General features: G+C 43.6%; 4 protein-coding genes across 4 annotated transcripts; 1 reads left to right on the forward strand and 3 right to left on the reverse strand.

Annotated features, from left to right (window-relative positions):
• Positions 1–1396: 1396 nt before the first annotated feature.
• dhrs1 (dehydrogenase/reductase (SDR family) member 1) lies at positions 1397–8143 on the reverse strand. The gene is made up of 9 exons (XM_024391203.2): positions 7989–8143; positions 7376–7522; positions 7017–7160; positions 6742–6821; positions 6406–6538; positions 6033–6176; positions 4899–4968; positions 2697–2777; positions 1397–2115 (listed from the first exon to the last, which is right to left on the reverse strand). The coding sequence occupies exons 2-9, from the start codon at positions 7517–7519 to the stop codon at positions 1979–1981; spliced, it is 933 nt and encodes a 310-aa protein (XP_024246971.1). The 5' UTR covers positions 7520–7522; positions 7989–8143; the 3' UTR covers positions 1397–1978.
• Positions 8144–33875: 25732 nt separating this feature from the next.
• On the forward strand, positions 33876–67112 carry acin1a (apoptotic chromatin condensation inducer 1a). Its single transcript, XM_042308175.1, is given in 19 exon segments — positions 33876–34042; positions 35336–35401; positions 35549–35660; positions 35842–35903; positions 36237–36662; positions 36665–38505; positions 38538–39870; positions 43627–43776; positions 43903–43985; positions 61016–61073; positions 63418–63463; positions 63607–63749; positions 63944–64084; positions 64318–64504; positions 64649–64902; positions 65154–65261; positions 65398–65692; positions 65774–65874; positions 66038–67112. Coding segments are annotated over 19 exon segments (5853 nt in total). The 5' UTR covers positions 33876–33904; the 3' UTR covers positions 66347–67112.
• Positions 67113–76722: 9610 nt separating this feature from the next.
• LOC112226707 (matrix metalloproteinase-14) lies at positions 76723–99726 on the reverse strand. The gene is made up of 10 exons (XM_024391205.2): positions 99153–99726; positions 87452–87600; positions 87146–87268; positions 85114–85421; positions 84538–84699; positions 84196–84362; positions 82241–82379; positions 81536–81686; positions 78622–78737; positions 76723–78431 (listed from the first exon to the last, which is right to left on the reverse strand). The coding sequence occupies exons 1-10, from the start codon at positions 99249–99251 to the stop codon at positions 78052–78054; spliced, it is 1794 nt and encodes a 597-aa protein (XP_024246973.1). The 5' UTR covers positions 99252–99726; the 3' UTR covers positions 76723–78051.
• Positions 99727–103302: 3576 nt separating this feature from the next.
• On the reverse strand, positions 103303–120878 carry LOC112226708 (sal-like protein 3). The gene is made up of 4 exons (XM_024391206.2): positions 120477–120878; positions 114554–114701; positions 104976–108718; positions 103303–104587 (listed from the first exon to the last, which is right to left on the reverse strand). Exons 2-4 carry the CDS (start codon positions 114627–114629, stop codon positions 104240–104242), a joined length of 4167 nt encoding a protein of 1388 aa, XP_024246974.1. The 5' UTR covers positions 114630–114701; positions 120477–120878; the 3' UTR covers positions 103303–104239.
• Positions 120879–144179: the final 23301 nt, after the last annotated feature.

A 144179-nucleotide genomic window follows, 5' to 3' on the forward strand; every position in this document is an offset into this window, starting at 1 on the left:
ACATAAACTGAAAGGCCGCTCAGAAATGTAAAAAATAGATGGCTATGAAATCATGCTTTGGAACCGTCATAAATAGCCAGACTACAGTTTGCAACTGTACATGGGGACAAAGATCATACTTTTTGGAGAAATGTCCTCTGGTCTGATGAACCAAAAATAGAACTGTTTGGCCATAATGACCATCATTATGTTTGGAGGAAAAAGGGGGAGGCTTGCAAGCCAAAGAACACCATCCCAACCGTGAAGCAGGGGGGTGGCAGCATCGTGGTGGGGGTGCTTTGCTGCAGGAGGGACTGGTGCACTTCACAAAATAGATGGCTACATGAGGGAGGAAAATTATGTGGATATATTGAAGCAACATCTCATGACATCAGTCAGGAGGTTAAAGGTTGGTTGTAAATGGGTTAATTGACAATTTGTGGGCAGAACTGAAAAAGTGTGTGTGAGCATCTATGCAATTTAAAGGCAATGCTACCAAATACTAATTGAGTGTATGTAAACTTCTGACCCACTCCTCTACTATTATTGACATTTCACATTCTTAAAATAAAGTGACAGTGAATTTTTACTATGTATGCTATGTATTGGCCATTGAGAGGCTTTGAAGCCACCGGTTGTCCACACCATGAAGGCTGTGCGGTGGCTTCAAATCAGTCATCCAGGGCTTATACACATCATTGGACACGACCCAAGCAGCATCCTAGATATTATGGCCGAACTGTGAACTCACGCGAGAACAGAGAGGAAACGCCCACTAAATTACACAGACAGGACCCTGACAAGTTTTTTCATGTTAAACGGCCTGAGTAAACTCTTATTTATCCACCATATTTGACGTGTACAAATTTATCTGATGGGCCCAGCTACAATGTAACCTATCACGTTCAAGTAAAATCAACGATTTTAATTGGCTGATGCGCATTTTGAGATGGAGAAGAAGAAAACAATTGGGTGGGGCCTACTTTTACCCCTTTTTCGTAATATCCAATTGGTAGTTAGTCTTGTCCTATGGCTGCAACTCCCCTACGGACTTGGGAGAGGCGAAAGACAAGAGCCTTGCGTCCTCCAAAGCACAACCCTGCCAAGCCGCACTCGTTCTTGACACACCGCTCGCTTAACCCGGAAGCCAGCCGCACCAATGTGTCAGAGGAAACACCGTCCAGCTGGTAACCGAGTCAGCTTGCAAAGACAGAAAATAAATCCCGGCAAAACCCTCCCCTAACCCGGATGACGCTGGGTCAATTGTACGCCAGCTCATGGCTCATGCCTTAGACCGCTACGCCACTTGTGAGGCCGGATAAACTGTTTCTAATGTTCGCAAGTATGGCCCCAGTTTGGTAGATGAGTGAAAAGTAAAGTGCCTGCTTCACAGACATAACAAATAGTATCAAGTTGGTATAGGAATGTATATAATTTTATTTACTTATCAGTATTACAAAATGCATTTGCTTAGTGTTTTTAAATGCAGCAAAACATCACTGCTGGAATTTCTCTTCATATGATGAAATATTCAGTATAGTGTTATAGTCATACCTTCATTTAAAAAAAAAAAAATTCAGCATACCTTCATTTTGATCACCTCAAAAATAGCATTTTGTCAAAGAAAGTTATCAGTCCCTTTGTTTAAACTGTTAATTAAGGAGAGGACATCATAATAATGGCTGGAACAGAGAGAATGGAATGGCATCAATCACATGGAAACCATGTGTTTGATGCTTTGGATACCATTCCACTCATAGGTTTTGACATGTACTGTAAGGGGCATTTCCCAATGTATGTCAGAGGCAATAGGCAAGTTTAATCACATACAAGCTTACAAGCTTAACTCTTGTAATATTCATAATACTGGTGCAGATCCTTCTTATGCATATGAACACAGAATTATAAATGATTTAGTATTCTATGTATAGGAATACCATATAAATGTAGATTACTGACACTGCAGTAATCTAAGTGTCACAGAGGAGTTTGGGGTGGCTCAGAAACGTCCGTTGGTGAGGGTAAGAACAAACCGAGGAACCCGGAAGAATGAGGGTACAATCGAGGAGAGCCAGGAAAGATATGGGACCTGGGTCAGGAGGAATTTAAGGGAGGTGTAGTCAGTCACACTGCGGCCTGAAAAAAAAGAGGAAGTAATACGTAAAAGATTAAGACAGTGCGTTGTGAAGGCCTATGTACAGTTCTGCATGCAAATAGATATCTTTTGGGGGGGATATACACACACTACAATAGCTAGGTTTCCATCCAATTGGTGACAGATTTTCATGTGAATATTGTAAAATATGCACATTTCCCCACTAGAGGTGTTTCCAACAAACTGACTTGTTGCAGATAAAAGGCTGTGCATGACGACAGAGTGCACATAAGTTCAAATGCACTGAATAAAAGACAAGTTAAATGGGTTTCCATTGCATTTTCAACTCTAACGATGGTTTTGCCACAAAAACTGTTGCAATAAATAGCAAACTTGCCCAATCTGGTTTTGGCACATGCTCTCTAGACCAGAGTTGGCTGATTAAGTGGACAGGGGGTTATATGATGGTATATGGCTTAAGAGCAATATGATTGTATATGATAATCGTCAGCCAAGCACCGATCATGTCACCAGCATTCAAATAATAGCCTACCCTCGATATTTAGCCTATTGGAAATGTGCATGATCAGCGTTCACTTAACTAAAATTAGTGATATTTTACCGTCAACATCTTGTATTCCGTATCGCCTAGACAGGTCACAGGTCAGCAACACTTTTCCTGACAGCGACATCAGGTTTTTATCTTCAAATCATAAAGAGAATGCAAAACACAAATTAAGCTTTGGAATGACAAATCTGCAAATCAAAACAGTAAAGGTGAAAGCCCAGATCTAAAACAATGTAATCTTCAAATGATAGTCAGTCTGTTTTGTTAAAGGGGCCATGCTGTCAAAAAAAGTGATTTTCCTGTGTTTATGTGTTTACATATACAGTTGAAGTCGGAAGTTTACATACACCACAGCCAAATACATTTAAACTCAGTTTTTCACAATTTCTGACATTTAATCCTAGTAACAATTCCCTGTCTTAGGTCAGTTAGGATCACCACTTTATTTTAAGAATGTGAAATGTCAGAATTATAGTAGAGAGAACTATTTATTTTAGCTTTTATTTCTTTCATCACATTCCCAGTGGGTCAGAAGTTTACATACACTCAATTAGTATTTGGTAGCATTGCCTTCAAATTGTTTAACTTTGGTCAAACGTTTTGGGTAGCCTTCCACAAGCTTCCCACAATAAGTTCGGTGAATTTTGGCCCATTCCTCCTGACAGAGCTAGTGTAACTTAGTCAGGTTTGTAGACCTCCTTGCTCACACACACTTTTTCAGTTCTGCCCACAGATTTTCTATGGGATTGAGGTCAGGGCTTTGTCATGGCCACTCCAATACCTTGACTTTGTTGTCCTTAACCCATTTCGCCACAACTTTGGAAGTATGCTTGGGGTGATTGTATATTTGGAAGACCCATTTGTGACCAAGCGTTAACTTCCTGACTGATGTCTTGAGATGTTGCTTCAATATATCCACATAATTTTCCCATCTCATGATGCCATCTATTTTGTGAAATGCACCAGTCCCTCCTGCAGCAAAGCACCACCACAACGCACCACCACCACAGCACCGGCCTTTCAGGTTATGTCAATATAGGACTCGTTTTTACTGTGGCTATAGATACTTTTGTACCGGTTTCCTCCAGCATCTTCACAAGGTCCTTTGCTGTTGTTCTGGAATTGATTTGCACTTTTCGCACCAAAGTACGTTAATCTCTAGGAGACAGAACGCATCTCCTTCCAGAGCGGTATGACGGTTGCGTGGTCCCATGGTGTTTATACTTACGTACTTACGTACGTTGTTTGTACAGATTAACTTGGTACTTTCAGGCGTTTGGAAATTGCTCTCAAGGATGAACCAGACTTGTGGAGGTCTACAATTTTTTTGGCTGATTTCTTTTGATTTTCCAATGATGTCAAGCAAAGAGGCACTGAGTTGGAAGGTAGGCCTTGAAATACATCCACAGGTACACCTCCAATTGACTCAAATTATGTTAATTAGCCTATCAGAAGCCATGACATCATTTTCTGGAATTTTCAAAGCTGTTTAAAGGTACAGTCATCTTAGTGTATGTAAACTTCTGACCCACTGGAATTGTGATACAGGGAATTATAAGTGAAATAATCTGTCTGTAAACAATTGTTGGAAAAATGACTTGTGTCATGCAAAGTAGATGTCCTAACCGACTTGCCAAAACTATAGTTCGTTAACAAGACATTTGTGGAGCGGTTGAAAAACAAGTTTTAATTTAACCTAAGTGTATGTAAACTTCCGACTTCAACTGTATATGTATGTATCCACACTATGAGTTTGCAATAATACTGTAAAATTGTGAAAATTATGGTTTCGTGTAGCTCAGTTGGTTGTGGGTTCAATGCCCATGTGGGACCAGTATGAAAATGTATGCACTCACTACTGTAAGTCGCTGTGGATAAGCACGACTGCTAAAATGTTTACACTTTTAGTGTAAGAGCTGTATGAAAAGACCGCCTGAAATTTCAGCTTGTTTGGCTGAGTGGGGTTATTGGACGTCACGGTATAAGTTAATAGACCAATAACAAAGAGAGTTTGCCATCCTCCCTGGCAATAAAATCAATTTTTCAGGTTACACAACCCTCCCATTAGGCTCATCCAATTAGACCCCTCTCTCAGGCCACTCCCAGACAGTCATAGCTAAATTCTTGCTTGAGAAATTGTATTTTGCTTAGAAGCTACTTTTGTTTCCCCCCCCATTTTAATATAAAATGTGGCTTTATTATCAACTGTAGAAATGTAATGCTGCATGGTCATGTACATGCTGTAGCATAATGTACCTTTCGCCAGCTCAACAATGCACTTCCCACTCAGCTCTGTGCTTTCTCCATTGGCAAAGAAGGCTCTGAACTGAGAGAAACAGGGAGTTATGTCATTTGTACAAACTCAATACAGTAAGAGAGAATAAGAACTAGTAGAGCCTATGAAAATATATAATTTAGCAAATAATCTGGTGCACAAGCCGCACAGCCTTATTTTCAGGTTACTGAACTTGGAGAAAACTGCATCAGTCTCTCAAACCACCCATACAGAATGGCAATATTCTAATCAAGGTAAAATGAACAGATGCAGGTAGATTTAAGTATTGGCAGGTAAGAATATCTATTTCACCAGCCATGTTGGCGGTTGGTCAATGTGCCAGGCTCTACAGTGCGAGCATGACATTTGCAAATAAAAATAGTCAAAAGTCAAATATGAGCACATGTACATGTTGCGAGAAAAATGCTGCAGTACCTGTATTTCTGCTGTTTTCTTTCATATCTGCTAGTTACACAAAAGAAATACGAATCCTATATCCCCCCCACACAGCAACACCGACTGGATGGAGAGCTGTGCATTCTTGAGTGAAGTACTGATAGATTCATTTTTGTAGGCGCTGTGCACAGGCATAAAAGTTGGTCTAATTTACTCGAAAGTCTACAAAGTGAGACTTTGTCCTCGTGTTTCTTAGTGTACAGTTCTTTCCATCCCTCTCCTCGCCCTTACCTGGGCTCGAACCAGGGACCCTCTGCACATATCAACAACTGCCTCTCACAAAGCATCGTTACCCATCGCTCCACAAAAGCAGAGCAAGGGAAACAACTACTTCAAGGTCTCAGAGCAAGTGACGTCACTGATTTAAACGCTATTAGAGCGCACCCCGCTAACTAGCTAGCCATTTCACACCAGTTACACTGGCTATTGATATAGTTTTGTTCAAAAGCTCAGGTTGTTTTTCAAAGTTAGTTTGAGTCTGCTGCTTTAGCTGATAGTGGAGATGCCCTAGTCAGATCCCATCTCACACACACACACAGTGGCCCCGTTACCATGGTAACCTCCCGCCCTTAAAGGGTAGATTTTAAAAATCTACTTGCCACAGTGGCTGGTGGACCATAAAGTACATTTTAGGCCCTGTCTAATGGTTTATCATCTACCTTAGGATCAACGTCCGGTGTAGCTTCCTTCTCAATGACGAGTTGAGACACCAACTCTGTCCGAACTGCTCCCGGCCACAGGCTGACAGAGGCCACTCCCCTGCTTCTCAGCTCAACTGCTGTGTCTGCAGCTAGCCTGTCACACTGGAGAGGATATGGGTTAGAGTATCAGAGCTGAGATCAAATAAAGCACAAAATGCACTTGTTTAAAGTTGAACAAACAGCAACACATGAACTTGAACTTAAAGAGGGAGTGATGTGTTCAAGATCTGCGTTACTTTGGATGACCACAGTTATTTACACTAAACATATGACATGTCATTGAGGTGAATAGATAATTAACCATTAGGAGCACAGAGATGGCAGAACTCACCGCAGCCTTACCAACCCCATATGACACGTTGAAGAGATACCTCAACCCTCCCATAGAAGAGATGACCACAATCAAGCCCCTGCCCTGTGCCACCATCATCCGTGAAGCATACACTGAGCAGAAATAGTGTCCCCTGACGGATAATGAAGGCAAAGTGTCAAAACGTACAGATAACCAAAGCACTGTTGTCTACTTATCTGCTACTGACTTGTGAGTATAAGGTGGAGTTGACTGTCAGGAGCTGAAAGCTGTCTGCCCATCAGAACATACGAGACTGAAACAATGCAATTAGGGTGCAGTTCAAAGCAAGACCTTACTAAACAAATGAGAGAGTACCTAAGGCCACTGTTGTTCATGGAATCCCATACGGTTGGATCGGTTTCCCAGAACTTCTTCCCCATGTTAGTGAAAATAGCCTGAAATAACATTACAAATTATCATCATCGTCATTAGTCATAAAGACTTTTTACACTTTTTTTTGATAAGTGATTGAAATTCCCTCTCCATACGCTGATGTCACGTCAAACAACCGGTGTCGTTTTTTCAAACCCTGTCAATAACTTATTGCCATGTAGTCTATTGACAGTTTTCCCTGCAACGATGTCACTGACCTGTACACCAGCATAGGCGTTGTTCACTAGGATGTCCAGTCTGCCATTCTGCTCACGTTGGATTTGATCAAATAGATATTTGAGGTCTTCATCACTTGAAGAATCACATACAACTGGCACACAGTTCCCACCCCTCTCCGTCACCTGCCATTGAGATTGGAGAAGGAAAGTGGTTAATTAGTCTTCGACCAAACAACATAGTGGTCACTATGTCTTCTAATTGTCTCACTGAACCCCCCCAACAACAGTATTCAGAGGAAATATCTTTCAGCCTTGTTTGTCACCTTCCTCCCGTGACCTCCATTAAGCTTTCATGTTTACTAGGGACATTTAGTACACATGAAAGTATGAATGTTCACCTGAGCAGCAGTTTCCTTCAGGGTCTTCTCCTGGCGGCCAGTGATGTAGACGGTAGCTCCCGCCTCTGACAGCTGCAGGGCAATGCCTCTTCCAATGCCACGAGAGGCACCTGTCACCAAACACACCCAGCCTGAGAGGGCCATTAGCTGATGAGGGGGAAAAATGGGAAGGGAATTAAAATGGATGGTGAATTTAAGTTGTGATGTTTGAAACTTTTGCAAACATCATACATTAATCTTGACTGGGCCTACACTGTAGGAAAATACGGTTAAAAAAATATGGGGATATAGCGCCACCTTTTGACAAGTACAGTGGGTAACGACGTCATTCTGGACCTCAGTATGATAACGTATTATGGAACTCAGTATGATACCGTGTTTGGTTACACTTAATGTTACATTATGACAAGAGCATCATTTGGTAAACCAGCGATTGAGCGAGAAAGACCAAAACACGCTTAACATATCGCCTTAATTAACTAAGGTTTGGTCGTTTAACGTTACCAAACAAGAAAAATAACACTCTTTACTGCCCTTTATATAACAAACAAAAAAAACGTAGCAGCAGTTTTCAATCACGTCCTAAAATAATCCTGTACTATTGTTGTTTTACCTCTTATCAGTTTCAAACCGTTGGCGTAAACAGTTGCTTGAGATTCCTCTTGTATCGCCAATCGATAATATGGTGGAGTGTTTGAGTATGTACATGGCCAAGTATACGCACTGATATGGAAATCAGCCCATGTAACCTTGCCTCAACTACCGTAATGTTCATAATATGAGCACCTAGATTCAATTGTACTGTACAATAAAAGTGCGTCCAACCCAACCTTAAGAGAAGAGAAATGGTAGACCTAAGTTACACAAAAACATAAATATAATCATAAACGGCAAAGATCGTCCTTATGTTTTGGAGAAATTTGATCTTTGTGGGGAACTCAAATTACCTGTGAAACTACATCAATACTTCTATCTTAGGCTAACTTTGTGTTATATGTCCACACCACACACCCAGGTGTAGTGGGGAAATGTCATAAACATAAATATTGGCACCCTGTTCTGAGAACAAATTATACCTGTCCTCATGGTCTGCCTTTTGGAATGTAAAATGCATTTTTTTATGTTGGTTGTCTCATCTGTACTTTGCACAACAGTGGTAGGCCTGATCAGCCCCGCTTCACATCAACAGGGCTGTAGTGGAGCGGGTCAAGAGATTCAAGTTCCTTGATGTCCACATCACCAACAAACTATCATGGTCCAAACACACTAAGACAGTCGTTAAGAGGGCACGACAACCCCTTTTCCCCCTCAGGAAACTCAAAAGATTTGGCATGGGTCCCCCGATCCTCAAAAAGTTCTACAGCTGCACCATCGAGAGCATCCTGACCGGTTGAATCACCGCCTGGTATGGCAATTGCTCGGCATCCGACTGTAAGGCGCTACAGATGATAGTGCGTACGGTCCAGTACATCACTGGGTCTTCCCGCCATCCAGGACCTAGGCGGACTAGGCAGTGTCAGATGAAGGCCCAAAAAATTGTCAAAGACTCCAGGCACCAAAGTCATTGACTGTTCTCTCTGCTACCGCACGGTAAGCGGGCCCGGAGCACCAAGTCTAGGTCGAAAAGACCTTAACAGCTTCTACCCCCAAGCCATAAGACTGCTGAACAATTAATCAAATGTCCACCCAGACTATTTATATTGTTTTTAACTCTTGCTACTCACGGTTTATTATCAATGCGTGGTCACTTTACCCCTACCTACATGTACAAATTACCTCGACTAACCTGTACCCCCGCACATTGACTCTGTACCGGTACACCCTGTATATAGCCTCGTTATTGTTATTTAATTTTTTAATTTTTACTTTAGTTTATTTAGTAAATATTTTCTTTACTCTTTCTTGAACTGCATTGTTGGTTAAGGGCTTGTAAGTAAGCATTTCACGGTAAGGTCTGCACCTGTTGTATTCAGCCCATGTGACAAATAAAATTTGATTTGATTTGATTTCTCGCCCCTCTCATTGCATACCTAGTGGGAAAAACCTAGTTGAAAAGACATCAGTATGATGTCCAATTGTGGTCGCTAACTGGTTGAAAAATTATATTTTTGTGACAACCATATGACCAGTCGGCAAAACCTGGTTAAAAGACGTATTTTTCTGACATCTTATTCTAGTCTTATTTTAGTCGCCTTTTTACTGACCAGAATATTATGTCTTTTTCTGACCGCCATACAACCAGTTGGTCATAATTGTGACCTCTATCTGACCAGCTGGTCATAATTCTGACCACTATATTATGTGTTATATTATGTAGCCTACTGGTCATAGTTAAGACCTCATCATAACCTGGTAATGACCACCTGACTACAGCTTATTACCTACACTCTTAGAAAAAAGGATTACAAAAGGGTTCTTCAGCTGTCGTATAGAAGAACCTTTTTTGGTTCCACAAAGAACCCTTTTGGTTTCCATGTAGAACCCTCTGTGGAAAGGGTCCTACATAGAACACAAAAGGGTTCTACCTGAAACCAAAAGGGTTCTACCTGGATCCAAACAGGGTTCTTCAAAGGGTTCGCCTATGGGGACAGCCGAATAACCCTTTTAGGTCCTAGATAGCACCTTTTTTTCTAAGAGTGTACTGTAAAAGTTTTGCTGAGGATAAAGTTGGATATTGAAAACTTTTTTCATTACATTTCTATTTGTTTCCATAGTTACCAACTAAAGTTAATCTGCATCATATTCTTACATTTAAAATAGATCAAGCAATGGCAAAAACAAATCTACATCAAACATTGTAGCACATCCGCATACATTAATTGTTTCATAATTCACCCACGGAAATTACATGCATAGAAATACTGGGAGTGTATAAAGGCCCATTGTTGTATTTGATTAATGATTAATAAGAGTGGTGTGATGGCATAGCTCCTCATCAAGGACCTCTGAGCAAAGAAGGCGATCTGGAGCATTGTGGCCCTCTCGAAGAATCATGTGATGATTCAGATCTGATGTGAAGAAAATCAGCGCATTACAACTTTATCAATTTGAGATTTAATAAGCAAACTACAAAAGGACATTCTTGAAGAAACTTTGTGGACTCAGCTGGCTAAAAGTATTTCCATGGAACTAGTTGAATAATTTTGTTGCAGTTATATAGCTTCGGGATGTCTTTAACAAATAGCAACTTGCTCATATACATACTTTGCGTCCTTCTCCAACACATTTCTGGTCTTTCCAGAGGGCCCGCAAAAATCAACCTCCTGAGTTTTCTGGCTTTTCATTACACTAACTGTAGGCATAAAAGACAACAAACAAAAAACCTAACGATTGGCATAATGTGGGCATGCAGGACACAACATAACAGTAACACTCAGTAAAATATCTTTAACAGTCAGAATCTACTAAAAGTGGTAGCAAAGGCATGTCTGCTCCTCTGCCCCTTCATATCGAAGTGGGACATGAATTCATTGGTCATCAATCTGAAACATTTTAAGAAAGAGGAAATCTAAATTAGAGAGTGGTTGGATAATGAAAAAATTAACTCCTCTCTATATGGTAAAGTGTTGCTTAATCGTCCCTAATACATGTTGTAATATTCAAACAACTTTTTTTATAAACACACCACTCCATCAAATCAATTCATACATCAGCTGATATCTCAAAGTGCTGTACAGAAACCCAGCCTAAAACCCCAAACAGCAAGCAACGCAGGTGTTGAAGCACGTTGGCTAGAAAAAACTCCCTAGAAAGGCCAAAACCTAGGAAGAAACCTAGAGAGGAACCAGGCTATGAGGGGTAGCCAGTCCTCTTCTGGCTGTGGAAATTATAACAGAACATGGTGGTCTGATGTTCAAATTTTCATAAATGACCAGCATGGTCAAATAATAGGTCTGGGACAGGTAGCACATCCGGTGAACAGGTCAGGATTCCATAGCCGAAACTGAAACTGGAGCAGCAGCACGGCCAGGTGGACTGGGGACAGCAAGGAGTCATCATGCCAGGTAGTCCTGAGGCATGGTCCTAGGGCTCAGGTCCTCCGAGAGAGAGAAAGAAAGAGAGAAAGAGAGAATTAGAGAGAGCATACTTAAATTCACACAGGACACCGGATAAGACAGGAGAAGTACTCCAGATAAAACAAACTGACCCTAGCCACCCGACACATAAACTACTGCAGCATAAATGTAACGTTCGTCATAGGTGGAAGAAGAGGAGGACCAATGCTCAGCGTGGTAAAAGTCCATATTCTTTAATAAAGTAATTGAACACTGAAACAATAAATAAAATGACAAATGAACAGTCCTGAATGGTGCTGGAAAAAACACTGAACAGAAAATAATCCCCCACAACACAAACGTGAAACCAGGCTACCTAAGTATGGTTCTCAATCAGGGACAACGATTGACAGCTGCCTCTGATTGAGAACCATACCAGGCCAAACACAGAAATCCCAAATCATAGAAAAAAGAACATAGACAACCCACCCAACTCACGCCCTGACCATACTAAAACAAAGTCATAACAAAAGAACTAAGGTCAGAACGTGACAATAAATACTGGAGGCTGAGACGGGAGGTGTGTGACACTGTGCCCCATCCGATGATACCCCCGGACAGGGCCAAACAGGAAGGATATAACCCCACCCACTTTGCCAAAGCACAGCCCCCACACCCCTAGAGGGATATCTTCAACTACCAACTTTATTTATTTATTTAAATTTGACCCCTTTTTCTCCCCAATTTCGTGGTATCCAATTGTTAGTAGCTACTATATTGTCTCATCGCTACAACCCCCGTACGGGCTCGAGAGAGACGAAGATTGAAAGTCATGCGTCCTCCGATACACAACCCAACCAAGCCGCACTGCTTCTTAACACAGCGCGCATCCAACCCGGAGGCCAGCCGCACCAATGTGTCAGGGGAAACACCGTGCACCTGGCAACCTTGGTTAGCGTGCACTGCGCCCAGCCCACCACAGGAGTCGCTGGTGCACGATGAGACAAGGATATCCCTACCGGCCAAACCCTCCCTAACCCGGACGACGCTAGGCCAATTGTGTGTCGCCCCACGTAACCTCCCGGTCGCGGCCGGTTACGACAGAGCCTGAGCGCGAACCCAGGGTCTCTGGTGGCACAGCTGCCGCTGCAGTACAGCACCATTAGCCACTGCGACACCCGGGAGGCCCCCACTTAAGAATCTAATCTATTCAACCAACAATTTACCATCCTGAGACATGGGCGAGTATAGCCCACAAACATCTCCGCCACGGCACAACCCAAGGGGGAGGCGCCAACCCAGACAGGAAGATCACATCAGTGACTCAACCCACTCAAGTGACGCACCCCTCCTAGGGACGGCATGAAAGAGCACCAGTAAGCCAGTGACTCAGCCCCATTAATAGAGTTAGAGGCAGAGAATCCCAGTGGAAAGAGGGGAACCGGCCAGGCAGAGACAGCAAGGGCGGTTCATTGCTCCAGAGCCTTTCACCTTCACACTCCTGGGCCAGACTACACTCAATCATATGACCCACAGAAGAGATGAGTCTTCAGTAAAGACTTAAAGGTTGAGACCGAGTTTGCATCTCTCACATGGGTAGGCAGACCATTCCATAAAAATGGAGCTCTATAGGAGAAAGCCCTGCCTCCAGCTGTTTGCTTAGAAATTCTAGGGACAATTAGGAGGCCTGCGTCTTGTGACTGTAGCGTACGTGTAGGTATGTACGGCAGGACCAAATCAGAGAGATAGGTAGGAGCAAGCCCATGTAATGCTTTGTAGGTTAGCAGTAAAACCTTGATATCAGCCCTTGCCTTGACAGGAAGCCAGTGTAGGGAGGCTAGCACTGGAGTAATATGATAATTTTTTTTGGTTCTAGTCAGGATTCTAGCAGCCGTATTTAACACTAACTGAAGTTTATTTAGTGCTTTATCCGGGTAGCCGGAAAGTAGAGCATTGCAGTAGTCTAACCTAGAAGTAACAAAAGCATGGATTAATTTTTCTGCATCATTTTTGGACAGAAAGTGTCCGATTTTTGCAATGTTACGTAGATGGAAAAAAGCTGTCCTTGAAGCAGTCTTGATATGTTCATCAAAAGAGAGATTAGGGTCCAGAGTAATGCCGAGGTCCTTCACAGTTTTATTTGAGCCGACTGTATAACCATTAAGATTAATTGTCAGATTCAACAGAAGATCACTTTGTTTCTTGGGACCTAGAACAAGCATCTCTGTTTTGTCCGAGTTTAAAAGTAGAAAGTTTGCAGCCATCCACTTCCTTATGTCTGAAACACAGGCTTCTAGCGAGGGCAATTTTGGGGCTTCAACATGTTTCATTGAAATGTACAGCTGTGTGTCATCCGCATAGCAGTGAAAGTTGACATTATGTATTCGAATGACATCCCCAAGAGGTAAAATATATAGTGAAAACAATGGTGATCCTAAAACGGAACCTTGAAGAACACCGAAATTTACAGTTGATTTGTCAGAGGACAAACCATTCACAGAGACAAACTGATATCTTTCCGACAGATAAAGATATTTTCTGGGTCAAGGTTTGGCTTTTTCAAGAGAGGCTTTACTACTGCCACTTTTAGTGAGTTTGGTACACATCTGGTGGATAGAGAGCAGTTTATTATGTTCAACATAGGAGGGCCAAGCACAGGAAGCAGCTCTTTCCGTAGTTTAGTTGGAATAGGTTCCAGTATGCAGCTTGAAGGTTTAGAGGCCATGATTATTTTCATCATTGTGTCAAGGGATATAGTACTAAAACACTTGATTGTCTCTCTTGATCTTAGGTCCTGGCAGAGTTGTGCAGACTCAGGACAACTGAGCTTTGAAGGAATACGCAGATTTAAAGAGGAGTCCGTAATTTGCTTTCTAATAATCATGATCTTTTCCTCAAAGTTCATGAATTTATCACTGCTGAAGTGAAAGCCATCCTCACTTGGGGAATGCTGCGTTTTAGTTAGCTTTGCGACAGTATCAAAAATACATTTAGGGTTGTTCTTATCTTCCTCAATTAAGTTGGAAAAATAGGATGATCGAGCAGCAGTAAGGGCTTTTCGATACTGCACGGTACTGTCTTTCCAAGCTAGTCGGAAGACTTCCAGTTTGGTGTGGCGCCATTTCTGTTCCAATTTTCTGGAAGCTTGCTTCAGAGCTCGGGTATTTTCTGTATACCAGGGAGCTAATTTCTTATGAGTAATGTTTTTAGTTTTTAGGGGTGCAACTGCATCTAGGGTATTGCGCAATGTTAAATTGAGTTCCTCAGTTAGGTGGTTAACTGATTTTTGTCCTCTGGCGTCCTTGGGTAGGCAGAGGGAGTCTGGAAGGGCGTCAAGGAATCTTTGTGTTGTCTGTGAATTTATAGCACGACTTTTGATGCTCCTTGGTTGGGGTCTGAGCAGATTATTTGTTGCAATTGCAAACTAAATAAAATGGTGGTCCGATAGTCCAGGATTATGAGGAAAAACATTAAGATCCACAACATTTATTCCATGGGACAAAACTAGGTCCAGAGTATGACTGTGACAATGAGTAGGTCCAGAGACATGTAAGACAAAACCCACTGAGTCGATGATGGCTCCGAAAGCCTTTTGGAGTGGATCTGTGGACTTTTCCATGTGAATATTAAAGTCACCAAAAATTTGAATATTATCTGCTATGACTACAAGCTCCGATAGGAATTCAGGGAACTTAATGAGGAACGCTGTATATGGCCCAGGAGGCCTGTAAACAGTAGCTAAAAGTGATTGAGTAGGCTGCATAGATTTCATGACTAGAAGCTCAAAAGACGAAAACGTCATTTTTTTTTTTGTAAATTGAAATTTGCTATCGTAAATATTAGCAACACCTCCGCCTTTGCGGGATGCACGGGGGATATGGTCACTAGTGTAACCAGGAGGTGAGGCCTCATTTAACACAGTAAATTGATCAGGCTTAAGCCATGTTTCAGTCAGGCCAATCACATCAAGATTATGATCAGTGATTAGTTCATTGACTATAATTGCCTTTGAAGTAAGGGATCTAACATTAAGTAGCCCTATTTTAAGATGTGAGGTATCACGATCTCTTTCAATAATGACAGGAATGGAGGAGGTCTTTATCCTAGTGAGATTGCTAAGGCGAACACTGCCATGTTTAGTTTTGCCCAACCCAGGTCGAGGCACAGACACGGTCTCAATGGGGATAGCTGAGCTGACTACACTGACTGTGTTAGTGGCAGACTCCACTAAGCTGGCAGGCTGGCTAACAGCCTGCTGCCTGGCCTACACCCTATTTCATTGTGGAGCTAGAGGAGTTAGAGCCCTGTCACCAATGACTAGGGTTTTCAATTTGTCAGAGCTAATGGTGGGAAGCTTCGGCGTCTCAGACCCCATAACGGGAGGAGGCCATAATCCTGAAGACATTGTCCCGGACAGAGTTTTTCCCAGGGAATGTCCCTAGCCCTCACCCTCCGATCCAACAGGTCCTAGACATGCTCAATGGGATTGAGACCCGGGCTCTTCGCTGGCGATGGCAGAAAACTGACATTCCTGTCTTGCAGGAAATCACCCACAGAATGAGCAGTATGGCTGGTGGCATTGTCATGCTGGAGGGTCATGTCAGGATGAGCTTGCAGGAAGGGTACCACATGAGGGAGGAGGATATCTTCCCTGTAACGCACAGCGTTGAGATTGCCTGCAATGACAACAAGCTCAGTCCGATGATGCTGTGACACACCACCCCAGACCATGACGGACCCTCCACCTCCAAGTCGATCCGGGCCTCGGTGTAATGCTCATTCCTTCGACGATAAACGCAACTCTGACCATCACCCCTGGTGAGACAATCTACGACTCATCAGTGAAGAGCAGTTTTTGCCAGTCCTGTCTGGTCCAGCGTTGGTGGGTTTGTGTCCACTGGCGACATTGTTGCCGGGGATGTCTGGTGAGGACCTGCCTTACAACAGCCCTACAATCCCTCAGTCCAGCCTCTCTCCCCCTATTGCAGACAGTCTGAGCACTGATGGAGAGACTGTGCGTTCCTGGTGTAACTCGGGCAGTTGTTGTTGCCATCCTGTACCTGTCCAGCAGGTGTGATGTTCGGCTGTACAGATCCTGTGCAGCAGTTGTTACAGCTGTCCGTCCTGTCTCCCGTAGCACCGTCTCACAGTACGGACATGGCCATTTATTGCCCTGGCCATATCCGCAGTCCTCATGCCTTCTAGCTGCATGCCTAAGGCACGTTCACGCAGATGAGCAGGGACCCTGGGCATCTTTCTTTTGGTGTTTTTCAGAGTCAGTAGAAAGGCCTCTTTAGTGTGCTAAGTTTTCATAACTGTGACCTTAATTGCCTACCGTCTGTAAGCCGTTAGTGTATTAACGACCGTTCCACAGGTGCATGTTCATTAATTGTTTATGGTTCATTGAACAAGCATGGGAAACAGTGTTTAAACCCTTTACAATGACAATCTGTGAAGTTATTTGGATTTTCACGAATTATCTTTCAAAGACTCTTAGGGGGGAAATGAGTTAATCGGCTGTCCACAGAGAACCCTTTTTGGTTCCAGGTAGAACTATCTGTGGAAAAGGTTCTACATGGAACCCAAAAGGGTTCTTCAAAGGGTTCTCCTACGGGGAAAGCCGATGAACCCTTTTAGGTTCTAGATACCACCTTTTTTTCTAAGAGTGTAAGATCAAACAATCATGGGCAGCTGAATAGCATGTCTCTTGGGAAATCCAGTCTCAGTGAGACCTGATGCAGAGAAAAAAAATCATGATCACCAGCATAGCTAGTACAACCCTACTGTAGTTTGTACAGAGCTGGTTAGAAGGAATCTATACACATTGAAAATCAGAGTATCAAACATCAACATTTTGCACACAACTTGCTGTCATTGAGTATGGATTTAAGGAGGGGTGGTTCTGTTCTCTCCTTTCCCAGGGAGTGGGTGGCCAAGCACTGCTGTAGAGGCCATACATCAGATCATTGACATATTTCAAGAACTGTAAAGACAGAGACAAATCATGATTAACCATTACCTAAGATCTTCACTAAGTTAGGCTTAGCCTAGCAAGTACATTGACTATGCTGTCCCTCAGCAATTTGGCAGACAGACAGACGGAAAGAGATAGAGAGATAGACAGCAAAGAATAGGCTATTTAAAAAATTTTAGATAGCCGGCTGGATAACTTCCTTCCCTTTGTTTCCTCCTCCAACCTGTCATCCAAGCTAGAAGAGTCCTGCAAAAACAGAGAATCAAGAATTGACAAAGACAGTTGAGAGGTGTAACGTTAGAATGTGTGTTGAGGGGAAGCAGGGACTGGCAAATTATGGTATTCTCAAATACAAAACACACAAAAATACAAGGATCGCTGATAAAATCAAGAAAATCACATCCAAATTGGGTACAAGTTCCAATAATTAGTCTAGCTTACTGTCTTACCCACACAAACAGTCAATCAATGTTTTGTGTATTCGTGTATCATAGGCTTTCGACTCTGGAAATCATCGTATTGTTATTGGCAGACTCAATAGCCTTGGTTTTTCTAATGGCTGCCTCGCCTGGTTCACCAACTACTTTGCAGTTCAGTGTGTCAAATCGGAGGGCATGTTGTCCGGACCTCTGGCAGTCTCTATGGGGGTACCACAGCGTTCAATTCTCGGGCTGACTCTTTTCTCTGTATATATCAATGATGCCGCTCTTGCTGCGGGTGATTCCCTGATCCACCTCTACGCAGACGACACCATTGTGTATACTTCTGGCCCTTCCTTGGACACTGTGCTAACTAACCTCCAAATGAGCTTCAATGCCATACAACACTCCTTCCGTGGCCTCCAACTGCTCCTAAACGCTAGTAAAACCAAATGCATGCTTTTTAACCGTTCACTACTCTCAAACTTACTTTCAAGGCAAAGACCCCACAAGATGTAACATCTTGTTGGCATGGGTGAGGAAGGGTACCACATGTCCATCTGGATATATTACACCCCTTCTCTCTCAGAAATGATCTGAACATATATGTTAATAAACATACAGCATTTTGAAACACTTTATTGATTACAATATAGAGATTAATAACAGAGGGGAATCTGAGAATGCAGGGATTCCAGCAGGGTGTGAGTTGAAGTAGTCAAATCTGGAGCTGACAAGGCTCTGACTTAGTATCTTGGCGACATTGCCAGGTGTTGTGGAGGAAGAAGCAGAAAGTTCAGGTTAGGGCTGGAATGTAAATGACATGTGATCATCTTGGATTATCTAACATCTGAGAATGGGCAGGCATTCCCTGAAGAACATCTCCTTCTTGCTGATTATGTGCTGTCATCCAGGTGGAAATGTCACCTACATATCTGATGTAGGAAAAGAGATAAGAGATACGTTGAGTGTCCTGTGAATATGTTTATGTATATGTACTGTACATGTGTGTGTGTATATATCTTGGTATATATTTTCTTTATTTTAATTTCAATTATTAAAAGGGACCTGTTTGTCACATTCTGACCTTAGTTCCTTTGTTTTGTCTTTGTTTTAGTATGGCCAGGGCGTGAGTTAGGGTGGGCAGTCTATGTTTGTTTTTCTATGTTGTATTTTGCGTTTGGCCTTGTATGGTTCTCAATCAGAGGCAGGTGTCGTTAGTTGTCTCTGTTGAGAATCATATTATTATTTATTATTTATTTATTTTGTTTAGTGTTCAGTTTTGATTATATTAAAAATCATGAACACATACCACGCTGCACCTTGGTCCTCATCTTCTTTCACCGACAATGGCCGTTACACCTGTTGGGGAGGGGATTCTTCATGGAGGCACATTCAGTCGTAGTTTTGCTTATTATATTATTATACATTTATTTTTTTCTTATTTTTTTTCTATTGTTATAACAGTTTACTGTGTTTATGGTTATGCACTCATGTATTTGAACTTTCTTTTTCGCCCAGAGTACAATTTTTTATTATTATTGTTATTATTAACACTGTACCTACATTCTTAAAAACTATAACAGAAAAAGTGTAAAAAAAAATAATGTAGGAAAAGCCATAAGACGGAAAAGCACGATGGGATGGGGGATTGTGGGATGTAGAGAACAGGTAGAAGCAAGCTTAGAAGAACAGGTAGAAGAACAGCTCTGAAGCAAGCTTTCAGAAAATTGGAACGGAAATGGCGCCACACCAAACTGGAAGTCTTCCGACTAGCTTGGAAAGACAGTACCGTGCAGTACCGAAGAACCATTACTGCTGCTCGATCATCCTATTTTTCTAACTTAATTGAGGAAAATAAGAACAATCCGAAATTCCTTTTTGATACTGTCGCAAAGCTAACTAAAAAGCAGCATTCCCCAAGAGAGGATGACTTTCACTTTAGCAGTGATAAATTCATGAACTTCTTTGAGGAAAAGATTATGATTATTAGAAAGCAAATTACGGACTCCTCTTTAAATCTGCGTATTCCTTCAAAGCTCAGTTGTCCTGAGTCTGCACAACTCTGCCAGGACCTAGGATCAAGAGAGACGCTCCAGTGTTTTAGTACTATATCTTTTGACACAATGATGAAAATAATCATGGTCTCTAAACCTTCAAGCTGCATACTGGACCCTATTCCAACTAAACTACTGAACGAGCTGCTTCCTGTGCTTGGCCCTCCTATGTTGAACAAAATAAACGTCTCTCTATCCACCAGATGTGTACCAAACTCACTAAAAGTGGCAGTAATAAAGCCTCTCTTGAAAAAGCCAAACCTTGACCCAGAAAATATTAAAAACTATCGGCCTATATCGAATCTTCCATTCCTCTCAAAAATTTTAGAAAAGGCTGTTGCGCAGCAACTCACTGCCTTCCTGAAGACAAACAATGTATACGAAATGCTTCAGTCTGGTTTTAGACCCCATCATAGCACTGAGACGGCACATGTGAAGGTGGTAAATGACATTTTAATGGCATCGGACCGAGGCTCTGCATCTGTCCTCATGCTCCTAGACCTTAGTGCTGCTTTTGATACCATCGATCACCACATTCTTTTGGAGAGATTGGAAACCCAAATTGGTCTACACGGACAAGTTATGGCCTGGTTTAGATCTTATCTGTCGGAAAGATATCAGTTTGTCTCTGTGAATGGTTTGTCCTCTGACAAATCAACTGTAAATTTCGGTGTTCCTCAAGGTTCCGTTTTAGGACCACTATTGTTTTCACTATATATTTTACCTCTTGGGGATGTTATTCAAAAACATAATGTTAACATTCACTGCTATGCGGATGACACACAGCTCTACATTTCAATGAAACATGGTGAAGCCCCAAAATTGCCCTTGCTAGAAGCATGTGTTTCAGACATAAGGAAGTGGATGGCTGCAAACGTTCTACTTTTAAACTCGGACAAAACAGAGATGCTTGTTCTAGGTCCCAAGAAACAAAGAGATCTTCTGTTGAATCTGACAATTAATCTTAATGGTTGTACAGTTGTCTCAAATAAAACTGTGAAGGATCTTGGCGTTACTCTGGACCCTGATCTCTCTTTTGAAGAACATATCAAGACCATTTCAAGGACAGCTTTTTTCCATCTACGTAACATTGCAAAAATCAGAAACTTTCTGCCCAAAAATGATGCAGAAAAATTAATCCATGCTTTTGTCACTTCTAGGTTAGACTACTGCAATGCTCTACTTTCCGGCTACCCGGATAAAGCACTAAATAAACTTCAGTTAGTGCTAAATACGGCTGCTAGAATCCTGACTAGAACCAAAAAATGTGTTCATATTATTCCAGTGCTAGCCTCTCTACACTGGCTTCCTGTCAAAGCAAGGGCTGATTTCAAGGTTTTACTGCTAACCTACAAAGCATTACATGGGCTTGCTCCTACCTATCTCTCTGATTTGGTCCTGCCGTACATACCTACACGTACGCTATGGTCACAAGACGCAGGCCTCCCAATTGTCCCTAGAATTTCTAAGCAAACAGCTGGAGGCAGGGCTTTCTCCTATAGAGCTCCATTTTTATGGAACGGTCTGCCTACCCATGTCAGAGACGCAAACTCGGTCTCAACCTTTAAGTCTTTACTGAAGACTCATCTCTTCAGTGGGTCATATGATTGAGTGTAGTCTGGCCCAGGAGTGTGAAGGTGAACAGAAAGGCTCTGGAGCAACGAACCGCCCTTGCTGTCTGCCTGGCCGGTTCCCCTCTTTCCACTGGGATTCTCTGCCTCTAACCCTATTACAGGGGCTGAGTCACTGGCTTACTGGGGCTCTCTCATGCCGTCCCTGGGAGGGGTGCGTCACCTGAGTGGGTTGATTCACTGATGTGGTCATCCTGTCTGGGTTGGCGCCCCCCCCTTGGGTTGTGCCGTGGCGGAGATCTTTGTGGGCTATACTCAGCCTTGTCTCAGGATGGTAAGTTGGTGGTTGAAGATATCCCTCTAGTGGTGTGGGGGCTGTGCTTTGGCAAAGTGGGTGGGGTTATATCCTTCCTGTTTGGCCCTGTCCGGGGTGTCCTCGGATGGGGCCACAGTGTCTCCTGACCCCTCCTGTCTCAGCCTCCAGTATTTATGCTGCAGTAGTTTATGTGTCGGGGGCTAGGGTCAGTTTGTTATATCTGGAGTACTTCTCCTGTCCTATTCGGTGTCCTGTGTGAATCTAAGTGTGCGTTCTCTAATTCTCTCCTTCTCTCTTTCTTTCTCTCTCTCGGAGGACCTGAGCCCTAGGACCATGCCCCAGGACTACCTGACATGATGACTCCTTGCTGTCCCCAGTCCACCTGGCCGTGCTGCTGCTCCAGTTTCAACTGTTCTGCCTTATTATTATTCGACCATGCTGGTCATTTATGAACATTTGAACATCTTGGCCATGTTCTGTTATAATCTCCACCCGGCACAGCCAGAAGAGGACTGGCCACCCCACATAGCCTGGTTCCTCTCTAGGTTTCTTCCTAGGTTTTGGCCTTTCTAGGGAGTTTTTCCTAGCCACCGTGCTTCTACACCTGCATTGCTTGCTGTTTGGGGTTTTAGGCTGGGTTTCTGTACAGCACTTTGAGATATCAGCTGATGTACGAAGGGCTATATAAATTAATTTAATTTAATTTAGAGAACAGCAGAGGGCTCTGAAAATTATTGTGAAATAACCACTTCCTTTTGTGACTAATACTGAGTCTAACACTTCCTGTGGCACACATTAGAGGGCATGATAGGTCACCAAAATTATTTTGAAGTGTGCCAGGCCTTGCAGTCCCAAGATAGATGGGGGGGGGGGGATTTCAGGAGGCAAGAAAATGGCCTTGCCGAAAGCCTCCCTCCCGTCTAATTTCCTTAATTTTGTATCTAGAGTCAAATACTTTCTATAGAACAAACTTCACATCAGGATAGGCAACCAAAATGAATAATTAATGTATGTGTGTTATTTAAACATAGAGGAGGGAGTAAAATGTAGGCAAGCAATAAACATTTCAGAACAACTACTAATCGAATAAGACATGGGAGAGATGATGAATTTTGGCAAAGAGATTTATTTATAGACTAATACACTTGAAACAAATAGCCAAACCGAAAACTGCAGACATTACTAGTGCCTTCCCCGCGATCAAACCAAAATCAAAAATCAAATGAAACGCAGCCTAACGTGATCAGAAATGTCAACTAGTAAGCAAGTCGTAGCAATGAAGAATTGAGTGCGTGAAGGGCGGCTGAAGATGGCGGTGAGTGCAGACAAGATTTTAGCTTGCTCCGAGTAACCTTTTATCCCTCTCAAACTTACTTAAATGCAACAGACCTTGGCTTACAGTAAACACAACAGAGAACAGCTGTCACGCCCTGACCTTAGAGAGACGTTTTATTTCTCTATTTGGTTCGGTCAGGGTGTGATGTGGGGTGGGCATTCTATGTTTTGTTTTTCTATGATTTTGTATTTCTATGTTTTGGCCGGGTATGGTTCTCAATCAGGGACAGCCATCTATCGTTGTCTCTGATTGGGAACCTTCCTTAGGTAGCCCTTTTCCCTCTTTTCAGTGTGGGAGGTTAACTTTGTTTGTGGCACATAGCCCTTAAGCTTCACATTTGTTTTGTATTGTTTATTGTTTTGGTCGGCGTCATCCTAAATAAAAGGAATATGTACGCTCACGACGCTGCACTTTGGTCCTCTTCATTCGATGGCCATGACTGAACCTCCCACCACCAAGGGACCAAGCAGCATGGGAAAGAGAACTCCTGGACATGGGAGGAGATCCTGAACGGTAAGGGACCCGGGAGGCATGCTGGGGAGTATCGCCGTCCAAAGAAGGAGATGACGGCAGTGAAGGAGGAGCGGTGGCGATATGAGGAGCCACGTCAGCGAAGCAGGCACGAGAGGCAGCCCCCCCCCCAAAAAAATTGGGGGGGAGGCACACGGGGTGTTTGACTGAGTCAGGTTGGAGACCTGAGCCAACTCCCCGTGCTTACCGTGGCGAGCTTCGTTCTGGTCAGGCACCGTGTTATGCGGTGGAGCGCACGGTGTCTCCAGTGCTCGTTCACAGCCCGGTGCGCTACATCCCAGCTCCCCGCATCTGCCGGGCTAGGGTGAGCATCCAGCCAGGACAGATGGTGCCGGCTCAGAGCGCCTGGTCTCCAGTGCGCCTCTTCAGCCCAGGATATCCTGTGCCGGCTCTGCGCACTGTGTTTCCGGTACGTCTGCACAGCCCAGTGCGTCCTGTGCCAGCGCCTCGCATTTGCAGGGCGAAGATAACCACCCATTTGCAGGCTCTAAGCTCAAGACCTCCAGTGCGCGTCCACGGCGCAGTGTATCCGGTGCCTCGGCCAAGGACAAAGCCTCCTGTGTGTCTCCCCAGCCTGGTGAGTCCTGTGCCTGCGCCCAGAACTAAGCCTCCTGTATGTCTCCCCAGCCTGGTGAGTCCTGTGCCTGCTCCCAGAGCCAGGCCTCCTGTGTGTCTCTCCACTCCAGCGATGATCCATGGCAAGAAGCCTCCAGTGATGATCCATGGCACGACGCCTCCAGTGATGATCCATGGCAAGAATCCTCCAGTGATGACCCATGGCACGAAGCCTCCAGTGATGATCCATGGCAAGAAGCCTCCAGTGATGATCCATGGCACGAAGCCTCCAGTGATGATCCATGGCACGAAGCCTCCAGTGATGATCCATGGCAAGAAGCCTCCAGTGGTGATCCATGGCACGAAGCCTCCAGTGAGGAGTCATGGCACGAAGCCTCCAGCGACGGTCTCCAGTCCGGAGCCTCCAGCGACGTCCTTCAGTCCGGAGACTCCAGCAATGGTGCCCAGTCCGGGGTCCGCAGCGTGGGTGCCCAGTCCGGGGCCCGCAGCGAGGGTCCCCACACCAGAGGCGCCACCAAAGCGGGGTGAGCCAGAGGTGGAGCGGGGTCTACGTCCCGCACCAGAGCTGCCACCGCGGATAGATTCCCACCCAGACCCTCCCCTATAGGTTCAGGTTTTGCGGCCGGAGCAAAAGATGCAAAGAGGACTATAATTATTAGAAAAATCAGTGGGGCAATGTCTTTTTTTTTGTCCACGGGACTAATCATTCAGCTGGGGTTGCAATTTTAGCACACAATTTCAAAGGGAAATTTGGTTTACTCAAATGGACACCAATGGACATTGGCTAGTAGCGGTCGTCAACCACATGGACAGATTATTTGTGTTGTGTAATGTATATGGATACTGTTCTAGTCCTCCAAATAACGTACTTCTAGAGGAAATTGAAGAGATTCTTAAAAGTCTTCTGAGAAAATATTCATCCAGTCAGATTATAGTTGGTGGTGATTTTAATATGGTTTATTCTAATGAGACTGAACAAGTTAGTTAATTTCTGCCAAAGCTTGGATTGAATTGACATATGGAGAGTTAAAACCCCTGGAGAGGGCCTCCCAGGTCGTGCAGTGGTCTAAGGCACTGCATCCCAGTGACACAGTGACAGAGACTCTGGGTTCGAGCCTGGGCTCTGTCGCAGCTGGCCGCGACCGGGAGGTCCATGGGGCGACGCACAATTGGCCTAGCGTCGTACGGGTTAGGGATATCCTTGTCTCATCGTGCACATTGGTGCGGCTGGCTTCCGGGTTGGATGCGCGCTGTGTTAAGAAGCAGTGCGGCTTGGTTGGGTTGTGTTTTGGAGGACACGTGGCTCTCGACCTTCGTCTCTCCCGAGCCTGTACGGGAGTTGTAGCGATGAGACAAGATAGTAACTACTAACAATTAGATACTACGAAATTGGGGACAAAAAGGGGGTAAAATTTGCAAAAAGGTTAAAGTCTTGCTTGGATGATCTGATTGATGAATGTCAATCAGGGTTTAAGAAAGGGCGCCATATATCTAATAATCTGAGGCTGGTGTTAGACTTGGTTGAGTATTGTGATCTATTGGATGACTTCCCTGTTATCCTATTTTGGGATTTTCAGAAAGCATTTGATACAGCAATTCACAATTTATCTTTGATTGTCTTAAGCATTTGAAGTTTGGTCTTTTTTGTTGTTGATGCTATTAGAACTCTGTATAATGGGGGCAATAGCTGTATCAAACTCTGTCATGGAACATCCTCAAGGTTTAACATTTACAAAGGAATACGACAAGGTTGTCCAATTTCACCTTTTTTATTTTTGTTAGTATCTCAAATTTTATGCTCATTAGTTCATAAAAGTCCATTTGAAGGCATTACATTCCAGGCCAGAGAGATCAAGATATTCCAACTGGCGGATGACACCTCACTTTTTTTGAAAAATGTGTCACAAGCTAGATTAGCATTGGATATCTTGAAGCATTTCTCCAAAATCTCAGGTTTGGCCTTAAATCTTTCCAAATGTGAGATGGTTTTTTTGAAAGGAGCTGTCAATCCAGCAGATTGTAACATCTCTGAAAAATATACTGTAACCTACCTCGGTGTAAAGATCACCAAAAAGCTTAAGGCTGTGAATGATCTTAATTTGAACCCTGTAACTGAATCTGTCAAAAAAAATTATCCTCATGGTTTTCACCTCATAAGTGTTTTATATGGAGCAATAAATGGTTCTCAAAAAACATTGTCCGTGTCAGCCAATTAGTTAATATTAGTGGGAATCTATTTACGCGAAGAGAATTTATGGAAAGATACAACTTTGAGGTTTCAAGCAAGGAATATGACACTGTTATTAAAGCTATACCTAGTGGGATAAAAAACCTTTACTTCAGAATAATGCAGAATAATGCATGTTTTGGAATATCTCCGATTGTAAGGAGATCTCCTTTAAGATTATCCATAGATTCTATCCGTGTAATAGCTTGATTTCTAAATATATACCTGATGTTACCAGTGAATGCAGTTTTTGTGAACTAGAAACGGAATCTATTGAACACTTATTCTGTCATTGTTTATATAGTGAAGTGTTCTGGACTGATGTAAAACCATATCTTGGCCTCAAATTGCATACAACCATTGAAATTTCTAAGTTTTACATATTATTTTACTACATTGATTTCACAATTGAACATGAGTATGTCATAAATCTCTTTATTTTATTAGGAAAACATTTCGTACACAAATCAAAATTTATGAAGAAAAAGCCCCTTTTCTTAATTTTTTTATCTGATTTGGAAAACTATTTAGAGTCATTAAAATGTATACAAAACAAAATGTAAAAATGTATTCGCTACATGTCTGTATTTGAATTGATATAATGTGGATTCGTTTTTTTTTCTTCTAATTTCTTTGTGGAATCCCTCTGGCTGTTATGTTTATGTTTGCATGTTACTGTTAATAACTGGGTAGTGAAACTGGGTAGTGAAACAAAAAATATTCAATTGCTTTAGCTGGAACTGATATGCCTACTTCCTAATTTAGCTACTGATATTAAAATCAAATTACTGTATGCATTATGATAATTGCTTAAAAGCTTTAAAGAAAAATGTAATAGTCATATTTTCAGGGTCAAATTCAGGTGCAATTATTTTAGACACACTATTGCAATAAAAATAGGGTTGTGTAAATCCTGGTTGATTATAGTAGGATATTGAAATAAAATACATAGGCCTACATGTTATTTGTTAAATTCTGAAAACAAATGTAATTAGTCATATTAGAACATCAAAACAGCATTCATTGGAAAAGAAGAAAATGTGCAGCACAAAAAACAGTACAATTTGCTAACACAAAAGATGACCATTAGAAGACAACACACAGCAGGCAGTCCAGATCATTTAACAACCATTATTTCATTGTAATGCAGTTTTACTGCATTTTAACGGCAGTGAATCTTTGTAAGGGTATCCTATATTATTGTGCATGTTTATCTTACATGCTGGTACCTAGAACAAATGTTATGGAAGTGAATGTGCACTTTTCAATTGGATGGACTGCAAACTACAAAAAACACTGCCATTGCCTGTAGTACCAGCAAAAGTTTTTATAACATCAGAGATTCTCTAAATTAGGGGCCATCTCTGATAGCCATAGGACTGCAGAGACTGTTACACATTTTTGCTTTTAATGACCGAGTAAATTCGATGACTTAGAGGTGAAATATATCACATTTCTGAGTTTTTAAAAAATGGGTATTTCATCACCTGCCGAATAAACACCTCAAATGGCCTGTAAGGAATTTTATAATATCTGTACATTATAGGAAGACGCTTGGGCGTGGAAAAGACATACTATGCATGAACTGTTACTTAGGAACACCTGTAATTACAAAAGTACAATGTTTGATGTTTTACTTTAGCTTGAGATTAAGGATCAGTGGTAGACACATTACAATTGCATTAAGAGGTCAATTGTCCTTCTGCACAGTCATATGCCTGTGTGTTGAACTATACTGTTTGTAACAGATAAAGGGAACTAAGCCAGTTTCTGTTGATGCTATGTTCCAGTCTTATGCTAGCACATGATAGCAATAAGAGAAAGAAGGAATGGGAAACTAACTGTCAATAGCACAATAAGCTGAACTCTGCCTAAGCAGAGACAATTTTGTATTAGCAACTGATAATTATGAGCTTATACGGTATTAAAGTTAAGGGACATCACCCTGGGCGGGGTGAACCATAGTAGGGGATAAAAAGGGAAAACACAATCTTTAGAACTGAGTGTCTTGCTTGCAAATTGCTGTAAGTATGTACTCTGGGTTGCAATCCTTTTTAAACAAACTAACCTCTGATCAAAGAAGTTTCCTGTGGTATCTTTTACGTGCATAGGGCAGAATTCCCTTACAGGACTCACTCCTGAAATAGTTAATCGGACCTGATAAGCTGAAGTGGAGTCGGCCTGACTCCCATTTGCCGGAGCCCAGACTATTATGATTCTGCTGGATTTGGGAAGAGCTCGCACCGAATTATGCTCTCCCACCCCACCCAAGTCGGAGTCCGCCCCGAGTCCCCTGGGTCTCACTATGCACATGTTAATATAGTTTGGTTTCTAATAATCAAGTAGCATTTAGATAACTGGTCAGTAGTTTAATCAGATTTCAACCATTTCATGACGTCAAACAGACGTCATTATGAAGACTTCTTAATCTGGTTTTGATCTGGATATACAGTGGGGCAAAAAAGGTATTTAGTCAGCCACCAATTGTGCAAGTTCTCCCACTTAAAAAGATGAGAGAGGCCTGTAATTTTCATCATAGGTACACTTCAACTATGACAGACAAAATAAGAAAAAAAATCCAGAAAATCACATTGTAGGATTCTTAATGAATTTATTTGCAAATTATGATGGAAAATAAGTATTTGGTCAATAACAAAAGTTTATCTCAATACTTTGTTATATACCCTTTGTTGGCAATGACAGAGGTCAAACGTTTTCTGTAAGTCTTCACAAGGTTTTCACACACTGTTGCTGGTATATTGGCCCATTCCTCCATGCAGATCTCCTCTAGAGCAGTGATGTTTTGGGGCTGTTGCTGGGTAACACAGAAGATTTTCTATGGGGTTAAGATCTGGAGACTGGCTAGGCCACTCCAGGACCTTGAAATGCTTCTTACGAAGCCACTCCTTCATTGCCCGGGTGGTGTGTTTGGGATCATTGTCATGCTGAAAGACCCAGCCACATTTCATCTTCAATGCCCTTGCTGACGGAAAGAGGTTTTCACTCAAAATCTCACGATACATGGCCCCATTCATTCTTTCCTTTACACGGATCAGTCGTCCTGGTCCCTTTGCAGAAAAACAGCCCCAAAGCATGATGTTTCCACCCCCATGCTTCACAGTAGGAAGAGTTGCATTCTTTGGATGCAACTCAGCATTCTTTGTCCTCCAAACACGACGAGTTGAATTTTTACCAAAAAGTTATATTTTGGTTTCATCTGACCATATGACATTCTCCCAATCTTCTTCTGGATCCTCCAAATGCTCTCTAGCAAACTTCAGACGGGCCTGGAAATGTACTGACTTAAGCAGGGGGACATGTCTGGCACTGCAGGATTTGAGTCCCTGGCGGCGTAGTGTGGTACTGATGGTAGGCTTTGTTACTTTGGTCCCAGCTCTCTGCAGGTCATTCACTAGGTTTCTGGTGTCCTTTGACAGCTCTTTGGTCTTGGCCATAATGGAGTTTGGATTGTGACTGTTTGAGCTTGTGGACAGGTGTCTTTTATACTGATAACAAGTTCAAACAGGTGCCATTAATACAGGTAACGAGTGGAGGACAGAGGAGCCTCTTAAAGAAGGAGGCCTCTTACAGGTCTGTGAGAGCCAGAAATCTTGCTTGTTTGTAGGTGACCAAATACTTATTTTCCACCATAATTTGCAAATAAATTCATTAAAAATCCTACAATGTGATTTTCTGGATTTTCTTCCTCATTCTTTCTCATTTTGTCTGTCATAGTTGAAGTGTACCTATGATGAAAATTACAGGCCTCTCTCATCTTTTTAAGTGGGAGAACTTGCACAATTGGTGGCTGACTAAATACTTTTTTGCCCCACTGTATATGACGTCCCCACCAGATTTTAACCAGTAAAATACGTCTGTATCACGTCGTATGCCCACTGGGTGCCTTTGTCCAATGACTCTTATGGGTAATGTAATGGTTAGTGCTATCCGGGATCTGGGACATTATTACCCTAAACCCATACCCTAACCATTTTACATTTCAATGTCTATAAAGCCCCACAGTGGAGGTGTCATAATACCCATAAAACATAGTGGTTGTTTTCCACCATTCATTTTTTCAATAGGGATTTTTAGAAACATTTCAAAGGGCTGTGTTTTGTGTAGGCTTATCCAAGCGTGAAGTTTTGATAACCACGTAAATCTCTCTGGATGACTTGTGTATTGCATACACAATACACAGCCCTTATCCATATTTACTTTTAGATTTGAAAATGCTAATTAGCATCAAAGTAGAATTTGTTGCAAGGCAACAAATCCCTGCAAGCTCATGCACGTCATCTCGAGCTGACACCTTTGCTAACAGGTATTGTGTCAATTTAAAACTTGCAGAAGACAGTTCACAGAATTGTCAATTTAAAGAAATGTAGCCAATTTATTAATTACTACTACTATTACTATTACTAAATTTAGCTAACATCAGATAGTTAATCCAGAGATTCTTATCTTTGCCTCGATTTGGCAGTCTTGTTCAGATAAATCACGGCATTTGTAGTTCTTTATGATAGCCACATTATCAGCTAATTAGCATTTCATTTTTGGGGGGTAAATACAGGCAAATATATTGATAAAAGTCAGAGAGATTTACACGATTTTCAAAACATCATGCCAGGGTAAGCATACACAATACACAGCCCTTATTTGAAGTGTTTCTAAAATCCCTTATGGGAAAAATGAATGGTGTGAAAATGATTCTCAATCACACTCCACACTGCCCTTTCTCACCTAGACAAAAGAAACACCTATGTGAGAATGCTGTTCATTGACTACAGCTCAGCGCTCAACACCATATTGCCCACGAATCTCATCACTAAGCTAAGGACTCTGGGACTAAACACCTCCCTCTTCAACTGGATCCTGGACTTCCTGACGACCACCCCCAGGTGGTAAGAGTAGGCAACAACACGTCTGCCACGCTGATCCTTAACACTGGGGCCTCTCAGGGGTGTGCACTTAGTTCCATCCTGTATTCCCTGTTCACCTATGACTACGTGACCTAACACGACTCCTACACCATCATTAAGTTTGCTGACGACACAACAGTGGTATGGGTCCCTAGATCCTCAAAAGGTTCTACAGCTGCACCATTGAGAGCATCCTGACCGGTTGCATCACCACCTGGTATGGCAACTGCTCGGCATCTGACCGCAAGGCGCTACAGAGGGTAGTGCGAATGGTCCAGTACATCACTGGGCCAAGCTTTCTGCCATCCAGGACATATACAATAGGCGGTGTCAGAGGAAAACCCATAAAAATGTCAGAGACTCCAGACTCCCAAGTTATAGACTGTTTTCTCTGCTACAGCACGGCAAGCGGTACCGAATCGCCAAGTCTGGGACCAAAAGGCTCCTCAACAGCATCTACCCCCAAGCCATAAGACTGCTGAACAATTCATAAAATCGCCGCCGGACAATTGACATTAACCTTCCCCTTTTGTACACTGCTGCTACTCGCTGTTTATTATCCATGCAGTCCCCTGAGCGGCCCCAGTGTTAAGGATCAGCTCGCAGACGTGTTGTTGCCACCTGGGGGAGGCCCGTCAGGAATTCCACGATCCAGTTGCAGAGGGAGGTGTTTAGTCCCAGAGTCCTTAGGTTAGTGATCAGATTCGTAGGTGACCAGAGTTAGCTTAATGTCCTACATCCACAAGAGTTACTGGAAAACCCACAGCCAGCGAGGAATGTAAATCGCAGTACTCTGGCCAGCTTTCTTTGTGAAGGGCATTGCCACAGACAATGTGGAGAAAAGTTTCACATTTATAAATAGAACATTCAGGTAATGAATTTAAATCAGTTAGTATTTGGTATTTTATTAGGATCTCCATTAGCTGTTGCGAAAGCAGCAGCTACTCTTCCTGGGGTCCACACATGGTGTTGAACTTCACCCCCATCTTCGTGTACAAATTAACTTGACTAACATGTACCCCCGCACACTGACTCTGTACTGGTGACCCTTGTATATAGCCTCGTTATTGTTATTCTTATTGTGTTTCTTTTTATTATTACTTTTTATTTTAGTCTACTTGGTAAATGTTTTCTTAACTCTTCTTGAACTGCACTGTTGGTTAAGGGCTTGTAAGTAAGCATTTTACGGTAAAGTCTACACTTGTTGTATTCGGTGCATGTGACAAATAAAATTTGTTTTTATTTTGACTACATTCCTAAAAAAAATTAGGTACTTTTTACGTTAAAACATTTTACCTGACACCCAAAAGTACTAGTTACATTTTGAATGCTTACAGGACAGGAAAATGGCCTTATTCACACACTTATCAAGAGCACATCCCTGGTCATCCCTACTACCTCTGATGTGGCAGACTCACTAAACACATGAGTCATTTGTAAATTAAGTCTGAGTGTTGGAGCATGCCCCTGGCTATATGTAAATAAAAAAATAAAAAAAATAAAATGATGCTTTCTGATTTGCTTTATATAAGGAATTTGAAATGATTTATACTTTACTTTTGATACTTAAGTATATTTAAAACCAAATACTTTTAGACTTTTATTCAAGTAGTATTTTAGGGCGGTGCACAATTGGCCCGGCACGTCCAAGTTAGGAGAGGGTTTGGCTGGGGCAGGCCATCATTGTAAATAAGAATTTTTCTTAACTGACTTGCCTAGTTTAAAAAAAGAAATGGGTGACTTTCACTTTTACTTGAGTTATTTTCTATGAAGGTATCTTTACTTTTACTCAAGTATGACAATTGGGTACTTTTTCCACCACTGACCTTTTATATTTAGCAAATATTTGTCTTACTTTTTAACTCTAGATTGTTGGAAATGGGCTCGTAAGTAAGCATTTCACTGTAAAGTCTACACCTGTTGTATCGGCGCATATGACCAATAAAATGTGATTTGTATGTAGGCAGACAATTGTCTACTTGTATTCCAAATTTTAGCAATATCGGGTTACATGAGATTGGCCCACCCCCACCTACAGCCAGGCATTATTGTGCACTGTCTGAGTTTAGGGTGTGTGTCACAATACGTATCAATTTAACCACTTTTGCCGTAAAACATTTTTACACAACCATCCATTTCATTCATGGGACTTTAGAGATGTGGAAAAACATGGTTGTGTTATAGCCTAATAAGGAACAGGGCTGGCAAAAGGGCTCTGGCCAGGACACCCCTAGGAAAGCACCCCCAGTCGAGCAAGACGTGACCGCTAAAGATTTGTCAAAGAACAATGACAGTTGTTGTTACAGCTGATGCTGCACCAAGACATTTTGCACTCTGACATGATTCAACAGAGATTATTTTGACACGTGAAAGAGTGCCTCCTGTTGGTACAAATAAAATGATAATCTAGGAAATGACATTTTCCAAATAATGTTTAGGTATCTTATTAATGCAAATTCATTGTGAATAGCGTGTATGCACTCCACCATCGAATGTATGAATAAAATCAAACAATATGTAATAATAAAATTCAATTTACACTTTGACTACTCAGACGTTGGTTGAAGGAAGGCGTTGCTGAAGCGAATTAGTGAGGAAAGGGAAAATGGCGGACCTCGAAGACGTTACACTGGACGGGAGGCCGCTACAATCTCTACGGGTGGCGGATTTGAAAGCTGCTTTGGAGGAGCGGGGGCTTCCTAAAAGCGGACAGAAAAATGCTCTCATTAAGAGGCTCAAAGGGGTGAGTTTTGTTAAGAATTTGAGGTCGTTTGTAACCTGCAGTCGCTAAACCTCGGTGTTGCTAGAGACTGGCCGATGCTTGCCTTGCAGGCCGGAGTGCTTGCCTAGTTTTAAAAAATTAAATAAAAATAATTACTGTGTGCTGTTTACTTTCTGATAATGTTTTGTCGTCGTTGGAAGCTTTGCTATGTTCTACCATTTGAAATGGCTTGTTTGTTGAATAAGTTGTTAACCAAAGTTTAAATGGACGTTTGTTGTTTATGCGAGACACGGCTGGTAGCTAACGTTAGCTGCTAGCTACTGGTAGTTTTGTCGTCTGCGGCTGCACGGTCCGCGCTTTGTTGGTGTGCACGAGTTGGGGGGAGGTTATACAACGTGGACGCGCCTGTAAAGTAGCTTGCTATCTACTGTACTTGAAGCTAGCAAGCTTTGGGAGGCGTAGTAAACAAAATAATGAATGAAGGAATTAATGGATTAATAAAAGTAATCTAAACGTTTTGGGGGCCCGGATCTTCGGGGAATTATTCCTTCTTTGTATAATTAGAAGATGTAATGTTAGCAATCCAAGTGAATTGCAAGCAGCTTGAAATGCAAACAGCTAACGTTAGCTAGCAACCATTGATTAAACTACACTTGAAAGCGACAATCTCGCTAACTAGCTACCTCTCAGTTGAAAATACAATTATTTGTATTTAGTCGATATCGGACAGTATTTTTTTTATTTATTTCACCTTTATTTAACCAGGTAGGCAAGTTGAGAACAAGTTCTCATTTACAATTGCGACCTGGCCAAGTTAAAGCACATACAACAACACAGAGTTACACGTGGAGTAAAACAAACATACAGTTAATAATACAGTATAAACAAGTCTATATACGATGTGAGCAAATGAGGTGAGATAAGGGAGGTAAAGGCAAAAAAAAAAGGGCCATGGTGGCAAAGTAAATACAATATAGCAAGTAAAACACTGGAATGGTAGATTTGCAGAGGAAGAATGTGCAAAGTAGAAATTCAAATAATGGGGTGCAAAGGAGCAAAATAAATAAAATAAAATAAATACAGTAGGGAAAGAGGTAACGAGAGGTATATGCTTCTGCTACTACGAATATTTGCTATTGAATTTGTTTTGTTAAAGCCCTCTTGGTGTGAATGTTTTCTAATGAGCCCATCATGTAACTAGCTTAACATGATTATCAGATGCAACATACAACAATTAATAATTTATTGTGTGAAAGTCTGTTTACTGTTTTGTGTGTTGTGTGTGTGTGTGATCATGTATTATGTTTGTGACAGGCTCTCATGCTGGAGAACCTCCAGAGAACCTCACACCATCACATAGGACTGCAGCCAAACTCCCAGGTGAGAGTTACTGTATGAAGAAGTTGCATGAACCATAACAATTCAATCAGCTCCTTGTGTAGATATTTGTCAGTTTCTCTAATTACTTCTTCAATATGATGGATATGGGCAAGGATGTTAGTCTTATGGTCTGTCTGATTATTTCAGATTGGTGAAGAGATGAGCCAGAATAGCTTCATTAAGCAGTATCTGGCAAAACAGCAGGAGCTCTTGAGGCAGCGTCTTGAGAAAGAGGCCCGGGAAGCAGTCGAAGATGATGGTAAGTTGGCAGTTTACTTCCTCACGTTTACGTATTGGCTTGGGGTTTAAGCCTGAGTAGTTTACATGTCAGTTCTATGCCTGTACTGAGCGCGGTTCCTTTATAAATCAAATCGGGTCAGCTACTCATCTCCTGCTCAGGGTACTTTGTCTCATTACATTTCACTACTATGTTTTTCCAGATACCGACCAAGAGGACCACACACAGGGCAATAACAGCTCTGCCTGTGCTGCCCCAGACCAGGTTAGTTGCAGACTAATCGCTGTATTCTTTCTGTTTTTAAGAATCTGCAGGGGCGTAATAATTTTTCCCTTTGCATTCCATTTTGTAACTAAAACAAGAGTGTCTAATGGGCAAATTCAGCTAGGTCCCTCCCTGTTTTCATTCCTTTTGTAAACAGAATCTGTGTAATGAATATACACCCCTGTTGTGCAACTTGCATGTTTGACACATCTTTCATGATTAACACAATCTTGCATGCAGTTTAATGTATGCCTGAACAACTGCATGTATGGGAGGAACTCTGGTATAGTCCTGCAACAAACTCAATCACATCTCGCTTTCCGTCCTCATCAGGATGACGTACCTGTTTTGGTTGACCAGCACAAGCCACTTGGCCCCTCCGAGGGAGAGGGACTAGCAGGCCCCGCAAGCGAGGGAGAGGGACACAGGGCCAAAGACGGCCATGTGCCTGGTCCACTTGCCTCTACCTCTCCTACCTCTGCCCCTGCTGCCGTTGCTTCTCTGTCTGTGTGTGTAGCTGATGGTGAGCAGCGACCGGAGAGAGTCCAAACCTCTAGCCAAGTCCCAGCAGATAGCGATGATGACAGCGACGGAGGTGACGAGGATGGCGAGGATGAGGACTGGGATAGCGGTGCCAGGAGGAGGAATCTAGGAGAGCCACCAAGAGGCCAGCTAGCAAGAGAGAGGTCTGAAGGATCCCGCCAACCCCCACAGCACATCCCCCCCCTGTTGTCTCCGCAGCTTCGACAGCCTACCCCTCCCCCCCGTCCCCTCCCCCAGAGTTATCATTCCCACTGCCTGATACCCCTAAACAAAGCCCCCCTAGTCCAGGTGAGCTCCCGGCTAGGCAGCGTACTTCCAGTACCTCCAGCTCTGGCTCCTCTAGCAGTGGCAGTCGTAGTAGCAGTCCAGAACCACAAAGCAACGCAGAGCGCAAGCCTGGCCCACTGACCCTGCTGGCACGCAAGATGGCATCAGAAGGCGCCTTCTCTGGAGTTGGGTGGCATGGACGTGGGGAGGCAGAAAGGCAGGACAACAATGCTGCAACTGCAACAATATTTCCTGGTAGAGGTCCTCAAGAGGGCACAGTGTCTGCCATCACCCACACAGCCAATGCTGCAGCCAGTTTGCCCTTCCCCAGTCTGGTTCCAGTTACCAACCAGGGTGTCCTTGGAGGCCATCTATCCCACAGTCAAGTTCCTGTGAGTGTCCTTAGGCCCACTATAATGGAAGAGAGAGATTCTGCATGGCAACAAGAAAACAAGGAAAGGGAGCTGCAGGCAGAGAGCGAAAGAGAAAAGGCCCTTGAGCAAGAGAGACTTAGAGCCGTGGAGCTGGAAAGACAGAGAATATTTGAGCAAGAGAGGGAAAGAGCTTTGGAGCGAGAGAGGGAGGAGAGGGAGAAAGCCTTGGACGCTGAAAGGAAGGAGAGGGAAAGGGCTTTGGAGCGAGAGAGGGAGAAAGCCTTGGAGGCAGAAAGGAAGGAGAGGGCAAGAGCTTTAGAGCGAGAGAGGGCACAAGCTCTTGAACAAGAGCGGGAGGAAAGAGAGAAAGCTTTGGAAGAAGAGAGAGAGAAGTCTGTGGCAAGAGAGAGGGCCCTTGAGCTTGAGAAGGCTGTGGAGTTAGAAAGGCAGAGAGCCATGGAACGAGAGCAAGCTTTGCAGCAAGAGAGAGAGGAGATGGAAAGAGCTAAAGCTTTTGAGCGGGAGGAGAGGGAAAGGGCTCTTGAGCGGGAGCAAGTTCTTGAACAAGAAAGGGTGGAGACAGCGAGAGCGTTGGAGCAAGAAAGGGTGGAGATGGAGAAAGCCTTGGAGCGAGAGAGACAGGAAAGAGAGAGAGCCTTGGAGCGAGAACAGTTGGAGAGGGAGAAAGCATTGGAGATGGAGCGTATAGAGAGGGAAAATGCTTTGGAGCAAGAGCGAGTTGAGAAGGAGAAAGCTCTGGAGCTAGAGAGGCAGGAAGCGCTGGAGCTAGAGAGGCAGGAAGCGCTGGAGCTAGAGAGGCAGAAAGCGCTGGAGCTCGAGAGGCAGAAAGCGCTGGAGCTCGAGAGGCAGAAAGCGCTGGAGCTCGAGAGGCAGAAAGCGCTGGAGCTCGAGAGGCAGAAAGCGCTGGAGCTCGAGAGGCAGGAAGCGCTGGAGCTCGAGAGGCAGGAAGCGCTGGAGCTCGAGAGGCAGGAAGCGCTGGAGCTCGAGAGGCAGGAAGCGCTGGAGCTCGAGAGGCAGGAAGCGCTGGAGCTCGAGAGGCAGGAAGCGCTGGAGCTCGAGAGGCAGGAAGCGCTGGAGCTCGAGAGGCAGGAAGCGCTGGAGCTCGAGAGGCAGACAGCGCTGGAGCTCGAGAGGCAGACAGCGCTGGAGCTCGAGAGGCAGAAAGCGCTGGAGCTCGAGAGGCAGAAAGCGCTGGAGCTCGAGAGGCAGAAAGCGCTGGAGCTCGAGAGGCAGACAGCGCTGGAGCTCGAGAGGCAGAAAGCGCTGGAGCTCGAGAGGCAGAAAGCGCTGGAGCTCGAGAGGCAGAAAGCGCTGGAGCTCGAGAGGCAGAAAGCGCTGGAGCTCGAGAGGCAGAAAGCGCTGGAGCTCGAGAGGCAGAAAGCGCTGGAGCTCGAGAGGCGCTGGAGCTCGAGCAGCTGGAGCTCGAGAGGCAGAAAGCGCTGGAGCTCGAGAGGCAGAAAGCTGCTGAGAGGCAGAAAGCGCTGGAGCTCGAGAGGCAGAAAGCGCTGGAGCTCGAGAGGCAGAAAGCGCTGGAGCTCGAGAGGCAGAAAGCGCTGGAGCTCGAGAGGCAGAAAGCGCTGGAGCTCGAGAGGCAGAAAGCGCTGGAGCAAGAGCGAGTTGAGAAGGAGAAAGCTTTGGAGCTAGAGAGGCAGAAAGCTTTAGAGCGGGAACTGGAGGAGAGGGAGAAAGATAGGGAGGAGAAGGCAAGGGCTTTGCACCAAGAAAGAATTGAAAGGGAGAAAGAAAGAGTGGAGAGGGGAAAAGCTTTGGAACGTGAGAGAGAGGAGAAGGAGAGGGCTTTAGAACAGAAGGCCCTGCAGAGAGAAAAAGAAGAGAGGGAGAGTGTTTTCGAACAAGATAAGGAAAGGGCTATGGTGGCTGAGAGGGAGAGTCATCTTCCCCCATGGAAACGTGGTCGTGAGATTGGTCTTACCCCCCTGCCCACTCCTCCCCTTTCCACAGGAGCAGGTAGAATGGCGGCAACAGAGGAGGGTGGGGAGCCCCACATGCCATCCCTACCCCAAACAGCATCGAGAGACAACCAGCCAGTTGAATCTGGTACGCCCCTGTCACCAACTATAGCAACGCCTCTGTCACCCCAGTCCTCCTTCAAGAAGTTCCGTTTCTTGAGAGACCCCCCAGTTCTGTCCCCATCTTGCTCTGCATCCCTGGTCATCAAGAGGCCCCGTACATTCTCTGACAGCCCCCATACTCAGGCCTCCGCTCTCCAGTCCCCAAGAAAACCTGGGGAACAAGAGCAGGAAAGTACTCTGCAGGGGTCCAAGCTTTCTTCTGGACAGGCAGCATCACAGATGCCTGCAAGACAGGGGTTCCTTGTTTCTGGACCAACTGCAGCAGACACGTCAGACACGACAGGGCCAGAGACCCCAGTGATTGCCACACTAGGCAAGAGTCCTGAAGAAGAAAAGGCTGAGGAGCTTGTATCAGAGGAGCATGTCTTAGCAGATAAGGAGACAAACAAACAGGAAGTGGGAGAGATAGCCAGAGGTGCTAAACGGGTGGATGCAGGAAACGTCCCCTCGGGTCCAGCTGAATCTGTGATACCTCCCTCACCTCCACTGGAAGAGGGCAATGTAGACCGGGGAAGGGAGAGAAGTCAAAAGAAACAAGAGAAGCGGGGAAGACGAGCTTCCTCATCTAGTGACTCCTCAGATTCTGACTCTGGGTCATCCTCCTCACGCTCGTCTGGTTCATCTTCGTCTTCGCAGGGCAAAACTCGCACCACTCCCAGTGGTAGAAAGGTGAGTGGTCTATAGGTGTTCTTTCACTCAGTCAGTGGAATAACAATGATCAAACCCAAACAGCAATATGGGAATGTAATGTTCATTAACCATGTAGTACTTGGATTTTCTTTTTAGGTTTCTCTTTTGGTTGTTTTTGTTTTTTATTCTGTCAGGGCCTAGGTTTGACAGGACCACCCAAGCAGTGGCAATCAATGGTACATTGGAGATCTGAAGACGTTATTTCATTAATGTTTCAAGGGAACCTTGTCCAAATGTTCAAGATGTTTACCAGAACGGTTTCTGATTTATGAATTACATGTTTTTCTGAAGTTGTGAAAGATGGAGGAAAAGTGATATTTCAGTGTGAAAATACAGTACGGGTCAAAAGTTTGGGCACACCTACTCAAGAGTTTTCCCTTATTTTTCCTATTTTCCACGTTGTGAAATAATACTGAAGACATCAAAACTATGAAATAACACATATGAAATCATGTAGAAATTGGGACAAATTTCCACAGGTCTAAAGTCCATTGCTTGTGTTATTTGGCCCAAGTAAGTCTCTTCTTCTTATTGGTGTCCTTTAGTAGTGGTTGCTTTGCAGCAATTCGACCATGAAGGCCCGATTCACACAGTCTCCTCTGAACAGTTGATGTGTCTTTTTACTTTGCATTTATTTTGGCTGCAATTTCTGAGGTGCAGTTAATTGTTGATTTCTGAGGCTGTTAACTCTAATGAACTTATCCTCTGCAGCAGAGGTAACTCTGGGTCTCCCTTTCCTGTGGCGGTCCTTATGAGAGCCAGTTTCATCATAGCACCCGATGGTTTTTGCGACTGCACTTGAAGAAACTTTCAAAGTTCTTGAAATGTTCCACATTGACTGATCTTATTTTTGATTTATTTCACCTTTATTTAACCAGGTAGGCTAGTTGAGAACAAGTTCTCATTTACAACTGCGACCTGGCCAAGATAAAGCATAGCAGTGTGAACAGACAGCAACATAGAGTTACACATGCAGTAAACAATAACAAGTAATGATGGACTGTTGTTTCTCTTTGCATATTTTAACTGTTCTTGCCATAATATGGACTTGGTATTTTACCAAATAGGGCTATCTTCTGTATACCCCCCTACCTGGTCACAGCACAACTGATTGGCTCAAACACATTAAAGAAGAAAGAAATTCCACAAATTAACTTTTACCAAGGCTCACCTGTTAATTGAAATGCATTCCACCTCATGAAGCTGGTTGAGAGAATGCCAAGATTGTGCAAAGCTGTCATCGAGGCATTTCAGTATGCAAAGAAAAATAAACGACATTGTTTCTCTTAAGATTAGTAACACTACACAGCAAATATATTAAAGGAACAAAACAAATACATTTATTGGCATCAAATTAATAAAAAAATTGAAAGGTTGTAGTTATTAGGATAATATAAAGGATAGCAGGTGGCTACTTTGAAAAATCTCAAATATTTAACACTTTTTTTTGGTTACTATATGATGTCTTCAGTATTATTCTACAATGTAGAAAATAGTTAAAATCAAGAAAAACCCTTGAATGAGTAGGTGGGTCCAAACTTTTGACTGGTACTGTATGTTGTCATAAAGTACATGGTATAGCTTGGTATAGATTCCTCTTGCTGGAATCTCTTTAGGTCTACTTCTATATCACACAATGGTGGTGATAAAACTACGTGATTATTAAGTCTGTTGTCATGTACTGTCATTTTTACTTAATAGCCTAGTAGACAAGCAGAGACCACTTAAGGAGACAATGATGCCAAAACACAAACTCACAATGTTTATTGTAACCATATTAGAGGTCGACCGATTATGATTTTTCAACGCCGATACCGATTATTGGAGGACCAAAAAAAGCCGATAGCGATTCATCAGACGGTTTTTAAAAATACTAAAAAATAAAAAATAAATCTGCCGGTTTTTAAAAATACAAAAAAATAAAAAATAAATGAAAATTGTAATAATGACAATGACAACAATACTGAATTAACACTTATTTTAACTTAATATAATAGATCAATACAAACCAATATAGCTTCAAATATAAATAATGAAACATGTTCAATTTGGTTTAAATAATTCAAAAACTATGTGTTGGAGAAGTAAATGTGCAATATGTGCCATGTAAAAAAGGTAACGTTTGAGTTCCTTGCTCAGAACATGAGAACATATGAAAGTTGGTGGTTCCTTTTAACATGAGACTTCAATATTCCAAGGTAAGAGGTTTTAGGTTGTAGTTAATATCGTATTTATAGGACTATTTCTCTCTATACCATTTGTATTTCATATACCTTTGACTAGTGGACGTTCTTATAGGCACTATAGTATTGCCAGTGTAACAGTATAGCTTCCGTCCCTCTCCTCGCACCTACCTGGGCTCGAACCAGGAACACACACATCAACAACAGCCACACTCGAAGCAGCGTTATCCATCGCTCCACAAAAGCCGCGGGGGGAATAACTACTCCAAGTCTCGGAGCGAGTGACGTTTGAAACGCTATTAGCACACACCCCGCTAACTAGCTAGCCATTTCACATCGGTTACACCAGCCATTAGGCTGATAGGCTTGAAGTCATAAACACCGCTGTGCTTGCGAAGAGCTGCTGGCAAAATGCACTAAAGTGCTGTTCGAATGAATGCTTATGAGCCTACTGCTGCCTACCATTGCTCAGTCAGACTGCTCTATCAAATCATAGACTTAATTATAACATGATAACACACAGAAATACGAGCCTTTGGTCATTAATATGGTCGAATCCGGAAACTATCATTTCGAAAACAAAACGTTTATTATTTCAGTGAAATACGGAACTGTTCGGTATTTTATCTAACGGGTGGCATCCCTAAGTCTAAATATTGCTGTTACATTGAAGGTTGTGCAATGTTATGTCATAATTACGTAAAATTCTGGCAAATTCCGTAAAATTCTGGCAAAAATACTGCCCAAGTATTTTATATTTATTTATATGTTGCATATACCCGGACTCTGCATGCAATGAACGCAAGAGAAGTGACACACTTTCACCTGGTTAATATTGCCTGCTAACCTGGATTTCTTTTAGCTAAATATGCAGGTTTAAAAATATATACTTCTGTGTATTGATTTTAAGAAAGGCATTGGTGTTTATGGTTAGGTACAGTCGTCCAACGATTGTGCTTTTTTTCCCACAAATGCGCTTTTGTTAAATCATCCCCCAGCGTTGCATCGATTATATGCAACGCAGGACACGCTAGATAAACTCGTAATATCATCAACCATGTGTAGTTATAACTAGTGATTATGATTGTTTTTTATAAGATAAGTTTAATGCTAGCTAGCAACTTACCTTGGCTTCTACTGCATTCGCGTAACAGGCAGTCTCCTTGTGGAGTGCAACGAGAGGCAGGTGGTTATAGCGTTGGACGAGTTAACTGTAAGGTTGCAAGATTGGTTCCCCGAGCTGACAAGGTGAAAATCTGTCGTTCTGCCCCTGAACAAGGCAGTTAACCCACCGTTCCTAGGCAGTCATTGAAAATAAGAATGTGTTCTTAACTGACTTGCCTAGTTAAATAAAGGTATAAAAAAAAATCTGCAAAATCGGCGCTCAAAAATACCAATTTCCGATTGTTATGAAAACTTGAAACCGGCCCTTAATTAATCGGCCATTCAGATTAATCGGTTGACCTCTAAACCATATGTTGGTTAAATAAGGGATGTATGCTTAGAACTGTGACTTGACCTGCTCAAATGTATGATATTCTCTATCCTTTAGCCTGAGAAACCTCAGACAAAAACCATATCCCAGGATAAGGAGACAGTTAGTCAACTTGAGGAGTCAAAGGAGTCCACGAAAGCACCCCAGCGCAAAAATCGAGTACCTGGGGAGAAGGACATGACCATTGATGGAGCCAGACATGGCAAGGTCAGCTGAGATTTAAACTGTAGTCTCTTTATTCTTTACAAATCTCTACATCTCTTTATTCTTTCCCCTTGTTTTTACAAAATTGTTCTTCCCCTCTCTAACACTACCCCCTTTGATGACCATCAGAAATCGTTTGTTGGAATACCTGCTGGACAAGACAATGAGCAGAAGGACAGCGAGGGAGAGGAGGAAATGACAGACACTACAAGGTCTGTTTACAAAATTGCTGCAAAAGACACACACATATACTGAACAAAAGTATAAACGTGACAATTTCAACGATTTTACTGAGTTACAGTTCTTATAGACATCAGTCAATTGAAGTAAATTTATTAGTCCCTAATCTATGGATTTCACACGATTGGGCAGTGTTGCAGCCATTGGTGAGGTGCAGCCAATCCACCCACTGGTGAGCCAGGCCCAGACAATCAGAATGAGTTTTTCCCTACAAAAGGGCTTTATTACAGACTGAAATAATCCTCAGTTTCATCAGCTGTCCGGGTGGCTGGTATCAGACGATCGCGCAGGTGAAGAAGTCTGATGTGGAGGTCCTGGGCTGGCATGGTTACACGTGGTCTGCAGTTGTGAGGCCGGTTGGACGTACTGCCAATTTCTCTTATGGTAGAGAAATTAACATTACATTCTCTGACAACAGCTCTGGTGGACATTCCTGCAGTCAGCATGCCAGTTGCACGCTCCCTCAAAACTTGAGACATCTGTGGCATTGTGTTGTGTGACAAAGCTACACATTTTAGTGGCCTTTTATTGTCCCCAGCACCAGGTGCACCTGTGTAAGGATCATGCTGTTTAATCAGCTTCTTGATATGCTACACCTGTCAGGTGGATGGATTATCAGCATACCACCCTGAATACCACTGCTGGCTTGCTTCTGATGCTAAGCAGGGTTGGTCCTGGTCAGTTCCTGGATGGGAGACCAGATGCTGCTGGAAGTGGTGTTGGAGGGCCAGTAGGAGGCACTCTTTCCTCTGGTCTAAAAAAAAAGATCTCCCAATGCCCCGGGGCAGTGATTGGGGACACTGCCCTGTGTAGGGTGCCGTCTTTCGGATGGGATGGTAAACGGGTGTCCTGACTCTCTGAGGTCACTAAAGATCCCATGGCACTTATCGTAAGAGTAGGGGTGTTAACCCCGGTGTCCTGGCTAAATACCCAATCTGGCCCTCAAACCATCATGGTCACCTAATAATCCCCAGTTTACAATTGGCTCATTAATCCCCCTCCTCTCCCCTGTAACTATTCCCCAGGTCGTTGCTGCAAATGAGAACGTGTTCTCAGTCAACTTAACTGGTAAAATAACGGATAAATTAAAACTAGAAATCTTGGCAAAGGATAAATGCTCACTAACAGGGAGATTAACAAATGTGTGCACAACATTTTAGAGAAATAATATTTTTGTGCTTTTGGAAAATGTCTGAACTTTTATTTCAGCTCATGAAACATGGGACTAACACTTTCCATGTTGCATTTATATTTTTATATGTATATAAACTCAGCAAAAAAGACATTTGGAAAAATCCAAATACCTTCACAGATCTTCATTGTAAAGGGTTTAAACACTGTTTCCCATGCTTGTTCAATGAACCATAAACAATTAATGAACATGCACCTGTGGAACGGTCGTTAATAAGACACTAACGGCTTACAGACGGTAGGCAATTAAGATCACAATTATGAAAACTTAGGACACTAAAGAGGCTTTTCTATTGACTCTGAAATACACCAAAAGAAAGATGCCCAGGGTCCCTGCTCATCTGCGTGAACGTGCCTTAGGCATGCTGCAAGGAGGCATGAGGACTGCAGATGTGGCCAGGGCAATAAATTACAATGTCTGTACTGTGAGACGCCTAAAACAGAGCTATGGGAGACAGGACGGACAGCTGATAGCTCTCGCAGTGGCAGACCACGTGTAACAACACCTGCATAGGATCGGTACAGCCGAACATCACACCTGCTGGACAGGTACAGGATGGCAACAACAACAGGAACGCACAGTCTTTCCATCAGTGCTCAGACTGTCTGCAATAGGCTGAGAGAGGCTGGACTGAGGGATTGTAGGCCTGTTGTAAGGCAGGTCCTCACCAGACATCCCCGGCAACAATGTCGCCAATGCACACAAACCCACCGTCGCTGGACCAGACTGGACTGGCAAAAAGTGCTCTTCACTGACGAGTCGTAGTTTGTCTCACCAGGGCTGATGGTCGGCGTTGCATTTATCGTTGAAGGAATGAGCATTACACCGAGGCCTGGATCGATTTGGAGGTGGAGGGTCCGTCATGGTCTGGGGTGGTGTGTCACAGCATCATCGGACTGAGCTTGTTGTCATTGCAGGCAATCTCAACGCTGTGCATTACAGGGAAGACCTCCTCCTCCCTCATGTGGTACCCTTCCTGCAGGCTCATCCTGACATGACCCTCCAGCATGACAATGCCACCACGCACAAAACGAGCAGTATGGCTGATTTCCTGCCAGACAGGAATGTCAGTGTTCTGCCATGACCGGCGAAGAGCCTGGATCTCAATCCCTTTGAGCACGTCTGGGACCTGTTGGATCGGAGGGCTAGGGCCATTCCCCCCCCCCCCAGAAATGTCTGGGAACTTGCAGGTGCCTTGGTGGAGGAGTGCGGTAACATCTCACAGCAAGAACTGGCAAATCTGGTGCAGTCCATGAGGAGATGCACTGCAGTACTTAGTATCTGGTGTGGCCACCAGCTGTATTGACTGTTACTTTCGATTTTGATTATTCCATTTGTTAGTCACATGTCTGTGGAACGTGTCCAGTTTATGTCTGTTGTTGAATCTTATGTACATACAAATATTTACACATGTTAAGTTTGCTGAAAATCAACTCAGTTGACAGTGAGAGGACATTTATTTTTTTGTTGAGTTTATATAATATATATATATATATATACACACACACACACACACACACACACACACACACACAGTACCTTCGGACAATATTCAGACAGACTTTTTTCACATTTTGTTAGATACAGCCTTATTCTAACATTGATTAAATCGGGGGGTTTTCTCCGCTTGTCAATCTACACACACTACCCCATAATGACAAAGCAAAAAGGTTTTCACTTTTGCTAACATCACATTTACATAAGTATTCAGACCCTTTACTCAATAATTTGTTTGTAATTTAAGTACTTTTGGCAGTGATTTATATCCTTGTCTTGGGTATGACGCTACAAGCTTGGTACACCTGTATTTGGGGAGTTTTTCCCATTCTTCTCTGCAGATCCTCTCAAGCTCTGACAGATTGGATGAGTGTTGCTGCACAGCTATTTATAGGTCTCTCCAGAGATGTTCAAGTCTGGGCTCTGGCTGGGCCACTCAAGGACAATCACAGGGATGCAAACTAGTTACCTTTCTGCGAAATTTCGTGTTTTGAAACCAAAATAGGTCGCCTACGTGATTCGTGTAAATCTGATGAGGGAAGTTTGGGGGGAGGCTTTGGATCACTGCTGACTGTAAGCGAACGAGTGATGCGCGTTTATCCAAGGCTCAGCCAATCATTCACATAACAACAGAAGGTAACATGCAACTGAAGAGACAACCAATTTGCTAGTTACAGCATCAGCACGCACTCTAGGAAAGACAGAGGAGAGTGGAAAGGCAGTTTGCCAGTTATAGCAGCGTGTCCCCTGAACGATAACAAAGAGGTAGGTGAGAAGCCTTACCACCGAGACGGGGGTGATATGGTGATGAAGCGTACTTCATGAGCTGTAACTTGAAAAACAACTGGCATTTGGAAAGCTTGACGTGAGGGAGAAAGTGTGGTGGAACCAAGTATTGTTGGCATTGTTAAGTATCTTGCTAGCTGGATCGAGTTCTCCGTTAGCTAGCTAGCCAGAGAAATGTTGAGCAACATTAGCCAACTTAACTGATAAAATAATTGAGTTTATGGTGTGAAAATGAGCTGGCAAATAAAGTCAGACAGCTAACATTACAATATCAAATGAGCTAACGTTAGTAACCTAACCAACTCGCTATAGTATTAACTGCTATACGACTCCATGCCGTTCCGCAAGTTATGACCCTGGCAATTTGTGAAATGTTAACTAACTACTATCTCTGAACTAATGTTTTCCCTCTACAGTATGTGGTTAATTTTCAGAATGAGAGAATTAGGTGAAAATGAGGTATTGCTTGTTAAAGTGGATTCAGGGATCAAGTGGAGCTGGAGATGGGCCTGGCTTAAGCTGGATGCTACTATAGAGGGGAAAGGATCACCACGTACTTACCCTCTTTCTCAATACAGTGGATTTAACAAACCCATCAACTTTGGGACACACTTGTGACTTGAATGATGTAAATCATGTTACACATAATAATAAAACACATAATAATAAAACGAGCACGAAATTCAATTGAGAATTTCCCCTGTCGTTTTACAAGGTAGAAACTTCAGTAACACTTAAACATTTAATTTGGGAGGTATTTCATGTTACATGTGTCAAGCATTGAAATCAGAAACATACAAATACAGGTGGCTAATTAAGCACGCCTCCATTCTTTTCGGTGACATTGTGCAAACTCAAAAATTAGACTGTGCGTTATGCAAGGGTTTGAAATTGTGACCACTTGCATTTGCGACCCTTTGACCTGACAGTGTGACACCTATTTTTTTTAACGATTTATTCAAACAATGGGTATGCAAACCAAGTATTCAAAAAGTTGGTTTCAAGTCATGGTTTAATCTTTGTAATTCAGTAATCATGGACTGTTTGAATTAGCATTTCTAAAGGCTTTTCCCAAAAACTTCCCAATTAAATGTTGACTGCAAAGTAGGCCAACCTGGCAGAATGATATCATACTGATTTGTATCAATTGCGGGGCGTTTGTTTTGCGAACTCTGCTATCACATGTAGCCTACATTGTACAGTACAAAAACACTGCTAGCCAATCACAATGCTGTTAGCCAACACACTTGCTAGGCGCAATTGAATTATAGGGCAACTACACCCTCCAATAATTTTTGGGGATTGTTCCCAGATGTCCAAAGTAGTCTCCTGGTATGGTTTAAGCATTGTTGTGGACTATTTTAATATTTGTAGATTTTCTATAAAAATCGGGGACAGGGAAAAACTAAACCAAGAAAACAGTATTTATTAAAATATAAAACTATGTATAGCCTATTTTCTCTTGGCTGTGTGCTTAGGATCATTGTCCTGTTGGGAGGTGAACTTTCGCCAGAGTGCTCTGGATGAGGTTTTCATCAAGGATCTCTATGTACTTTGTTCTGTTTATCTATGCCTCGATCCTGTCTTGTCTCCCAGTCCCACAGCATGATGCTGCCACCACCATGCTTTACTGTAGGGATGGTGCCAGGTTTCCTCCAGACGTGACTCTTGGCATTCAGACCAAAGAGTTCAATCTTGGTTTCATCAGACCAGAGAATCTTGTTTCTCGTTGTCTGAGTCTTTAGGTGCCATTTGGCAAACTCTAAGCGGACTGTCATGTGCCTTTTTACTGAGGAGTGGCTTCCGTCTGGCCACTCTACAATAAATACCTGATTGGTGGAGTGCTGCAGAGATGGTTGTCCTTCTGGAAGGTTCTCCCATCTCCAAATCAAATTTATTTATATAGCCCTTCGTACATCAGCTGATATCTCAAAGTGCTGTACAGAAACCCAGCCTAAAACCCCAAACAGCAAGCAATGCAGGTGTAGAAGCACGGTGGCTTGGAAAAACTCCCTAGAAAGGCCAAAACCCTGGAAGAAACGTAGAGAGGAACCAGGCTATGTGGGGTGGCCAGTCTTCTTCTGGCTGTGCTGGGTGGAGATGACAACAGAACATGGCCAAGATGTTCAAATGTTCATAAATGACCAGCATGGTCAAATAATAATAATCACAAGCAGAACAGTTGAAACTGGAGCAGCAGCACGGCCAGGTGGACTGGGGACAGCAAGGAGTCATCATGTCAGGTAGTCCTGAGGCATGGTCCTAGGGCTCAGGTCCTCTGAGAGCGAGAAATAAAGAGAGAATTAGAGAGAGCATACTTAAATTCACACAGGACACCGGATAGGACAGGAGAAGTACTCCAGATATAACAAACTGACCCTAGCCCCCCGACACAAACTACTGCAGCATAAATACTGGAGGCTGAGACAGGAGGGGTCCACAGAGGAACTCTAGAGCGCTTTAAGAAAGATGGAGGCCACTGTGTTCTTGGGGACCTTCAATGCTGTAGAAATGTTTTGGTACCCTTCAGCAGATCTGTGTCTTGACACAATCCAGTCTCGGAGCTCTACGGACAATTCCTTCGACCTCATGGCTTGGTTTTTGCTCTGACATGCATTGTTAACTTTGGGACCTTATATAGACAGGTGTGTGCCTTTCCAGATCATGTCCAATCCATTTACTTTACCACAGGTGGACTCCAATCAAGTTGTAGAAACATCTCAAGGATTATCAATATGTTAGGTTTTACCATGTTATTTAGAACCTGACAGACAAATATAAAAGCTCAAACCAAGTTTATTCACCCAAAGGATCGGACTGCTGAACAGAGAAAGACATGTTTCCCCCAGCGTGTGTGTGTGTGTGTGTGTACACACACACACTACCGTTCACAAGTTTGGGGTCACTTAGAAATGTCCCTTTTTTTAAAGGAAAAGCAAAACATTTTGTCCATTAAAATAGCATCAAATTGATCAGAAATAGAGTGTAGACATTGTAGCTGGGAACGGCAGATTTTTCTTTTTAAATGTATGGAATATCTAGAGGCCCATTATCAGCAACCATCACTCCTGTGTTCCAATGGCACATTGTGTTAACTAATCCAAGTTTATCATTTTAAAAGGCTAAATGAACATTAGAAGACCCTTTTGCAATTATGTTAGCACAGCTGAAAACTGTTGTTCTGATTTAAAGAAGCAATTAAAATGGCCTTCTTTAGACTAGTTGAGTATCAGCATTGGTGGGTTCGATTACAGGCTCAAAATGTTCAGAAACTATGACTTTCTTCTGAAACTCCTCAGTCTATTCTTATGTAAGTCTGAATACCAACTTCTGAGAAGTGCGTATGAAATGTTTAATTTCCTAAATCTGAATTGGGTCCTTCTAGTATATTATAGTGGTGCATGGGTCAGGTGTTTGTTCACCCGCCCGCAGTTGCTAGTAATCCATCCGCAACCACCCGATTATTTGTGATAGAGAAATTCTGAGGCCTGCACACACGCTAACATAGGAAATGCGCTGTACGCTACAGTCAGAGACAGCGTATACATTTATTTTTTTACACGGGGTGCAGGATTTGTTTTGCCTGATTTGAGATGTTTCTGGTTATTTCTGACATTTTGGTAGGCTTTGTTTATCAACTTGTCTATAATTAGATGCAGAGTATTTAGATTTAGAGTAAAAAATAAACCCGTGCTCACCAGAATGTCATAAATTGATTGAAGCATTCTATCTAATTGATATTGGTAAAGTTTTCTGTCATCTCTGCTTCTTTCACAGACCAAAGACATTTAGGGACCGCAGAGAAAATGCAGTAATTCTAAAGAAACTGGAAAGATTTTCTTTGCAAAATGTCCAAATTACAGAAAGCTGTGAAATTGACATGTTTCTGATATATGGTTGAAATACTATGAGCTTTTATGATGCTGATAATGATATGCCGCCTGTAGAGGTGCTAACTCAGCATTACCATTCTCTCAAGATGCTGTTCCCGATTTAAAAAAGAAAAAAGAATTGCCTACATTTGGTGTATTATTTTACTGAACGAAAAGGGTAATTCTGCATAAGTTTTCTTTAAACCTTTATTTAACTAGGCAAGTCAGTTAAGAACAAATTCTTATTTTCAATGACGGCCTAGGAACAGTGGGTTAACTGCCTGTTCAGGGGCAGAACGGCAGAACCTTGTCAGCTCGGGGATTTGAACTTGCAACCTTCCGGTTACTAGTCCAACACTCTAACCACTAGGCTACCCTGCCGCCCCAAGTTACTATTAATGCTATGTGACCGGTTATAGACCTACAGTCAGTGTCCAGATTTCAGTTTCCATTTAACCAGTATGAACATTAGGCTACAGTTTTCTTTGTGCCATAGGCCTATTTGAAGTCCCTGTCTTTTTTAACTGTTGAATTTGTATAGTGTCTCACAATCCTCACACACAACAAAGCCGACACTGCTATAAGACTCTTTTTACCACTTCACCAAATCTTTCCCAAAAGTTGCTTTTCTGGCCCTCCCTTTATCTTTATTTTCAACTCTCCATTTCACAGCTTTACTGTTATTGAATTAAACTCCTGACGTTGTCATTTTTGCCCTTGTGGATCGACGTAAAAGTTTTCTGCTCTTTCCCAAAAGCATTTGACGATTGGCGTGTAGGCTATTTGGCTTGTGTAGTGTCATAGGCCCAACATCTTAGGCTTACACACTAATGCCAGTGCGTAAGCCCTAAGTTATGGATTTCTTTAAGGTATTGAATTCTCTTTATTCAACCTGCCTGCCACCCACCCGCCCTTCATCCACACAGTATTGTATTACCCTAAACACGGCCGCCGGGTTATGAGTCAACCCGCACATCACTAGTGTATTAAAATAGTAAAAAGTTTGGAATTTGGTCCCATATTCCTTGGATTCAATGACTAGGTCAAGTTTGTTTTGATTGTGTTTCAGATTATATTGTTCCCAATAGGAACTGAATAGTGAGTGATGTATTGTCATTTTAGTCACTTTTATTGTACGTAACAATATAACATGTTTCTGAATACTACCATGATTATAGATAATCATGAATAGGAAGGCGTACAGAGGCACAAATTATAACCCCCAAAAATGCTATACTCCCCTGTTATTGGTAATGATGAGAGATTATCATTTTTTATTTATTTTACTGAGAACACATTCCCATTTGCAGCAACGACCTGGGGAATAGTTACAGGGGAGAGGAGGGGGATGAATGAGCCAATTGTAAACAGGGGATTATTTAGGTGACCGTGATGGTTTGAGGGCCAGATTGGGATTTTAGCCAGGACACCAGGGTTAACACCCCTACTCTTACGATAAGTGCCATGGGATCTTTAATGACCTCAGAGAGTCAGGACACCCGTTTATCGTCCCATCCAAAAGACGGCACCCTACACAGGGCAGTGTCCCCAATCACTGCCCTGGGGAATTGGGATCATTTTTTAGACCAGAGGAAAGAGTGCCTCCTACTGGCCCTCCAACACCACTTCCAGCAGCATCTGGTCTCCCATTCAGGAACTGACCAGGACCAACCCTGCTTAGCTTCAGAAGCAAGCCAGCAGTGGTACGCAGGGTGGTATGCTGCTGGCGTTTCATGTTTTGTTGTAGTCGGTAACCTTCCCAATCATCATCATTCATTGGTTTTCTTAATCATGGAATTATCAGGATGAATTTAGAAGTATTCAGAAACGTTTCATCTACTCAAATCATTCACCATTCAGTTCCTATTGGAAAAACATAACCAAAACAAACTGCAAATGCATCCGATGAGTTTGTGGTGTCACAAGCTTGAGGTAGTCATTGTGTGCTAGGAATATGGAACCAAATACTACATCTTTCACTATTTTAATACACTATAAATTAATTTCTTAATATTTCTTCAATTGGGGGGACTATATTTTTTTTTTTGCAGTTGTAGGAAAATATCCTAAAATAAAAGTTGACATTCTGTACTGTCGCCACATGTAAAACATTTGATCTCAAATCCAAAATGCTGGATATGGAGCCAAATTATTATTTTACTGTCCAAATTCATGTGGAGGGGAGTGCATTTGTGAATCTCAAACCAGCCCTTAGCCCCTACCAACTTGCTCAGAGGCCCTCAGTTGTCACATGTTGCTGATGAAACTGAGGGTGACTTTAAGAGTGGCAAGGGGATCAAGTAAACCCATCAACTTTGGGACACACTTGTGACTTGAATGATGTAAATCATGTTACACATAATAATAAAACACATAATAATAAAACGAGCACGAAATTCAATTGATAATTTCCCCTGTTGTTTTAGAAGGTAGAAACTTCAGTAACACTTAAACATTTAATTTGGGAGGTATTTCATGTTACATGTGTCAAGCATTGAAATCAGAAACATACAAATACAGGTGGCTAATTAAGCACGCCTCCATTCTTTTCGGTGACATTGTGCAAACTCAAAAATTAGACTGTGCGTTATGCAAGGGTTTGAAATTGTGACCACTTGCATTTGCGACCCTTTGACCTGACAGTGTGACACCTATTTTTAATTAGTCGCTATGGTGCCAGTGGAAAAAATGTAGCTGGTCACGTTCGTTTTGGTTAACAATTGGCTTTTTTAATTACGATTTATTCAAACAATGGGTTTGCAAACCAAGTATTCAAAAAGTTGGTTTCGAAGTCATGGTTTAATCTTTAATTCAGTAATCATGGACTGTTTGAATTAGCAATTCTAAAGGCTTTTCCAAAAAAACTTCCCAATTAAATGTTGACTGCAAAGTAGGCCAACCTGGCAGAATGATATCATACTGATTTGTATCAATTGCGGGGCGTTTGTTTTGCGAACTCTGCTATCACATGTAGCCTACATTGTACAGTACAAAAACACTGCTAGCCAATCACAATGCTGTTAGCCAACACACTTGCTAGGCGCAATTGAATTATAGGGCAACTACACCCTCCAATAATTTTTGGGGATTGTTCCCAGATGTCCAAAGTAGTCTCCTGGTATGGTTTAAGCATTGTTGTGGACTATTTTAATATTTGTAGATTTTCTATAAAAATCGGGGACAGGGAAAAACTAAACCAAGAAAACAGTATTTATTAAAATATAAAACTATGTATAGCCTTACAACTGTAGATTGACTGTTCAGATGTGCCAACAATAACACCCTTTTGAGAATCAACGCAACGTTAAACATTTTAATAGTTGTATTGTTGCTTAAGACGCAAATGATAAAACGGCCATAAAATAACAACAACCCGTTAAACCATGCACTGGGTTGTCCTCAAGAATGCCAGGTTAATACTATTCCTGTCAGGCGTTTCATGCGACTGCCTGGAAGCCAATTTGCCTGGAAGCCTCATCCAGAGGAGATGAGGGTCCTTTTTCCCCCCTGTGTCTCATTTTTCATTCAATTCAATATGGCTGTGCTGCGTGTATGTTTTGGTTGTAACCGATAACAATGCACTGCTTTGGCCAGCAGCAGAATGTATCGCAAAACTTGTATCATTTAATCTCACCGAGATATTTGTCTACCGGGTTCGTTAAAAATGCTGTCCGAGCGGATTAAAAGCTGGTGAGCGTGAGGTAGGAAGAGAAAAGACTGGTCGTCGTGGCGCTGAATTTTTTTATATCAACAGACCGTTTGCGGTGTTGCATTGTAGCGACGTTTCACGTCCATGTCTTTTTAACACGCATTGCAATTTTGTAGCGATAAATGTTGCGCTCTTACATTTTAATGTCGGTGTGAAGTATTGATGTGTGTATAATGTGGACGGGAGGGGTGGGGGGCATTCGGTCACCGCTCTCATTGTTCTGTGCCGCTCCTTGACAGAATGAATCAACCAAGTGAAAGGGGATTGCACTTGACTAGTATATTCCCGAAATGCCCTGCTTTTCTTTTCCATTCATACAACAAAAAAGTGAACGCAGAATCTGCATGAATTGGAAATAGATAATGCACGAATGGCAATCACAAGCATACAGGTGTTGACTATTTTGAAAGCCTACCTCTCATTTCATATCAAATTCATTTTTTTAACATGATAATAATCATGATTACATTCTAATAGAATACGTTTTGGGATTTGATTTAGCACAAAACATAAAATAGACCTATCTTTGAGTTTTGTTGTCATGGAAATTAATGCTCAAAAAGCAAATGTACAAATAAGGGATTTGTGCCTTTCTCATGTATAAATTGCTGCTAATGTTGCACCTCTATTCTCTTCTCTGCTACACCAATCTGTATGGATCACCCTGTTAGGCATGACCTTAAGTATGCGCAGGACACTATCATATTGCTTATATATCCTATTCCCATAGGGCCCGATTCAGACTTAGGAAATCTGTTCCTTTTTTTACATGTTTTAATAAATGCCCACACCTTTAGAAATCCACTTTTTCGAGCTGCAAGACAATGGCCTGAGCTTACCCATGATGTTGCACAAAGGTTTTAAGTCAATAAATCATAGTTTTAGTCAAAGTATATTTGGGCTTGAAGTGACACCCAAACTGCCTACTTTGTGTGAATGTGGTGTCTTTTCCTATGATATGACATGAAAAAATGTCAGCCTACATTTAGTTTCAGAGCTGGGTTTTATTTTAATGTTACCGCCCACCAGCATGGCATTCTTTAGCAGAAACTGTTGCAAATGTATTTTTGTGACTGCGATGAGCCAAACAGCCTTGTATCCACTTGGCTGCCTGAGCCATGGAGTAAATTAAGTGTTACACCAATCAAAGCAGTGGAGCTTTAGCGGTCAAAGCCATTAATTCATCTTGGGATGCCGGGGAGAGCATTTTTTTCTTAATGCTGTCATATTACGCAATTAGAATATTTATAAGAATGGTCAGATATACACTACATGGCTAAATGTATGTGGACACCCCATCAAATTCGTAGGTTCGGTTATTTCAGCCACACACGTTGCTGATAGGTGTATAAGATCGAGCACGCAGCCATGTAATCTCCATAGACAAACATTGACTATAGAATGGCCCGTACTGAAGAACTCAGTGACTGAATATTTTTCCAAGGGCACTGTATAGGGGATGTTGTTCCCACTGTGACTATTAAAACCTACCCAAACCAAAAACCGTGGATAGGTGGCAGCGTTCGCACAAAACGGAAAGCACGAACCAACGCATTTAACCGCAGCAAAGTGACTGGGAATATGGTTGAATACAAACAGTGCATTTATGCCCTCCGTAAGTGAATCAAACAGGCAAAACGTCACTACAGAGACAAAGTTGAGTTGCAATTCAACGGCTTAGACATGAGACTTGTGTGGCAGGGACTTCAGACAATCACAAATTACAAAGCATAACCAGCTACGTCGCTGATGTTTTGCTCCCAGACAAGCTTAACACCACCCGCTTTAACGATAACACAGTGCCACTGTTGTGGGCAGCTCCCGGGGACTGTGGGCTGTCGTTCTCCTTGGCTGACCTGAGTAAGACATTTAAGCAAGGCTTCCAGCCCAGACGGCCTCCCTAGCCGCGTCCTCAGAGTATGCGCAGACCAATGGGCTGGAGTGTTTACGGACCTATTCAATCTCTCCCTATCCCAGCCTGCTGTCCCCACTTACTTCAAGATGTCCACCATTGTTCCTGTACCCAAGAAAGCAAAGGTAACCGAACTAAATGACTCGCTCCGTAGCACTCTTCTGTCATGTGCTTTGAGAGGCTAATTTAAGGATCATGTCACCTCCAACTTACCTAACACCCTAGACCCACTTCAATGTGCATATAGATCCACAGACGATGCAATCACCATCGCACTGCACACTGCCCTATCCCATCTGGATGAGGAATGCCTGTGGAAGAATGCTGTTCATTGCCAATAGCTCAGCCTTCAACACCATAGTACCCTCCAAGCTCATCTTTAAGCTTGGGGCCCTGGGTCTTAACCCTGTACTGCTGGATCCAGGACCTCCTGATGGGCTGCTGATCCTCAACACACACACCTCCAACTCAATCATGACGTTTGCAGACGACATAATAGTAAGCCTGATTACCAACAATGACGAGACAGCCTACAGGGAGGAGGAGGTGAGGGCCCTGGCGGAGTGGTGCCAAGAAAATAACCTCTTCCTCGACATCAACAATATGAAGGAGATGATTGTGGACGTCAGGAGACGGCTAAGGGAGCACGTCCACATCGATGGGGCCGCAGTGGAGAACGTGAAAAGTTCCTTGGCGTACACAACACTGACAATCTGAAATTGTCCACCCACACAGACAGTGTGGTGAGGAGGCTGAAGAAATTCAGCTTGGCCCATAAGACCCTCACAAACCTTTGCAGATGCACCATTGAGAGCATCCTGTCGGACTGTATTACAGCCTGCAACTGCAACGCCCGCAACCGCAGCGCTCCCCAGAGGGTGGTGAGGTCTGCCCAATGCATTACCGGGTACACACTGCTTGCCCTCCAGGACACTTACAACACCCGATGTCACAGGAAGACCAAAAAGATCATCAAGTACATCAACCACCCGTGCCATGGCCTGTTCACTTGGCTACCATTCAGAAGGCGAGGTCAGTACAGGTGCATCAATGCTGGGACCGAGAAACTGAAAAACAGCTTCTTTCTCAAGGCCATCAGACTGTTAAATAGCCATCACTAGCCAGCCTCTACCCAGTACCCTGCCCTGAATGTAGTTACTATCACTAGCTGGCTACCACCCGGCGCCCCTGCAACTTAGAGGCTGCTGCCCTATGTACATAGACATGGAATCACTGGTCACTTTATTCATGTTTTCATTCTGTTTTACTCATTTCATTGTATATGCTGTGTTCTAGTCAATGCCATCCTATTCAACTGTTACTGTGTATACAGTAGCAGTCTTCAAAAGAGTTTTCTTTTCTACATTGTAGAATAATAGTGAAGACATCAAACCTGAAAAATAACATGTATATGGAATCATCAAAAAAGTGTTAAGCAAAGTATATTTGAGATTCTTCAAAGTAGCCACCATTTGCCTTGACAGCTTTGCACACTTGGCATTCTCAACCAGCTTCATGAGTAATGCTTTTCCAACAGTTTTGAAGGAGTTCCCACACATGCTGAGCACTTGTTGGCTGCTTTTCCTTCACTCTGCGGTCCAACTCATCCCAAACCATCTCAATTGGGTTGAGGTTGTGTGATTGTGGAGGCCAGGTCATCTGTTGCAGCACTCCATCACTATCCTTCATGGTCAAATAGCCCTTACACAGCCTGGAGGTGTGTTGGGTCGTTGTCCTTTTGAAACACAAATTATAGTCCCACTAAGTACAAACCAGATGGGATGGTGTATCGCTGCAGAATGCTGTGGTAGCCATGCTGGTTAAATGTGCCTTGAATTCTAAATAAATCACTGACAATGTCACCAGCAAAGCACCAACACACCACCACCTCCATGCTTCATGGTGGGAACCACACATGTGGAGATCATCCATTCACCTACTCTGCTTCTCACAAAGGCACAGCGGTTGGAACCAAAAATCGCAAATTTGGACTCAGACCAAAGTACAGATTTTCACCAGTCTGATGTCCATTGCTCATATTTCTTGGCCCAAGCAAGTCTCTTCTTCTTATTGGTGTCCTTTAGTAGTGGTTTCTTTGCAGCAATTTGACCATGAAGGCCTGATTCACAGTCTCCTCTGTATAGTTGTTGAGATGTCTTGCTTGAACTCTGAAGCATTTGTTTGGGCTGCAATCTGAGGTGCTGTTAACTCTAATGATCTTATCCTCTGCAGCAGAGGTAACTCTGGGTCTTCCTTTCCTGTGGTGGGCCTCATGAGAGCTAGTTTCATCATAGCGCTTGATGGTTTTTGCGACTGCACTTTAAGAAACTTTGAAAGTTCCTCATTTCCAGTATTGACTGACCTACATCTCTCAATGTAATGATGGACTGTCGTTTCTCTTTGAGCTGTTTTAATTGAGCTGTTCTTGCCATAACATGGACTTGGTCTTTTACCAAATAGGGCTATCTCCTGTATACCACCCCTACCTTGTGACAACACAACTGATTCGCTCGAAAGCATTAACTTCTCTAGGGTAGGGGCCAGCATTTGGAATTTTGAATGAAAAGCGTGCCCAAATTAAACTGCCTTCTACTCAGGCCCAGAAGATGCATATAATTGGTAGATTTGGATAGAAAACATTCAAGTTTCCAAAACTGTTAAAATAGTGTCTGTGAGTATAACAGAACTGATTTGGCAAGCGAAAACCTGAGAAAAATCCATTCAGGAAGCAGGATATTTTTTGTGTAGTTTTCTTTTCAATGTCATTAGAGTATCCATTGACTTAGGACTCAAATTGCAGTTCCTATGCCTTCCACTAGCTGTCAACAGTCTTTAGAAATTGTTTCAGGCTTGTATTCTGAAAAATGAGGGAGTAAGAGCAGTCTGAATGAATATTGATTATATTGACAATATTATAGTCCGGTTGAAATATTATCGATTATTTAGGCTAAAAACAAGCTGAGGATTGATTATGAACATCGTTTGATATGTTTCTACGAACTTTACGGATACTATTTGGATTTTTTGTCTGCCTGTGACTGCATTTGAGCCTGTGGATTACTGAAGAAAACATGCAAACAAAACAGAGGTTTTTGGATATGAAGAGACTTTATCAAACAAAATGAACATTTATTGAATAAATGAATGTCTTCTGAGTGCAACCATATGAAAATCATCAAAGGTAAGTGATTAATTGTATCTCTATTTCTGACTTGTGTAACTCTTCTACTTGGCTGGTTACTGTTTGTAATGATTTGTCTGCTGGGCTATGTTCTCAAATAATTATAAGATATGCTTTCGCCGTGAAGCATTTACTGTATTTGAATTTGGAGCTCTGCAATCTCACTGGATGTTGCCAGGTGGGACGCTAGTGTCTCACATACCCTAGAGAGGTTAAGAAGGAAAGAAATTCCACAAATGAAATTTTAACAAGGCACACCTGTTAATTGAAATGCATTCCAGGTGACTATCATGACGCTGGTTGAGAGAATGTCAAGAGTGTGCAAAGCTGTCAAGTCAAAGGGTGGCTGTTTGAAGAATCTCAAATATAAAATATTTGATGATTTTGGTTACTACATGATTCTGTATGTGATATTTCATAGTATTGATGTCTTCACTATTATTCTATAATGTAGAAAATAGTACAAATAAAGAAACCCTTGAATGAGTAGGTGTGACCAAACTTTTGACTGGTACTGTAAGTCGAGGTCAGGATACTGCTTATCTGTAGACACCTCCATTTCTTTGATCTCCACCCCAAACTTGTATCTTGTTGGTACCGGCTTTTCCTCATGCTTAAGTTCAAGGTCTACATGCTAGAGAGAAGTGCATAAACGGGGAATAAAGTTAAATTTACAGTCTCGTGTAACTCAAGTCTGAAATCCCTCCATGTTGCATATTTTTGGACCCCATTGTTCTGAAAACCTTTTTGCAACTAACCGGAACCACACTTTACCCCCTCTTTGTCCTCCTGTCTCTTCATCCTTCTATCTCTCCATCACTCCTCTTCTTCATTTCTTTCATTCTCTCCATAGGGAGGTGAAGGAGGCTGCCATGGCTGAGCCTGAGCGGGCTCCTGAGAGCAGTGAGGAGGTAAGGCCACGGAGGAACACTGGGACATCCTCACTGTACCATGGCTCTCTAAAGAGGGGTGTGCTCCGGGCTTGGACTGTCACTGGCCAACCTGTGAGGCGACCTCCCTCCAGTTGTCAGCCATCAAACCTAAACACTTTAGTTAGGAATTAGAAATGGGGTGTTTTTGGTCATAGTTTTTAGGTTGTGATATTGGGCACATCCGTGCTCCATCTTCTCCCCGTTAATGATGTCTCTCGTTTCAATTTTGCTTTAAACCCCATATCATTGTAGACAATGAAGTGCTTTTAGGTCCTGAAAATGCTTAGTGATAAGAAATAAGAAGCACATTTCAAACATTTCTAAATGAAAAGTAACAATCTGTTATTTGTAATATTTACTTACTGGTTTGGTTAACCTGACCCTTTTTTAAGAGGTTTGATGAGCTAGTAAAAAAACAAACCATTTTAGCTGTGTTTTTGACCCTTTGCTGATGCTGTCTCAGACAGAAGCAGCAGGGGAGATGCTTACTGTGGCTGATGTTTAAAACCCCATTGATTGCTTTGTTATAAAGGTGCTCATGCCTCTTCCATTGCCCCTAATGGTACCTGCATACTACTTCTGCCACTACTACTGCTGCACCTGTTCCAATGTCCCCAAGAGCCCTGGGTATCCCACACATAGGCCCCTGATTCTGCACTGCAGTGGGACAACTGTGGCAACAAAGGCCATGTTGCCACGGAGATGGCACTTGATTGGACTAATGGGCTGAGGGTTTAGGATGACTGATCTCGTCTCTAACACCAGCGACTGGCTCATACACCACCTGTATGGCCACATACAACCTCACTTCACAATGGGTCTGAGGGGAGGTGAGGCCGACACTCAGTAAGACTGTTTCAAATCCTTCGATGACATGCCTGTGGATGGCTTCCAACGGGGTTGCTGCAGTACATTTTTCTTCTCACCACCTACAGATGAATGTGCTGCTCAATGGACTTGCGTGGACCGTTTTAACTGGTCAATCTTTTTTTCTGGACTAAACGGTTTCTCTGAGAAAGGACATTTTGGGTGTTCTCCGCCTATTCAGAATGAGATCCAAATGAACCTGATGAGTCGTGAGGACAGCTTGGGTCTTCTCTTCGTGGCTGTTTTTCAAAGTCATGATCTCGGACATTTGATACCTTTCTCAATGGTCTTCAGCATTTCTTTGGACTCACTACCAAACATCTGATTGTTGGCTGGAAAAGGTACTTGCCAATTGGGTCCCTTTTTTTCTGCTACTACCTAGCACCCAACAGACTGTCTGCTGAACTATGCCCCTGCTAGTTTTTGGAGTTACTCTTGTTCAACATTGACTATCCCATCTCCCATTAAACCTCAGCCAGGCAGTATCCCAACAGAAAAGCATGACAAAGATCTGAAAGACTGATGCTTAAGCGCTAAGGACTTGACCCCAATACATTTCCAAAAGCCACTCAAGTCCCACCCCCACTGATCTACAGAGCCCATCCTGCCAACCAGCTGTCAGATTTCCACCCAAACTTCACAACCACCTTTGATTGGACCCTTGTTGCCTAGATACAGTACATGCAGTCGAGATTGGGCCATATCCAACCCAGTAAGGATCAGGTGTCAGTGGTACCAGGGAATAAGTAGTACTTTTCTCAATGTTATTTTCTACAAAGAAATACACAATATTTAGAAAATGTATAGTTTCAGTCGACTCCCTCCTTTTAGCCTAAAATGGGGGAATTGACTCTGATATAGATGTCAAATGATTTAGTTTACATATTTATGGCTACTGATGCTTTTGAATGAATATTGTTGTAAACCACCCAGTATTATAGTCTTGCTTTATGGCCCAGTAATCCTGGCAGCCACGTAGTTATGAAAGTGAAATTAAATGTGAGCTATTTAATTCTAAGGAATTTAAACTGCAGTATTGTCATCAGGCTACTATCTGTCCTTCTGTATGTGTGATAGAGACTGTGGCTCCATCCCTGAACATCTTTCTACACCAAACATAAACTGACATTTGGGCCCCAGTCATTAATATTACTACATATCTTAAAGCCATGCACACTGTTTTGAGACCAAGCAAAGATGTTACCCGCTGTCTGCTCACTGCAGTGTGCTATTGAGATTCAATATTACTGGTGCTATTCATTGTTTGACTAATATGTTGGGATGGAAAGTGACCTAGACTGGAGTAGCAGTCTCTCTCATCTAGTTTTTCTTCCCTTGTTCACCCACACTTTCTCTCTTGTCCTGTCTTCCCTCTAATCTGTTTATGCACCTCTCCATCTCTGCCTCTCACCTTTCCCCTGTACTTCTGGGTGTGTTTTATTTATTTTTGTTTCAGAGTCTGACGCCAAAGGCATTCACAGCCCGTAGGATCTCCCTGAGCAGTGAGTATACTTTGTTTTCTTCGGCTCAGTAGGTAGACGTCGTTTTTAGTTGAGTTGGCCTGTGCGTGTGGGTGAGAGACAATTATAGATGAGGTGCTTACGTTCGCGTTTGGCCAGTTGTGCAATCATCCTTTGTCTTCCAGGCAGCAAGGCCTCTCCAGGTGTCGTCAGTGCAGAGGGCGAGGCAGAGTCTGGGGCCGGCCCCGGGAGGAAGAGGAGGTGGGGTTCCAGCACTGCGGTCACAGCCAAGAAACCATCCATCAGCATCACCACAGACTCTCTGAAGGTACAGTATCATTGTCACTACACTGCAAAACATACTGTTGTACATATTACAAACCATCTATCCAAACACAGCATGATAATGAATTCTATCCAAACACAGCATGATAATGAATACTAACCTAACTTTTTACTATCTGTTGAGTCTTGAAGCTTCTCGCCTTCTCCCATCTGTAATATATTGATTGCGCTGCCCAGTCTCTGATCCCAGACATCAGGCTGAGTCCAGGACAGGAGGCGGTGGTGGATCTGCACCCAGAGGAAGCTCACCTCTCTGGGGGAGAGGAGGACAGGGAGCAGGGCGAGCAAGACTTCAAGATCAGACGCACGGTCACACAGGTCAGGGTTCTACTTCACCTGTTTTGTGGACTGTACTTTTATCTTGATTCAAGAAGTAATAATGTATTACTGGAAATTGGTTTTGCGGCAGTCATTTATAAAGGTGCGTTAAAGTAAGATTTACTATAACGGCTAACATTCGTAATTGACCCAAACGTATTACATTGTGAATGTCTTAAAACATCTGTGTGCCGCCTCCTCTACCCCACCCACTTCCAATGTACTGTATGTAGGTGGTTCTGTCCGAGACCCAGGAGAATGGACCGAAGGAGTCCAAGAGGAGTGAGAACATGGAGGACAGAGAGGATGGAGTGGAGGTTAAAAGCGACAGAGAGGAGAAGATGGACGACTCATTCCAGAGAGACTCCATGGAGACACAATCCCCCTCTCCCCCCATCCATGACATGGAGATGAACACAGGTGATAGATGGATCCAAATTTAAAGATCAACTTAATTATCTTGTCAGATTTCTCAAAACCTCTGATAACCCTGGGCTAGATTCTAGCCTTTTGATATGTTGTGAGTTATCAGGTTGATGCATCTCTCTGGTCTCATCTGTTCAGTGACCCCAAGTGACACCCTGATCCGTCGCTCCATCAGCCAGCAGAAGTCTGGCGTGTCCATCACCATAGACGACCCTGTCCGCACGGCCAAGCAGCCCTCTCCTCCACGAGGCAAAGTGTCCAACATCGTCCACCTGTCCAACCTGGTTCGGCCGTTCACCCTGGGTCAGTTGAAGGAGCTGCTCAGCAGGACTGGCACCGTGCTGGAGGACGGCTTCTGGATTGACAAGATCAAATCTCACTGCTACGTCACCGTACGTCTCTGTCTGCTTGCCGTTGTCCTGAATACAGGTCTGCGTCTCAACTGACATCCTATTCCCCGTATAGTGCACTACTTTTAACCAGCCATAGGAGGCTATGGTCAAAGCTGGTGCACTTGACTATAGAGTGTCATTTTAGATGCAGCTCAGATCTCCTCCTACAGTTTTCTATTTTCTGTGTCTTATCTAAGGCAAGCCTCAATGTTCCTAATGGATGTCTGTTCTTGCTCTCCCTCTTCTTTCAGTACTCTAGTGCAGAGGAGGCAGTGGCCACTCGTGCAGCACTACATGGGGTGAAATGGCCTCAGAGCAACCCCAAGTTCCTCTGTGTGGACTTCAGTCAGCAAGAGGAGGTGAGACTAACTTGTCCCTTGTAGTTCTGCCCTATGTGATGATGCATATCATTCCCCAGTTCTCTAATATTTGAGTGCTTATGATGTTCCTTATGGTAACCTTCCCCCTCGTGTGTGTGTGTGTGTGTGTTTGTAGCTTGACTTCCACAGAGGCTTGCCACCCCCTGGGGGGGCTGGAGAGGACGAGCGGGGGGCTTCATCGGTGCCTGGCCGAGGTCGGGGGGCGGCCCTGCCCCCTCTCTTGCCCGAGCGTGACCAGTGGGCAGAGCGAGAGCGTGAGATGGAGCGCAGGGAGAGGACCCGGGCGGAGAGGGAGTGGGACAGGGACAAGGTCCGGGACTTTGGTCCCGGAAAACCTGGAGAGGATGCGGGCCCCAGACGATCGCGCTCCAGAGAGAGGAAGCGCAAGGAGAGGAAGACGGACAAGAAAGGTGAAGAGTGGTGATGGTGCTTTAGAGCTGTGCCCTGTCGGGTCAACTGTACGTTTACACTTTTTTGTGTTGTGTCTCCAGAGAAAGCTGCAGAGGAAGCCCCTGCCAAACTGCTGGATGACCTGTTCAATAAAACCAAAGCAGCCCCTTGTATATACTGGCTCCCCCTCACAGAAGAGCAGGTCAGATATATATATATACACAAAACTCAACTATCTGAGCAAGATTTCTTATTGATGATATGGGGTCCACATATCCTTCCTTACGTTTTGTTGAAAGTGTTGATTTTAAATGGTTCACAATCCACTCTTAACATCCTCCCTTGTTCTGTCTCTTTGTGGCCAGTTTACACAGAGGGAAGTAGCTCGACAAGAGAGGAGGAAGGAGCGAGAGAAGAGGAGGAAGGAGCAGCAAGAGGAGGAGGAGAAGAAAAGGGAGGAAGAGCGCAAAGAAAGGATAAAAGCATCTGGCGAAAGAGGCGAGGGGGACAGGGACAGAGAGCGAGACAGGGAAAGGGGCAAAGACAGGGACCGAGACAGAGAGGGTGACAAACACAGAGAAAGCAGCCACCGCAGACCAGGGGGCAACAGTGCAGGGGTGGGCAGACGCTCTCACAGCCGCAGTGATCCTCCACCTCGTGACAGACGACGCTAGAGGGAATTGGTGTGGCTGAAACTGTCTTAAAATAACCCCCCATTCCCCATCACTACATGTACTTTGTTAGAACTAAGACCCTACAGAGGACCAACACACACACACACTGACACACATATATATATATACACACACACACACGCACACACACACACACACACTGGGACCATGGTTTGAGCAGTGTTTCCCCCAGACTGCAGTCTGTCTTGCTTCAGTCTGAAAGTTTAGATTTTATATGTGTTAATTTTGCCTAAGTATATTCTTATTAGTTTTTTTAATATTCTTGGCAGATTGGCAACCAACTCTTTTCCCCTTATTTCCCCCCGTGCATATCTGAAGAGTAAGTGCTCTATGTAGAGTTCTATGCATACACACACAGCGGTTTTTCTCCTTCCCATGGGTTGTGTATTCCACAACTGGTTTCTGTGGGGTGCTTTGTCATGGCTGCGTGCTGTCCCAGTCAGTCTGCCGTCCTCCACCTTGATTCCTGTGGAGGACTGACGGTGTTGCGCAAAGTTCTGTCTTTGTTTAGTTTGAAAGATGAGAGACTATATTCTCTGCAAGAGATTAGAATCTTCTATACGCTTCTTTCTGTCCATCCTTTGCCCCCCCCCCCCGTCAACGCAGGCTGGAAAAGGGGTGCGTATTAATACACACAAGCGGATTTAATATTGTTTTTAATCATTATTAAAGAATACTTTATTGTTTTTTGGTTTACCCCTGTAAGTGGTGAATGTACAAATAAATAAAAAATAAGTTTGAAAAACCTTTTGCACTTGTTTTCTGCAAGAGTACTTATATCAGTAGAACTTTCTTTTAGATTATCATTGTAAAATGGAATCCTTTTTTTTCTGTTACAACCATTACATGTTCCAAGTAACATAGTAATTATTAATATGCAGCAGAAAGAAAATATTCAGTAATATTGGAGATCCACAAGGTGTCACTGATGCACAATAGGGCTTAATCATTTTACAAAGTGAATCAAATTGGTCACATGGTTAGCAGATGTTAATGCGAGTGTAGCGAAATGCTTGTGCTTCTAGTTCCAACAGTGCAGTTGGAAGTCGGAAGTTTACATACACTTAGGTTGGAGTCATTAAAACTTGTTTTTCAACCACTCCACAAATGTCTTGTTAACAAACTAGTTTGGCAAGTCGGTTAGGACATCTACTTGGTGCATGACACAAGTAATTTTTCCAACAGTTGTTAACAGACAAATTATTTCATTTTATAATATACTATCACAATTCCAATGGGTCAGAAGTTCACATACACTAAGTTGACTGTGCCTTTAAATAGCTTGGAAAATTCCAGAAAATCTAAAGAAATCAGCCAAGACCTCAGAAAAAAAATTGTAGACCCGCATAAGTTTGGTTCATCCTTGGGAGCAATTTCCAAACACCTGAAGGTACCACGTTCATCTGTACAAACAATAGTATGCAAGTTTAAACACCATGGGACCACGCAGCTGTCATACTGCTCAGGAAGGAGATGCGTTCTGTCTCCTAGACTTCGGTGCGAAAAGTGCAAATCAATCCCAGAACAACAGCGAAGGAACTTGAGAAGATGCTGGAGGAAATAGGTACAAAAGTATCTATATCCACAGTAAAACGAGTCCTATTTCGCCAACCTGAAAGGCTGCTCAGCAAGAAAGAAGCCACTGCTCCAAAACCACCATAAAAAAGCCAGACTACAGTTTGCAACTGCACATGGGGACAAAGATCGTACTCTTTGGAGAAATGTCCTCTGGTTTGATGAAACAAAAATAAAACTGTTTGGTCATAATGACCATCGTTATGTTTGGAGGAAAAAGGGGGAAGCTTGCAAGCCAAAGAACACCATCCCAACCATAAAGCACGGGGATGGCAGCATCATGTTGTGGGGGTGCTTTGCTGCAGGAGGGACTGGTGCACTTCACAAATTAGATGGCGTCATGAGAAAGGAAAATTATGTGAATATATTGAAGCAACATCTCAAAACATCAGTGAGGAAGTTAAAGCTTGGTGGCAAATGGGTCTTCCAAATGGACAATGACCCCAAACATACTTCCAAAGTTGTGGCGAAATGGCTTAAGGAAAACAAAGTCGAGGTATTGGAGTGGCCTTCACAAAGCCCTGACCTCAATTCCATAGAAAATTTGTGGGCAGAACTGAGGTCTACAAACCTGACTCAGTTACACCAGCTCTTGTCAGGAGGAATGGGTCAAAATTCACCCAACTTATTGTGGAAGGCTACCCGAAACGTTTGACCCAAGTTAAGCAATTTAAAGGCAATGCTACCAAATATTAATTGAGTATGTACATTTCTGACCCACTGGGAATGTGATGAAAGAAATACAAGCTGAACTAAATAATTCTCTCTACTAATATTCTGACATTTCACATTCTTAAAATAAAGTGGTGATCCTTACTAACCGAAGACGAAACTTTTACTAGGATTAAATGTCAGGAATTGTGATAAACTGAGTTTAAATGTATTTGGTTAAGGTGTACAGTCGTGGCAAAACGTTTTGAGAATGACACATTAATTTCCACAAAGTTTGCTGCTTCAGTGTCTTTAGATATTTTTGTCAGATGTTACTATGGAATACTGATGTATAATTACAAGCATTTCATAAGTGTCAAAGGCTTTTATTGACAATTACATGAAGTTGATGCAAAGAGTCAATATTTGCAGTGTTGACCCTTCTTTTTCAAGACCTCTGCAATCTGCCCTGGCATGCTGTCAATTAACTTCTGGGCCACATCCTGACTGATGGCAGCTCATTCTTGCATAATCAATGCTTGGAGTTTGTCAGAATTTTTGGGGTTTTGTTTTTCCACCCGTTTCTTGAGGATTGACCACAAGTTCTCAATGGGATTAAGGTCTGGGGAGTTTCCTGGCCATGGACCCAAAATATTGATGTTTTGTTCCTTATGGCAAGGTGCTCCATCATGCTGGAAAAGGCATTGTTCATCACCAAACTGTTCCTGTTGGTTGGGAGAAGTTGCTCTCGAAGGATGTGTTGGTACCATTCTTTATTCATGGCTGTGTTCTTAGGCAAAATTGTGAGTGAGCCCACTCCCTTGGCTGAGAAGCAACCCCACACATGAATGGTCTCAGGATGCTTTACTGTTGGCATGACACAGGACTGATGGTAGTGCTCACCTTGTCTTCTCCGGACAAGCTTTTTTCCGGATGCCCCAAACAATCGGAAAGGGGATTGATCAGAGAAAATGACTTTACCCCAATCCTCAGCAATCCAAATCCTGTACCTTTTGCAGAACATCAGTCTGTCCCTGATGTTTTTCCTGGAGAGAAGTGGCTTCTTTGCTGCCCTTCTTGACACCAGGCCATCCTCCAAAAGTCTTCGCCCCACTGTGCGTGCAGATGCACTCACACCTGCATGCTGCCATTCCTGAGCAAGCTCTGTACTGGTGGTGCCTCGATCCTGCAGCTGAATCAACTTTAGGAGATGGTCCTGGCGCTTGCTGGACTTTTTTGGGTGCCCTGAACCCTTCTTCACAACAATTGAACCGCTCTCCTGGAAGTTCTTGATGATCTGATAATGGTTGATTTAGGTGCAATCTTACTGGCAGCAATATCCTTGCCTGTGAAGCCCTTTTTGTGCAAAGCAATGATGACGGCACATGCTTCCTTGCAGGTAACCATGGTTGATAGAGGAAGAACAATGATTCCAAGCACCACCCTCCTTTTGAAGCTTCCAGTCTGTTATTCAAACACAAACAGAGTGATCTCCAGCCTTGTCCTCATCAACACTCACACCTGTGTTAATGAGAGAATCACTCACATGATGTCCACTGGTCCTTTTGTGGCAGGGCTGAAATGCAGTGAAATGTTTTTGGGGGATTCAGTTCATTAGCTTGGCAAAGAGGGACTTTGCAATGAATTGCAATTCATCTGATCACTTAATCACTTAATCACTGATCACTGATCACTTAATAACATTCTGGAGTATGTGCAAATTTCCATCATACAAACTGAGGCAGCAGACTTTGTAAAAATGTATATTTGTGTTTTTCTCACAACTTTTGGCTAAGACTGTATGTAAACTCCCAACTTCAACTGTATCTTACTAGTAATCTAACAATTCCCCAACAACTACCTTATTGTGTATCAGATAGTTGTTGGGGAATTGTTAGATTACTTGTAAAGGGATGGAATAAGAATATGTACATATAAATAAATGGATGAGCGATGGCTGAGCGGCATAGACAAGATGCAATAGATGTATAAAATACATTATATGCATATGAGTAATGTAAGATATGTTAACATTATTAAAGTGACTAGTGATCCGTTTTTTAAAGAAGCCAGTGATTTCAAGTCTGTATGTAGGCAGCAGCCTCTCTGTTAGTGATGGCTGTTTAACAGTCTGATGACCTTGAGATAGAAGCTGTTTTTCAGTCTCTCGGTCCCAACTTTGATGCACCTGTACTAACCTCGCCTTCTGGATGGTAGTGGGGTGAACAGGCAGTGGCTCAGGTGGTTGTTGTCCTTGATGATCTTTTTGGCCTTCCTGCGACATCGGGTGCTGTAGGTGTCCTGGAGGGCATGTAGTCTGGGCAGTGTGATGGCGATCGCATCGTCTGTGGACCTGTTGGGGCGGTATGCAAGTAAGGTGGAGGTGATTTGTTCCTTGACTATTCTCTCAAATCACTTAATGACAGAAGTGAGTGCTACGGCCGTTAGTCATTTAGTTCAGTTATCTTTGCCTTCTTTGTTACAAGAACTACGGTGGCCATCTTGAAGCATGTGGGGACAGCAGACTGGGATTGGGAGCGATTGAATAGGTTTGTATAGGGCACTGGAGTGAAGTAGATGAAGATAGGCTGATGAAGGTGAGTAATGAATAGGGAATAGTAATGGAAAGGTTTTCTGGCGTAAATGTGACTTTTACGTTATTACTGAACGCAAAAAGCTCTAGATGAGAAATGTCATTGTGAGTCAATTGAGAGGCTACTATGGAAACGTATGTCAATCTCTCCCTCAGTGAATGTTTAAAAAAAATAACCTCTTACTCACACCCAATTCTCTCTTATCTCCCTCTCTCTATCCCACCCTTCCTCTTTTTCTTTAGTGCATCGTGAAGTGCCAATCCTCGGGCCTTCTTTCAGGCCTTGACGTTCTTCCTACTGAGCTCAGCAGAGCTCCTCTATAATTACAGCTCTCTGGTCGCTGAGCGGAAAATTTTTGTGCCCTGATGCAACTCTGTGCCGGGCGGCTCAAGTGAACTGGGCCGACCCTCCTGTCTCCGGCACCCCGGCCTAGCCGGCACACTCTATGGAGAAACCCACTTTAGGAATTAGAGAATTGTGTATGACACATCTTTAAAATAAGTAGTTAACTGAAGGAACAGTGTTTACCTCGATTAACAACCCTGCCTTGTGTTTGTTTATGTGTGAAGACTGAAGGGTTTTTGTAATTACCAATATTAGCAGATGAGTGTATTTGGAAGTAGCAGTAGAGAAAGAGTTGACATTGTGTGTGTCTGTGTAATGCATTGTGGGTGTTGACAATTTGTAGTTGTTTTGACTAGAACGAATACAGATTTTGTACGATTTGACTTCGCAACAGGTTAGGAGAATTAACATAGCCGGTTAGGATAATTAGGTTAAGGTTAGCTAAAATGCAAAATAAAAATAAACTTAGGACTTTAATTTGACAAAAGCTGTATCCCTTCTATCCATGACATGTGCCTGGAGCCTGTTGTATGAGACAGTAGTTACAGTGAGCCCGGGAGAGTTTGGCAAAGTAAACATCTTTGTGGAGAGAGGGAGTGAAGAGGACAAGGAAATAGTTCCGCTGGCCAAGTAGGCTAAGTGCTACAGGATAGAGCGCCGGCCGGCCTCGAGGACGAAATGGATACTTGGCTATTTTCGCCCTGTGGGTTGCCAGTAGGCTGCCTCGGTTTAGTTCCCTGAGCACAGCAACTTTCTGGTGTGGGAAGAAGGAGCTCAAATGCATGGCTCTCTGGTTGTAGCTAGGTCTAGCAGAACCTCTGCCCACCTCTGTCTGGGGTATACTCCGGTTAGTACAGGCCCCTCCAGTCCTCGCTAGAGACTGAGCTGAGCCAGGTCAGTCCATGCTGATGACTGGGCAGTAAAAACACAGTTTAGGCCCTGTAAGCAGCCTACCCGGCTCAATGAAACCACATGGCCCTTTTTGTTCAGACCAGCTCTCACAGGAACATAAAACTGACAGGAGCCCCTGGCTCCTCTGATGTGGCTGCTCAGAACTTTCTCTCAACTGCTCTCTTTCGCTTTCTTTGTGTCCTTTTACTGACGAAATTGACCTGCCGGACAATACAGAGATAAGGAGCAGACAACTTGAAAGACAGTGATATCTGGGTAATCGGTTGTCTTTGCCATATACACACAAGAGATCTAATGCACAAAAACTGCATTTTCACTGTGTGTATGCACTCACTGTATACCTATTACCCTCTCTGCCTCCTGCTCTTTGTCTCTCCCCCACAACTTAGTGATGAGAACCAGATGTAGGCCATTGCATTAAAGTGGAGGTGGAGGAGACAGAAAAACTGACTGAGCACAAGGTTGTAAGGCAGTTCATGAACTAACGAGAGCGAGAGAGAGAGGTGGAAGGGTGGTAGAAACAGCATGAGGGGAAAAGGGGTCTCTCTGCCCTCTCATGTGGTCTAGACTAACATTGTGTGTATATTTAGCTGCCAGGTTCAAAGTGCCAGTCGTCCAGACCAGGCCCAGATTGAAGCAGGGGGGTTTCCTAACGGATGTGACTTGGTCAGAACGAAGGTGGCTGGGGTTTGGGGGAGGTGGGAAGGAGAGAGAGTCTGATTCAGCAGCTCCTGATGGGAAGTCTCTTCCTGCTCAGTTTGGGGGGAAAAGCACGATGAGGTTTTATAAGAGTAGAACCTGTAGAATAACCTGTATTATTTTCACACGATACTTTTGGCTATAAAAGAGCTCAACACACACTAGTCAAAGTGCAGACAGACTTACATAGCATAGCACATTAATGCAGCAGTTTCGCCCATACCACGATAGCTGTGTGCGGATTCAGCACTGGTGGGAGAGAGACACACTGTAACACAGAGGAAAACAGAGAAACTATTAGAAATAAAACAGTTGGGAAGGAGATGTGAAGATCTTGAGTTGGCGGGGGAAAAAGGAAGATTAGCACATTGCAAGAACGCACACACACACACACACACACACACACACACACACACATAAAATGTAGGCCTCTTAGCGAGCGAAAGAGTACATTTTTTTCCAGTTATCTTTCCAGTGAAACTAATAGAATACTTAATAGAAGACTTGCAAGGGAAATGAAGCGAGACAAAAGGAGTGAATATTATAGACATCTCATCTGTCTTTCCCCTCCTCTTTCCACCCTTTTTCTTTTCCTTTGAGTCCAAGCTACACACCACCATACAACACTGTATGCGCACAGAGAAAGTGCCATGCAAACAAGTGTAGGTGTCTCTGTTTCTGTGTGTGCAAGCGTATTTGTGTCAGTGTGTGTGTGTGTGTGTGTGTGTGTGTGTGTGTGTGTGTTGTGTGGTGTTGAAGTGTAGATAAAGTTTTTTTTGGTGTATCAGAGCTTGTGCAGGATGTGACTTGGCTATTTGAAATTGAAGCCATATGTAGCCTATATACTTACTCACTACCAAGGGATTTTACCCTGTGTAAGTACTGGAATACATTGAATAAGTCAAATAGTTGGGGGTACTGGAGGAGAGGTTTGGGATACACTGTACAAGTACACTGCCCTACCAAGCAAAAAGGCAGTAACTGCTCATTTGGTCAAAAATGAGTTAATGTCATTTTTGCAACATTAAATACATTCTTATTCATCTGGACAAGTATCCTGCCCCTGTTGTATTGTGTTTTGAAGACAATGGGGGATCATGTTAGCAGTAAATGCATTAAGTTAAGGTAAATAAAACCAAGGTAAATAAAATATTTTTTTTTCTCAGTTCCACGCTATGAGCAGTTACTGCCTTTTTGCTTTGGTAGGGCAGTACATTCAATTCTATTAGTTATATCTCAGGACAGTTTACAGTAATGCAGGGGTACTCAAGTACTATTTGAGAAGGTTTGGTCACACACATATCCTAGGTGGCAAAGGTCAGAATGGACATTGTCATTTATTAGCGTAGTAACAAAGCCCCACATCACAACCCAAACTGCCCACTGGGAACACACTGGTTGAATCAATTCAATTACATTGAACCAACGTGGAATAGACGTTGAATTGACATCTGTGCCCAGTGGGTGTTCAAACTGTTCACACCCCGTTGGTTGGCGGAGAGACAATGTTGCAGTTTTAAAGCTAATCTCCTGCAATTCTACACATTTTGCCATGTCTACGTGCGTTCATATCGTACCATGGATCGAAGCCAGACTGACGGTCCATATTGACACGGGTCTGGATCCGGACCGCGGTCCACCTGTAGAGTATTGCTGCAGGTAATGGGTTCATGAGGGCCTAGAGTTTTCCTGACCAATTGGCTTGACCAAAACAACCTCAGTTCCTAGCTATAGTCTACAACTTGAGCCTGAGTTTTTCCTGGTCAAGTCTTGTGGTCAGCAAAAAAACTCTGTGTCCTATTCATGTTTTGTCTGGCCAGACTGTGATGTCACACTGTGAGCAGACAGAGTGTGACTTCCTCGTCATCCAAGGTCCATTAATTAGCAGGTCAGTTGCACGGCAACTTAAAACAGCCACAGGAAGTCTCTCCTGGAGAGATGGAAGGACTGGGAAAATAGAGAGGAAGCAAAATAAAGGGACTGCAAGAAATGTAGGCTCCATTAGAGAAGGAAGAGTATGTTTTCATCTGTTTAGGTGAAGAGAGAGATGAGAGATGGATGATGAACGAGGGGCTGGGAGAGGAGGATGGCATTGAGCGAAGTGGTCTTTGCTAAGACTTGTGAATAAAGTGAGTAATTTAGCAGAAAGGAAAGAAACTGTCTCCAGTTACACAGAGAACGAGAGAGAGAGGAAGAGGAAGAAGAGAGAGGGAGAGAGAGGGAGTTGTGGGGAGGAATATGCTGAGGTTGTTTTTCATTCTGCAGAATTAGCTGGGAGAAGAGAATGTGCACACAAACACACGCGCACAACTGCCTGCATACACATGTCTGACAAGTTAACAAGGCATGAAGGACAAAACACATACTGTGTTTTCAGTGTTTTATATCCTCCATGTCTTGCTAACTTGTCAGACTTGTGTGTGTGTGTGTGCGTGTGTGTGTGTGTGTGTGTGTGTGTGTGTGTGTGTGTGTGTGTGTGTGTGTGTGTGTGTGTTGTGTGCATGTATGTATGTATGCGTGCACATTCTCTTCTCTCAGCTAATTCTGCAGTTAGTATAGCAAGACACAGGCATAAACTGAACACACACAATGGAAATACCCCCTCCAATCCCCCATCCTGTTGTCCTGCTGAGTGTCTGGCAGTTCAGATGCAGTCGGAATTCCAGATGTCGTAACTTAACCCTCCCTCCCCCCTCCCAACCGGAGTGAGCCTCGTGACTCTCTCCCCAGTCCAAAACTCAACTCCACAACATACTGTAGCAGATGGAAAGGCTGGTCAGCCTAAATCGTTTTAACACAATAGGAAAATACAGTACATCATCAATGTAATTGCGCCATTCTTTAATCATAAGAATATCTTATGATAACTAGTCATCTCCTCTGTCTTTCTGCCCTCTCCCATGCACCTCAGCTGTTTGTCAAAGGCCCATTAGCTGAGAGGAAACGCCTTAGCCTGTTGATTTGAACCTGCTTCATTGGCTCATATAACACACATATAGCACACACACACACACACACACACACACACACACACACACACACACACACACACACACACACACACACACACACACACACACACACACACACACACACACACACACACACACACACACACACACACACACACACACACACACACACACACACACACACACACACACAATAGCCAACATGTTTTTTTCTGCTGTGAATGCCAAAGGGTTTACACAATCCTCTTCATTCCTGGTTTCACTTAATCCTTGGACACAGCCTTTATTTTCCAACCCAGTTTCAGGCCTGCCAGTTTCCAAGCACCAATGGAGCTTTTGGGGAGCAAGAACCCTGGAGGTAAAGGAAGAGTGAGTATGGGACCAGTTGCGGTCTGATAATAAGGTGGATAAGGAAGTGCTATGTGGACAGTTTGTTAAGAGGTAATTGGTGAATGCAATACCAAGGTGATATTGAGCTTCGGTTAGGATTTTACTTGCATTTGTTTTTACAATGTCGTTTGTTAATGTGCCTCTGAGTGTGTGAGTGTGCGTGCACGTGACTGACCACTTAGCTCTGAAAACCAAAATAAATAACAGATATAGCTAGAACTTTTCAAAACATTTTATTTGAAAGAAAAGTGTAAAAGTGAAAAAGACAGGCACAATCTCATTCAAATAGTTCCGATAGTTATCATTATTATCATAAAAATTAATATAATTATTATTGTTTTTACTACTAGTAAACCCTCTCATCCCTGAAAAATAAAAAAAAACAGCACCATGAATTGAGAACTGTAAACAAGTGCATTGACACAAAGGAGTCATTTCCATATCTTCAATTTATTGCATTGAGACGGAAAAACAATCAAGTTTCAAAAATAATATCCCCATCCCATTCACTTTCCCCCAAAATGAATATAAAATTAAGGCCACTTTCAAAATGTAGTTCCCTGTCCAGCAGGACATTTAATGACAATGTACACAAACACATTCTATACATGGAGAACGACAATAACAATAGTAATAGACATAATAATAATGACAACATCCTGGATAATAATAATCATAATCATAATAATCATTAAAACACTGCATGACATAAAGGAATATTAATGACACAGACAAATTGCTCAGCTTTCAAATTAGTGTTATATATCCTTCAAAGGGACACTGTAGGTGTATAATTTGGCATTTCTTATGTTCAATACTGGCTCTCTGAAATATCGAGATATCAAATTGTGGTAAGGATGGACTGGGGGCACGCATTGACTGCAGCATCTTTTGTGTTTCATTGAGTGTTTAGTGAATAGACTTATCTGATATATACCCCCACTCTTTAGACAGTTCATAGTTCATGTGATAGAACTGAGATATAGGAGACAACGCTTAATGGGTAAAAGGCTTTGACAGAATCTAGCGTCATGTACTATCACGGAGCAGAACATCCACATGACATGAAATGATGCTGATTGCATTCTTTAACACAGTCAACACTAAATATGGGCAGATGGAGGCACTGGACATAGTCATGTTCAAAGCTGAAATTCGCAAGGACACAAACACTGACGACACCCACTAAAAAAAAAAGGACATTTAAAAAGGCTAAACAAACAGCGAAGAGCTGGAGTCAACAACCATAGAGAGAACGAGAGAGAAAGGAGGGAAGAGAAGAGGGGACAGAAATGGAAGAATAGAGTGGGAGTGGAAGAGAAAAAGGAATCTCCTCCATGTTTAAGTTGGTAGTGGTAGGAATATTTTAGCTATAGCTAACAAGTATATCTTGGCTCTGGCTAACCCTCATTCAAGGTCCACAGACTTCTCTTTTTTATCTCCACTAGTATTACTCTCTATTTGCTCTCTTCTCTCCCCTACAGCCCCTCTCAACTCATCAACCTCCTCTCTCTCCTCCCTTTCTCTCCTCTCCCTCTCCTCCCCTCTACACCTTGTCCAGTAGTGAGCGTTGGCAGTACAGGAGACGGCGTGGGGTGCCATACCTGCGGAAGAACAGCAGTGCCCCCAGAGTGAGGATCACACACACCAACAGCATGAGGGGAACCACCACTGCCGCCGCACCCGCCCCTCCGCCAGATCCTCCTTCCTCCTCCACCTCGATGATGATTACTTCTGTCTCATCTCTATCCTCCTCTCTGTCTTCCCGGTCATGTCCTCCACCCCCCCTTCCTCCGTCGGTCTTGGGGTCCTCCTCTGGACAGCCCATCCAGTCTTTAAGAGCAGACTTGGGGAATCCAGGCTCAACACGAAGCTTCTGGTTGTTGAACTTCCAATACTTATTGGCTTTGTAGAAGTAGGTGTGTCCTGAGAGCCAAAAACAGTGGGGAGATAAAGATGTAAAATAAGAAATACAAAGTTGGGATAACTTTATCCATTGAGAAAACACACACACAAAAAAAACATTTGTTTTCTTTAGATTAGAACATTAAAAAAGACTCACACTGCACGCTTGCATGCACCCATGCACAGACACAAAAACACACGGGACGGTTACCTTGGTCTCTGCTCATGAAGCCAGCTTTAATATTGTCTGGGACGCCTTGCCACACATTGATTGGTTTGGGGTATTCAGGGTCCACAGAGCGCGAGTCCTCATTGTAACGATAGTACCTAACATGGGGAGAGACAGACATGTTTCAGTTTAACATGAGTACATCTGCATATCTCCAAACCTCTGGTCTGTGCTGACACACACCAACAGGTCTATTGTTCCTCCAAAGATGTGGCTGCTCAGCTGATGTGGTCTGAGTTATGAGATGTAAGCTTGGTGGGCCAGTGAAAGACAAAGCCTCCCGGAGACAGAATTATGTTCTGGTTTCTTTTAGCTAAGCCTCTTAATTAACTGAGTTCAGCAGGATAACCAATGTGCAATGAATAGTATAATTGTAGCATTTCTGTGTTTCTCATCGCTGGTTTTGACTTCTTTAACTCAAATGTCAGCGACCTCTTACGAGCAAAAGTGGCAGTACTTATTTGGGGAATTAGCAAGCATCTTTTGGCCGAATAGCAATTCATGACAGAGAAATACGATGTCCCCTTTCAGTCAGTCAACTTCAGTACAACATACTATGGGGAGTCGCATGCTCGCGACTTCGGTTGACGGATCCACAATCACACCCGACAATGAAATCCATGCCTCGCTGGAAGCCCCACCTTGGTCAGGTGATAAGCGTGAGGCTCGGATTCATCCCCCCAATTATTTCGCTCTTCCCCTCAGTGTGAACAGGAGCAATTCACGCTACTAAAACAAACAATGGGAAAATGAGACTATCTGACGTTGCACCAACTAAACTGTCCCATAGCGGTAGAGCGTGGTCACCCCGCGGACGTTGGGTGGAGAAGTTCATACTTGTTCTCACAAGTTTCCTAATCAAAAACAAATAGTTCTTCTTCAATTTGCTATCGCAATGAGTGAGATGGAGAAGGAAGCCACCGAGACGACGATGGCTAAGCCGGGTCCGGGGTTGAGATCATGCCCCCCCAGGCATACGGTTATAGTATTTCTCTAAAAGATACTAGGATTACCGATGGCGACTTTCCTTCCTCAAATGCTGGTACCTCGGCTGGGACCAAGTGCAGGAAGCCGAGAGAGCCTTGGGGCTGTGGTCAGAACAGGTGGAACTAGCATCCAACAGGGAGATAGTGACATGGCTGCTTACATATGTGGCCCATGTTCAGATGATGACTTGGTGTCTCTGGACGGCTCCAGGGATTCCGCGGGTAACAAAGAGAACTTAGTTCTGGGACAGCCAACTCCTCACGCTACGGGAGTAGCGGTGGAAAACTTGGTATCCAGCGCATCGTTCATAGAACTGTGCCGCAGGGCGCCTATTCGTTTGGAGGTGAAGTGGGCGTGTTCACCCCCGCAGCAGAAGTCATGAAGGTTCGGTGGGAAGCAGCACCTACCCCTTTTTCTGGATTTCATCGAAGAATTGACAACAACCTAGTCCAACCCGCATTCAGCTAAGCTGATGCTGCATGGGTGTGCCCCCTTCATGGATCGGGAAGGGCTGGAGGGGACAGGGCTGGTGCACACGCCTCAGGTGGATGGCAAGCTAGCTGGCTAACCTACTAACTAGGGCGTGGCTAATGCAAATCCTACGCTCCCTAACAAGCACTGTAGCTTTTCGGCTGCTCAGCTGGAGAAGGTGTATAGGACAGAGCGGGTGGCTGCCCGTTCACTGTTGTCTATTACTATGCTGCAGGTCTACCAGGCCGAGATGCTGGAGGAGGCGGGGCATGGCTTTGGCCCCAGGTGAGCCCCACGCAGAGCTCCTGGATGATATCCGTGTCACGGTCTACTTCATTCTGCACGTGTCCCGGAGCACCGTTCTAGCGCCCGGGAAGAGAATGGGAGCTACTGTGGAGGCACAGTGTCATCTTTGGCTGACGTTCTCGCAGGTGCCGGAGAGGGACAGACAGATGTACCTCAATGAGCTGATTTCTCCTACAGGGTTGTTCGGTTCGGACCTAGAGGATATGCAGGCCCGGTTCGAGGCCAAAAAGAAGCAGGAAGAGGCGTTGCACGTTTTTCTCCCTTGGAAGTTCATTCGGGATGCCGGAGGGGAACCTTCCGGAAAGCTGGCAGGCGGAGCTCCTTCAGCTAAGCAGGCTGTGCCGGGGGCCGAGCCCAGCACCAGGTCAGACCGTTCTGGTTCCCAGGCGCAATGCCAGTCTGCCTGACACAAGCGTCACCCCACTTCCAGAGGCGAGGTAAGAGATGGTCCTGCTGGAAGGTGACAGCCCCCATGCACCTAGCTTGGGGATGGCACGAGATCGGGTCCTCACTTACCAGCCTCCCCAAAAACCTGTGGTCACAACAGTACTACTAAGTGGCACTGCCAATTTGGGTACGTCACGGATGGACAAAGCCTCGAACCCAGAGTGGACCGGGCTTCAGGCAAATGTTTGCACCTAAACACATTTTTTCAACCCCATTGTTTTTGGGTTTCAAGGGTGTTGTGTATTCCACATGTGAGTTCAATAAAACAGGTCCCTCCACATTCAGACACAAGGTTGTCAAGAGTGGTGGAGATAGAATTTTTTTTTTTTAATTCTCCAAGTCCATGAGGCCTCAGATGACGCTTTATGGGAGACTCACTGCCTCCTCTGACTAATGGCGCTCATGCGCAGTGTCGCCCTGGGTAATGCGAACAATGATGTCGGGGTACAGGCTATATCTCATTGTACGCCCCCCACATGATTGTAGATTCTTCAACCAGATTTGCAAGAGTGCGACTACCCATAGTATGTTATATCTCGTTTCCCTCCTTCAGGGAACAATAGTTAATGTCATAATGTTACGTTTTCAACATTCTTTGGTTTAGTGTATACATTTCCACTCCACTCAGTCATGTCATGTTGATGTATTCAAACACACAGAGACATTCAGATGTAAAGAGACTTACTTGTTTCCCCTGAAGAAGTATGTCTTGCCGGTGGGGGTGTAGAAGAGGGCGGCATCTATTTTGTCTTTGGGTAGACCACTGCCCATCTCCTTTAGAGACTTGGGATAACCATCCTCCAGAATAGATTCCTTGAAAACCCAGTGCCTGTCTCCTACACAGAGAGAGATAGAATCTGAATGAGTGGTTTTCCTCAGTAAGAATTACAATGTCTTCTATATGTCTATATATCTTCTTCATGGATACTCTTACTGACAGATGTGGCTGCTTCACGTGATGTATTGTTGTCTCTACCGTCTTGCCTTTGTGCTGTTGTCTGTGCCCAAAAAATGTTTGTACCATGCTTTGTGCTTCTACCATGCTGTGCTGCTGCCATGTTGTGTTGCTACCGTGCTCTTGTCATGTTGTGTTGCTATCATGCTGTGTTGTCATGTGTCGCTGCCATGGTATTTTGATGCCTTTAGGTCTCTCTTTATGTAGTGTTGTGGTGTCTCTCCTCTCATGATGTGGGTTTTGTACAATATATATAGATGTTTTAAATCCCAGCCCCCGTCCCCGCAGGAGGCCTTTTGCCTTTTGGTGGGCTGTCATTGTAAATAAGAATTTGTTCTTAACTGACATGCCTAGTTAAATAAATGTTAAAATAAAGGTCTATAGAATAGTATTATGCAGGGGTGGTAATAGAGTAAAGAGTAAGGACATATTTACCCTTGAAAAATACAAAGTTCCCATCATCCCTTTCATAAGCAGCATTGATGTTTGATGGCAGGCCTCTCCAGAAATGGCCTATTGGCATTGGGTATCCGTCCAGAACTGCGTTGTTACGGACTCTCCAGAACCACTTATCCTAGAGGAGAGAGAGACATGGATAATACCTGTACAAACTAAATATATATATATACAGTACCAGTCAAAAGTTTGGAAAGGGTTTTTCTTCCTTTGTACTATTTTCTATATTGTAGAATAATAGTGAGACATCAAAACTATGAAATAACACATATGGAATCATGTAGTAACCAAAAAAAGTGTTAAACAAATCTAAATATATTTTATATTCTTCAAAGATGCCACCATTTGCCTTGATGAAAGCTTTGCACACTCTTGGCATTCTCTCAACTAGCTTCACCTGGAATGCTTTTCCAACAGTCTTGAAGGAGTTCCCACATATGCTGAGCACTCCATCTCTCTACTTCTTGGTCAAATAGCCCTTACACAGCCTGGATGTGTGTTGGGTCATTGACCTGCCGAAAAACAAATGATAGTCCCACTAAACGCGAACTAGATGGGATGGCATATCGCTGCAGAATTCTGTGGTAGCCATGCTGGTTAAGTGTGCCTTGAATTCTAAATAAATCACAGACAGAGTCACCAGCAAAGCACCATCACACCTCCTCCTCCATGTTTAATGGTGGGAACCACACATGCAAAGATCATCCGTTCACCTACTCTGCATCTCACAACGATACAGTGGTTGGAACCAAAAATCTCAAATTTGATCTCTTCAGACCAAAGGACAGATTTCCACTGGTCTAATGTCCATTGCTCGTGTTTCTTGGCCCAAGCAAGTCTCGTCTTCTTATTGGTGACCTTTAGTAGTGGTTTCTTTGCAGCAAATCAACCATGAAAGCCTGATTCATGCAGTCCCCTCTGAACAGTTGATGTTGAGAAGTGTCTATTACTTGAACTCTGTGAAGCATTTATTTGGGCTACAATTTCGGAGGCTGGTAACTCTAATGAACTTATCCCCTGCGGCAGAGGTAACTCTGGGTCTTCATTTCTTGTGGCAGTTCTCATAAGAGCCAGTTTCATCATAGCGCTTGATGGTTTTTGCAACTGCACTTGAAAAAACTTTGAAAGTTCTTGAAATGTTCTGCATTGACTGACCTTCATGTCTTCAAGTAATGATGGACTGTCGTTTCTCTTTGCTTATTTGAGCTGTTCTTGTCATAATATGGACTTGGTCTTTTAACAAATTGGACTATCTTCTGTATACCACCCCTACCTTGTCACAGCACAACTGATTGGGTCAAACGTATTCAGAAGGAAAGAAATTCCACAAATTCAATTTTAACAAGTCACATCAGTTAATTGAAATGCATTCCAGTTGACTACCTCATGACGCTGGTTGAGAGAATGTCAATAGTGTGCAAAGCTGCCAAGGCAAAGGGTGGCTATTTGAAGAATCTCAAATATAAAATATATGAAGATTTGTTAAACACTTTTTTGGTTACTACATGATGTTATTTCATAGTTTTGATGTCTTCACTATTATTATACAATGTATAAAATATAAAAAATCAAGAAAAACCCTGGAATGAGTAGGTGTGTCCAAACTTTTGACTGGTACTGTATATTTAGGCAATAAGGCCAGAGGGGGTGTGGTATATGAACAATATACCACAGCTAAGGGTTGCCTGGACACAGCCCTTAGCCATGGTATATTGGCCATGTACCATAAACCTCCGAGGTGCCTTATTGTAATTATAAACTGCTTACCAACGTAATTAGAACAGTAAAAATAAATGTTTTGTCATACCCGTGGTATACAGTCTGATATACCCCGGCTGTCAGCTAATCATCATTCAGGGCTCGAATCACCCAGTTTATAAATATACATACAACGACAAAGCTCATTTCAGCTATACATATCTTAAATGAAGTACCTTGAAGACAAATATTTCTCCTCGGAGGATGGCGATGGTGTCAAAATGTCCCTCACAGATGTCAGGGCCAAAGCGAGGGTTGTATGGGGTGTGAGTGGGTTTGGGTGGGTGGTGAGGGGAGCGTGGGCTAGGTGGGGGAGGGCGGGGGCCACCACCTGATCTACCCCCTGCACGGTAGAGGGAGAGAGTAAAACATGTAATCCTCTACTACTATCAATACCTAGGCCCTTCAATTTTTTTTCGTGATCTGACTCAAATTAACTTTTGCGCCCTAGTTATAGCCTAGATACAGTATAACAACCAACAGTAATTATAATTAATTTTCTCTTAGCCTGAGCTCACCATAGATTTGCTGTATTCCCCTGAGGTCATCTTCGGGCAGCTGGAAGTTCTCTGTCTCCATCCACTGGTAGAATGGAGCCATGATGGCAGAGGGGTCGTTGGAGTGCTCCAGACCCAGGGCATGACCCAACTCATGGACCGACACCAGGAACACGTCATTACCTAAGACCAACAGAACTATGTCATCACCATCACATTCAATTGTCCCATTAAATTCAAGCTTGTTATAACAATGGTATGTGTGCATGTATAGCAAAAGCACTATTCAAATTGAACTGGCTGTGAACTTCTAAAGCATTGACAAGATATCCCTGTGGTAAATAGCAGGCCTCTATTTCACCATCAAAACGAAAAGAAAAAAAACCTGTATATTATGCACTTTCCCCACACAAACACGCCCTGGGGATAAGTTCAAAACACACACGTCGGGGCTTGCTGATGATGTGTTTTTGTGGCCTGCCGCTCACAACCGCCCAGGGAGCATGGCAACTCCCAACAGATTGAATCTGACATCCCGCCAGTGAATTTCCCATCACCGCATTCCTCTCCCTCTTCCAAACACTCGAGGTCACTCACCTGACAGATCACTGTTGCCGACCGTCCAAGGCTCTGCAGAGTCAAAGTGTGTGTCTCCCCCTATGCCGTTACCGGGGAAGTAGGCATGTGCCAAGAAACCCCCCTCGCCGTCAAAGGGACTGGAGTCGCCATGGAAACCCTCACCGAAGAAGAGCATGATGTCGGCAAAGTCCTCCACCTTGTCCCGTATGTGACTGTAGGGGATCTCCCGGAAGCGTAGAGGGGTCACACTCTCCCACACCTTGAAGGCTTTCCTGATAGCGTCATGGGTCTCATACTCCCCCACCTTAGGGGTGTAGTTCTGTATACTAAGAGGGAGAGAGGGAGCCTCGTTAGAGAGAGAAGAGCACAGTTTGTGACAGAAAAATATAGAAATGAAGTGAGTAAAGAGAAGAGACGGGGAAAACAGTGATTCATTTTACCACATAATAAATCACTGGGAAATTTCAGAAAATCTGGCTAAGATTAGCATGACTTTACATGACTTCACCATATGCGTTGCGGCTGTTCTTTTCATTGTTACCATACAGTTGGACGGATAACTGACCAGAAGGTGAGATCAGTTGGACGGATAACTGACCAGAAGGTGAGATCAGTTGGAGGGATAACTTACCAGAAGGTGAGATCAGTTGGAGGGATAACTTACCAGAAGGTGAGATCAGTTGGAGGGATAACTTACCAGAAGGTGAGATCAGTTGGAGGGATAACTTACCAGAAGGTGAGATCAGTTGGAGGGATAACTTACCAGAAGGTGAGATCAGTTGGAGGGATAACTTACCAGAAGGTGAGATCAGTTGGAGGGATAACTTACCAGAAGGTGAGATCAGTTGCAGGGATAACTTACCAGAAGGTGAGATCAGTTGGAGGGATAACTTACCAGAAGATGAGATCAGTTGGAGGGATAACTTACCAGAAGGTGAGATCAGTTGGAGGGATAACTGACCAGAAGGTGAGATCAGTTGGAGGGATAACTGACCAGAAGGTGAGATCAGTTGGAGGGATAACTTACCAGAAGGTGAGATCAGTTGGAGGGATAACTTACCAGAAGGTGAGATCAGTTGGAGGGATAACTTACCAGAAGGTGAGATCAGTTGGAGGGATAACTTACCAGAAGGTGAGATCAGTTGGAGGGATAACTTACCAGAAGGTGAGATCAGTTGGAGGGATAACTTACCAGAAGATGAGATCAGTTGGAGGGATAACTTACCAGAAGGTGAGATCAGTTGGAGGGATAACTGACCAGAAGGTGAGATCAGTTGGAGGGATAACTGACCAGAAGGTGAGATCAGTTGGAGGGATAACTTACCAGAAGGTGAGATCAGTTGGAGGGATAACTTACCAGAAGGTGAGATCAGTTGGAGGGATAACTTACCAGAAGGTGAGATCAGTTGGAGGGATAACTTACCAGAAGATGAGATCAGTTGGAGGGATAACTGACCAGAAGGTGAGATCAGTTGGAGGGATAACTTACCAGAAGGTGAGATCAGTTGGAGGGATAACTGACCAGAAGGTGAGATCAGTTGGAGGGATAACTTACCAGAAGGTGAGATCAGTTGGAGGGATAACTTACCAGAAGGTGAGATCAGTTGGAGGGATAACTTACCAGAAGGTGAGATCAGTTGGAGGGATAACTTACCAGAAGATGAGATCAGTTGGAGGGATAACTTACCAGAAGGTGAGATCAGTTGGAGGGATAACTTACCAGAAGGTGAGATCAGTTGGAGGGATAACTGACCAGAAGGTGAGATCAGTTGGAGGGATAACTTACCAGAAGGTGAGATCAGTTGGAGGGATAACTTACCAGAAGGTGAGATCAGTTGGAGGGATAACTTACCAGAAGGTGAGATCAGTTGGAGGGATAACTTACCAGAAGGTGAGATCAGTTGGAGGGATAACTGACCAGAAGGTGAGATCAGTTGGAGGGATAACTTACCAGAAGGTGAGATCAGTTGGAGGGATAACTTACCAGAAGGTGAGATCAGTTGGAGGGATAACTGACCAGAAGGTGAGATCAGTTGGAGGGATAACTTACCAGAAGGTGAGATCAGTCTTATCCCATTTCAGGCCCTGGATAGCGTAGCGCTTCTTTCTCAGGTTACTCTTCAGCTCAGTCCCGAACTTGTCTGGAACTCCACAGCGTGGCCGCTTCATTGCCCTGGCAAACACAAGTCAGGGACTAGTCACACAAACCGGCATTTGTTTACAATAACCCTGAATCAGTGATTTCACACAAGTAAGGCCATTTGTTTTTAACGGCCAAGTTATAAGCTCCTGGTCCTACAAACAGGGTAGTATGGTCCTGAACTTGCAACAGTTGTTTAGCGTGAGAGGCACTCACTCTACAGTTTTGGGGTCAATGGAGCCGGTGATGGTCAGGCCGTAGAACCTCTGCATGGCTGCGATGGCCGTGGTGATGGAGTGAGGGGAACGGGCAGCGTGTGTCCGCAGGTCACCTGGGGGCAGGTAGCCATACTGCTGCAGCCACACCTAAAACATGGAACAGGAAGAGGCTGTAATGTTAAAACGTCCTGAATGGTTGAAGAATGAATACACCACAGATAAGTCAGAAATACTGTATCCGGGCCTCCCGGGTGGCGCAGTGGTTAAGGGCGCTGTACTGCAGCGCCAGCTGTGCCACCAGAGAGCCTGAGTTCGCGCCCAGGTTCTGCCGTAACCGTCCGTGACCGGGAGGTCCGTGGGGCGACGCACAATTGGCACCCCCACAACATGATGCTGCCACCCCCATGTTTCACGGTTGGGATGGTGTTCTTCGGCTTGTCAGCTTCCCCTTTTTTCCTCCAAACATAAGATTGTCATTATGGCCAAACAGTTCTATTTTTGTTTCATCAGACCAGACATCAGACATTTCTCCAAAGAGTACAATCTTTGTCCACATGTGCAGTTGCAAACCATAGCCTGGCTTTTTTCTGGCGGTTTTGGAGCAGTGGCTTCTTCCTTGCTGAGCAGCCTTTCAGGTTATGCCGATATAGGACTCATTTTACTGTGGATATAGATACATTTGAACCTGTTTCCTCCAGCATCTTCACAAGGTCTTTTGCTGTTGTTCTAGGATTGATTTGCACTTCTCGCACCAAAGTACGTTCATCTCTAGGAGACAGAACACCTCTCCTTCCTGAGCGATATGATGGCTGCGTGGTCCCATGGTGTTTATTCTTGCATATTATTGTTTGTACAGATGAACGTGGTACCTTCAGGCATTTGGAAATTGCTCCCAAGGTTGAACCAGACTTGTGGAGGTCAACCATTTTTGTTCTGAGTACTTGGCTGATTTCCTTTGATTTTCCCATAATGTCAAGCAAAGAGGCACTGAGTTTGAAGTTAGGCCTTCAAATACATCCACAGGTACACCTCCAATAGACTCCAATGATGTCAGTCCTTGACAATCTTTTTGGCCTTCCTGTGACATCGGGTGGTGTAGGTGTCCTGGAGGGCAGGTAGTTTGCCCCCGGTGATGCGTTGTGCAGACCTCACTACCCTCTGGAGAGCCTTACGGTTGTGGGCGGATCAGACGGTGATACAGCCCGACAGGATGCTCTTGATTGTGCATCGGTAAAAGTTTGTGAGTGTTTTTGGTGACAAGCCAAATTTCTTCAGCCTCCTGAGGTTGAAGCGCTGTTGCACCTTCTTCACCACGCTGTCTGTGTGGGTGGACCATTTCAGTTTGTCAGTGATGTGTACGCCGAGGAACTTAAAACTTTCCACCTTCTCCACTACTGTCCCGTCGATGTGGATAGGGAGGTGCTCCCTCTGCTGTTTACCGAAGTCCACGATCATCTCCTTTGTTTTGTTGTGTCATGCAGAAAGTAGATGTCCTAACCGACTTGCCAAAACTTCAGTTTGTTAACAAGAAATTTGTGGAGTGGTTGTTAAACAAGTTTTAATGACTCAAACCTAAGTGTATGTAAACTTCCGACTTCAACTGAATCTTCCAATTTATGTTTTCATATGTTTTGGCTTGCGTGAGAAGCACAAGGTCCACAGACAGGCGATGGCCATTCCATTGAATAACTATAAAAGTATTCAAACATAAACAGTACTCTTCAGTGACTGTGTCCAGATGGATGAAACCAAGGCCAATTTGACTGAAGCTGACACACTGAAACCAAACCAGGACAAAATGGCACCATACAAAGACAGCTCAGATTTCACTCAAGCCCTTGTAGGGAAAAGCCCAAATCTTGGTAGACAAAACTTAACAGTGAAACTAAAAACATTCTATAGGTAAAATTTGAACCTGCATCACTATAGATCTAGACTGGCCTCTTTTTTCCAGGCTTCTCCTTGTGAAGTGTCTGGGGCTACACTAGAGAAGGGGCCAGATGATTACAGTATATATTTGACCTTGCATTTCCCTGGAAGCTCATCAAACTCTGGTGCCTCCCTCTCTTTCAGATCCAGTGGCTGGGTTCCAAACCTCTCTCATACATTCTCTGCTCTGCCCTTTCCACCCCCCTCAAAAAAAACAGGACTTGGAAATAATATTGTGGCTAATGTGAGGTAGGTAAACCCGAGACCCACCTATCTGATATTCTCTTCTGAACACACCCTGACTTGAACCTTGTCAATAAGCTAGGAATAAGTGAGCACACACCCAAGAAGTGTTTTTAACAACTTTAAAATATGGATTGTTTGGCTGCATGTTTGACCTGCAACTATTCAGCTCTTTGTTGCCTTAACAGTGTCAGTGTATTGTGAAACAGCAGTCAGTCAGTCATTTTACTGAGAACTTCTCTGTGATCCCATACAAACCAAAGTCAAAACCCCTCCCCCCATTCCCGTCTCTCTGTCGTCTTCTCTCCACACTCCTCCTCCCACTCTTTTATCTTACGGAAAACCCAGAGGCCTGAGGGTAAATAATTGTGAACAACCACACCCAGTGCACAGTCAGTACATCGTTAGTGTACAGTTACGGCCTGGTAGGTTATTGTACATGTTCCAGGAACATAATGAATATATGAACAAAAAACAACACTTTTAATGAACTAGTAATTATGTCATTTCAGCATTTTCTTTGTATCAAAATGTACTCCAGTTATATGTCAGCAGTTTCATTATACTGTGTGTGTGGGTGGGGGAAACTCAGTGTATAACAGTATAGTAAATCCGTATGAAGGAGTGAGGGGGAGAGAGGTCGATGAGCATCATGAAAGAGAGGGGGGTGGCGAAGTGTGTAATTAATGGGTTATGATGGTTTAAATATAATGGAGGTGGGAGGACATGTCTGGAGGAAGAGTTTGTTTCAGGACAAGTTTCAGTTCTATGCATGGTATAAGGCCACAAGCAGCTCTTTCTCAGGCCACTATACCTTTTCTTCGTCTTTCATCTGGGTCTTCCATAGTGTATGTCTTTAGGCTGCATTTAAAATGGATGTACGTGCAAAAGAGCCATTCAGTAACACTGAACACTTTTTTCAACCATAAGCCTAGTGAGTCCCACTCCTCCCATATATGGTCCCAATGGTGGGTCCATAAAAAAAAACGTCTTTCAAGTGTTTTTCACTACTTCTGACTGTAGCAGTTTTGATCACCGAAGCCTAAAGAGTGGGCAGTTATAGTGGTCCCTTTATTTACTTTAGTTGAGTGAGTCAGACCTAGTATGTAGACTTTTACACAAACAAAGTAACAAACTAATAGGCCTACACATTTTAGAGGTAAGGATGTTCCCTGGCCTTGAAAATGAGAGTTCGAAGGATGTGCGTGGGTGCGTGTGCGTGCACTCGCGCCCCTGCATAGAAATAGAGAAAGATGACTGAATTACATTTCAAAGGAGAAGAAAAAACTAAGTCAGTTGCTCCGTTTGCTCTGTGCCAATGGAAATAAAACTCTGGTCGACAGTGAAGGCGCTTTACAGGGACTATGTCTCAGTGCTCCAGATTACTGATCAACTTAGTGTGCCCCAACACACAAACGGAACAGCTGATCATGAGAAAGAAGGCTCATAGCCTCATAGATAAATACACAATATACTGGCACAATGATCTGGCCCATACAAGACACTTGGTTTAGGAGCGACTGAACACACTATTACAAATCAGAACACACACACATCATCATCAGAGTCATTAATCATAAATGTGTGTGTCTGGGTGGTGTTGCAACATTACATTATTAAGCCTCCCTGACCTCTGACTATTCTCTACCTAAGTGTGTATGGAATTGCCATCGGCTGTCTAAGCAAACAGTCCTCTAGCCAGCCAACGTCAACAAGATTGAGCAACAGATGAAGTCAGAAATGAAATCTGAAAAACATCCCAATGACGCCAAAGTCCTTTCAGGATTAGCCAATCTGTTTGCATCTCTGTACTTCGTCAAAACAGAGAATGCTCTGCTCAAAAGCAAAAACAAGAAAATGGAGATGGTCAAAGTTGAATCTCCTTCATTATCGTATCATTACCAACAATTGGGTCCAGAGTTTTTTTTATGAATAGATGACTTGACCTATCATAAGGTTATAACTAAGATCCTGAGTATTTCCTGTTCAGGTCATATGGCCAGGAAACTTTCCTGGTCCCTGGGATGTAGGCTGGTGGCCATGTTTGTACCCAGCAGTCCTGCTTGCGGAAGTGTACTATGCATTTGTGACCTATGATTAAACATCCTGTCCCACTGGGTATAGCCTAATTGCGCCATTCATAAACCTAAACTGTTGTGTTCCCAAATTGCATTATCACAATTACTTATTTTCTCTTCCTTCTTGTGGGTATGACCTCCTTCCCTCTAATTATCTCTCTCCTTCCTGTTGCATTCCGTCATTTCCCACTCATTCACATTTCCATCAGACTGGTTCCCTCTTTATACTGGCTGACCCTCCGCCTTCCTCCACCTTCCTGTGTCATTCGCTTTGTGTATTGTCAGGCTGCAGGCGTATTGCCACAGTGAGACCAATACAAGGTGTTGTCAAGCAAAGAGGAAATCCTCTGCCCACTTTCTCGCTTTCCCTGAGGCCACAATATATGACACACCCACCTTCCATGCTCTGTCTGGCACTATGGTCTTTAAACAGCTAATTGGCTATTACACAGACCTGCAGATCTTGATTTACTGTTATTTTAGGGTATTATCTCTCTCTCAATACTAGTGAGCGTACTGGTGCAAAGATTATGGCCAAACGTCACTCAAATTACCAGTAGTATTATATTTGGTTTGTTGGTGAGTTACCCCAAATGTAGAACAGAAACAGTGAAAAGCTGTCAATTGGAACTGCGTTGTTAGACTATAGCGTTCCAAAAGTCTGATGGCACTGGCGCCCAAATAACATATGGCCCATATCCGTGGACATCTTAGGTCATACCAGTAGGCTATACACCAGACTAGCTCAATTGCCAATTTCTCAGCCTCTGTGTATCACAGAAACACTTTAAATTAATAACACACACGTTTATAATAAAGTCTCTATGGGTGAAATTGTTTTTTTTTATTTTTTTAAATCTGTCCAAACATACAGAAACGTCTATTTTGAAACATAAATTTTGACTATAAATGTGTGGCTAGCTCTAGGGTGAGTCTTGGTGGTTCCAACCTTCTTCCATTTAAGAATGATGGAGACCACTGTGTTCTTGGGGACCTTCAATGCTGCCGAAATGTTTTGGTACCCGTCATCACATCTGTGCCTCGACACAATCCGGTCTCAGAGCTCTATGGACAATTCCTTCGACCTCATGGCTTGGTTTTGGCTCTGACTTGCACTGTCAACTGTGGGACCTTATAGACAGGTGTATGCCTTTCCAAATCATGTCCAATCATTTGAATTTACCACAGGTGGACTCCAATCAAGTTGTAGAAACATCTCAAAGATGATCAATGGAAACAGGATGCACCTGAGCTCAATTTCGAGTTTCATGGCAAAGAGTCTGAATACTTATGTAAATAAGGTATTTCTGGGTTTTTTAAATATAAAAAATATTTTAAAAAACTGTTTTTTATTTTGTCATTATGGGGATTGTGTGCAGATTGAAGAGGATTTTTATTTTATTGAATCTATTTTAGAATAAGGGTGTAACGTTACAAAATGTGGAAAAAGGGAAGGGGTCTGAATACTTTCCGAACGCACTGTAGGCAGTCAACGTTCAAATTCATCCCAAAGGTGTTCAATGGCGTTGAGGTCAGGGCTCTGTTACAGGCCAGTCAAGTTCTTCCACACCAATCTCGACAAACCATTTCTGTATGGACCTCACTTTTTGCACGGGGGAATTGTCGTACTGAAAAAGGAAAGGGCCTTCCCCAAACTGTTGCCACAAAGTTGGAAGCACAGAATCATCTAGAATGTCATTGTATGCTGTAGCGGTAAGATTTCCCTTCACTGGAAATAAGGGACTTAGCCCTGTTGGAATCGGATAATAGCCCGAACCATGAAAAACAGCCCCAGACCAATATTCCTCCTCCACCAAACTTTACAGTTGGCACTATGAGGACTGCCAAAGGAAAGGAAGACCCAGAGTTACCTCTGCTGCAGAGGATAAGTTCATTAGTTACCAGCCTCAGAAATTGCAGCCCAAATAAATGCTTCACAGAGTTCAAGTAACAGACGCATCTCAACATTAATTGTTCAGAGGAGACTGTGTGAATCAGGCCTTCATGGTCGAATTGCTGCAAAGAAACCACTACTAAAGGACACCAATAAGAAGAAGAGACTTGCTTGGGCCAAGAAATATGAGCAATGGACATTAGACCAGTGGAAATCTGTCCTTTGGTCTGAAGAGTCCAAATTTGAGATTTTTGGTTCCAACCACAGTGTCTTTGGTGAACAGATGATCTCTGCATGTGTGGTTCCCACCACGAAGCATGGAGGAGGAGGTGTGATAGTGTGGGGGTGCTTTGCTGGCGACACTGTCTGTGATTTATTTAGAATTCAAGGCACACTTAACCAGCATGGCTACCACAGCATTCTGCAGCGACACGCCATCCCATCTGGTATGTGCTTAGTGGGACTATCATTTGCTTTTCAACAGGACAATGACCCACATCACACCGCCAGGCTTTGTAAGGGCTATTTGACCAAGAAGGAGAGTGATGGAGTGCTGCATCAGATGACATGGCATCCACAATCACCCGATCTCAAACCAATTGAGATGGTTTGGGATGAGTTGGAACGCAGAGTGAAGGAAAATCAGCCAACATGTGCTCAGCATATGTGGGAACTCCTTCAAAGCTGTTGGAAAAGCATTCATCATGAAGCTGGTTGAGAGAATGCCAAGAGTGTGCAAAGCTGTCAACAAGGCAAATGGTGGCCACTTTGAAGAGTCTAAAATTACTACTACATGATTCCATGTGTTATTTCATAGTTTTGATGTCTTCGCTATTATTCTACAATGTAGAAAATAGTAAAAATTATGAAAAATCCTTGAATGAGTAGGTGTGTCTAAACCTTTGACCGGTACTGTATAGTGCAATCATTAACAATTTGGCACTTTAAACCTTTGCACTTTTAGGGTTAACAGTAGGGCCTATTGCTTTATATCAGGTAAGAGCATGACAATGCATAGTTTCAGAGGATATTGCCCCTCTAACTATTCAAAAATGGATTGCTGTGTTCAAAAATGGGCAGCAGGTAGCTTATCGATTAGAGCGTTGTGCTAGTAATCTGAAAGGTTGCAAGTTCAATTCCGGGAGGTGAAAAATATGTCGATGTGCCCTTGAGCAAGGCACATAACCCCAATCGCTCCAGGGTAGCCGTTAACTCTGATGAATCTGTCAATAAGCCAACAATCCCTGTTATTTCTCTTCGAGTGACCTCCCAAGAGTTGTGTGCGGCGCCTTGCACGCTCAGGTCCCATGCCAGCATGAGCAACAGCAGTCGGGCATTCCCTCTATCCGGAGTGCCATTCCTCGACCATGACACCCGCAAAGTAAAGAAAGGCCCGGGTAGTAAAGGCCCGGTTTAAAAATATATCGAATTGTTTAAAGAGCCATTTTCATTGATGAAAGCTGCACATTCTTTACGTGCTTCTAAAGTAAAAAACGGATGTATCTGTCTAAATGACAAACTCGTTGACTGACATGATTGTTACGTGGAGTGGAACAGGGAAACCCAAAAGCAGACTCAGACAGGAATGAAGTAACGAAGCTATTTATTGAAACACAGGGGGAAGATGGAGTGCAGGCCAGGGGAAGCTCGGGCGGGTTGCAGGAAACCAGGTACGGAGGCTGAGGCTGGAGTGAGAGTGGTTGGGACAGGGTAAGCAGGTCCGGAGTGGAATCCAAGGGAGCAGTAGAGTGGGGGAGTCAAGAGCAGAGTAGCAGGATGAGGAGACGTGGGACTGGAGACAGGGACCAGAGTCAGAGCGGGCAAAACTGTAGCGGAGAGGAAAACCGTGTCAGGCAAGGAAAACAGGATCTAAATAGTAACAAACGGCTAGAAACGTAGACTGACTGAGCAGAGATTACGATCTGGCAGTGTGGAAGTGGCAGGACTTAGTATTTGTAGAGGTCTTAATTATGGAACAGGTTGCAGCTGGTGGAGATCTGCTCTGACTGCAGCACACCTGTCTCCGCCCACACAATCACACACACAGAGAGATAGGGAGAGTGGGAGAGCACTGGGGGAGTTGCGGCGGGTCAAGTAGACACAGGATGAGCAGTAGAGGGGGTGGCAGGAGCAGATGTAACAATTATCAGTGCTTCAGTTCCCTCTAAGAGACCTAACAGCCTACTTTCTGCTAAATTGACAGTCTAATCTAGGTCAGGGAGGGGCAACTTTGATGGAGGTGGGGGCCACAAAAAATCTGAACTCATCATGAGGGGCCGCAGTGACTTACGGGTCTGCATACCCACATCCATACCCCCACACGCAGTCTGAGTCGGCCCTACCCTTTTTTGGGCCCTAAGCAAAATGTAGTTCTGGTTCAGGTATGTTAATCCCTGTTTCTTTCCTTTTGCATCCGTTTAAGAAACGTTTTTCAACAGAATCGGCGCAATGAATACACCCCTGTTCACATACAGTTCACTTTCATAGCAGCAACATTCAAACAGCTTGTTGTATGTGTAATTCCTTCTAGCATATATCTACGCGTTCTCCTCCTCTCACTTTTCCCCTTTGCTTGTGGACTTCATTGCACAACACATCAGCTGTCTGTGACAACTCAAAAAAGCATTTCCAAGCCAAACCTTCATATATAATGAGCACTAAGCGCTACACACAGCCTACATTGTTGTCATGTCATAGTCAACATAGTTACTAGAACGAACGTGTTAGTAAACCCACTACAATCATGCAGTACAGTGTAGTCAGCAACAAGCAGTTCAGCAGTTACACCGGTGGGCCCCGGTGGCAGTACATTTATTAAACCAAAAGCTTACCTTGCCTTGGAAGAGTTCCAGTGTTGAATAGCCATAGTCAGCTAGCTAACATAGCATCCCTCTCTATTTGAGCCAGGTGTTTGAGTAGGCGAAACTAGCTAGCTTCATTCGATGCTAGCTAAGTAACTGACAGTGAGAAAAATATACACTACGAAATATAGATAGCTCTCTCTCTCCTGCTTCTCCAGAAATTTTGGAATAAATTAATTTATTCAGAACTGTTCAACTATTGTCTTTCTCTCTCTTTGAGTCAGCTACTCACCACATTTTATACACTTCAGTGCTAGCTAGCTGTAGCTTATGCTTTCAGTACTAGATTAATTCTCTGACCCTTTGATTTGGTGGACAACATATCAGTTCATGCTGCAAAATCTCTGATAGGTTGGAGGACATCCTCCGGACGTTGTCATAATTACTGTGTAAGTCTATGGAAGGGGGTGAGAACCATGAGCCTCCTAGGCTTTGTATTGAAGTCAACGTACCCAGAGGAGGACAGAAGCTAGCTGTCTTCCGACTACACCATGGTGCTACCCTACAGAGTGCTGCTGCGGCAACTAGACCTTTATTGCAAAACAATGTTTTAATCAATGTTTTAATCAAAACAGTGTTTTAATCAATTATTTGGTGACGTGAATATATATTTAGTATAGTTTTATTTAAAAGCACTGGCCGCTAGACTAATTTACCATTCTGAAACATTTCAGCTGACATGGGCTAATTGAGTGACTGTCATTGACTGATATAACAAGAGAAAAACAGCTGATGCACAAACACATTTCAAAATTGCACCTTGTGTATTCTACTATTCCTGACTAAGTTTCAGTTTTTTTTATTTGGAAAAAGTCAATTTCCCATCCCTGGTGTAGATAAATTATTATTTCCATTTGCACAGCTGGAAAAGCAATTCAGGCCCCTTTACAGTATGCTCAGATTACAGTTCAGGCGCCAGCAGTCAGATTAAAAACATCAAAAGGACATTTGACATCTACAGTGATGTTGTCAGAGCTTCATGTGACATGATTTAGCTGACTGTTTTCATAAATGATAGATGTCTGTCAGTAGGAGTATGGGGTGCGTTGGGGTTTAACATGATGGTGAATTCCTGTAGTCGAAACAAAGGAACTTCATATCTCTCTGGCTAGGGATACTGACCGCTGGTGAGTCCTCCTCCACTGCTGACCATCAGACTATCATCTCTTCAGACACAGCCCTTCTCTCTGTAAAACTCCCTTCCCCCAGTTCAACCCTAACTCAGGACAGATGTCAACAATTATATTTCCGCATGCCTTTGAAGTTGGGTCCTACCCGCAACTCTAAATCCCCTCTCCTTTCAGAAAGTGCCTCTGTACCTGACCACAATACAGAGACCATGGTATTTCTCCCCATTTGCCTTCTTCTCTTTTTCTTTTATTTTGCCTCCTCAGCATTTCTAAATGTTGTCATGTGAGCCATCCTCATTGTGGTCTGCGTCCTTTAGCTGAGGTCAGATCCATCCCACATCCCCCCAGTTCTACTGACAGTCTGACATCCCAGACCTGGGAAATTATTTCCTTGCTTTTTGGGGTACAACTTTTTAACCCTAAAAGCGCCAACAAGGGTACATTTCTGAACCCATGAGTTCAGAAATGTAACAAATTCAAAAACTCGTTACCAACCAAAAACCCCAATTTACCATGATTTCTGTGTTAATATTGAGGAATTCAAAATGATCTATTGTGTATACTAGTGGTGTGTGGCTAAGCTGGCTAAGCTGGCTAAGATGAACATGTGAACTCAATTGAAAAACGTTGTGATAAAAGCACCAGATTTGGCACAAAGGTCGATGTATGTACCCCGAAAAGATATAGGCATGGAGCCACCCCAGATTTAGCCCCTGGGGAACATGGCAGCCACTATATATCAAAAATAACTCTTAAATGTAAATACATATTTAGCTTCCAGTCAATGTCTCTATATCAAGTGGAGAGTCTGATGTTTCAGATGCAGTTGGAACTGAGTTGATAGACTAGAGCGTCCCAAAAGTCTGATGGCATATCGCTCATATAGGTTTGACATCTTAGGTCATACCATTAGGCTATAAAAGTTAAATAATGACAAATATTTTAAAAATATCAGATTAGCTCAATGTCCAATTTCTCAGCTCTGGGTATGACAGAAACACAACACTTTAAATGAATAATACACAAATGTTTATACAAATTGGCTATGGGTGAAATTGATCAAAATATCTTTTCAAAACGTCTATTTTGCATCATCAATTTGGACTATAAATGTGTAAACAGTTTAAAATATATGCTTATTTTGCGTAATTTAAACCATTTACTTAATCAAATGAAAAGTCTTACTGCTTGACAGACCGTGTCTCTCTCTGCAATCATTACCAATTTGTCTCTTTTAAGATAAGAATAAGTTATTTGCGCTTTTGAGGTTAACAGTAGGGCCCATTGCTATATATCAGGTTAAAACATCACAATGCATATATATATATTTTTACATAGTTATTGCCAAGTGGTTAGCCTAGCGTTGTGCCAGTAATCTGAAATGCTACGGGTTCGATTCCGGGAGCCGACACGGTGTAAAATATGTCGCTGTGCCCTTGAGCAAGGCAACATAACCCCCATCGCTCCAGGGTAGCCGTTAACTCTGAGGAATCTGGCAACAAACTATCAATCCCTGTTATTTACTTTCGAGTGACCTCCCAAGAGCAGGCTATGACTCACTCACCTCTGGTTTTTGATACTGTGGCGCCGCTCCTTGCACGCTCAGGTCCAATGCCAACACGAGCAACAGCAATTGGGCATATGCCTCTACACGGAGTGCCATTCCTCGACCACGACACCGGCAAAACGACCAAATAGGTTCTGTTTTCCCTGTATCACTTTTCCTTGATTCTTGAAGTAGCTACACCGGTTGGAAGAACGCTTCCAAATTCAAAATTATGGATCAAAAATATAATTGTTTAAACAGCAATTTGCGTTGATGAAAGCCGGACATTCTTTACTTGTTCTAAAATCAAAACCAGATGTATTTGTAAACATAAACTGAGGAGTAACTTGATTAAAGAGCTGCGAGAGGTTGCATCAATAATTTGGCAACGTTTTAACAGCTCACATTCCACAACAATTATAAACGACAACCTTGTTTCTCTTTGTCGCCGTCTCAGCGTTTTAGGCCTATATATTTATTTGCAGCTTCCCCTAAATGTTTCTTGTGTCGGGATGGTCGGGATGTTTTGATTCTTCTTTCTTCACCCCCTCTCTCTCTGCCACACAGCAACTGCTAGTTTGACAGTCCCGCGAGGCCTTTGCTAGAAAATAGTAAAACCTCCCCCTTCAACATTGGCCCTTCCCTTCTGCTTTTGCATGAAGGGGCATGGTCAACTTTTTAGCTCATGACCTTGGCAGAGATGTATGGCTGTCTTCTGCTAGGGAAAATGGTGCTCAGTCAGCCTCTGTAAGCCTACCTCTGAGTAATTACATGATAAAGGAGTTATTACGAGTTAATAAGCATATCACAGGGAAAATGGTGCTCAGTCAGCCTCTGTAAGCCTACCTCTGAGTAATTACATGATAAAGGAGTTATTACGAGTTAATAAGCATATCACCAACACTGTCTACAGTCCCACATCAGGTCATTCCATAAAAGTATCAATACATGAGATAAATGTTTATGTATTTAAAGTATTATGCAAATAGGTATATCAATCACATTCTTTCTGAAATGTTCGTCGGTAGCATGGTCTGGGGACATGCTCATATGTTCTGTGATAGAAGATCGTTGCTCCCAGATAAATGACACAGTTCTCATCAGGCAGTCATACGCAATTGTAGGTAGTATGGGCCGTTGATATTTGTTAAGGAATGAGGGTAGAGGGGTCACCTCAGCCTCACCCTCATTGGGGTCGAAACAACCAGATGCATCCGGGTTTCAGGAGAAATGGAAAGAGAGCCTGCAACAAGAGTTCCGCTTTTGGACGTTAAAAAGATTGCTCCAGTAATGTTGTATACTTATTAGCTAGTAGTTCAGAAAGTAGCATTCACAAGTCAAAAGTGGTCCCCGAAAATGGAAAACTACGTCACATATGTTCAGATGTGTGCTCCACGTCATTGCTCATTCTCGCTCTCTCTCTCGCTCTCTCTCTCTGCTCTGTGCGCATTTTGCTTGCTGTTACTCACATGGCGAGGGGCTGTACCTCCTCAACTTGAACTAGAATTGTGTGGGAGGAAAATGTAGGGGAAATGGCGCTGCACAGATTCCAATAAACAGTCGCTTTCAAACTAGGGATTTCGTAGCTAATTGAGGTAAAACAGAAATGCTCATAGATTATGCATGTATGAACTACATATTGACACATCCAGCCCAAAGCGAGAGGTTTAAAAAATACTTACTAGTTGCCAAAGTTCCAGAGCATGGCTGTAGCCGTTTACACTTGTACCCGTATACGGCTTGATAATCGTAGATTTGGGCACTAACAAGCACCTAAATTGGAAGTGGCTGTTCAGTAATATGCTATACATGATGTCAGAGCTCTGGCTCTGCGCTTCAAAGTGCTGTATGGGTTTTGACTGACAGATGATCTGCACTTCATGTCCTCCGTCCCTCCAGCTAATTGGGCAACTTTTGCTAAATGTTTGTTGTCTGAGTGAGTGAAATGCTGTAAAATTAAGAGGACTATGTGTTTTGAAAGATGATATGTTGAGGATTATAATAAATACCGCTTTGATGTCATACGAGCAAGCCAAACAGCTGTGAGTCCAAATGTGCACTTCCCCATTTCCATATCCTAAAACTGATGTCACATACGGTGTCAACGTTCATGATCACTATGTTTGATGTACAATTCCAAGATGACATTGCGTCATACCCTGGGTTGTTCTGAACTAAATGAGCCTATGATTGTTTATTGAAAAGAACATTCGCAGCAGCAGACGCTCCTGACTCCTTTCTATGCGCACCACATTTTTATAACTTAGCTAGTCATGTCGGCAATAGAACAAGCTTTCAAATCATGTCCACCTTTATAATGGGCTGTTTATGGATTGCGTCTACAACAACAGTAATTGTGTGATGGCGGGGGATGCAGGGTTGTGTTCCAAACAAAACATCTACAAATGTGTACTTGCTGTAGTCCCGAAACAGCACAGCTAGGAGATTCTTTTTTTTCTTCTAAGTACCTTATAATAAAATACTCTTGTTTGAGTCATACAAGTGCATTGAAATTGATTCGGAACTGCGTACACTTTGGAGAGGTGTGTGGCCACTTGGAGACACCAGTTTTATGTCTTATGTTGCACCTACCCCACTTTTACAGGAATATTCTTATCATGTTACTGAATGTATGTACTTTCAGATTTCGTTGTCAACAAATGCGGCCGAAAAGTACAGTAAATGTAAAATGCAAATAAAATAAATAGTGTAATGTTTGGATTCAGTCTTGTGTCAGGTGAACTGTTGTGTACTCACCTTTGGTCTAATAATTTCCCCACTATCTCCCAACTGTTCCCTTTCAATTTCTATAAAGGTTATGCATTTTCTTATTTCATCTGTAAGAAACATTTAAATGTAGCCCTATCCAAATAGGCCAATTCCCACGAGTGTAAAGGGTTAACAAGGCAACACGCCATGTTAACTCCTCCTCCACATTTACTGGATTGGTTCAACAATTCAGAAGAAAACCTTCCCAGACAGTTTTTTTTTGTAGTCAGGACCAGAAAGAGAGAAAAGCTGCTAGTTAGGTTGCCTCAGCCCAAATGGGTCAGTTAGTTCAGTTGGACAATCCAACAAGTTCTCATGTTGAAGGCCTAACACTGCCACCTGGTGGCTTTAACCAGTACTATATTATTTAACGTATCTAACTACTTTTTTTTTTTTAATCCTGAAGGTTGTGTACAGCACTGTATATCAAGTATTTTTTTTCCGCCCAAACTCTCAAAGAAAAGTGACACATTACAATAATGCCTTGACAGTCATACTTGAGGGTATTCTATGGGCTGTTTTGTTCCACCACTTCCACTCCTCCTTTCACCTCTTTGTCTGGACCGGCATCTGAAACTGTGCACACTGCCACCTGCTGTACAGACATACTAATCTTTCCTACTTAGTATACATGTCATGCATGTGGTGATCAGTTGTATGCCACATGCACCAATGTTCTTTTGTAAGTGGTTAGATGAATTGGCACTAGCTAAATAGATCCACACAGACACCAAACTCACAGAATATTCAGTACCTGGTGCATCTGTGTGTGTTTAGTTGCACTCACACTCTAGAATTGTAATGCTTACACCTTGGCTATCCTTGCAACTCTCAATGGCCAGTGATCAGTGTCTGAGCCATCAGCCCCCTCCTGACCTTTCACACAGAGATTCAGGTTTCATTCACAATGCACGTGCAGGGTGCAGCACGCACACGCGCACACACACACACACACACACACACACACACACACACTGCATGGCTGCTCTGGTTGTCATGGCTGAAGAGATTAGGGGCTGAAGTGGGGACAGCTGGCCTCTTTCCCCTCTCTTCCTTTCGGTTGATGTGACAGACACAGAAGAAGGCAGAGGAGTTGAATTGTGTTGAAAGAGAGCAGGAATTAGTGACGCCTGTGTGTCAGGAAACCTGCCAAGATGAAGGCAGTTAGGGTCTACTACAGTGCTGTGCCAACACGCACGCCCGGTCACACACTTGCACAAAGAAATGCCCACACGCACACACTATGTTCTTGCGTGCATGTAGCCATTTATTTGATGTCCCTAACGGCAGTGTGTGCCGCACACATATTTATGTCACAAATCAACAAAACACACAGCTCTGCAGCAGAATGTAGAACAAGGCATGATAGGCGTCCAAAACACAGAGAAACCGTCATCCATCCCAGTTGTTGTTTCTTTATTTTTTTTAAAATCAATCTTAATTCTCTGGCATACACTGAAAGTACAACTCACAACAATATCAGACGTACACCTCTGATTCTTTTCTTGTTTGTTGTTGTTGTAAAGACACAAACATGAACCGAAGACAACGAGTTACAGAAAACGGACATCACTGTGAGACCAAACAACAATCAGCTGATTCATAAGATCCAAAGGAAAGGTTCTCTACCTGGCAGACCACAACCTCCTCTACTCTGCGCTTCTCTGCCCATCAGTTGGAAGAAGAGTCTGGGAGTAATCTATTCACCATGACATAAACAATTAGGTTTTGTACAGTAGCAGGTTGAGGATGAGAGACTGCATCTCCATAGGCTGTCAGGGTTGAAGCTGCTGTACGAGTTTAGTTTAGTGACCCCTCCCAATCTGTTCCACCTACCTTACCCTTTTATGATTGAATGAAGGAATGGTTTATGTGTGAACAGTGTTACTTCCTCTCTACCTTGCCTCCTTTTCCAATGCATGTCTTTATTAGAGATTCTATCTATCAAATAAACATGGAGTCAGACTCTGTTCAGGAAAATGACCTTTAAAACTAGCTAAATAAGAGCTAACAGAGCTCTCTGTCTAACAGAGGTCTCATTCTAGAAACCAGCTCCAACTCTCATCATCTTGACAGTGACTTCTGGCCTCCTCAAGCTCTCAATCCTGGAGTCATGTCATCTTTTTGCATCCTTCAGCTTTCCTTCTCTTTTAAAACAAAAGGCCAGGATGGCCAACTTACAGTTTTCACAAACTAACTAAGCAATTTACTCAGGGACTACCAAACCGACAGACTACTCAAATTATTTTGGAAGCAATACAATACAAAAGCCCATACGATTTGACCCAAAGGAACAGTGAATGTCCATTGAGAGCACCAGAGCATCACAGAGCCAATCACATTGACTCTAGAGTAGGCCCTTCATCAGATCCCTCACCTGAGCCCCTCCCAGTGGTTGGCTCCTTTGACAGTTGGGATCTAACAGGAGATTCAGCCAATCGGGGCATCTCCCCGTCCTCTCCTTGGCTGCCACTGGTCGGGCCTTGTGCTGGGTCGTCTGCCGGGTCATTGCTAGTGTTGAGGAATGCTTGGTACTGGTTCCAGAAGCCCACGTTGCTCCTGGTGGCTGGCGGGGTGGAGGACATTGTAGGTGTGTTAGCAGGAAGTCGCTCAGACGCTGATCGACCGCTCCGTACAGGGGGACGTGTTGCCTTGACAACCCCTCCATGATGCTTCATGTGTCCCTGTGGATGAACATGAAAATAACAGATTTTATAAGTGCCACTCCGACCAACCACTGAGTCACCCTGGCTGGATATAACATTTATATCACAAACATTTAGCTTGACTGATTCACCTCAGTCTGGACGGTGCCTTCTCATCAGTGAATGTTTCAGTTCAATGTAACCTGAAAACCAACTATCGGATCAAACTAGTTTTTAGAAGTAATGTCAGGTTCATAGGTTGCAATGTTTTTGACATCGAATGTACAATTCAACAGATTAATAAACCACTTCAAAGCAGCTATAAACATGTAGTCCATTAAACATGTAGTCCATAAGAGAGGACCAAGTTTTTTACCAACCCCACACCAATCTATACCCACATCATTCTCTCTCCCCATTCTCTTACCTTCAGTCCACTGCGGCTGGCATACTCTTTCCCACACTCAACACAGCTGTAGGTCTTTTTCTCAGGGCGAGACATGGGAGGGGGGAGAGTGGGAGCCAGACTGATTGGAACAGTGCCTTCCAGTCGGTCTCTGACACCACCCATCCCATCCTCCTTCCCATGGGAGCTGAGGTACGCCCCCAGCCTCGTCTCCCTGGTGTAGGTGACAGCTTTCTGGGGAACATCCCCAGCCTCAGTGTTGCCTGTCTCTGTAGTCTCTGACAGTGGTGCCATTCTGTGGTCCATATCAAGCACAGGGGCTTGCTTTGGTGCTGCAGGTGGGGAGGTTTCAACCCTGTCTTCCTCTGTGGGCTCTGGGGTGTTGGGTTTAGTAGGCTGTTCAGGGTCTAGTGTGGGTGCTAGGTAAGTTTTAGGGTACTCTGGGCTAAGGACAGAGGTAAAGGAGGGGGCTGGGCTAGGGTGTGCTACTGGGGCACCAAGTGTTGGAGTGCTCAGTAGATCTTCCAGGTTTGATCTTGGGCCAGGGAAGAAGACATCGAGAGGAAGGGAATTCTCACCCAATAGACAGTCTGACATCATGAGACTGGACAAGGGGGTGGTTTTGAGAACACTGGAGGAATTGTGAGCAGGGCTTGTCTTACTCACTGGAGTATCAATGGTTGTATCAAGGAGTTCCGCATGTTTGCCATCACTGACTGGGGAGCTTGAATCGCCCAGGGCTGGAGGTGGGGAGGGCACGCTGACACACAGGACCGGGGGGTCGGCGCTGCCAGGCGGAGGGGTAAGTGAGGTGGGGTTTAGGAAAGGGTCAGGGCTGAGGTCAGAGGGTGGGATCAGGTCAGGGCTGGAGGAGTGAGATCTGCTTGGCTCCCCGACACACGCTGGTGATGTCACACTGACGGATATGGGGGCAGAGGCTCCTACTAGGGTTTGAATGTGAGTGGACGCTGCTGAGCTCTTTGACTGGCTGCCTGAGGCTGCAGTGAAGCTCTCAAAAGAAACATCGGAGGTGTCATTGGGCTGGGGCTGGGATACAGCGTCTGGCTCTGCTATTGGCTCTGACAGAGACTCCGGAGCTCCCTCCGGTGGCAGCTGCCCTCCCAGGTGCATGCGGATGTGGTGTTGCAGCACCAGTGCATTGGTGAACTTGCGCTGGCACAGTGGGCAGGAGTTTTGGGCACGGGAGTTGGGCGGGCGGGCACGGTGGGTGGCCAGGTGGGACCGCAGGCTGCCCTTGGTGGAGAAGGAGCGTCCACACAGTTTACAGGGGAAGGGGCGCTCACCCAGGTGGGTGGCCTGGTGCAGACGCAGTGCCCTGGGGCAGCTCAGCACACGTAGACATACCCCACACTGGTTGGGGGCCAGGGAGCCAGTGCTCATGATGCCTAGGCCGGGGAGAATGGCGCCTGCCAGAGCGCTGCCCCCGTTGGCACTCATGCCCAGAGCGGCCACCATCTCTCTGGTGAAGTTGGAGACAGAGGTGGGGACGTGGGTGGAGGATGATGGGGAGGCCATCACGTAGGTGCTGGAGGTACTAGCACCCATGAGGCCGCTGCTGAACAACCCAGTGGAGGCCATGCTACTGTGAGAGGTCTCCCCTGAGGAGGAGGCCCAGGAAGAGGAGGTGGGAGGCTCCTTCTCCAGCTTTTCCACCAGCCGCTGCAACTTGGAGGTGTCTGAGGAGGGAGTGGAGGAGGAGGTGGAGGTGGTGAAGGCCTGGGCTTTGGGGTAGTGGGAGAAGGGGAAGGAGAGCTGAGAGTGGGTGGAGGAGAGGTGGGAAGAGCCTGGAGCAGGGGGTGGAGGGCGGAGTAGGCCCAAGGCAGGGTGATGGTGGGGGGAACCAGAGGGGAAGAGGAGTTTAGGGAGGTGGGCCAGCTGGGAGTAAGCAGAGTGAGACATCATGGGAAGGTGAGGAGGCGTGTTCTCATCAAAACACTGCTGCTTGGCCCCTTTAAAGAACCCAGCAATGGCGGAGGCGGCCGAGGAGGGGACAGAGAGGTGAGAGGAGGCGAGGGAGGAGGACGCAGAGGAAGAAGAAGAGGATGTGAGTGAGGAAGCAGCAGAGGATATGGAGGCAGCGGCCGCTGCAGCAGCGGCTTGGTTGAGCCGCAGGAGGGAGTGGGCGGTGGAGATGAGGGCCAGGTCCACACTGGGGGGCAGGGGGAGTGAAGAGGGGGGAGCACCGGTGGATATCCCCAGAGAAAATCCACCTCCGGCACCATCCACCTCCATACCGTCTCCATATGGGTCATCCTCGGCTCGCCGTTTACGACGCCTCTGAGCCTGCGCTGCGCTTACGCTCAGGCCAGTGCTGCTCATTGGCTGACCCTGGGGCTCAGACCCCCCCACTGGTCCCATACCCATTCCAAATAGGGAGGGGGGGAGGAGGGAGAGCGAGAGCTCTGGGTTCTGCTCGCGGTGGCGGAGGAAGTGCACCTTGAGGTTGCCGCGGGTGGTGAAGCGGCTGAGGCAGACAGGGCACTGGTAGGGCCTCTCACCCGTGTGGGAGCGCAGGTGGATCTGCAGGGACGAGTCACTGCTGAACAGCTTCCCACAGAACCGACAGGCATGCTGCAGACGCCCCAGGGAGGATGATGAGGACCCCGCTGAGGAGACAGACAGGTGGGGCTCCTGAGAGGAGGGCGGTGCCATAGAGGCAGTGGTGGGCAGGGGCGGGGTGAGGAAGGACAGACCACTGTGGCCACTGGTTAAGGTGGTGTTGGGGGATTTCTCATGGAGGAAACGAGTGGGCAAGGCCAGGGAGAGGGCCAGGGGGTAGTTGGAGGAAGCCATGGTGGAGATGGCAGACGAGGCAGAGGAGGAAGAAGAGGAGGAGGAAGGGCGGACACTGGTCCCAGGGTAAAGATAAGACCCAGTAGCCCCTCCTGCACCCTCCATCGGAGGTTTGTGTGGACGCAGGACATGGGACAGGCTGTGGCTGGGCTTGGAGGGCTTGGAGGCAGGCTGGGGAGGCAGCAAGGTGGAGAAGCAGGCCAGGAGAGGGGCTACAGTGTTAGGAGGCTGAGTGGGTGTAGGCTGGGGAGGACTGGACGTCCTCTCACTGCCCTCCAGACAGAGCTGGGGCAGAGGAGGCAGGAGGATCTGGGGCACCTCCAGGGCACAGGAGGCCCCACCCAGCCGCAGCACCTGCCTGCAGATCTCCTCCGTCATCTGCATCTGGTGGATTTGCCTCTGCTGCAGCACCCGCAGCTCTTCCAGGATCACTGCAATGCTAAGGTGGGCACGGGGTGGAGGGGCAGAGGCAGTGCCCGGGCTTGGGGAAGGCGTCACAGGGCTGGGGGGGCCCTCTGGAACGGGGCTAGGGCTGCCGGGGTGGGGCGGGGGGCAGAGGGAAGCTGATGAAGAGGAGGAGGAGGTGGTAGTGGCTGACACGCCCAGCTTGGGAGAGGCCATGAGAGAGCGGGGAGGGTGGGTCTGACTGGAAGGTGACGTGGAGGTGAGGTCGGGGAGGCTCAGGACTGTCTGGGAGGAGAGGGAGGGATCGGGGAAGTCAGGGGAGAGGGAGGACTGGGGGTCTGCGAGGGAGATGGGGCAGGGAGTGGGCTGGCAGGGAGAGCGGGAGAGGGGGGAGCCCTCACTTGGTAGAGAGGGGGTGTGAAGCCCCCCGAAGTTGGGACCTTGAGCCAGGGGGGGGTGGTATCTTTGAGGAGAGAAGGAAGATGAAGAGGAGGAGGAGTCTGTGGTCAGAGGAAAGGAAAATGACTTCACTGCCAACTGGTCATCTGAAAAAAGAAGAGAAAGAAGACAAGAGAGAAGGTTGACTTAGTTATTGTAATATTGAGCAAGACAGAGCTTTGAATCTACTTAACACACTTTTACTACTTTGGGTTCATAAAACTCAGTGAAATCTATTTGAGCACTGCTCAGAATGCCCTCTTGAGAGTGTTTTCCACCAGTCAACCTTATCTGACAGTGAGTGTTGACACACCAATGATGATCAGTGGATAGCCAAGAAAAGCAACTGAAGCAAATCCATCATACAGGTAACAACTACGAGTAAATGAAATGCCTCTGTCCCTCCGAGAATTGTGATTTTTCAAGTAGTAGCAGATAGGACCGAAGCCCTCAGATAACATCTATACATTCGGAGACCATGCAGTGAGGTGAACACCAGAACCCTGCCCAGTTTGCCTCTTTATTCTCTTCTCCACCACCTCATCATCCAAACTCCCCCTCTCTTTCCTCTTTACTTCACCCTTTATTGGTTTTTTTCCTTGTCAACTCCCCCCCCACACACACACACAAAATTCCCCTGGCTTGCAAGACTACACCATCCACACTGAGCAGCCTACCTTGTTTCCACGGCAACACAGGACAGAGGACAATGGTCCCTAAAACCTCTTACAACCCTGACCTCTGAAAAAGTCACGCATATATAGACATGCCCTCTATCACACTCTCTCCTTCTCTCCTTCTCTCTCTCTCTCTCTCTCTCTCTCTCTCTCTCTCCATTTGTTCTGTCTTTCATCTCTTGTTGCACCCTTCCCCCATAACCCAGTAGGGTGTCAGGGACAGGCAGTCTGTGGGTACTGGACAGTGGCTGTGATTGGCAGGCAGACTTGACCTTAAGAACACTGGGGTCACACATTCCTTCTAGTTCTGGGCAGGCAGAGGAAGAGGTGGGGGCAAAATAAAACAAACAGGCTACCAGACTCGATGACAAGCAGACTGGCAACGACCACACTTCACTACCAAAACACACACACACACACACAAATACACACACACTCCCACATCTACAATAACAAACACAATATTACTACACCATACCACTACAATGTTACGACACTATTAGACCCAACTATACTGGTTGCAGACCTACAAATGCATATATACACACACAGTGCATTCAGAAAGCATTCAGACCCCTTGACTTTTTCCACATTTTGTTACATTACAGCCTTATTCTAAAATGGATTAAATATTTTTTCCCCCTCATCAATCTACACACAATACCCCACAATGACAAAGCAAAAACAGTTTTTTAGACATTTCTGCAAATGTATAAAACATCTAAAACTGAAATATCACATTCAGACCCTTCACCCAGTATTTTGTTGAAGCACCTTTGGCAGCAAATACAGCTCGAGTCTTCTTGGGTATGACGCTACAAGCTTGGCACACCTGTATTTGGGGAGTTTCTCCCATTCTTCTCTACAGATCCTCTCAAGCTCTGTCAGGGTGGACAGGGAACAGGTATTTTCAGAGATGTTTGATTGATTTCAAGTCCGGGCTCTGGCTGGGCCACTCAAGGACATTCAGAGTCTTGTCCAGTAGCCACAACTGCTTGGTCTTGGCTGTGTGCTTAGGGTCGTTGTCCTATTGGAAGGTGAACCTTCGCCCCCAGTCTGAGGATGTGAGCGCTTGGGAGCAGATTTTCATCAATGATCTCGCTGTACTTTGCTCTGTTCATCTTTCCCTCGATCCTGATTAGTCTCCCAGTCCTTGCCACTGAAAAACATCCCCACAGATGTTGCCACCACCACGCTTCACCGTAGGGATGGTACCAGGTTTTCTCCAAATGTGACGCTTGGCATTCAGTCCAAAGAGTTCAATCTTGGTTTCATCAGACCAGAGAATCTTGTTTCTCATGGTCTGAGAGTCCTTTAGTTGCCTTTTGGCAAACTCCAAGCGGGGCTGTCATGAGCCTTTTACTGAGGAGTAGCTTCTGTCTGGCCACTCTACCATAAAGGCCTGATTGGTGGAGTGCTGCAGAGATGGTTGTCCTTCTGGAAGGTTCTTCCATCTCCACAGAGGAACTCTGGAGCTCTGTCAGAGTGACCATCAGATTCTTGGTCACCTCCTTGACCAAGGCCCTTGACCCCAATTGCTCAGTTTGGCTGGGTGGCCAGCTCTAGGCATAGTCTTGGTGGTTTGAAACTTATTTTATTTAAGAATGATGGAGGACACTGTCTTCTTGGGGACCTTCAATGCTGCAAGCATTTTTTGGTACCCTTCCCCAGATCTGTGCCTCAACACACTCCTGTCTCGTAGCTCTAGGGATAATTCCTTCAACCTCATGGCTTGGTTTTTTCTCTGACATGCGTTGTCAACTGTGGGACCTTACATAGACAGGTGTGTGCCTTTTCAAATCATGTCCAATCAATTGAATTTACCACAGGTGGATGTAAAGGATGATCAATGGAAACAGGATGCACCTGAGCTCAATTTCAAATCTCATAGCAAAGGGTCTGAATATTTATGTAAATAAGATATTTCTGTTTTTATTTTTAATACATTTGCAAACATTTCAAAAAATCTGTTTTCACTTTGTCATTATGGGGTATTGTGTGTAAATTATTATTTATTTATTTTGCTCCTTTGCACCCCATTATTATACTAGCCACTTTAAACAATGCTACTTAATATAATGTTTACATACTCCACATTATTTATCTCATATGTATACGTATATACTGTACTCTATATCATCTACTGCATCTTTATGTAATACATGTATCACTAGGCACTTTAAACTATGCCACTTTGTTTACATACTCATCTCATATGTATATACTGTACTCGATACCATCTACTGCATCTTGCCTATGCCGTTCTGTACCATCACTCATTCATATATCTTTATGTATATATTCTTTATCCCTTTACACTTGTGTGTATAAGGTAGTAGTTTTGGAATTGTTAGCTAGATTACTCGTTGGTTATTACTGCATTGTCGGAACTAGAAGCACAAGCATTTCGCTACACTCGCATTAACATCTGCTAACCACGTGTATGTGACAAATAAAATTTGATTTGATTTAATTCTATCTCGACTTTGCACATTCTTCCACTGCAAATCTACCATTCCAGTGTTTTACTTGCTATATTGTATTTACTTTGCCACCATGGCCTTTTTTTTTGCCTTTACCTCCCTTATCTCACCTCATTTGCTCACATTGTATATAGACTTATTTTTCTACTGTATTATTGACTGTATGTTTGTTTTACTCCATGTGTAACTCTGTGTTGTTGTATGTGTCGAACTGCTTTGCTTTATCTTGGCCAGGTCGCAATTGTAAATGAGAACTTGTTCTCAACTTGCCTACCTGGTTAAATAAAGTTGAAATAAATAAAAAGATTGATGATGATTTTTTTTATTTAATCCATTTTAGGTAAGGCTGAAACGTAACAAAATGTGGAAAAAGTCAAGGGGTCTGAATACTTCTGAATGCACCGTATAGCAAGGATCATCAACTAGATTCAACCACCAGCCAATTTACTTCTTGAGTGGCTGGTCAGAGGGCCGGAACATAATAAAACAAAGATTTTTAGATTGCAAATTGACTGCAAGAAGTCTAAACAAATATAATAACAAATATCATAATTTCAAGCCTTGATTACATTTGGGGACATTGCCTGGCGTAGTGTGCCGTCTTTCGGATGGGACGTTAAAATTGGTGTCCTGACTCTCTCTGGTCATTCAAAATCCAATGGAACATATTGTAAAAGTAGGGGTGTTCACCCCGATGTGATGGCTAAATTCCCAACCTGGCTACATTCCATCATGGCCACCTAATCATCCCCCTCATTCCTAATTTGGCATATATCACTCTCTACCTGATAGCTGATGCGTGGTGAGCGTTCTGGCACAAAAATGGTCGCCGTGCATCACTGAGGTGGGTGCTACACATTGATGGTGAATGAGGTGAGTTTCCTCCTACTATGTAAACAGTGGTGTAAAGTACGTAAGTAAAAATACTTGAAAGTAAGTCATTTTAGGGGGTATCTTTACTTTACTTTACTATTTATATTTTTTACCAACTTTTAATTTTACTTCACTACATTCCTAAAGAAAATAATGTACATTTTACTCCATACATTTTCCCTGACACCCAAAAGTACTTGTTACATTTTGAATGCTTAGTAGGACAAGAAAATTGTCCAATTCACACTTATCAGGAGAACATCCCTGGTCATCCCTACTGCCTCTGATCTGGCAGACTCACTAAACACATGCTTCATTTGTAAATTATGTCAGTGTTGGATTTGAAATAATATTTTGGGGAAAATGTCTGGTTTGCTTAATAGAAGGAATTTGAAATGATTGATATATTTTATATATTTATATATGTTTACTTTCAAAAACGTAAATATATTTTAGCAATTACATTTACTTATGATACGTAAGTATATTTAAAACCAAATACTTTTAGATTTTTACTCAAGTAGTATTTAACTGGGTGACTTTTACTTTTACTTGAGTCATTTTCTATTAAGGTATTTTTACTTTTACTCAAGTATGACAATTGGGTACTTTTCCCACCACTGTATGTAAAAGGCTTTGAGTACCTCAGTTGGCAGAAAAGCTCTATATAAATCCAATCAATTATCATTTATTATTTGTATAGGATCACATCTCTCTATTATTCGTGGGAATACTTGGGAACATATTTCCAAAATTAAAATCGCTTGGATCTGATTTCCTGGTGTTTTTATATATATATATTTTATATATTTTATATATTTATATATATATTTATATATATATATATTTGGCTCAGAAAACTTGGGGGCCAAATAAAACTGCCGTGGGCCGGCAGTTGGGGAATCCTGACACGCACACGCACACGCACACACTCACACACAGAGAGACAAGCACACGCACACACACAATATTATTAAAACCTACCACTACAATGTTACTAAACTATTACACCTAATTAGCCCTCAGTGACTGGTTGTAGACTTACCAATGCATATAAACACATATAGACACACACACACTAGTTCTTGGGTGTGTTCATGCCTCACTGCTCAACGACAAAGCCCTAGAGGGACAATGGGATTGCATGTTATTGCAGTTACAACACCTTATAAAGCACCTCTCGCGTTCATCAGTTCCTGTACCATCTCCCTCTCATCTCCTAAATGGCATTCCAAAATCGAAAACATGCATATTTGGAACGATAGAGTTTATTAGACTTTTCAGTGTAACAGTGTAACATCTTCTCTATCCTCTATTGCCTCTACGTTTTCATCTTTCCTCCTCTTCATATGCCAACTAACTGGGTGGTCTGTGTCTTTGAATCTGCCAATACAAGGGGGGGTTGGTGAAGGCAATGAGAAGGAAAGAAACACATACACTAATACATAGGATTAGAAAGAAGAAAACGAGACTCCTCAGACACAATCATTGCAATAATATCACACCATTGCTGACATATTAAAATGAGCCTCATAGCATCCCCACACCTTTAGATTCTGAACTGACAGAGATAGGGTCAACGTTTTCACTAAAAACTCTCGCCAAAACTTTCCAGGTGACAGGTACTATATACTGTCTTTTTAAGCCTCTTTAAACATGTGCCACTACACAAGCACTGTTCTGTGGAGGAAATCAAGTTATTAACTACCCAGAAAAATATATTTCCAAAAAACAGCATAACAACTTGGCCTATTTATTTGAAAAATCATGTCAAGCTATATTTTGAAAAACACAAATGGAGAAAAACAAACATTTGACAACACAACATAAAAAAAAGTTAATTATTTCCATACTAATAGCTACTGTATTCAGCTGTTGACTTGCATATCAATAATAGTCCATTTCTCACCATGCTCTAGTATTGGAGAGGCGGCAGGGAGCGGGCTCATGAGCTGCTGGGGTCGTTTCTGTTTCCGACGAGACATGCTTCAGCAGGACGCGACTGATGCAGCGGTACATGGGCCAACAGAATGCTTAGATTTTTTTCTCCCTGCACACTGAAAAAGTGGTTAACTAAATTACGCGAATTAGAAGAGAAGCACAGGTGAATTTTCCGCCACAAATGTCCAACTCCATTGGTGGCATCGTGGTGCAAAAGTGAAAAACTTGTGAAGACTACAGGCATGTGTTTCAATTCTTTCTTTCAACAAGTCTTCTTTTCTCAAACTCACCGTTAGACCCCCCTTCTCTCACAAAACACACACACACACATAGTCCTCTTGTTCAACCACTACATTTGCATTCAAATGGCGAATGAACACCACTTCTTTTGAGCCATGACTCCCTCCTCACTCCTCTTGCCTCCACCTCACCGACAAAAGCCCATCACGTTCTGTCATTCAGACAAACATAATCATGTGGACCCCAAAAAGTGCTGTCCATTGATTTAAATACTAAAGTTTTGCATCCCCATGACGCAAATAAAACCTCAATACTGCACTACATTTTTATCTTGGTCCGTATAGCCTACATTTGATGAAGAACAGTAGGCCAATTAATTTACACCTCTCACTTGATTTAATTTGTCTCTTTGTATCAGTGTACACGGTTTACTATACTTGTGAGTACCAGAAGTCCTCAAAAGAATAGTAAGCCAACTAAAATTCAGAGAAGTGAGGACATTTTTCCGGTCCTCACTTGTTAAAAGGCTATTTTAGGGGTTAGGTTTAGGGTTGGGGTTAGAATTAGGGTTAAGGTTAGGTTTATGGTTAAGGATAAGGGAAAATAGGATTTTGAATCGGAATCAATTGTTGGTCCCCAAAAAGTCCTCACAAGTATAGTAAGGCATAGCTGTGTGTGTGTGTGTGTGTGTGTGTGTGTGTGTGTGTGTGTGTGTGTGTGTGTGTGTGTGTGTGTGTGTGTGTGTGTGTGTGTGTGTGTGTGTGTGTGTGCGTGTGTGGGGGGGTAGATCCAGTAAAAAAAACATTTCAAAAAATCTCTCACTCTGGCTGCCCCTCATTTTCATTACCTCTCCACGTGGTAAGCAGTAGAGCCGGATGTTGAAAAGGAAGCATTGTGCTTCGCGTCAGTGGTCCTGTGTATTCGAGAGGCTCACGGAGGGTGATGCTCACTCAGCTGTGTCCTAGCGCCATTGTCGCAAATTCCTGTTCATTCAGTGGCCTGTTAATGGAGCTTTCGCATCGGGAACGCTGGAAGGGAGGTAGATGGAATTCCAAGTTGGGGTTCCACCAATAGATTGGTTGGACACCGCTGCTCACCGTCCGTCAATCATCCATTACAAAGAGTTGACTGGACTCACCTCTTTGAATAGTATATCTATAATCAAGGGAGGATGCTATTTTGTGGGTAGGCCAACCTGTACCCAAACATGCACGCACATGCTCACACAACCACACAGACACACACACACATGTTTGTTTTTCTATCCTTGTGGGGACCAAACAATTGATTCCCACTCAAAATCTTATTTTCCCTAACCCCTAACCCTTAAACCTTTAACTGAAACCTAACCTTAACCCTTGCCTTAACCCTAAACCCCTAACACTCAACCTAACCTTAACTCCTAACCCTAAACCTAACCCCTAACCCTAAACCTGACCCCTAAGCCTAAAATAGCCTTTTCCCTTGTGGAGACAGGCGAAATGCCCCCACTCGTCCGAATTTTCCTCGTTTTACTATCCTTTTGAGGACTTCTGGTCCCCACAAGGATAGTAAAACTAAAAACACACACATACACCTTGTCTTATTTTTCCAATGGGGTTTACAAGCTTCTGAACCTGGCAGGTAAATTGTGCCAGGACAGGGTGATGTTTCAAATCACTATCACTTGCTATCTAGTCTAGACGGGTTGCCCCCGTCTATGTAACAATTTTCCAGCCTTAGAGATGTATAGAGATCGTAACGTTGTATCTGTCCCATTGTGGTGTTTGTTTCCTCATCCCCAGGCCCAAATTGCTGGTGCACAGAGCCTGGTATCAGTGTGGGACTGTTTGGGGCGTGGACTTACTGGGTGACATGATACTCAATTCAAATATTGCTGTTCAAGCTAATACATAGCTAGCCAGCGTAACTCTGCCAGCCGTCCTGTAACATGATTGAATGCATTCAGTTGTGCAACTGCCGAGGTATCCCCTTTTCCTTCCCTTCAAATAGAAAAGGCGTCGTAGTTGTGCGGAACACTATCCCCGGTCAAAAGTACAAGCACGAGTCTTTTCCGTACCAATGGCAATCATGCAGAACGCTAAGACTACTTTAAAGCACTGGGGGAAATTGTTGGACACATCTCCGTGGGAGATGGCTTGCCACAGGCAGTTTGCGAAGTGTCAAACTCTTCTTTTAAAACCCTTCTTAGAAGATACTACAAACGTATCTTTGAATTGGCGGGAATAGGCGGTTTATTTTGAGAAAAATAATATCCATATTTCGCGAGCTAACCAAGTTCTCTTTGTTGCACACAAACACAACAACAATACTGGCCCCTGGATGCAGCACACTTCAAGGGAGGTTCTAAGGGTTGCACTAGATGATGGACTGAGAGATTAAAACCAGTGTTTTTTGTCCGCTCCCACCATAGGCTTCAAGGTTACTCCCGATCTGAGGCGCTTGGAAACCAGATGGTTCAACAGAGAATGGTGGGCGAGATTATGGCGTCTGTGAGCGCACGGGGCAGCACCATTGAGGCCATCTCCATTTTGAAGTAGCCTATTTTCTTCTTCTACTACTTCTATAAGTTGGAAGAAAAAAAAACTGAAAGGGTGCATACTACCACCTGGAGTGTGTTGTTTGAACAAGTATAAAGCCAAGGTTGGTGATTTACTGCTACCTGCAATTATGGAATGTTTGCTCACAAGTATAATTAATTGGTTGATCCCTTCTGGGCTCGCCATTGAGGTTACCTCCATTTTAAAGTAGTCCATTTTCTTCTTGTTTTTATGTTTGAAAAAAGTGTCAAGCTAATTTTGGTGACTAACCGCCACCTGCAGTGCTGGAGTCTGCGTGATTGATTTATTGTGCCCACTAGATGGCGGTCATATAGCTTAAAGCCATATACAAACTAGGCAAACCAATTTGAAGAAGAAGACTGCTCTGATCACTGGCTAATCAATCCAACCCATAGGAATCCCCACCCAGTTGACTGCTTTACAATGGTGGAAGAACGTGTTATTTCCATGTAATGATCTCTATACATCTTTATGGAACAGGGAAGCACGTCACTGGTTTATCTGGTGACATCACAGCCTTATCAGCTTGTTGCCCTAGCATCCACATCCCCATCGGACACAAATTAGTAGCTAGCTAGTTAGCGAGACGGAAAAAGATTAGCTTATTTTTAATGAGTGCATTTTGCAAGTGGCTAGTTTGCATCATCTACCGTCACTAAAACCACTGCAAAGGTTTTGCCCCTTCCCAGATTATTTTTCTTCTCCGAAAAGTCAAAGAGAATCTGATATCTTCCACATACCTAGAGCTGTTGCTCTAGACCTGGGATTTCCGAGACTACTAGCTATCACTAGCTAACAGGGGAGAAATACAACCTACACCACATAAATGCCTCTCTCACATATGCTTATTTCTGTCCCTAAGTGTTAGGAACTCCACTCTCCATCCCCCATGACCAGTTCCTGAGAGTCTAGGAGGTAACCTAAACCTGCCTCTCAAACTGTCTCTGACCTGTGTCGTGATAGGTTGCTAGGGAGTTTACTAGGGGGCCAGACATCTGCCCATCCTCTTGATTATACAGGTCACAAAATACTTGGAAGTCTCCCTCAGGCAGTGGCAGAGAGCAACATCTCTGTTTCTGCCCATCAACACCTGAACTAATTTATATCTCTGGACTTGTGGGATGGTGTGTGTGCCCAAAGTGAGTTTGTACATTTGTATATTGTTCTTCATAGTTAGTTACTACTATTGCCTATTGTATGTTGCCCCTCTGAGTTTACTGTGTTGTGTAATACTCTGCAGGTGGCATATGCAATCTATTACAGTCCTTACCGCTATAGTCTGTAAGATTCAGTATCTGTGCATTTGTGCCCTGGTGTATTCATGTTGTATGTGCGTATTCATTACCTTTGTTTCTGTCCATTACAGAACCACTACCTTTCCTACTTTTCATCCCCATGTACATCCATCCCCATTTACATCTCCAGAGTGTGTCAATAAAGTTATTGTGTGTATCAACTCTGGGCATGTCTTATTCCCCTCTAACCAGGGGCAGGGTCAGTGGGTCACAAACCAGTAGAATACTCTCTTTTACTAACACTAAAACGGAAACGAAATAATGTAAACACGAAATAGGAATGTTTTTATCAAACTAAAACCTAATAAAAAATAGTAAATCAAGTCGGGAAACTAAGTGAAACTAAACTGAATTTAAAATAAAAACGAACAGAAAAACTACAAAACTATAATAGCCTTTAATCACATACTAATCCACCTAGGCGTGTTTTCAACTATTTTGCGATTATAAACCTTGAGTTTCTACTGCTGGGTGGAGAACCCTTACCTTACCACACACACATTTTACATTAAGGCCATAATTGCATACGCACAGCTACATTGCAGGCCTGCCACACAATCGATTTGCATGACAAGTTAACACAAAACAAACAGAAAACGCTACAGAAGGCTTAAAGAAATGAAAGGCCTTATGACGCACGTTTAGCCTACTATATAGCTGTAGTACCCACAAAGCTGGGCAGCTTGCTCTTCATTTCTTTTATAGGATACTTAGTTCCCTGTGTTGCACTTGCACTGACATCACATTATGGCCAACATGAAACCCTTTCAGAAATGTACAGTATGCTATATTGCATCATATCATGTGTGAACATGATTGTGCACAATTGTTTAATTTTTTGCCCAAAATGCACATTTCTTTGCCCTGATTTTGACCATGTCCTCCTGTTCTACATAGGCCCGCACATCTGGTACGCACATCACCACCCCAAACACACACACACACACACACACACACACACACCCTCTGCTGTTTCCCCAAACCAGTTTTAAAGAACCATTCAAAATCGACTGATATAAACATACATCTTGTAAATATCAAGATATTTAAATATAATTTGGTATTGTGGATTATAGGCCTACAAATATCTGAACATTAAAATAAATAAGACAGTTATTCACCAAGCCTATTTTGGGTTACCTCTAAAATAGGTTTCCCATTCACAGTTGGCACCATGGGTAGGACTATTCTATTTGGGGGCTATATGCTTTGAGTCAATAACAATGTATTCCTCATAATACAGTTGTCATCCTTGCCTCCCATAATTTGGACATTGAATGTATAGCTTAATGTGTTGGGATCAACGTGTCTGCTGCCAGACAGTGATGTATAGGCCTATCCTGATTTGGCTGTTTGATGTGGCCTACACGTATACATTTTAGAATTCGCTTTTCAGAGACGTACGATATATTTATACAACCTTTCATCACTAGAAACAGTGTTTTATAGTTTTTTTTTTAAACGAAGAATAAATCAAAACCGCTGTTCGTGTCTCGCAAACTATTTAATTATATTTAAGCATAGCCTATTGTGCCAACAAAGCATTTGTGTTTTTCGTAGCATCGCACCATGACATTTAAATCGACGATCTAACATTTTAAAAACGCTTGAGAACAGCGCTATAACTTCTGCTGTCCCGCTACTGTACCGGCGACCTGTTGCATGCGTGCGCGCGCACTGATCATAACAAGTTATGATTTCATAAATTATTATGACTGCCCTAAAATATCGCTACAAATTGCTCATGTCCCTCGTTTGCGTCGTCGACATAAATAAAATAACGGAATTTACTCACCATGTTAGAATCGATGATATTTGACTGTGGTTTACAAAATTATAAAATATGTTGGGCAATAGGCTAAGTCTCCCAGTCGGGACATCGACATAGCCTTTTCCGGCATTCAGCCACAAAGATGCGCAGTCGTCCCTGAGACAGACGGGCGGAACACCGCATTGGCAAATTATTTATTTATATCGTCGCAGTGTAGAGGGACTATTTGGTATCTTAAATGTATCAATTCATTGTTTTTACTGACCCAGAGAAAGAGGCGGGGGAGGGTGAAGATAGGCTAGCCTACTATGCGGTAATGAAAGGGAATTGGATTAGTATTCCTGTCATCCTCCTCCCCTTCCCTTTTCAATCCTCTTTGTAGGCTATTTGGCGAGGGCGGCCTGCATCTCGGTCTGTGTCTGGTTTCTGCGGCAGTGGCGGCTGTCTGTTCGTCCTATCCGGACCCTGTCCCACTGTAATTAATGACATTCATCGCCACCATGACTTGTACTATATAGGACACAGACTGACCACGACTAGACTTGCCTACCGACTTAACATTTTTTTTACCGACTCGCATATCTACCCCGTATTAAACCATGGGGGCATTGTGCAAATCTCGTGTAGGCCTAACTTAACCTAGGAACTATTTGAATAGGTCCTAACCTAGAAGTTCCAATGCAGGACTGTTTTTTTTCCACCTGGCTATCATTTTTGTCAACTACTATACTATAACATAATAATGGTCCTATATGTCTCTTGGAACAGACCCCATTCTATTCCTATTCATAGAGGAAATTCATTATGGACCATGGAAAGAATGCATAGGCCTTTAGCAAAATATACGGCACATAAATGGCACATGACATGAAGAATGTTTACAACAGTCAGTGACACATTTTAGCAGTCAAAATGTCACCCCACATCTCACACACACAGGTCTATGAAAATGATCATGCTCATCATCACTCCTCTGTCAGACGTGTTGACCTACTGAACTCCCCACCAACGCAACTGTTATCAGGCGGTGTATGTGTTCTTATCAGACCCGGCGTATATAGTCTCTCATTGTGTTTTAGACAGTAGTCACACTTCAAGGCACATAAGAGATAGCAAGGGTATGTTTTAGGTGAGTGTATTTTGGTCTGACCCAGCCAGCACTGATGACAGCCAAGAGCCTCGTGCAACAAGTTATAAAATCTGACATACTGTACCTTCGCGAAGGTGTAGAGGAATGCGTCCACTAGGGGGCTCACTAATACCAAAAACAAGGTTGTGTGGCAGGCCAGAGAATGCATTTGCTTTAGCTCGCCAGGTTTCCGACTCTAGTTAGGCATATACAATGAGTGTACAAAACATTAAGAACACCTTCCTAATATTGAGTTGCACTCAGAACAGCCTCAATTAGTCTGGGCATGGACTCTACAAGGTGTCGAGGTGTCGAATGCGTTCCACAGGAATGCTGGCCCATGTTGACTCCAATGCTTCCCAGTTGTGTCAAGTTGGCTGTCCTTTGGGTGGTGGACCATTCTTGATACGCATGGGAAACTGTTGAGAGTGAAAGACCCAGTGTTGCAGTTCTTGACACAAACCGGTACGCCTGGCAGCTACTACCATACCTTGTTCAAAAGCACCTTGTGAATGGCATACATACACAATCCATGTCTCAATTGTCTCAAGACTTAAAAGTCCTTCTTTATCCTATCTTCTCCCTTCATCTACACGGATTGAAGTGGATTTAACAAGTGAAATCAATAAGGGATCATAGTTTTCACCTGGATTCACCTGGTCAGGCTATGTCATGGAAAGAGCAGGTGTTCTTAATGTTTTGCACACTCAGTGTATACATTTTCAAAACATTTGGAAATCAGTTCATCCAACATCACTAACACAATGGAAAATTGAATGATTTATTATTGAAATAGCATGGGTGACTGAGAAAAACAAATTTGCAAAATGTAATGCCATGTGGCTATTTATAATGCAGACACTAGGGATGGGGGTGTGAGCATGCGGTTCTGGGCAAAGGAGATGTAGTCATTGTTTGTGTGCATCTGTAAGTTGTTGTTAGTATGTTTATGTTTGTATTTGGTGTGAAGAAAAAGGGAGAAAAAAAATAAAGAAAAAAATACACAATGCAGTGATGGAGAAGCATACAGACACTTTGCAATAACAGTTTTATTTATCTATAGCCTACTATACAGTACTTGAGTATGCCAATACTTTCTGTTTCAACTGAGTCTATGTTATAAATATCAATATCTCTACAATGCTCAACAAATTATGTGCATCTTCCCACATGAAATTGTTGTAAATTATTCATGGCACTGACCCTGTTATATAGCTCACAATCTCATGTTTATCTCCTTTCTCGTGAGTTTATTTACATTATATTATTTTCAAGCAGATTTAAGTCAAAACTGTAATTCGGCTACTTAGGAACATTCACTGTCTTCTTGTAAGCACCTCCAGTGTATATTTGGCCTTGTGATTTAGGTTATTGTCCTGCTGAAAGGTGAATTAATCTCCCAGTGTCTTGTGGAAAGCCTGCTGAACCAGGTTTTCCTCTAGGATTTTGCCTGTGCCATTCCGTTTATTTTTTATCCTGAAAATCTCCCCCGTCCTAAATGATTACAAGCATACCAATAACACGATGCAGCCACCACTATGCTTGAAAATAAGGGGTGGTACTCAGTAATGGGTTGTATTGAATTAGCCCCAAACATAACAATTTGTATTCAAGACAAAAAGTGAATTGCTTTGACACATTTTTTTGCAGTATTTCTTTAGTGCCTTGTTGCAAACAGAATGCATGTTTTGGTATATTTGTATTTTGTACAGGCTTCCTACTTTTCCCTCTGTCAATTCGGTAAGTTTTGTGGAGTAACTACACTGTTGTTGATCCATCCTCAGTTTTCTCTTATCACAGCCATTTTAAAGTCACCATTGGAAATCGCTGAGCCGTTTCCTTCCTCTCTGGCAACTGAGTTAGGAAGGACACCTGTATCTTTGTAGTGACTGGGTGTATTGATACACCATCCAAAGTGTAATTAATAACTTCACCATGCTCAAAATGATATCCAATGTCTGCTTTGTTTTACCCATCTACAAATAGGTGCCCTTCTTTGCAAGGCATTAGAAAACCTCCCTGGTCTTTGTGGTTTAATCTGTGTTTGAAATTCACTTCTCGACTGAGGGACCTTACAGAGAATTGTATGTGTGAGGTACAAAGATGAGGTAGTCATTCAAAATGTATGTTAAACACTATTAATAAGTACATGCAACTTATTATGTGACAGTTTTACTCCCAAATTTAAATAGGCTTACCATAACAAAGGGGTTGAATACTTAAGACATTTCAGCATTTCATTTGTAATAAATGTGTGAACATTTCAATAAAGATAATTCCACTTTGACATTAATGGGTCTTTTGTGTAGGCCAGTGACACAATTCTATATTTAATCAATTTTAAATTCAGGCTGTAACACACAAAAAAAGTTGAAAAATGGTCAAAGGGTGTGAATACATTATAAAGGCACAGTACACTTTGAAACTTGAAACAAGTATAATGGGAATTTTCTTGTTTGTGCTTTTCTTATTACTAATTTCTGTGTTCAATTCATGTGCTGTTCTAATAAACCAATTTCTGTGTTTATGCAAGTGGCTGACTGAACGAATCCTCACTATCAGTAGCTGAAATTTGGCAGTCCACCCAGACCTTGTTTTGAGAACGAAAGATATCTCAGTTTCAAGGTCTCAGCTTAGAGAGAAGAACCCTCATTGGTCTGTCAGTCAAAATGAATGAAACAAAACGGTAATGATTCATTAATTATGCTAAATCGTGCAAATATAACTTGTCTGTGTATAGCCGTATATAAGACAACTGCTGGGATTGCCCAGGGAGAGCTCCTGATTGACATGTGTACTATGGTGCATTGAGTTGGTTGGAACCTCTCCAGCACTCTGACAAATAAAGGATGATTCATTCAAGATTGACTTCAAGTGTCCCTGTGTAAGAATTTCCACGACACGACACAAGCAAGCCATGTCATCTCCGTACATGTAGGAACAACATTGGGCAATTTCACACACAAAAATAGGCCTACATTTACATACAGCTTTTGTCTTTGTCAAACTAGCTAAATGAATTTACATGGTCTGATCATGTGGATACCAAGTTTCACTTTCAAGATTTAAAACGTTTATTTTCCCAGAGTAAAATGTTACTTGTTGTCCTAGTTCTCTGCTTCACTGGACTCACTGGTCTCATATCCGGAAACATCTTCTAGACGTCCCCTCTCTCAGTCAGTCAGACACCCTCTCGTGTTCAGCCGAGCTCACTGGTAACACAGCACAATAGAATTCACTGATTGAGAATTCACACAGAAAATGTTTGCGTTTACATTTGGCCATTCACGCAACATGACACGTTCTATAAATGTAATAAGTAATGTATAATTGGACATATATTTTGTTTAGAATTATAATATATGGATACTCACTGTATGACGGTTCAGTTAAGCTGTTTAATTTCTTTGGCTTGAACAGCAACCTCCTGATGTCTTCAAGAAACTTTCTCTCTCTCCTACAGAACACCTCGTCAAACAACTCAATAAGTGAATCCCTAGTTTTCCACGGCGACTCCATGGTCTCCTCCCCCACCCATATATCTGACAAACCAGACTGCTCCTCTGTGGTCTTAGCACTCCATTCACTTTTACCATTAGCTTAATCCTCTCCAAAAACTCTGTGACCTGAGTGACATCACCCCTGTTTTTAATGTTGAGGGTGTGGTATCTGTTGTCACACTTCTTAAGGAGCCACTGGAGGGCGCTCCCCTCACTGTCAATTAACTGCCCTATGGTGGTGTCCCCCAGCGAGAAACACCAGCTAAACATCACCAGGGCATGTCTCCATGCATCAGTACCCAGAAGCTTGATGCGCTCCTTTACCAACCTCAGGTGGACTTTTGAAGGCAATAGCTGCAGAAATGGTCAGCCTCACCTATCAAACAGATAGTGAGCAACAGATAGTCCTCTAGTGTTACGTCTCGTTAGATGAATTAGACCAAGGTGCAGCGTGGTAGGCGAACATCTTACTTTTATTTAAAATGAACACCAAAAAACCAACAAAATACAAAAACAAACATAAAATTCTGCAGGCTATACAGCAAATAACAAAATCAAGATCCCACAACTAAAGATGGAAAAAAGGCTGCCTAAGTATGATCCCAAATCAGAGACAACGATAGGCCACTGCCTCTGATTGGGAACCATACCCAGCCAACAAAGAAATTTAAAAACTAGAATGCCCACCCAAATCACACCCTGACCTAACCAAATAGAGAAATAAAAAGTCTCTCTAAGGTCAGGGCATGACCCCCCCCCCCAAAGGTGCGGACTCCGGCCGCAAAACCTGAATCTATGGGGAGGGTCCGGGTGGGCATTGAGCCTCGGTGGTGGCTCCGGTTTGGGATGTAGACCCCGCTCCGCTAGCTGATCCCTCTGCTTCCGTGGAACCGGACCGTGGATCATCGCCGGAGGAACCGGACCGTGGATCGTCGCCGGATGCTCCGGACTGTGGATCATCGCCGGAAATCCGGATCGTAGATCGTTGCCGGGGACTCCGGACCGTAGATCGTCGCAGGAGGCTCCGGACTGGGAACACCCGCTGGAGGCTCTGGATCACCGACCGTCGCTGGAGGCTATGGACTGCCGACCGTCGCTGGAGGCTCTGGACAGCTGACCGTCGCTGGAGGCTCTGGACTGCAGACCGTCGCTGGAGACTCCGGACCTTGGATCGTCTCTGGAGGCTTCGTGCCATGGATCATCACTGCAGGCTCCGGGCCATGGATCATCACTGCAGGCTCCGTGCCATGGATCATCATTGGAGGCTTCATGCCATGGATCATCACTGGAGGCTTCGTGCCATGGATCATCACTGGAGGCTTCGGGCCATGGATCACCACTGGAGGCTTCGGGCCTTGGATCATCACTGGAGGCTTCGGGCCACGAATCACCACTGGAGGCTTCGGGCAATGGATCATCACTGGAAGCTTCGTACCATGGATCATCACTGGAGGATTCGGGCCATGGATCACCACTGGAGGCTTCGGGCCATGGATAATCACTGGAGGCTTTGGGCCATGGATCATCACTGGAGGCTTCGGGCCGCCATGGATCATCACTGGAGGCTTCGTGCCATGGATCATCACTGGAGGCTTCGGGCGTGGAGCAGGCACAGGACGTACCAGGCTGGAGACACACACTGGAGGCCGGGTGCATGGAGCTGGCACAGGATATATTGGACCTTGGAGGCACACTCGAGGTCTTGTGCTGGTGAACTGGGGATACCGTGCGTAGAGCTGGCGCAGGATATTCTGGACCGAGGAGGCGCACTGGAGACCAGGACCGCTGAGCCGGTACAATCCGTCCTGGACAAATGCTCACCTTAGCACGGCAAGTACGGAAAGCAGGCACAGAATGCACCGGGCTAAGGGTGCGCACTGGAGGCACGGTGCGCAGAACCGGAAAACATGGTATCTGAACCGTGACCAACTCCTCATCGTAATTACAGGGAGTTGGTTCTTGTTCCCACCTTTGCTCCGATCGCCACCCCGTGTACCCCCCAAAAAATGTTTTTGAGGCTATCTCTCGGGCTTCCGTCGTTTCCTTGATTCTTGGTCTCGTCGCCGTTCCTCTCTCGCTGCCTCCGCCTGCTTCCATGGCAGGGTCTTGTCCCCTGCCATTACCTCCTCCCAGGTCCAGGATGTCCTCCACACCTGGGCACGTTGCTTGGTCACTTGGTGGTGGGATCTTCTGTTACGCTCGTTAGATGAATTAGACCAAGGTGCAGCGTGGTAGGTGAACATCTTACTTTTATTTAATATGAACATAAAAAAATATAAAAAAATAAAAAACAAACGTAAAGTTCTGCAGGCTATACAGCAACTAACAAAATCAAGATCCCACAACTAAAGGTGGAAAAAAGGCTGCCTAAGTATGATCCCCAATCAGGGACAACGATAGACAGCTGCTTCTGATTGAGAACCATACCCGGCCAACAAAGAAACAGAAAAACTAGAATGCCCACCCAAATCACACCTTGACCTAACCAAATAGAACATTTAAAAAAGGCTCTCAAATAAAAAGGCTCTCTAAGGTCAGGGTGTGACATCTAGACAGGCATACAGACAGATAGATTTACCTGCTGGCACATAAATTACCTACCTATAAAGCATTAAGCAGCAGACACAACCACATGCTTATTAGCTATAGTTCAACCTAATAATCTGTTCCAGGACAGGGGGCCCATCAAGGGGATATTGAGACAGACACAGCTAGCTGTACATTGCTTAATAAAATAAGCAACACCAGCTCAGACCAATTGCGGTATTTACTGAAATCATATTATATATCATATTATATACAAATTTTGTCCTGTTTTTAGTGTTAAATAATGTTTTTTCTTTGGTTTTTGGCACATCATCATTGAAAATGTATTTTTTAATCACACTCTAGCTCCGTTTCTGCCCTGAGGTGATGCAACCGGTTTGTTCCCATTCCATACTCCCTTAGATGAACATCCCAGCCACTATCGTTCAGAATTCAAAAGTATTACTGCATTACAACTTGGATATTACTGTATCTCAAAATCTAAAAGTGCAGGCAGATACCACTGAATAACTTACCACACACATGTTCAGACCTTCCTGTGTCCATCACTTTCTTTCCCAATGCCTGTCTGAAAATGCACAACGCGGAGCTATTATGAAACACTAATCCTTTTGTTCACAGTAACCGTACACTTCCATGCAAAGGTAGCTGTTTTGTGACTTTGATTGTAGTATCCAGTGAATAATTCCAATGATGGTGTCTCAGTGTAAGGATCCGCTTTTCTTTTCTAAGTCAACCTTGTGTTCTTTTTCTTTGTGTTCTTGAACGTAGCCCTGTTTCTTTGTGTTCTAGAATGTTTGCCCTGTCTTTCATTTTTGTTCATTGATTTCACCTGTGTTGGTTTCTCACCTGGTCTCGTCAGCTCCCTATTTAGTTCAGTTCTTTCTGTTTGTGTGGTCGTGAGGTATTGTTTGTTTTTGACTGTCTACCTGTGTTTGACCACTGCCTGCCTGTTACCACGATTCCTGGTATAATGTATAAGGCATAATGCAGTCTGTTCGCAAAAACTTGATCAGCTGTTTCTTTTCAAGTGAAGAGTGTATGGCACAGGGTGAATAACAGATTCCTCCCTCAGATGTTTCTGTGTCAAGACTCAGATGCATGCAGGTACACTGTGTCATCAAAACAGTGGCTGGCGTCTTGTTTCCCAAGCTGTCCCAAGCTGTAGTTATTGGATACCACAATGGTATACACTGTAGGTTACATGTGACATAGCCTATTTTATTCTAGATTTTCTGTAAAATAACTCGATGAAAATAGCTGTGTTCGAATACCCATACTGTATACTACATACTTAATACATACTTAATAAGTATATACTACATACTATATACTACTATTTAATTTGAGTATATTGTAAACAAATGGTATCCTTTCAGTTGAGTGTACTAGCGCTTCGCCTGTCTACCGGAAGTTGATGCTGTTATTATGCAACTTCTTGTTAGCATAACAAATGACTAGCTAGACATCTTGCGACTTCATTAACAATGTTGATTGAGAATGCATAACCAATTACGTGAATAATCAAGTCAATAAACTTTGGGTAGTTAGAATATAGTTAATATACTGGCAAGTTCAATGTTAGGCAGCTAGCTAACATACCGGTACATAAAAGCAACTGCTGTTATGATATGCTATGCAGTTAGTAAGGCTAGCGTAGCTAATAAATTGTCAGCCAACATTACGTGTAACGTAACTTATTTGAAAAGTCATGACTTTTTAACTTCTTAACATTTGTCATAATTAGTTAAAGCAAATTAATTGTTTTGTTTTTGCACTTGTTTTTGCAATTACTTGTTTTGTATCCGCTCTCGTCGGACTGCATATATTTCGACATTTTCTTCAAATCTGAAAACGTTGTGAAGCCACGCCCATTTCTGAAGAATTGCATTATGGCTCTAAAAGCACGGAAATAGTGTAAACTGCATGTATACTTCGAATTTTGACGAAAGTAGTTCGACATCCGGGAACTTTTGGCATACTAACTATAGCCATACTATGACCAATAAGCATACTACATACTCAATTTACGTCACAAATAGTACGGTTAGTGCGGTTAGTATGAGTATTCGAACACAGCTACTGTCAATATTGTTGCAAAGTTGCAAATCTATATGAGGTTGAAGATAAACTACTATGTGGTAATGAAAGGGAATTGTACAACTGAATAGGTCTGGATGACCTCAAATAAACACAATGCACTGATTCAGGGATGTGTGAAGGACCACAGAGATGTATGACAAGAACAGAGCCAAAGGATGTCAGGCCAAATAGTTTTTTATTGTCACCACACAACAATGCACTACAGTTAACTTTGGGTAAGGGTGTGTGGTTTATGTTGAATCGACACACACAGTACCATAGCAAACACTTCTTTGTAGCTAGCTCTGCTCCCATGTGTCAATTCCCCCCTCTTTATCAGATTAGCCACGCCCAGTAGGCGGGTGCCAACAAGGTCATTGGAGGACACACCGTGTAACAATTGGTTCGTTGGCACGTCAATCGTGGTCTCTAAAGGCCTTTAACAGTTCTTGTCATCCCTCTCCCCTTCCCTGTTCAACTCATTGTTGTCTACTTTGCAAGGGTGACCTGCTTCTCGGCCTGTATCTTATGTGTCTGCGCAATGACGGCAATGACGACTGTCAGTTCTTCACTTACACTTTCAGTTAGGCTTTCTTTTCTTTTCTTTTCTGATGTGTTCATCAGAGACAGCAAGTCCCCTGCCAGACCGCAGAACTGAGATACCCTCCAGCAAACAAGTTATGAAATCTGAGATCCCTTCATGAACGTGTAAAGGAATGAGTCCACTAGGGGGCTCACTAACACCAAAACAAGGTTGTGTTGCAGTAGACCTATAGAGCCCCACAGTGGACGAGTCATAATACCCATAAAATCTAGAAGTCAAACATGGTAATGGTTCCAACCGTTTTTTCAACATACATTTTTTCCCATAGGGGATTTTAGAACCACTTCAAACAAGGTATGTCTTTCATGTAGGCTTTCCCTGGTATGATGTTTTGATAACTGTGTAAATCTCTCTCGGACAAGGTGACTTACAGTACCAGTCAAAAGTTTGGACACACCTACTCATTCAAGGGCTTTTCTTTATTTTAATTATTTTCTACATTGTAGAATAGTAGTGAAGACATCAAAAGTATACAATAACACATATGGAATCATGTAGTAACCAAAAAAGTGTTAAACAAATCAAAATATATTTTATATTTGAGATTCTTCAAAGTAGCCACCCTTTGCCTTGACAGCTTTGCACAGTCTTAGCATTCTCTCAACCAGCTTCACCTAGAATGCTTTACCAATAGTCTTGAAGGAGTTCCCACATGCTGAGCACTTGCTGCTGCTTTACCTTCAATCTGCGGTCCAACTCATCTCAATTGGGTTGAAGTCGGGTGACTGTGGAGGCCAGGTCATCTGATGTGGCACTCCATCACTCTCCTTCATGGTCAAATAGCCCTTACACAGCCTGGAGGTGTGTTGTGGGTCATTGTCCTGGTGAAAAACAAATGATAGTCCAACTAAGTGCAAACCAAATGGGATGGCGTGTCGCTGCAGAATGCTGTGGTAGCCATGCTGGTTAAGTGTGTCTTGAATTCTAAATACATCACTGACAGTGTCACCTGCATAGCACCCCCACACCATCACACCTCCTCCTCCATCCTTCACGGTGGGAACCACACATGCAGAGATCACCCGTTCACCTACTCTGCGTCTCACAAAGACACTGTGGTTGGAACCAAAAATCTCAAATTTGGACTCATCAGACCAAAGGACAGATTTCCACTGTTCTAATGTCCATTGCTCGTGTTTCTTGGCCCAAGCAAGTCTCTTCTTATTATTGGTGTCCTTTAGTAGTGGTTTCTTTGCAGAAATTCGACCATGAAGCCCTGGTTCACACAGGCTCATCTGAACAGACGATGTTGAGTTGTGTCGATTACCTGAACTCTGTGAAGCATTTATTTGGGCTGTAATCTGAGGTGCAATTAACTCTAATTAACTTATCCTCTGCAGCAGAGGTAACTCTGTGTAACGGCTTTCTTCCTGGGAAGGAGAGGCGGACCAAAACGCAGCGTGGTTAGGGTTAAACATATTTAATAAAGACGAATACCGAGAAAACACTACAAATATACAAAACAATAAATGTGAAAACCGAAACAGTCCTGTGGTGAAACAAACACAGACACGGAAATAATCACCCACAAAACCCAACACAAAACAGGCTACCCTAAATATGGTTCCCAATCAGAGACAATGACTAACACCTGCCTCTGATTGAGAACCATATCAGGCCAAACACAGAAACCGACCAACTAGACACACAACATAGAATGCCCACCCAGCTCACGTCCTGACCAACACTAAAACAAGGAAAACACACAAGACCTATGGTCAGAACGTGACACTCTGGTTCTTCTTTTCCTGTGGCGGTCCTTATGACAGCCAATTGCACAACACAACTGATTGGCTCAAACGCATTAAGAAGGAAAACAAATCCACAAATGTACTTTTAACAAGGCACACCTGTTAATTGAAATGCATTCCAGGTGACTACCGCATGAAGCTGAGAATGCCAAAAGTGGGCAAAGTTGTCATTATAAGGACTGATGCCGGGGATGAAAAGCAGGCACGGGGAGTCAAACATTTAATGGGAACAGACAGGTAACAGGACAGAAACAGCCTCAGCACATGGGTATACAAGGACATATGAACATTAATACAGAAGCAGGGAACAGAGTGGGGAACCAGACAGATATAGGGAAGGTAATGACAGAGGTGATTGAGTTTAGGTGAGTCTAATAATCGCTGATGCGCGTGACGGGGGGAAGGGAGGTGTGCGTAGTGATGACGGCAGGAGTGCGCATTGCTGGGGAGCCTGGCACCCTCGAGCACCAGGGGGGGAAGAGCAGGAGCAGGCGTGACAGTCATCAAGGCAAAGGATGGCTACTTTGAAGAATCTCAAATATAAAATAAGTGTTGATTTGTTTAACACTCTTTTTTGTTACTACATGATTCCATACGTGTTATTTCATAGTTTTGATGTCTTCCCTATTATTCTACAATGTAGAAAATAGTCCAAATAAAGAAAAACTCTTGAATGAGTAGGTGTTCTAAACTTTGGACTGGTACTGCATATATATGGATCTATTTACTCTCAGATTCAAACATTCTCATTAGCATCAAAGTAGACATCATGCAAGACTACAAATCCCTGTAAGCTCCTACACGTCATCTCTAGCTGACACATTTCCCACTGGGCACAGACATCAATTCAATGTCTTTTCCACTTCAGTTAAATTTTATTCCGTTGAAATGAAGTGAAAACGACGTTGATTCAACCAGTGTGTGCCCAGTGGGTTTGCTAGCTACCTTGATCCAAAACAAAATATATATTGAACATTTTAATTTACTGTTCCATATTTTATTGAACTAATATTTGTTGGCCTATTTATGCATTTGATCTTGTGTCTTGTACTGAATTCTAATAGCGGTCAGATATTTACAATGGTCTGTGCTATCCGCGATCCTTGGGACGTCCCAACTCTAAACCCTAACCTTAACCCCTACCCTTACCCTAACCATAACCCTTACCTAACCCTAACCCTAAGCTTAACTATTTTAAATTCCAACTTCAATTGTGTAAGGACGTCCCAAGGATCCCACATAGCACAGAGCTATTTACAACGTGCCATGAATACTAGGCTAGTTTTTTGTAAAGAAACTATCTAGCTAGCTCCCTACATACAATAGAAGATATTAGCAACATAGCCTTATTTTGACAGAACTTCTTCTCCTTCACCCATTGGAAGTCTATATTTAATCGCTTATCATTTCTGCCAAATATATGAACGAGGTGAAATCTATTTCAATTTGAGGTGTCAGAATGCCCTGCTGTATAAAAGCAATTCTGTTCTGTTGCAGATTCAAAGCCAGATTAACTCGTTGCAGAATGTATCCATAATCATTCATGAATAAACATATAGACTGAGTGTACAAAACATTTCCATGACATAGACTGACCAGGTGAATCCAGGTGAAAGCTATCAATCAATCAAATGTATTTATAAAGCCCTTTTTACATCAGCCGATGTCACACACTTCTATACAGAAACCCAGCCTAAAACCCCCAACAGCAAGCAATGCAGATGTAGCACAGTGGCTAGGAAAAACTCCCTAGAGAGGCAGGAACCTACATAGAAACCTAGAGAGGAACCAGGCTCTGAGGGGTGGTCAGTCCTCTTCTGGCTGTGCCGGATGGAGATTATAACAGTACATTGCAAAGATGTTCAAATGTTCATAGATGACCAGCAGGGTCAAATAATAATCATCACAGTGGTTGTAGAGGTTGCAACAGGTCAGCACTTCAGGAGTAAATGTCAGTTGGCTTTTCATAGCCGAGCATTCAAGAATTAGAGACAGCAGGTGCGGTAGAGAGAGAGAGTCGCAAACAGCAGGTCCAGGACAAGGTAGCACGCCCGGTGAACAGGTCAGGGTTCCATAGACGCAGGCAGAACAGTTGTTAACTGGAGCAGCAGCTAGACCCGGTAGACAGGGGACAGCAAGGAGTAAGTCATCAGGCCAGGTAGTCCTGAGGCACGGTCCCAGAGCTTAGGTCCTCCGGTAGGGGAGGGAGAGGGAGAGAATTAGTGTGACACAGGATAAGACAGGAGAAATACTACAGATATAACAGACTGACCCTAGCCCTCCGACACAAACTATTGTAGCATAAATACTGGAGGCTGAGAGAGGAGGGGTCGGGGGACACAGTGACCGACGATACACCCGGACAGGGCCAACCAGGCATGATTACAACCCCACCCACTTTGCCAAAGCACAGCCCTCACACCACTAGAGGGATAACGTCAAACCATCAACTTACTACCCCGAGACAAGGCTGAGGAAAGCCCACAAAGATCTCCCCCACGGCACGAACCCGCGCCAACTTGGATAGGACGATCACATCAGTGACTGAACCCACTCAAGTGACGCACCCCTCCTAGGCACGGCATGGAAGAGCACTAGTAAGCCGGTGACACACCCCCGTAATAGGGTTAGAGGCAAAGAATCCCATTGGAGAGAGGGGAACCGACCAGGCAGAGACAGTAAGGGCGGGTCGTTGCTCCAGTGCCTTTCGTTCACCTTCACACCCCTGATTACTTATTGATGTCACCACTTCAATCAGTGTAGATGAAGGAGGACTTTTAAGCCTTGAAACATGGTATGTGTATGTGTGCCATTCAGAGGGTAAAGAGGCAAGAAAAAAGTTTCAAGTGCCTTAAAACAAGGTATGGGCACCACCAGGAGTGGAGCCTGCGGCTTAATTTGACTCAACACGGGAAACCTCACCCGGCCCGGACACGGAAAGGATTGACAGATTGTGATAGGCGCACCGGTTTTAGTGTGTCAAGAACTGCAACCCTGCTGGGTTTTTCGCTCTCAACAGTTTCCCGTGTGTATCAAGAATGGTCCACCACCCAAAGGACATTCAGCCAACTTGACACAACTGTGGGAAGCATTGGAGTCAACATGGGCCAGCATCCCTGTGGAATGCTTTCAGCACCTTGTAGAGTCCATGCCCCCAAAGGACTGAGGCTGTTCTGAGGGCTAAAGGGGGTGCAACTTAATATTAGGAAGGTGTTTCTAATGTTTTTTTTTACACTCTGTATATATTTAAGAATGCACCCAGTCATCCATCAATCAAGTCAAACACCAGAACTACAACAATTAAAATGTTTTTAAGAAATCTCGTAGCAAACAATGCATACAGACGCTTTTTATACAATGAACCAAAATATAAATGCAAGATGAAACAATTTCAAAGGTTTTACTAAGTTAAAGTTCATATAAGGAAATCAGTCAATTGAAATAAATTCATTAGGCCCTATTCTATGGATTTCACATGACTGGGAATACAGATATGCATCTGTTGGTCACAGATACCTTAAAAAAGATAGGGGTGTGGATCAGAAAACCAGTTAGTAGCTGGTGTGAACACCATTTGCCTCATGCAGCTCGACACATCTCCTTCACATAGAGTTGATCAGGCTGTTGATTGTGGCCTGTGGAATGTTGTCCCACTCCTCTTCAATGGCTGTGCGAAGTTGCTGGATATTGGTGGGAACTGGAACACGCTTACGTACATGTCAATCCAGAGCATCCCAAACATGCTCAATGGGTGACATGTCTGATGAGTATGCAGGCCGTGGAAGAACTGGGACATTTTCAGCTTCCAGGAATTGTGTACAGATCCTTGTGTCACAGCCGTTAAAAGAAGAGGACCAAGGTGCAGCATGTGAGCGTACATACTTTTAATAGTAGATGTTGCTAACAAAACAATAAACAATACCAAAACGAACCGTGATTAAGGCTATGTGCCATCAAACAAAGTTAACTTCCCACAAAGACAGGTGGAAAAAAGGGCTACCTAAGTATGCTTCTCAATCAGAGACAACGATAGACAGCTGTCCCTGATTGAGAACCCAACCGGAAAAAACATAGAAATACAAATAATAGAGTATAGAATACCCACCCCAACCAAACCAAAATAGAGACATAAACAGGATCTCTAAGGTCAGGGCGTGACAGTACCCCCCCCACCAAAGGTGCGGACTCCAGCCGCAAAACCTAAACCTATAGGGGAGGGTCTGGGTGGGCATCTATCCGCGGTGGCGGCTCAGGTGTGGGACGCAGACCCCGCTCCACCACTGGCTCACCCCACTTTGGTGGCACCTCTGGTGCGGGGACCCTCGTCGCCGACCCCGGACTGGGGACCCTCGTTGTGGGCCCCGGACTGGGCACCCTCGCTGCGGGCCCCGGACTGGGCACCCTCGTTGCGGGCCCCGGACTGGGCATTCTCGTTGCGGGCCCCGGACTGGGCATCCTCGTTGCGGGCCCCGGACTGGAGACTGTCTCTGGAGGCTCCGGACTGGAGACCGTCTCTGGAGGCTCCGGACTGGAGACCGTCTCTGGAGGCTCCGGACTGGAGACTGTCTCTGGAGGCTCCGGACTGGAGACCGTCTCTGGAGGCTCCGGACTGGAGACCGTCTCTGGAGGCTCCGGACTGGAGACCGTCGCTGGAGGCTCCGGACTGAAGGAGGTAGCTGGAGGCTCCGGACTGGAGACCTACCTCCTCAGGATCTCGTCATCGCATTCAAATTGCCATCAATAAAATGCAATTGTGTTCATTGTCTGTAGCTTATGCCTGCCCATACCATAACCCCACAACCACCATGGGGCACTCTGTTCACAACGTTAACATCAGCAAACTGCTCGCCCACACAACGCCATACACGCTGTCTGCTATCTGCCCGGTACAGTTGAAATCAGGACTAATTTGTGAAGAGCACACTTCTCCAGTGTACAAGTGGCCATCGAAAGTGAGCATTTGCCCACTGAAGTCAAATCAAATGTATTTGTCACATACACATGGTTAGCAGATGTTAATGCGAGTGTAGAGAAATGCTTGTACTTATAGTTCCAACAATGCAGTAATAACCAACGAGTAATCTAACCTAACAATTCCAAAACTACTACCTTATACACACAGGTGTAAAGGGATAAAGAATATGTACATAAAGATATATGAATGAGTGATGGTACAGAACGGCATAGGCAAGATGCAGTAGATGGTATCGAGTACAATATATACATATGAGATGAGTAATGTAGGGTATGTAAACAAAGTGGCATAGTTTAAAGTGGCTAGTGATACATGTATTACACAAAGATGCAGTAGATGATATAGAGTACAGTATATACATATACATATGAGATGAATAATGTAGGGTATGTAAACATTATATTAAGTAGCATTGTTTAAAGTGGCTAGTGATATATTTTACATTAATTTCCATCAATTCCCATTATTAAAGTGGCTGGAGTTGAGTCAGTGTTAGTGGTGGCTGTTTAACAGTCTGATTACCTTGAGATAGAAGCTGTTTTTCAGTCTCTCTGTCCCTGTTTTGATGCACCTGTACTGACCTCGCCTTCTGTATGATAGCGGGGTGAACAGGCAGTGGCTCGGGTGGTTGTTGTCCTTGATGATCTTCATGGCCTTCCTGTGACATCGGGTGGTGTAGGTGTCCTGGAGGGCAGGTAGTTTACCCCCGGTGATACGTTGTGCAGACATCACTACCCTCTGGAGAGCCTTGTGGGCGGAGCAGTTGCCGTACCAGGCGGTGATACAGCCCGACAGGATACTCTCGATTGTGCATCTGTAGAAGTTTGTGAGTGCTTTTGGTGACAAGCCGAACTGAAGTCAGGTCAAGACCCTGGTGAGGACGATGAGCAAGCAGATGAGCTTCCCTGAGACAGTTTCTGACAGTTTATGCAGAAATACTTTATACTTTGGTTGTCTCAGACAATCCCGCAGGTGAAGAAGCCAGATGTGGAGGGCTGCCGTGGTTACACGTTGGACGTACTGCCAAATTCTCTAAAATTACATTTGAGGCAGCTTATGAACATTCAATTTTCTGGCAACACCTCTGGTGGACTTTCCTGCAGTCAGCATGCCAATTGCATGCTCCCTCAACATTTGAGACATCTGTGGCATTGTGTTGTGTGACAAAACTGCACATTTTAAAGTGGCCTTTTATTGTTCCCAGCACAAGGTGCACCTGTGTAATGATCATGCTGTTTTTTCAGCTTCTTGATATGCCACACCTGTCAGGTGGATGGATTATCTTGGCAAAGTAGAAATGCTCACTAATAGGGATGTAAACAAATGTGTGTACAAAATAGGAGAGAAATAAGCTTTTTGTGTGTATGGAACATTTCTGGGATCTTCTATTTCAGATCATGAAACATGGGACCAAGACTTTACATGTTGCATTCATATTTTATATGTCCAAAATTATGCTCGTCAAACACCTCATTCCAAAATCATGGGCATTAATATGGAGTTGGTCCCCCAACTGCTATAACAGCCTCCACTCTTCTGGGAAGGCTTTCCACTAGATGTTGGAGCATTGCTGCTGGGACTTGCTTCCATTCAGCCCCAAGAGCATTAGTGAGGACGGGCACTGATGTTGGGCGATTAGGCTTGGCTCGCAGTCAGCATTCCAATTCATCCCAAAGGTGTTCGATTGGCTTGAGGTCAGGGCTCTGGGCAGGCCAGTTAAGTTCTTCCACACCAATCTCGACAAACCATTTCTGTATGGATCCCGCTTGAGCACGGGGGCATTGTCATGCTGTGTACAGGAAAGGGCCTTCCTCAAACTGTTGCCAGAAAGTTGGAAGCAAACCATGAAAAACAGCCCCAGACCATTATTCCTCCTCCACCAAACTTTAGAGATGACACTATGCATTCGGGCAGGTAGCGTTCTCCAGGCATCCATTTCCACTGCTCCAGAGTCCAATGGCGGCGAAAATTACATCCCTCCAGCCGAAGCTTGGCATTACGCATGGTGATCTTAGGCTTGTGTGCTTCTGCTCGGCCATGGAAACCCATTTCATGAAGCTCCCTATGAACAGTTCTTGTGCTGACTTTGTTTCCAGAGGCAGTTTGGAACTCGGTAGTGAGTGTTGCAACCAAGGACAGACGATTTGTATGCTCTATGCGCTTCAGCACTCGGCGGTCCTGTTCTGTGAGCTTGTGTGGCCTTTCACTTCACAGCTGAATTGTTGTTGCTCCTAGACATTTCCACTTAACTATAACCGCACTTACAGTTAACCGCGGAAGATGTAGCAGGGCACAAATTTGACGAACCGACTTGTTGGAAAGGTGACATCCTATGACGTTGCCACGTTGAAAGTCACTCAGCTCTTCCATAAGGCCATTCTACTGCCAATGTTTGTCTATGGAGATTGCATGGCCATGTGCTCGATTTTACACACCTGTCAGCAACGGGTGTGGCTGAAATAGCTGAATCCACTAATTTGAAGAGGTGTCCACATACATTTGTATATATGGTGTATAAACATCTGAATTTAAGTAAAGATTAAATTCTATATTCATCAATTCCACAAACCTGGAACATCGAATTACACCATATGAAATATTATTATTATTATCCAAGAGCGCACAGATTCTTCTACCTTTTCATTTTAGGAATTAGACCAGCAAAAATAACCTAAAATGTAAAACTGCATATTGTGATTTTTGGTGGGTGAGTTACAAACGGAGAAACAACTGGATGCGTACAGTAGTTTTAATATAAAATACGAGGTCAACTCCGGCAGAAAGAGAAACAGAAATGCACACTTAACAGAATTAAAACAAGGAAACCACGCCTAAACCACGCTTTTTTTATGTATGTACTGGCATGTGCAGTATGCGTAACTGATAGATTCACAAACACACACACTAACTACATGTTAATGTTTTAAATGTATGTAAATTGTAAAGTCTTTTTTCTGTAATATATTTTTCATTAATTGTGAGCAGCACATTTACTACTGCACTCAATCTGAACCCCAGAATAAGGACAGCATTACACAGGTGCGCCCATCATCTCACACCTGAGTTATTTTTACAGTAACCCTCCTTTTTAATTGCCACATGTAGCAAGCGAAGTGTGTGTGTTGTCCAAACTACATGGTAGGAGGTGAGTCAGACAGACAATATAATTGTCATCAGTGGTGTCGCCTCATTCAGGACAGGTGGGGCAGAGTTACCCGTTTTTTTGTTGTTGTTTTTTTGCATGTTATTTTGGCATTAATTCGTGCCAATTGCAGGTGTTTCAGCCGAGTTCAGTGCTTTCTGTGATGGTGGAGCAGCCAGCAGAAAATACGGTGCGCAGGGGCTGGTAATTTTCTCTAGTTGCGCCGTGATTGGCTCAGTGTTCTGTCACTCATGGGGACACTACGTCACTGCAAAATCTACGGATAGAGCTCGAAAATTCAAACCCCTTGGGTGTTGCCACAGACTTACATAAGGAGTGCCCATCCAAGAAGGCTCAAGGTTATTGACCACAAATAAAATGTCAAATAAACGTTATATCTACCGTAGCTTTGATTGGACTGATCATGTCAACATCATACTTTCGAAATCTTAGCTAGCAAGCTAGACAAGCAGTCATCATCATGCATCAAATCTGCAATCTACTGGCAAATCCTTTTCAATCCTTGTCATATGAAGATAAATTATCGGTGCTCATTGGCCATTGGATATGTTGGAAATCGCAAATTCAACAATGAGTGCTAAGGCGCAACTGTCTTACCCAACCCCTCTACCATTCCCTGTAAGAAGTGAAATTTAATTTTAAACAAAACTAAATTCTCCAACACTATTTAGTGATCCAGTTTTTGCTCAGCTGTTCCTTTACTGCAAACTATCTCCCATCTAAGAAGGTAGAACTACTTCCTTATTGTCACACCCTGATGGGTTTCAACTGTCTTTGTGTTTGTCTCCACCCCCCTCCAGGTGTCGCCCATCTTCCCCATTATCCCCTGAGCATTTAAACCTGTGTTCTCTGTTTGTCTGTTGCCAGTTCGTCTTGTCTTGTAAGGTCTTACCAGCATGTGGTCCCATTTTCCTGTTTCTCAAGTGTTTGTTGCCTAGTTTTCCTGGTTTTGACCATTCTGCCTGCCCTGACCCGGAGCCTGCCTGCCGTCCTGTACCTGCCTGACTCTGACCTGATTTCGAACCTCTGCCTGTCCTCGACCTGTCCTTTGTTATAGTAAATTATTGAGAATTGTACAATCTGCCTCTGGGTCATATACTGAGTCGTGATACCTACATAACCCCTTGAAGTTTCACTCTGACTTACATAGTTATGTGCTTACCTTACCTCCCTGCGTCTATCAATACTAGTCACGCAGTCTCCTCTCTCTTTAGACAACATTTAGTTCTGAAGATTTGTATCCACATCCTGGCCAAAACCGCTGCATTCATGCAAGGTTCAGTGTTAGGGAAATACACTATATATACAAAAGTTTGTGGACACCCCTTCAAATTAGTGGATTTGGCTATTTCAGCCAAAACCGTTGCTGACAGGTGTATAAAATCGAGCACACAGCCATGCAATCTCTATAGACAAACATTGGCAGTAGAATGACCTTACTGAAGAGCTCAGTGACTTTCAACATCGCACCGTCATAGGATGCCACCTTTACAACAAGTCAGTTCGTCAAATTTGTGCCCTGCTAGAGCTGCCCCAGTCAACTGTAAGTGCGGTTATTGTGTGGAAACGTCTAGGAGCAATAGCGGTTCAGCCGCGAAGTGGTAGGCCACACAAGCTCAAAGAATTGGACCACTGAGTGCTGAAACACTTAGAGAGTAAAAATCGTCTGTCCTCGGTTGCAACACTCATTACCGAGTTCCAAACTGCCTCTGGAAGCAACATCAGCACAATAACTGTTTGTCAGGAAGTTCATTAAATGGGTTTCCATGGCAGAGCAGCCGCACACAAGCCTAAGATCACCATGCGCAATGCCAAGTGTCGGCTGGAGTGGTGTAAACTCGCCGCCATTAGACTCTGGAACAGTGGAAACGCGTTCTCTGGAGTGATGAATCACGCTTCACCATCTAGCAGTCCGATGGATTAATCTGGATTTGGCGGATGCCTGGAGAACGCTACCTGCCCGAATGCATAGTGTACTGTAAAGTTTGGTAGAGGATGAATAATGGTCTGGGGCTGTTTTTCCTGGTTTGGACTAGGCCCCTTAGTTCCAGTGAAGGGAAATCTTAATGCTACAGCATAAAATGGCATTCTAGAAAATTCTGTGCTTCCAACTTTGTGGCAACAGTTTGGGGAATGCCCTTTCCTGCTTCAGCATGACAATGTCCCTGTGCACAAAGCGAGGTTCATACAGAAATGGTTTGTCAAGATCAGTATGGAAGAACTTGACTGGTCTGCACAGAGCCCTGACGTCAAACCCATCGAACACCTTTGGGATGAATTGGAACTGCGAGCCAGGCCTAATCACCCAACATCAGTGCCCGACCTTACTAATGTTCTTTCGGCTGAATGTAAGCAAGTTCCTGCAGCAAATGTTCCAAGATCTAGTGGAAAGCCTTCCCAGAGGAGTGGAGGCTGTTATAGCAGTAAAGGGGGGGGGAACAACTCCATATTTCTGCCCATGATTTTGGAATGAGATTTTCGACGAGCAGGTGTCCACTTACTTTTGGTCATGTAGTGTATGCCTGGGCGTCTGACATCACTCTGTCTGCTGCACTTCCTTCCTATTCATCTCTCTCAGCCAATAGGCTACCAGGTTAGATTTAGTTTTTCAAATTCAATTTGTGTGTACTGTAAAACATTGACAACAATTCACTCCTGTCAGCCTAACAAAATGATAACGTGCATAATGATGCCATAAAGCAGGAGCCATAAAAGGGATGATGAGCATATGGAAATGAAAAAAAAATAAACAAAGCCTATATAATGACCGCATGCTCACCCCTACTGTTAAACATGTCACACCATAGCCACAAGGCAGAGCTAAGCTGAATGGTGAGCTTTGAAAAACAGCAGGGAGTCTCAGGCTGCCGTTGTAAAGCGCCACAAATGCCATGATTTAGGGCAGCCGTCATGGACACACCCTCTCAATTTCAATTTCTATACAATTTAAGGGCTTTATTGGCATGGGAAACATATGTTTGCATTGCCAAAGCAAGTGAAATAGACAATATACACTTAGTGAAATAAAGAAAAAGAAATGTACAGTCAACATTACACTTACAAAAGTTCCAGAATTAATAAAGACATTTCAAATGTCATATTATGTTTATATACAGTGTTGTAATGATGTGCAAATAGTTCAAGTACAAAAGGGAAAATAAATCAACATAAATACAGGTTGTATTTACAATGGTGTTTGTTATTCACTGGTTGCCATTTTCTCGTGGCAACAGGTCACACATCTTGCTGCTGTGATGGCACACTGTGGTATTTCACCCAATAGATATGGGAGTTTATCTAAATTTGGTCATAATATGGTCATACATTTCGCAGGAGGTTAGGAAGTGCAGCTCAGTTTCCACCTCATTTTCTGGGCAGTGTGCACATAGCCTGTCTTCTCTTGAGAGCCAGGTCTGCTGTCGGCAGCCTTTCTCAATAGCAAGGCTATGCTCACTGAGTCTGTACATAGTCAAAGATTTCCTTCATTTTTGGTCAGTCCCAGTGGTCAGGTATTCTGCCACTGTGTACTCTTTGTTTAGGGCCAAATAGCATTCTAGTTTGCTCCGTTTTTTTTGTAAATTCTTTCCAATGTGTCAAGTAATTCTCTCTTTTTTCTCATGATTTGGTTGGGTCTAATTGTGTTGCTGTCCTGGGGCTCTGTTTGTGAACAGAGCCCCAGGACCAGCTTGCTTAGGGGGCACTTCTCCAGGTTTATTTCTCTGCAGGTGATGGCTTTGTCATGGAAGGTTTGGGAATTGCTTTTAGGTGGTTGTAGAATATAATCTTTCTCTCTCTCTCTCTGAGTGTGTGTGTTTCAGCTCTCACCCGAAAACCCAAGATAGGTAATATGGTAGTTGCCTACTGGAAAGTTGCTTTCACTCCTACACTTCCTTCATAGCAGTGCAGGTGAAGGAAAGGAGATAAGGAGAGGAAGCCTCCTTAGAGTCTTGAGATGCACCCTCGCTCTCTGAGTAGG

The sequence above is a fragment of the Oncorhynchus tshawytscha genome, linkage group LG28 (genome assembly GCF_018296145.1).
Source record: "Oncorhynchus tshawytscha isolate Ot180627B linkage group LG28, Otsh_v2.0, whole genome shotgun sequence".
NCBI lineage: Eukaryota > Metazoa > Chordata > Actinopteri > Salmoniformes > Salmonidae > Oncorhynchus > Oncorhynchus tshawytscha.

What these genes read in the sequence shown, in the direction of transcription:
- dhrs1 (XM_024391203.2), bottom strand. Translation starts at nt 7,519, where the DNA reads ATGGCCCTCTCAGGCTGGGTGTGTTTGGTGACAGGTGCCTCTCGTGGC. An exon ending in ATGGGGTTGGTAAGGCTGCG is followed by an intron (nt 6,177 to 6,405) that starts GTGAGTTCTGCC and finishes TATCCTCTCCAG; the next exon opens with TGTGACAGGCTAGCTGCAGA. An exon ending in CGGAATACAAGATGTTGACG is followed by an intron (nt 2,116 to 2,696) that starts GTAAAATATCAC and finishes CTTTTTTTTCAG; the next exon opens with GCCGCAGTGTGACTGACTAC.
- LOC112226707 (XM_024391205.2), bottom strand. Translation starts at nt 99,251, where the DNA reads ATGGCACTCCGTGTAGAGGCATATGCCCAATTGCTGTTGCTCGTGTTG. An exon ending in GGGAATACAGCAAATCTATG is followed by an intron (nt 84,363 to 84,537) that starts GTGAGCTCAGGC and finishes TCTACCGTGCAG; the next exon opens with GGGGTAGATCAGGTGGTGGC. An exon ending in GAACTTTGTATTTTTCAAGG is followed by an intron (nt 81,687 to 82,240) that starts GTAAATATGTCC and finishes CTCTCTGTGTAG; the next exon opens with GAGACAGGCACTGGGTTTTC.
- LOC112226708 (XM_024391206.2), bottom strand. Translation starts at nt 114,629, where the DNA reads ATGTCTCGTCGGAAACAGAAACGACCCCAGCAGCTCATGAGCCCGCTC. An exon ending in CTCTCCAATACTAGAGCATG is followed by an intron (nt 108,719 to 114,553) that starts GTGAGAAATGGA and finishes TTCTTTTTTCAG; the next exon opens with ATGACCAGTTGGCAGTGAAG. An exon ending in CCAGCCGCAGTGGACTGAAG is followed by an intron (nt 104,588 to 104,975) that starts GTAAGAGAATGG and finishes GTTCATCCACAG; the next exon opens with GGACACATGAAGCATCATGG.